Source organism: Platalea leucorodia, assembly GCF_965183815.1.
Source record: "Platalea leucorodia genome assembly, chromosome: 2".
Classification (NCBI taxonomy): domain Eukaryota; kingdom Metazoa; phylum Chordata; class Aves; order Pelecaniformes; family Threskiornithidae; genus Platalea; species Platalea leucorodia.
The window spans coordinates 115,161,341-115,304,000 of NC_138824.1; the positions used below are offsets into that span (position 1 = coordinate 115,161,341).

The window sequence follows — 142,660 nt, forward strand, 5'->3', positions numbered from 1 at the left end:
CTTTTCAGCAAGGAGCGCTATCAGATCTTCTGGTTTGCCTCCTCCTGGCCATGGCACAAGGCGCCTACGGGTTCCTCATACCAGCCTCGTTTATGGCTGGACACATTTGTGTCAGTCCAAGGATGGCCTCACCGGTTTCACTATCGCAGCCAAGACAACTTAAGCCACGCATGGCTAGGTTACATCAAAGCGGCTGGCATGTCAGGGATCTTCAGTGGAAAAAATGAGAAGGCTCTGGAGACCGAGGATGGGATAAGCAACATTTCACTTTCCAAGCACCAGTCCCAGTGCAAGCAGATGACTGAACAGCATGCAAAAAGATCTCACACTCCTCTGCCTCTTACAGCCCCCCAGCTACTCCAGCACGACGGCTGCTTTGACAGACTGGAGACCAACACGTTTCCCACATCCAGCAAACGCCTGCCCTGACACGAAGCCTGACCCCTGAGCTCATGCTCTTGTCACATCCATGTCAAACAAGAAGCCGTCCTGTGCTCCCACTGCTGAGGGTTTGGGGTGGAACACAGCAAAGGGGTCTTCCATACAGAATGAAAGCGAGAGTGTGATTTTCTCCTCTGCTCCAAACAGAAGTGACTCCTCAGAGGTGGTGCGGAGCCACTGTCATTGCGGGGCTATGGACCACAGCAGCACCAGACCTACAAGAGGGGCAGCACCCTCATTCCCATGCCTCCCTCTGTATCCTGGAGTTGTGCTTTTAACTTTCAACTGACTTTTGACAACACATGGTCTGACATATATCACCAATCAAATATGTTTGTTTTTTTTCCCCAAACCAGATCCTCTTAGACTCTCTCGCAGCTTTGTGCAGCCACATACCTGTCAGATCAGTGACAGACCATCTCCTCCCAGATCTCAAATGTTATCTCAGTTTTAAGAGCAAGAGGTTTCACAGTTAGCAGCTTCCTTTGCCTGGTGATTGCTGTCAAGAACTTGCCCGTCCTTTCTGCCAGACCAGGGCCAGTGTGGGAACACACCAGAGGGCTAACCACAGCACAGCGGTGTCTTTGGTGGCCTCCTCCAAAGGCTTAGTTCCCCTGCAAGTTTGGGTACATGCAGGGGGTGAGGGCAAAGCTGGAAGAGGGGAGGCCAGCAGTCGACGTCCTTGCAACACCTCCCCGCTCCTCCTTCCAGGAGGACTTCTCCACACATCATGGCAATGTTGCCATTGAATTGCATCACACAAAGTGCGTAAGTACAGAAAGGAAACAGGCAGATATTTTTAAGCCTTGTTAGAGCAATGGATAAAACAGCATTCAGTGGTCTTGTTCGTATGTTCCTCTTCTGTCACACACCAGCACTTCCCAATTCTCTGAAATCCAATTCATGAAGAATGAAATGCAGAAGTAACTTTTCAAATGTCATGTTTTGCTGTCCCTAAGCCCTTTCCCACAAATTCTTATGCTCCTTGGCTCTTTTGGTATAGGGCCAAAAGTAGGAGTCATTCCCAGGAACAGCAGCGTTTTAGAGGGATCTGGTGAAGAAACAGCCAGAAGAGAAAGGCAGGAGAGAAGGCTCAGGTCACAACCTAGAATCAGAGAAATCCCTGTGGTGGAAAATAACCACCCAATCAAACAACTCAAAGCCACTACAAGGCTTTTCCTAACCTATCATACCTAGGATTTTGCCTAGTCTCAGTTTAAGTCATTCAAGCGGAGGAAAGTCATCCTTCAGCCTGACAGGTGTGCTGTAAGTGCGCCCTGATAAGCTAACGGGAATTTCGGAGCACCATTCCTATCCGCCTGCTTCCCTAGACCTCAGCTAGTGCCTCTACCTCTTCCTCGCTCAAGTTTAGCTCTCACGCCTGTACGTAAGCTGTGATTTCCTTAGACAGCTTGAACACACTTGCAACTTGCTGGCAGAAGAAAGAGGGAGGAGACCCTACTCCCCCGCCTTTTTCCTTTCCTACCCTTATTTTTGCACTGTCTCTCACCTTCACCTAACTCTATTTTGGCAAGACGGAGGGCCAAACGGGCTTTACACTGCAGGTGGGTCACCCTCATAGCAGGAGGTGGACGCATGCAGCAGGAAAGCTGGAGGGAAAGAAGAGGAGCAGTAGATTTTGGAGGGGCCCAGTAGTTAATTTGCCTCCGCCGTAGTGTGGAAGCACTTGGTGCCTGTGTGAACCACACGGACTTGGCCACATCCGCTGCTGTTGCAACACCAGGAGCCTCAGCAGAGCTACCCCTGGGACCGCGAGACGCACTGCGCGCTCCGTCCCAGAAGGCTGAATTCCCGCTCCTGGGGCTGTTCTTCATGTTCCTCACACCTGACACATCTTTTCTGCGGCGCGGCCTGCAATTATGTTCCCCAGGCTCTATCTTTTCACGCAGAAAGGAGAAACCTGCTCTCAAAGCAGAAAGTACTTTTAACACTTTAAACATTGCTGCTTCTGCAATGCAGGAAGAGCATCACATTTCAAAACCTATAGTGTGATGAAACCTCCTCCCCTCCCATCACCAAGCGGCTGGCCGTGTTTAACCCACCACAGCCTGCTAGGGTTTATCTTCATTGGCAAATGCCAAGAACCTCCAAATTTAGCCCACTCGTGGCTGTAAGGTGAGTTGAGAGTGGCTGTAACGCAGGCTTGATGGGCCCCTCTGCTCGCAAGCATGACGCCCCTTGGAAGGGCTCCCCTGGGTTCCCGATACTCTCAGAAAGTACCCGGACACAATTGCCAGCAGCTCACAGAAAGAAAGCCGCAGAAGGGATGGCAATGCAGGCCCGCAGATGCCTTCACCCTGCAGGTGGGGAGCACAGTGCCAACACTGGCACACAATCGAAAATGAAAATGTCACTTGATTTACATCAAGGAGCAACCGGCCTGCCAGCCCTGGAGCCTCAGATCCACCGCTTGAGCCAAACCCCAGGTCCACAGGAGCCGGCTGGGATTGCTTCACTGATGTCCCCAGGCTCGAAAGCAGGACTTGCAGCCTGCTGGGGAGGTCCCTGTCCCTACACACTCCCATTTACCAACAAGCCAACTATAAACCTAATGGAGGGGCAGTAAACATGAGTTTGCAGTTCCTTTTGCTAGGTGTGGATGTGGGAGAGGTGATCACAGCCCTCAGCTCACCCAGGAGATGTTCCCTGTGTCACTGACCTTGCTGGTTGTCCCAAGTCGGCATTGCAGTGCCTGTCTCTCTGGTAAAGCAATTATCCTGCTTATCTTCTACCCTGCAGAATTATGGTTATTTGAAACAGTTACACTCGGTGGCGTTTTTTTGTATTTTTTTTTAATTGTTCTTTTAAAATCTATGTTAAAGAGGGCTTTTGGAAGCCTCCTGAGGAAAGTGGCAGGTGCCACAATGCACAGATCACACAAATTTTCCACCGTTTCCCTTTTGCCCTGGGCAGCAAGCCAGACCCTGTCTTGGACAGTTTGTGGAAGGAGGCAAGGCTGGACAGAAAGAGGCAGATATTTCTGCAGTGAAGTCTGGTTTCTTGATTAAAAGGCCAAAGTCCGGTATTCCTTGAAACCAAGCTGGTCAGACAGAGGCACCTCCACTGCTGCCATCTCCAAAACTTGCTTCAGCCAAGCCCTTCAAAACATCTCTCACTGTTCCCCAAACATGCCCACGCATGACCCCATGTCCAGCAAAAGCACCTTCGCAACTGGCTTCCCCCCAGGCACAGGCTGTGTTTGCAGCCAAGGCTCTCGCCTTCTTTTTCAGCTGTGCTTCCCCGGACGGGGTGGAGGGAGGTGAGGGTCCCCCACGTCATTACCACGGGAAGCCAGGCAACAAGTGAGGGTCACCGCCCCACCAGGGTTAGCTGGAGAAACCGAGGCAGAAAGCGCCCTGCCGTGCTGAGGGTGAAGGAAGGGCAGAGCCAGAGGCACCGGCTGCCGCTGGGTGCCCATCCCCTGCGGCAAACATCCAGCCCGAGCGAGCGCGGCAGCCCCGAGCACCCTGCAGCAGCGAGCGGTTCCCTCGCACGTGCATGCGGGGTCACGCACCGCTGCCTCACCAGCAATGGCTGCCCGGGCTCCCCGCAGTGAGCCGGCCAGCTCCCAAGCAGACCTCACGTGGCATTTGTTGCCCCTGTTTTGAATGCCCCTGTTATAGCGTATTATTATTTACTGGCCAATGACAAAGACAGACACGCACCTGGGGACTGAGAATTAGGGTAAGCCCAGAAATATTCCCCACTCAAAAAATGCCTGTCATTACAGAGAAAAAAGTGCTATTAAAAGAATGAGAGACTGTTAAGAAGTTAGCACTGGTCCAAAATGAACATGCTTGAGGGCCCCAGAATATTGCTTGGAAAGTCACCTTTGAACCTGGGGGGCAAGGAGAAGACAAATAGGAGAGGTGAAAAATGAGAATTCCAGATGTTCCCTTGCAGTCCCGTTTTGGGGACAGCTGTAGGAACAGGGGCACCGCTGTATTTAAGAGGGTGTTCTGTGCATTTTTGATGTCGACCTTCTTCCAGCTCTTGGCCTGAAGGCGTCATGTAATTCTGAGGAAATGTCCCACAGGGTCTAAACCAGTACGTAGCTCCATCACTGCAATGCTACCCTTCACAGCCCCTCCAAATAGGAGCCTTCAACCCTGGGCTCATCTAGAAAGGCACATTTTTTTAGTCAGAAAGAATTACCCTTTTTTTCCAGATGAATATGAAGGAAAATTCTGAGCCTAAGCGAGTGCTAACCACAGTGTCCAACACATGGCAGGGGCATGTCAGCGAGCTGCTCCGAGGTGGTACTTTCCAGAAGACATATCCTGGCCATTGGTCCACCACAGCCTAAATTTTCCATTAAAAAAAAATACAACAAAAACCCCAGAAAGGTGCAACATGGTGAGTCTTTAACTCTTTGCATGGCTCAGCACCAGCAGACCATCCTTGCCAAGGGGGAGCGGTCATGCCCACCTCCCCGCGCCATGGGGCGAGGCAGGGCAATGCTGCCCTGCACCACCTCGGAGCTGGAGGTGCTCCCTGGTGGAGAGCGCTCTCCTCGCCCACCTCGTGAGCATCCCGTGGGACTCGCACAGGGAGATCCCTTTGGCATCAATGCATGCATTGGAGCCTGAAAACTGCTGCCCTCCGCACACGACGTTTGCAGGCTCCTGCTGCTGGTTCCTGCTGCTGGCTCATCGCCCGCCGTCCGTCAACGAGCACCCCTTGACATTTTTCTGTGACACATCCCAGATGTCACTTAACTCCAATCCGTGTCTTGGTTTCGGTTTTTAGGAAGCTGAAAGAGCTCAGGAAACAATGATGAGATCCAAAGATCTCAGTGCTGCAGGCGTTTTGTGCTGATGCAGAGGCGTTCTCCCATTTTCCTGTCCCTTTGGGGAACCCTGCAACTTTCCCCTCCGCTCCTCTGCCCTTTGGGCTGCAGCAGAAGCCCTTCCTCACAGATAGCCAGCCAAAAGCAGGAGGGGTTTTCCCTCTCGCAGGCCCAAACCTTAGGAGAGAAAAACCCCGCTTTGCTTTTAAGCGCTGCACCAACCTGAGTAAATTCAGAGCCATTCTATATAAAACAAAACGAAGCAGAGAAGCAGAAAAGGTCAGCAGGCACCACTGGCGGTGCCGAGACACCGGCAGCTTCTTTTCCCACTTCCTTTTCTGTTACTATTTTCTCTACCAGATGCTTCTCAAATGCCACACTTGCAGCAGGGTGCAGAGGAGCAGTAGATATCCGAATGGGCACTGCATCGCGAACCGCCGCAGCTGCCGGGGCGGCCGCTCCTGTGCAGCCCTGTGCTCGCAGCTACCTGAAATCCCCCAGGGCCCCGCTCCAGCCCCCCGCTCTCACTTGCCCCCAAATTCCCCAGGGACTCTGCTCTGACCCAGCACTACATTTGTGATTGCCCTGAAATCCCGCAGGGCTGCAGCTCAAAAACTACCACCGCTTGCTCTCATAGGCATGGGGGGATTTTTTTCTGCCTTCGTGTAAGAGGTGCTGGTACCTTCTGGTGTGAGCTGGGGCTCTGGAGACCTGGTGTGTGGTTCGTCAAGCGACCACCGGTTGGTAAAAAGGTTTGGCCTCCACAAAATGCAGCCTGAACCATGTTCAACCCTGTTTTTTGCTCCTGCTTTCTGCTGCTGTCCCTTCCCTGCCCATTCACTTAGGTGGCCCTCAGCCACCTAACCACCACCATCGTTAAAATTAAAGGATAAAGCAAGGCAACGGCATCATCAAGCGCCTGAAGACGCAATGTGAAGCGGCACCGCTGAACGTAGCACAGACTAGCCCTGGTTTGGAGGAGGCTGGGGTCACCCGGGGGCTGAGCTGGGCCGTGCTGGGGGCTGCGGGGAGCGCGCTGCCCCGGAACACCGAGGGATGGGGCAGGCACATAGGCACGTAGACGCTGATGGCGGGAGGCTCCGCTCAGGCTGCAGGCAATGAATGCCGAAAAAGCACGGGGAAGAGAGAAACGGAGGCTGAAGCAGGACGGGAACCCCCGCTAAGGCCTCCCCCGGGCGCAGCCCCGGCCGCGCTGCCCCCGGCGGGGACCCGGCCAGGAGGACGGGGGCTGCTCACGAAACTGGCGAACAGTTTCAACAGAAAAAGCAGGGGAAATGCTGAAAGCACCTTTCATTTTTACTTTTTTTTTTTCTTAAATACAATATTTCATTTCTATGCAGTGACTTCATTTCCATGTGGCAGCTTCATTTCCGAGTTGACTGTTGAGCCTCTGAGGCCGCCAAGAAAGAGGCAACCCCGAAAATGAAAGAAAACGCCCATCTCCCTCCCGCGCCGCCGGCCGCGGGCCCGGCCCTCCGCCTGCGCAGGGCACAGCGAGCCGCGACGAGCAGGCCGCGGGCCGGGGCCCGCCGCGGGCCGTGCCGGCCTGCGCTGGGACCGGCACCCCCGGGCCCGGCGGCTGGAGGGGCCGCGCCGGCTGGCAAGGAGGGGCCTCGTCCGCCGCCCCGCCGGGCCGGGTCGCGCCGCCCCGGGAGGCCGGGGAGCGGGAGGGCGGGGCGGAGGCGCCTTAGGCAGCTACCGGACGCCGAGGCCTGCGGACGCCGTGCCGGATGTCCCCGGAGAGCCCCCTGCCGCTCCCGAGGCGGGGCAGGCCCCGGCGGCCCCTGCTCGCAGGCTTGGCTGTGTAAGTACCCGCCGGGGCCGGGAAGAGGCCGCTTCCCCCCGGCGGCGCGGGTCCCCTGCTCGGCCTGGGCCGGCCCCGCCGTCCTTCCCCGCCTCCGCTGCTCCCAGGCCTCGCCCTGGGGCGCAGGAGGCGCCTGATTTTCGGGGCAGGCGTCGCTGACAGCACCGGCGGGGACAGAGCCGGCTCTGCCTGTACGAGCGCCCGCCGCTGTAGGCGGCCTGTGGGGCAGGGCCACGCGTTGCCCAGAGCCCCTCTGCTTGCCGCCTCGGCCAGGCCCTGCTAAAACGGAGGAGCAATGCCTCCTTATCCCCAGGGTGCGAAGCCGCTGGGAGCTGACCTCCTTGCTCCTGTTGCGGGCTGCACTCAAAAAAGTGGTGAGCGTGGGTACGGTCACATAACTTGCACTCCTTCCTGCAGTCCTGCCCTTGCTTTTTGGTCTTTGACCCGGATACAACACGTCCTTGGCTGCTGCCACTGCCCTGGGAGGCCGTGGCCGGCTGCCCCTGGCCCAGGGCTGGGCTGCCCGGGAGCTGCCACGCACTGACTGGTGGTTAGCAGTAGAGGCTCGTACTGAACTGGGAAAGATTTTATTTTCAATAATCTCCCTCTCTTTTTTTTCCATAGTGTTTTCTGCGTTGAAGCAGTCCTGGGGCAAAAACTGTGTCCTAAGGCAATGGAAAAATACGTGGCATCGATGGTGCTGAGCGCAGTTGGTGACACACTGGGCTATTACAACGGGAAATGGGAGTTCCTGCAGAGTGGCCCAGCCATCCACAAGGAGCTGGCGGAGATGGGAGGACTCGGCAACATCAGCATCCAAGGCTGGAAAGTCAGCGATGATACGGTGATGCACTTGGCCACGGCTGAAGCCCTGGTGGCTGCTGGGAAAAACCCAAGTTTAGAGCATCTCTATTCCCTGATTGCAAAGAACTACAAGGAGTGCATGAATGACATGACGGGTAGAGCTCCAGGTAACCGCTCTGTAATGCTGTCTGGGCAGGGCTGTCCTCTCGCTAACCTCTCTCCCTTTCCTGCAGCATGGAGCGGAGGCTGGCCCTGGCTCTGCTTTTGGCTGTTCATAGCGTTAATCGTATTTCATGTCAAGGTGAAAGTTTTCCACACTCAGCACCTGTTTCAGGATGAACTAAAGAGAACAGAATAAGGCAAGCTGAAGTGGTTTGGGCTTTTCTGAACTAGACGAAAAAGATACTGTTTTGCCCACGTTTACAAAATAGTCTTACGGGCATGTTTGAGGCCTGGCCTTGAACTCAGGGGAAGGATGCTGCCTTTTGCACTGGGGATGTGTGTTTTCCTACACTCAGTGAATGAAAAACGCAAATTCAACCATGTATAAGGCGCATCCTGAGATGCTGTGTTAAAGCAGCGCATTTAAACAGAGAATTAATATAGAACTTCTCTTAATAAATTACACATAAAATATATTTAAAGGCACAAAGATCCATACTTGGAATAATTAAGTTTATCAAACCTAAAGTCTGCTTTTGGCTCGCTCTGCATGTCTACTTTCTGTGCCAGGACAGCCAGGCCACAATGGTGTTTTCTGAACCCTGTACTTCTGTCATCTCTCTTTTCTCTGCATAGACACAGTGGTGCTGAGTTTGGGTCACAGGCAGCAGGGACTGGCCATGTGTGGCAGTGTGCAGGAAGGGTGCCTTGACAGGCAGCAGTAGCCAAACCCCGTGCAACGTATTCCTGTAGTTCCTAGTTCACCCAGGCCTGCTGACCCAGCTCTTCCCCAAGGACCCTGTCTCTCTCTGCACTCATGGCCCAGCCTCTTCTGGATGCTTGAATTAAACTTAAATTGGAGCTACTGAGGCTGGGCCTCTGATTTGACTAGTGCAAGCAGCGTGAAGTATCCAGGAAACACTCAAATTCAGCAATCCTAGGCAGAATTTTTACATCGAAAAGAAAAGAAATTGCCTAGACTTGGTTATTTGGAGTGGCCAGAATATATGGAGAATGTTCTGGCTTGGCATTAAACATGGGAAAGGCCAAATCCTGCATTGCCCTCTTAGGGTCACTGAGCATAGTGTGACAGAGCTGTGCATTTCCAAGGTAAACCAGGTTGGAAACTCAAGCAGGAATTTACTCTGCTTACCTTTCCACAGTGACCTCCTATTCTCATGTACAGAACTACACTATCAGTACTCCTTAACACAGGTAGTCTCACTTGTCAGAGTAGCCTAATTAATAAAATATTTAGGAAGGGGTCATAGTGCTTGCCAGAACAGCAGGGGTTGGCAGGTTAAACTTCCGAGACACTCACTGCTGTTTTGGCAAAGGAGCATCTTACAGTTCCCCCAGCTGATGGGGTCTGCCAAGGTGGACTAACCACAGCTGGCGGTGAGACAGCACCTGGAAGCTATTTTTGTCTCCGCTATCTAAGCTTGGTGACTAAAACCTGAGGTGAAAAGGAGAAGAACCTAAAATTTAAATGTTAGTAATTAATAGCTAAGGATAACAGCACACCTGCTGCAGTCCTTCTGTGAGTAACTGAGCTGCAATATGCCCAAAAGCAGTTCCCATTTGGAAGTGAAGGATTTTAAAGTAAATTTGCTAGGGACACTAATCGGAGTGACAAGGAAAGGTCAGGTTATCTAGGTAAACAAAGAAGTGCAACTCCTTTAGTGGGTCCACGGATGCTTAACTTCATAAAATTTGGGGGGGTGGGGGGAAAGTAATGTCGAGAAAAAATGGAAGTCTGTTGGGAATATTCTTGCAACAGTGTTCTGGAGTGCTCCTGCTGCAGCCACAGGAAAGGTGCTCAGCTCTGAGAGCTTAAATCCTGACACTTAACAGTTCAATGCCCACTGATGTACTACCAAAGGGAATACCTAATCCATATCCTGAAAAGCTGTCTGCAGTCTGGAGTCTCCATGCCATATTGATAAATCCTAATGATAGAAGTTGCATGCAATAACTTCTTTTCGCAGTCCAGAGTAAATGGATTTTAACCCAAGGTGATGCTGTTCCGGCCAAAGTACGTACTCACTGGGGAATTGCAGCCCTTAAGGCTGAGAATGGAAAGTTGCTGCTGCAACTTTCACCCAACAGAGAAGCGATTCCCCCAGAATAGTGGGGGAAAGTCACGTTGCTCACCCACGCAAGGGAGTCCAGACCTGAAAACTAAAACCAGCAAGTAACAAAGGGATTCCCACAACGATATGAGTCACCAGACAGACGCAGGGTCCCTCAAGTATGCAGCCCCAGGAGAGAACTCGCTGTCTTAATTCAGTGGCAAGTTAATCCCTACATCCATTATTGCTCTTTGTGATGTGCCACAGCCCCCAGTTCATTGTTCTTTGCAGATAACAAAGCCCATGGATTAAGCAACACAAGCATGGCCATATTTCTTTTTTCATGGTACAACTACATCAGCCTCCACAGCTCTCCAGGAAACCTTCTGCTTCAAAACTCTCGAAGTCCAAGTCCTCTCCCTGTGGAATTATTTACCACTATGTGGTTGTTTTAACTCAGCTTTTTTATGTGTATTGATCAGTCCCAAACAACTGTTACCGTCTGTGCTCATGAAGAGTCTAAATAAGTGGAATGGAAGCCTGTTCCAGAAATAGTGTCCAGTGGTACCTGAATCTTTTTCAGGTTGTCTTTCTTCACACGCTGCTTTTTGTTTGTGTTTATTCTTTCCTTAGACCAGTACCCTCCTCAGGTTACTTTTAGTTTCTTATTGTTAGTACAAAGGATTCCTAACCAGGATTTGGTGGATTTCCAAAACAGGATTTCCTGATTTAAAAACTCCTACAGCAATTTCTTTGAAACCTGTTTTTAAAAAAAAGACCTTACAACGTGATTTCAGCGTGGTCTTCCTAAATCGGCTTTCAAATGTTTTACTATTTTAACTATTTAAAAGCATGAGGATAATACTTGTAATATGTCATAAATCACAAGAGTCTTAGTTACTGTGTACTGGTTTGTTTTACACAATTTTTTTCATTTGCAGGTTATCAGTAGTCGTCTCCTAAAGTAATACGCACAGGTTTAAAGCTGCAAATAAATTGTTATTGCAAAATAAGCACTCTTTCCTTACAGTTTAAGCCTTGTCATCTTCCTCGTTTTCTTTTGACTACAGTTAACGCAAGAACAATCTCACTTTTTATCAAGGACTGAGTTGCCTGCTCTCAACCTGCCAAACGTGTTCTGAAGAAATGTCTTTCTCACAGTTCCAGCAAGATTACAGAGTTCGTTTTGCTTTTATTATGCAGATTTTGATTTTAAGCTACCCTAGTCCCTTTACTCTCTCTCCTTCCCCTTGTCTTCCTGGCAGAAGGTCTGTTTTACCAGGAACATGTGCATAGGCTAGTCGGCACAGGTTTTTAAAAATGTGGCTGTGTTTGACATGTTCTTTTTAATGTCCTATTATAGGTCATAAGTGAAATGTTTAGTATAGTTAGGTTTTTGAAAAAATGCCTCAATTTTCTGTTAATCATTATAAAGTTGGAAATTATACTGATATCCCTCTTAACGATCTTGATACATAGCAGCCAGCACTGAATTAATAAACTACATGGAAAGCAGACTTAGAGGCCTGGACACGTTCCCACTTTGAGACATCGCAGAAACAAACTCCCAGGCAGTTCAGTTAGAGGCTGGTGGTGATGGGTCCCGGCAGAGCCCGGTGCTGCCCACACCAAATGCTCTGCCTGCTGCTTCTTCCAGCAGAGAAACATGGCCCCGCAATTCCCACTCCGTACATCACCGGGAAGAAGGATGTGTAAAGAACATCTGGACTGATCCAGGCGTTGGCTGGCTGTGTGGCACCGCAAAACCAGCAGGTCTTATCTACTGGGAAGAGCGTGAGGGTGGCATCGTGCGAGAGGCTGGTGTGGCGGCACGGCAGGCATGGACGAGGCTGGTGAAGTAGCAGGTCTGGTTTGTGCCTGGGTCACGCTGTGGGGAATTCACAAGAGCTAAAGCGGCCTGATGTTGTGGGCCGCGCTGATCGGCAACCCCTTTTTTCCTATGGCGGAGACTTGCATAGGCCGTTTCCATTCTCAGAGCTGGTTTCAGCTGACAGGCTTGTGGGGCGAATAGCCCGACAGCCACAGGACCAAGCTGCTTTTTCAGTTTGAGACAACCATTCACGGGGAGATGGTCTGCCCATTCACACTGCACAGAGGGCTGTATCGTGCGCTGATCTAATAAGCCTATAATGTAACAACGCTGTCAGAAAAGAAATACGCTAAAGACACTTAGACCAGAACTATAAAAGGATCCACATGACCTTATTCCTGACATCAGCCAGCCATTATTTATTTTTAGCACATGTCCAGAAGCCAGTCTTCAAGCTGTGCTTGGATGTGGAGGTATTTTGGTTACAAGGGTGCTGTAAATGCCATGTGCAGGGAAAAATACACCAAATCCTACTGCCAAGCGTATACGTGAAAGCACGGAAGTGAACAGCTCTGCAGAGTACTTAGTGTAGTACCTAGCTGTGATTAGCAAGCTCCCAGATTGTGGTGATCAAATTGCACCAAAGGTAATTGAATTGCAGAGTTACGTGAAGTTTCTAGACCAGGCTTCTTCCTTGCTACTCTGTTCTACTTAGTTTGACTTTCAGAGTAACAGAGCACCTGCAAGTTTATCAGCTACCTGTCCCGGTTAGGCAGCAAAGTCTAGGAGCAACGGTCTAATTTTGGGTGCATGAGCATGTCGACTGCTGCTGTTACCTGTGTGTCTGAGAGAGGACTAGGCATGCTGTGGTTAGGAGACGACTAGTCTTTTGAGTCCACTTTTGCCGTTGCCCAACACATTGAAACTTAAATGAAGCTTCTTGAAACCTGCCCTTGATTTACCTTTCTGCTGGAAAAGAAGTATTTAAGATTTGGCCAGAAAAGAACACTAGGAGACAAAGGCAAGGTAGAAGAGAATCAAAGATAATTTAATGTTTCAAGCCTGTCTCCTTTTCCTTGCACACAAGCATTTGGGCTTAGCTCTCAAAACTTGTTTCATGGTCTTGGCTGGGGAAGCTGTCTGGGCTCTGAATTTGGATGTGTTTGTGCAGATGGCTTTATCCTGTGAATGTGGTGGACTAACAAGTGAGTTTCTGAAGCAGCAGCACAGGAAGAAGCAGAGTCGTTTCTTTAAAAAGTAAAGAGCAGAACTATGAAAGAGACGGAGGTGGGCAAGGAGGAGTTACGGCGTGGCTTCCCACCAGAAGAGAGGCAAAATTGGGTGAGGGTGTCAGCTCGGAGCAGGAGAAAACTGAATAGCATGGAGCATGAAAAGTCATTATTTCTCGTAATGTAAGAATAAGAGGGGAATTTAAGGAAATTGTCAAGTGTCAGTTTAAAACAAAAGGAAATGCTTTTCATAAGAAAATCATGGCTCTGGTTACCATGGGATGTTAAAGGAGTCTGAAGGCATGAATGGGTTCAAGCTAAGGAGACCAGTTCACAGTGGCTAGGTCCACTGGGGCTTACTGAACACAGCATTTTGGATCCATCTCCTGACTCAAGCAGGCTGTGCTCCTCTGTCTGCTGGAAGTCAGGCGGGTCTTCTTGGAGAAACATTGTACTTGCCTCATTTTTTATAGTCTTTCCATAGTTATCTGTTAGTGGCTGTGTTTGGAGACGAGCTAGTGGGCTGGACAAACCTTTTGTCTGACCTAGTACAGTTGTTCTTCAGCTTATTGGAGTACGGTAAAGCCAGTTATGCGGACCGTGTTGTGGTGAGGGAGGTGCTACATTCATCGCTTTCTGACAAACTTAAAACTGCAGCCCGGGAGGTCTGAAAAACATCTGGTATCAGCCAGGCAATGGGAAAGATTCCTGGGGAGCATGTGGGGTCACTGTCTTTAAAGGTGCTAAACAACTGTCGGGAAAAAACGCAGAGGTACTTAGGCATGCCTTGGATCAGGGATCGATCTGATCTGATGGCCCTCCAACCATCCTTTATATTTATGTATGTCTGTCTAGATATCTAGGTACACGTGTACATAATATACCTAATATATATAGTATATATGTTTTATAGATAAGTTATGAAATAAATGACATGAAATGTAAAAACAAAACAATGAAAATTACAATTTAAATCAGCAGTGAAATGTTTTTTACTCCCCTAGACTATCTAATTATTTTCACAAACAGGAATTACCAGGTCTGCTTGGGAATATGCAGGATGCACCGGCAATTTTAAGGCAAGAAACATAGTGAGCAGACAACTGATGTTTTTACAGGGAAGCCCAAATCCCTTACAGAGAGTAACGCTTCCTTCCCTGCTACCCTGCCTGTCTTCCCTCGGTTCCTGAGCTGTGTGACCCTGTCGCCTACTGATGTGTGTTTCTGTTTCTTTCCTTTCTTTCTCGCTCGGGCTCTGCTGCTCCTGTCCAGGTGTCGTATCTATGGAAAACACCCCGAAGCTGGATCCGGGGCGGCCGGGCGGCTGGAGGATCCCGTTCAGCCCTCGGGCGGGAGGCTGTGGGGCCGCCATGCGCTCCATGTGCATCGGGCTGCGTTTCCACCGCCCCGCTGAGCTGGACACCCTGGTGCAAGTCAGCATCGAGAGCGGCCGAATGACCCACCACCATCCCACCGGCTACCTGGGGTCCCTGGCTTCGGCCCTCTTCACGGCTTTCGCGGTGAACGGCGTGCCCCCCCCAGCCTGGGGGAAGAGGCTCCTGGAGGTGCTGCCACGGGCGAAAGCCTATGTGCGGGACACCGGCTTCTTCGTGGAGGAGAACATGGGGCAATGGTGAGTTGTGCTTCCAGCACCGGGTTTTGTTAAAATTAAAATAAACCGCATGTACGAGAGGGCGAGCTCTGTTTATACTTCAGCTTCATTAATCACATTATGGTAAACTCCTAGAGCAGCACATGGCTGCCGTGGGATTGAATCGATTCAGAAAGTCTCTTTAAGTCCCCCAGGGGAAAAAAATACCTCTAACTTATTTAAAAAAAAAAAAAAAGTAAGTCAGATTGTGTTTGGTTCATGTAGTTGTGACTTTTTGGATCCAGTATGAGGTAGCTAAACTTGTCATCTCAAACAACCGTGATCTGATGAAAGATGGGAAGCAAGGCTGGGGAACAGCACCAGGCTTAGGGCTGAGCTCAGTCTGAAAGTTATAATCAAATCTGGCTGCAGATTCAGTGTGGCTCTGTGCACAGAGGCACACACAGACAGGGGCAGAGGTACTCTGAATTTGGGAGGATGACTCAGTTCTCGCTCTGAGCCTTTGAATCCTGTGCAGTACAACAGCAGCAGGTGCTGGGCTGCCTTCTCCCATGTGGCTGGAGGGAGGGGAAATCTAACTCACTGAAACATGTGCTTGTGCCTCTTACTGTAAATCATGTCCCTAGATTGACAAATGGGGGACGCCTACCATTTTGCGAGCCATCGCTCTGGGCTCTTGATGTGGCATGTTTTCAGCTGGCGCCCGGAGCGCCTGCGGGGAGCTCGCGTATACGCTCCTGCCGTGGGATGTCTCTTACAGCCCCTCCGTCCTGTCTCCTGTTCTGCAGGCATTACTTTGAAGAGCAATGGGAAAAATACCTGGCGGAGAGAGGCATATCAGACGGGGTCTCGCTGCCCACCTTCCCCCCCAAGTACGGTGTGGAAGAGAGAGACTTGTTCTACACCTCCCTCAGCTACAGTGGCTGGGGGGGCAGCAGCGGGCACGACGCCCCCATGATCGCTTACGACGCGCTGCTGGGCGCGGGGGACTCCTGGGAAGAGCTGGCTCACCGGGCTTTCTTCCACGGGGGTGACAGCGACTCCACCGCCGCCATTGCGGCCTGCTGGTGGGGGGCCATGCACGGCTTCCAGGGGATCAACACCTCCCTCTACACCCACCTGGAGTACAGGGACCGCCTGGAGCAGGTGGGCCAGGACTTGTACCGCATCGCCTAGGCGGGGGGCGGCAGGGCCCCCCGGGGGCGCACTCACCCCGCCTGCCGCCCCTCGCTCACTCGAGGCTTTGGAAACTCGCTTTGCAAACCTGCTGAATTATAGCACGTGAGCGTAAGCCAGAGCCAGGCCTCCTTTTTCTGTTTGTGCTTGTTGGCTTCCGTGGGGAGGCCATTTTGGAGGGAGCAGCTTGGGGCTTGTGGGCAGTGGGTGGGGGAAAGCAGTTACAAGGGGGTGTGATGGGAGCACACAACAGCGCGTCTGTCCTTCGAGCAGCCGAGCCCCGAGACGTCCCTCCTCATCAGCATGGCGGCTGCACGTCGTCTGGTCCTCAGGGGGAGCAGGAGCACCCGCTGCAGCACTGCCAGCGATGCTCCGGCAGCAGGACAGGCAGCAAAACCCACACAAGCTGCCCCACACCAGGGTTCTGCCCAGATGAGCATGTGAGAAGGGGTCAGGGACGCACGCAGGGAGGGGACGTGGGCTGGCAGAGATGCCACCCAGCAAACCGCTGCCCTGTACGGCTGATGGGAGTCCCGGGGACACCACTTGCCATCTGGCACCGAGAATGCATCAAGCTAAAACCTCTGCCCCTTAGCACAGAGAGTACAGCAGGTACAGCCCAAAGCAACCTACCGGGGTGGGGGGAGCAAACAGCCGGTTGTGTCCGGGGTCAACAGAGTTTTCTCATACAATTATTTTAGCAGGGGGTGGTGTTTTTTTTTTTTGTTTTAAATGAATGTGGAAAAAGCCCCAACCTGACAGCTGCATTGGCAGTGCATTCTGCACAATTTCAAGCACTTTTGCTATACAGGTAAGAAGAATGTATCACACTGCTTCGCTAATTCAGTTAATGGGGGAGTTCAAGGCTACTAACCAAACCCTTATTCAAGGCAAAAGTGGGTAATGAGAATTAAAAGGTTGCATTTTACATCAACTTAAGCAACTTCTGTAGTGAACTATGTTCTTCTGCTTACATCAAGGTTACTAAAGATTATTTGCTTAACGTTTGCTATGGATAATTCTATAAAAATTATGTTTTTTTTCTTCAAATCCAGACTATGACACAGCAAAGTACTTACTGTTTTCAGAGCAATTTCAAAAACAGCATAGCCTATTCAATAAATAGACCTGACATGCCTCTGTTCAATGTTCTAGTCTGTTATGGGATGAATTAAGGGATGGGAGGGAGAAGTATGAAGAGCCAGAGGGTTGCAAGGTGTCTGCAAGGTCCAGCCTGCAAGAGAGAGGAGATACCGGGGCGGGAGGAGAGCGGATGCATCAGGGGACGGGGCGGTGGGAGAGGGAGAGGCTGCCTAAGGGGGAGCGGGCGTCGGAGGTCAGCACGCCTTTCTTCAGGGAGTGCGTGTAAAGGCATCGTGAAAGCCCACATCTGACACAAACCAGCAGCAATAGGAATCACAATTTCAACACAGTTTACTACAGCTCTCAGGTGTGTTGTATAAAACATGTTTTAGTGCAACATAGTACAAAGTTTTTGTTGTGGTTTTTTTTTTTTAAAAAAATCCCGAACATTTTTCCATATCATGCATGGATAGGGTATCTCTCTTTCTTCTTGGGTTCGTTACAGAAAGTTACAGCAGAGAGAGTGGTTTGAAAAGCTTCGTGTTAAAACTCATTACAGGAAGAGTCTGCCTTATAAAAACAGAGAGAAGTTTGAGACTGGGCAACACACTGCCAGAGCAACGGAGAAATGTCACCGGCAAGGTACATTCAGGGACCGCCGTGGGAGCCGCTTCCCGGGAAAGCCGGGGCTCGGTGCAGGAACCGTCGGACTGGGAAGGGACCCGTTTTGGCCAGGGGGATGGGACCACAGCACGGCCCTCCAGGAGAGCCCTGCTCCGGGGCAGAGAGACTGGAGAGGAGGAGCGTGTCTCGGACGCAGCACAGTGCTCTCCCAGGAAAGAACGGCTCCTGCCGACTTATTTTCTCTTTTTTTTTCCTTTAAAGCTGAACTGAGTTGCAGTTCCTGCCCGGGAGCAGTAGGTACAGGAGATACTACATTTACGAAACAATATCCACTGGCTGCAGCTGCTGCTGTTTGCGCCTCAGTTCTTCATTTCCATTCACTTCTCATCCCACTCCTCTCTTTGCAGACTCCTTATCCAGAAAGGGAAGACAAGTGTGTGGGTGTGTGATACATATATATATATATATAGATAGATATATATATATATCAGTGTGATATTACGCGTATGCTGGAGCCAGTAAGCAGTTATGTCTCAAGGAGGCAGACTTCACAGAGGGACAAGTGAAATTTGGGCTTTCCAGCGGAAGAAGAAATCAATGCTGTTCTGATGGAGGAGCAGAGGTGGCTGACTTTGAATGCCCTGGCGTGGGACGCTCCGTGGCCATGTGGGTCCTCTCCCAGCTGGGAGAGAGGATGCGCAGTGCGGATCTCCCACCCGAGGCTTCTCCACCTCTGAAACGTCAAGGCATCAGGGTCTAACCGACTAGTGCTACAGAGCATCTGCTGAGGTCCCCTTCGCTTCACAAAGAGCAGTCCGACCCTCCGAGGAGGATGGCAGCTGCGGGTACGGCACCTCTCGCGCACGAGGCGGGGGGGTCCTGTGGCTGTGCCCATCCGCCCTGGGTGGCTTCAGCCATGCTGCAAAAAAATAAATGGCCGGATTCGCCAGGAAGACATCGAGGAAGACAACGAAAGGCCATTTTTGGCAAACATTTTTTTCCGCCAGACGTAACGCTTCAGGCGTATGGGGGGAGGAGGCGGTTTCCTCCACAGGACAGGGCAGGGGTACTTGGCGTTCGGGGGTATGGGAACTCAGGTGCCCCACATGGAGAGAGCCCTGGTTTGGTTCGTGAGAGCCATATCTTTCACAGAAAGAACAGCATTTCCTGCCACAGCGACCGCCTGTGGCAAGAGCCGGTGACTTTGCCAGGAGGGGGAGCCTAAGGAGGAATGGTTTCTCCTCCTGAAGCCCCAGGAACAAAAAAGGGCAGATGCACGCACACATGCAGGGGAAGATTTCTCTTGGCCCAAGGGGACAGGGAAGCCCGCAGGGCGCTGATGCGGTGCAGGCTCCTCGTCTTGTCCAAGCGCGCGCCAGGAAGGAGTGCAAGCCGCGGGGAAACTCGTGACGCGTGTGGTTAACCGGATGTCCCCGCTGCGTGGCGTGGCTGCACCTGGGCTCCTTGGCTGAACCATCCGGGGCTGTGACCCCAACTCGTGGAGCTTCCCCTTTCCCCCTTTCTAGAGTCATTACTTTGGTCATGTTGAAGTCCTCAGAGACAGGATCCAGCCACCGGTCCCCAGGCAACTGGGGCACAGAGGGGACCCGCCTCGTCAGAGGTGGCAGCGTGAACACCAGGGAGGAGCACGACTCTGGTAAGCTGGACCGTACGAGGACCCTCTTTGCTACCAACAAAGTCGGGGCTTTTACATGTCCGCCTTCCACCCCCCTCTTCAGATCCTGGAGACAAACTAAATTGCTTTTGTCCTGACCACAAGCACGCTGAATATTCAGTCTCTCCAAGACAGGGAACACTCCCAAAAGGTGAATTGCCCCCTCCTGAGAGAACAGTAAGATGGAGGCAAGAAGATGCTGAGGCTACAGCCAGTCTTTGAGATGAACCTCCCAATAGCCCAGCTAACCCCCTCCAGAGGCAGACCTGGCTTTGTCTGCTTTGGAAGAGGAAGGAGTTAGCGCACCTTGGGAAAAGACCTTCTTCACTGTGGCACCGAGTCTGAGGAGGAAAACCACAGTCTGTTTTGGAAAATGTATACATTTACTTCCAAAGAGATTGTCCCAGGACCAAGAGCTCCCTGGGAACTCCTTGCTGCGTGGAGGGCGGGGGAAGCCTGCAGTTCTTGGAGTGACTGAAAAAGAAACGACAAGAAAATAGTAACGGCCAAAAGGACAGCAACTGATGGGAGCAAAATTAATCCGAGAGGAATATCCGTTATGTACAGCAAGCACAGGGACCCTCCATCCGTTGGGGTGATGGGGTGTGTTCCTACGGGCGCTGGAGAAAGCCTTGGACCTTCCTGTCCCCGCCGGCTGGGCGCTCTGCAGAGCTCAGCCGCTGCGCCGGAGCACAGACACTGAAACAAATGAAACAAGAACAACAAAAACCACTCTGTTCCTTTGTGTTCCCGGTGTGTCTCTGCTTTCTCTCTCTGCGCGTCCCCCCAGGCACCTCTGCCTCTTTAGTCTATGGTTCCCGGGTGGATGCTGAGGACCGGCGGCTCTAGGCAAGTGGGAGAGTAGTTGAGGTGAGGCTCTTTGATCCACAGCAAGGGAACCCCGTTCTTGCCCTCCGAGTTCTTGCTGGAGTTTCGGCTCTTGAACCGCACCAGGAGGATGGTGATGATCAAGATGCCGAAGATGGGGAAGGGGTAGAAGAACACAAAGTAGAAGAGGGCATCGTTGGAGCAGATGACAGACTGCAGGGTGGAGCCTGGAAAGAGACACGGGATGGTCACATTTCACAGCTTCTCTGCAATGCGTGGCCTACAAACGTCTTCAAAAACATAAAAACCAGATGCTCATTAATCTGTGTCAATGCAGGAAGTGAGGCGCTGAGAAAAATACTAATATTGGTAAACAGCGCAGCAGCAAAAATCTATTGCAGGCCACGTTTTGGCTTTATTCCCCCAAGAGTTTCATGAGTGCTAGAAAGAGTCCTCCCTGGTGTGGATTTTCTGGTCTCTTATAAAGCAGGGAGCCTTGCAAAGCATCGTTTCCCTCAGCAGGGGTACAAAGAGGCACCACCCCAGGGGATCTCCCTTAAGGGTTCACAAAACCGTAATGACCTCAGCTATCTCTGGGGCCTCTAGACCATCCGATGGCTTTCAAGAGTTACTGGGAAGAGACCCTTGTGCCACAGCCTGTAGCCTTGTGCCAACTTCCAGGGTGTTTCCCAAAGGGAAAGGCTAAACCCCCGTGGGAGTCAATGTCCACCTGCTCTGACCTGGGACACACCAGGCAGTAAGTGCTGTGGGATGGACAGCCCTAGCACAGAGCTAAGCGCAGCGCAGCTGTGCGAGCCCAGCCAAGAGTTGGGCTACAAGCCACCGATCTGATTGGAAAAGCACCGGCACCACAGATTTGCCCTGGTGCAGGCGAGACCCAGTCCCACTCACTCCTTGGCCTTTCTATCCTGGCTGAACCAAAGACACAGGGGATGCCAGGGCCATGCCCCCACGAGGCGTGTCGCCCCTTCTCACCTGCATCCTGCACGTGAACAGCGACCGTCCCCGACTCCTCCTCCGCCAGCCGGTACCACACGCCGTTGGGGTCCGCCAGCCACTCCTCCACGCGGCACGAGTAGTTGCCCGTGTCGGCACCGCCGGCCTGCAGCACCGTCAGCCGGAAGAGCACCGCCGAGAGCCTCTGGAAGCGCAGGCGGCCCTCCCAGCGACCTGCCTCGGGGCTGAAGATGGCGTCGGGGCCCACGCTCAGCACCGCCTCCCTCTCCTCCTCCTCCTCCTCCTCGTCCTCCTCCGTGCGGCCACCCGCCTCTTTGGCCCGCAGGTTGTACCACGTCACCGCAAAGTGGGACTCCGGGCTGGAGCGGGACAGGATGCTGCAGTCCAGAGGGAAGGATTCCTTCTCCTGCACCGTGAGGTTGGCGGTGGCCGTGTCCACCTGCAAGGTGGGATCTGAGATGCCAAAGGGGAGAGGTGAGCGCTGAGCAAAATGCTATCCTCAAAGCCACCCTGCCCCGGCGCAAACTGACTGTCACGACTCCGGTGCTGGGCGTGATCCAAGCAAAACCCAAAGGCTTGATGCAGCGTGCCGAGTCCCACGGGTACCTCTGTGGTCAACCCCGCAGGCGCAGCGTCCTCACCTCACCGCACACCGCCCAGCGCAGGGTCAAACAGGAGCTGGCTGCGAGTGCCGTGCTACCACCCTGCCCACACAGGCCCTTGCACCAACTAACGGGCGTGCATGCGAGAGGAGAAAGCTGCTGCAGCTCATCCAGACGTGCTCCAAGACCATGTCAGGAAACACCAAGGTTTGGTGCATGTGCTGAGGAGCAATGTACTACTACTCCCCAGCTACTGGTGCAAAGAGCATTGCACTGCATGCTTATTTTTTATCTCTTTGAGAGCACTCAAAGGACTGGAAAATCAGTGTGACAGCAGAGGAGAGGCTTTTTTCCAGCAATTGGGGAAGTTATTTAGGTAAGAAAGAGGTTCCTCCATGGAGATGTCCTCAGCACAGACACAGCAAGGATGCTTCCAAAAGTCTCCCTCTCTCCTTTTTTTTTCCCCTAGTGCTTGCTGCAAGGCTAAAGAGATGTTTTTACCTAACGGAGATGATACAGCAGCCAGAACCCAAGATGAGTTGATTAAAGGCTGACTTCAAGAGCAATTAACATTTGGTTTAGTCACCTTGCCAGGGAACACATACTCCAGAGATCGCAATCAGTCCAGATCTAAGCTTTCATTTAAAGATTAAAAAGCCCGTTCCGATGCGGGAGCTGAGCAGGAAGGGCAAGCCGATAGCACACCAAAGAGAGAGGCGCTTTCTCCACCAGCGAAGATAGCTGGGCAAGCCCTCCCTTGCACAGGTCCCAGTGTCCCTGCGGGAGGGGGCCGCTGTCCCCCAGCTCCCATCAGCCGCGGGGGCTTCTCATTATAGCGCCTGCCTGCCACTGTTTAAATGGTCCCCTAAGGAAAAGCTTCATTAAGGCCAGAGCTCTTCAGGCTGCAGGCAACATGAGTTTTTTCAGTTCACATCTTCCCCAGGAAGACTCCTGAGCAGAAACAGGAACGAGGTAATTCCTGAGATTTCAGGGACTGCTGACGTAAAAAGGAAGACGGGAAGGAAATGGCTTATCAAAACCAACACAAAGCCTCCTGTCCTTGTTTCACCTGGGACAGAGTTAATTATTTTCTTCCTAGTAGCTGGTCTAGTGCTGTGCTTTGGATTTAGGGTGAGAATAATGCCGATAACACACTGATGTTTTAGTTGTTGCTGAGCAGTGCTTACACCAGTCAAGGACTTTTCAGCTTCTCATGCTCTATCGACTGAGAAGGCTGGAGGTGCACAAGAAGCTGGGAGGGGGCACAGCCAGGACAGCTGACCCAGACTGGCCACAGGGCTATGCCATACTGTATGGCGTCATGCTGAACAAAAAAACTGGGGCAGGTGGCCAGGGGGGCACGGACGCTGCTCGGGAACTGGCTGGGCATCAGTCAGCAAGTGGTGAGCAACTGCATTGTGCATCACTTGTCTTGTATATTCCTTTACCATTGTTATTATTTTCCCTTCCTTTTCTGTCCTATTAAATTGTCTTTATCTCAACCCACGAGTTTTACCTTTTTTTTTTCAATTCTCTCCCCCATCTTACTGGGGGAAAGTGAGTGAGAGGCTGTGTGGCGTTTAGCTGTCTGCTGGCCTTAACCACAACAGTCCCTCACCTCTGCAGGTTAAGCAGAAAGAGGAGAACTGCTGTCTGAAGGTGCTGAGAGGTTTTTTTTTTTCCCCCTTTGCTCATGATTGCAATCCTGAAAGATGAGCATGGAGATCCTCGCTAATGAGACATGAGTCACGAGCAAGTTTAGTCATTTTGTTAAGCACTGGCTGCTATGAAAGAAAAACAAACAACAACAAAGCACTTTTAGAAAAAAATTATCTTGAATTAGTGCACCCTCAACTCCCTCTCTTCTTCCCACTCCACATCCTTCCGCAATTCAAAACGAGCCTCAAGGATTTCCTCTGCCGTTCATTCCCCCCTCCATCAGGGCCGGCAATTCTCAGCCTGGATGAAGAGCTGCACTTACAACCCTGCGGGCATGCAGGGTACAGGGATTGCCTGGGGGGGCTCTGCTCAAGCCACCTTGGCCAGCTGAGTTTCCCAAGCAAGGACCTGGCAGTGGATATAGTTTTTCTGGATTTTAGTAAGGCTTTTGATACTGTCCCTCACAGCATCCTTCCAACTGTCCAGCTGTGGGATGAGCGGGTTCATGGTGCGCTGCGTGAAGAACTGGCTGAAGGGCAGAGCTCAAAGGGTTGTAGGGAATGGGGCTACATCTGGCTGGTGACCAGTCGCCAGAGGTGTTCCTCAGGGTTCAATTCTAGGGCCAGTTCTGTTCCATGTATTTATCAAAGATCTGGATGCAGGAGTTGAATGCACCATTAGCAAGTTTGCTGATAATCCCAAACTGGGAGGTGCTGTTGACTCTCTTGAGGGACAAGAGGCCTTGCAGAGGGATCTAGATAGACTGCAGCATTGGGCTTTGATTAACGGGATGAAATTTAACAAGTCCAAATGCTGGATTTTGCACATAGGACAGAGTAACACCAGGCATAAGTATATACTGGGAGGGGAGTGGCTGGAGAGCAGCTCTGCAGAAAGGGATCCCAGATCCCTTTCTGGTTGCTGGTTGACAGCAGGCTCAACATGAGTCAGCAGTGTGCCCTGGCAGCCAAGAGGGCAAACCGCATCCTGGGGTTATCTAACACAGCCCAGCCAGCCGGTCAGAAGAGGTGATTATCATGCTGTATTCAGCGTTGGTGCGGCCTCACCTCGAGTACTGTGTGCAGCTCTGAGCCCCGCAATTTCAGAAGGATGTTAAGGTCCTTATATGCGTCCAGAGGAAGGCAACAAAGCTGGTGACAGGGCTGGAGGGAGTGTCCTATGAGGAGCAGCTAAGGACTTTGGGTTTGTCTAGTTTGGAGCAAAGGAGGCTGAGGGGCAACCTCATTGCTCCCTACAGCTTCCTGAGGAGGGGACGTGGAGAGGGAGGTGCTGAGCTCTTCTCCCTGGGATCCAGTGATAGGACACGGGGGAATGGTTCAAAGCTGCACCAGGGGAGGTTGAGACTGGACATTAGGAAGCATGTCTTTACCGAGAGGGTGGTCAAACACTGAACAGGCTTCCCAGAGAGGTGGTCAATGCCCCAAGCCTGTAAGTGTTTAAGAGGCATTTGGACAATGCCCTTAACAACATGCTTTAACTTTTGGTCAGCCCTGAAGTGGTCAGGTAGTTGGACTAGATGATCATTGTAGGTCCCTTCCAACTGAAATTATTCTATTCTACTCACAACCCTTTGAAACTGGAGTTTCCTCCCTGGTTTGAACTTCTGTAGCACTTTTTGCCCCACTAGATCCTGCAAAGAACAAGAAGCACCTGCGGTGATCCCTGATGCCTGCCTCCCTGGGTCTGGGCATGGCCAAAATGGTGGTGTTAGGCGGCAGGATCCACCTGAACCACTATCACCGGCAAGAGGGTGGCCAGGAAGCCCGTAAGTACCCCCTTGTCCATACAGAGGCAGGCTCCTCATAGCCAACTCCTGCCCCATCAAGAAGCCTAAGCCCTCGTCCCAACTGACAGACAAACCCTTGGAGCTGCACACCCTCCATCTGCTTCTTCACCCACAGAACGGGGAGCAGCAGCGTAAGAAACTGCCTGGACACCAGCAAGGGTCTCTATGTCCTCTGCTGCCCTCTTTTCATGCAAGGACCTTGCCCATGGGGCGCACGCCTGGGAGGCACAGATAGCTTCTCCTATCTCATTCTCAATCAAAATGGGAATAAAATTGGAAGCCTATCCTATTGAATCTGCCAGAAGTGCTGTAAAAAAATACATTTGCAGATGCAGTGGTGACAAAATCCCAAGCCCATCTAGCTGTGTTTGCAGAACTTGCTCTATGCTCCTTCCAGAAAAGCAAGGGTGCACCCAAGACATGCAAGAAAGCATCAGCACAGTCTGCAGCGCAGCGGTCTTGCCCTCTGCCCAGACCTGCTGTCGATGACAGACAGATGGTCACCCATGCATTCAGTCCAAGAGGGCAGAGCGCTGCTCAAAGCTGTTGGCACGAGATCCTCCTCACCTGGCTGCTTGACGGTGAGGATGATGAGTCCGGAGAGGTCCTCTGCCCGCTTGTACCAGCGGTCGCTGGGGTCGAGGAGCCACTCCTCCACGCGGCAGTCGTAGGCCCCGCTGTCCCGCACAGTGGCGTTTTGGATGGAGAGGAGGTAGAGACCCGGGGACGGGCTCTCTAGGTGCAGCCGGCTCCGCAGGTCGCCCAGCGCTGCCATGTCCCCGTAGCGCAGGGTGCTCTGCCGGCTCAGCCGGGCCACCACCTCCTTCTCCGGGTGGCCCGGCCGCCAGACATACCACTCCACCGAGAGCTGGGACGAGGGGCTGGTCCGGCTGCTGACCAGGCACTCCAAGGTCACCCACTGGTTCTCCAGCACTGTGATGTTCTTGTGGGTCTGGTTCACCTGCAGGCGGTTATCTATGGGAAAAGGCCATTAGAAATGCAAGGTGATGGAGGGCTGCAAGGGTCCTTTGTCTCCCCACAAGCCCTTCCTGCATGGCCACAATCCTGGGGTGTGATGAAAGAAATGAGGAAGGGGAGGAAAGAAAACGATGGAGGAAAAAAAAAGAGGAGGAGAAGAGAATAGGACTTGTGTTTTTTAGGGTCTTCTGAAAATCTCAGGCTAGCCACCACCAATACCTCATTCAGCACAGGGAACTGGAAACCCACAATCTCCCAGTAGGACCTGGGGGGGTCCTGAGAGCACAGACACCTTGTGAAGGGAGGTCACACCTCAGTCTTTTCTCATCCTCCTCCTGGGGCAGGGCAGTAGCCTGGTCACACCCCGACCAGTAAGCCCTCCTGTTGTGGGAAAAGGGGAAAAAGAAGATGGAGAACGGACAGCTGGTTATGGGGAACCACCACTGCAAAAGGAGAAGTGGCACAAGGGCAAAGTCACACACAGTGTTTTGCTGCCTTGGGAATGTCCCTGGTTTTTGCTCCACAATTTCACTGACAGATGGGGGGGTCATTGCAATCAGCTCTTTTATGTGAAATGACGTGTTGTATACTCCTAACTCCTTCATGACTTCTTTCCAGGGGCACAGTCTGGGCTTCCCTGGTACGGCTGCTGCAGCAAGCAACGGGCATCGTACTTCCCAAAGAGAGGTGGGTGATGCAAAGGAGGGGGCAGATCCCTGACCACCCCACAGCCATCTCAGGACTTTGCAGACAGAAACGAGGAGCTGGGACCAGCAGCGAGCAGCATGCTCTGGCCTGCTGTGATCCCTGCACCACCAGGCAAAGCTGCGCTGGGGACCACACTCAATCTCCCTCTCACACGCCCATCCACAGAGCTTGTGTCTAGCCAGCCAAATCCAGACAGAGGAAATGCCTTAAGCATCCTAGTCCAGCCCTGCTATCCAGGTGCGTCCCTCCTGCCTGAGGGATTTTATCCTCCAGAAACAGGCACCTGGAGCAAGTGGGGACAAGGCAGGCTTCCTGGTGAAGTACTGATGCTCTGCCTCAGCAGCACACATGGGGTCCAGGCTGCTCTCAGAGACAGTGCTTGCCTCCTTGCCTCTCCACTTTGCACAAAATGAGGGCTCTGTCCCCAGCCTGTCGGGGGCATCTTTAGCTCCTCCGTCAGCCCACCTTTACCAGTGATGTCCGCTGCCACGGAAACCACCCACAGAGCAGATTTCTCCTTTCCTGGAAGCCAGCTCCCCACCTCATTAAACTTGTTACTCATATCTTACGTGCACAGCACAGAAGGAAAAGAGAGAAGGCTCCCCGCGCCTGCCAGGACAGAGGCACAGAGTAAAATTAAACTGTGCAAAACATAAAGATGCTTCCCCAGGCAGGCACATACTGGTTCTCTCTCAGTAGGTCGCTAGTCGACACTCTTGCTACATGATGCTCCTGAGGATAAAGAAACTTGGCTGGACACAGTGGCTCTCTAGGTCATGGGGGACAGACAACCTTCATGTGGGGACACTGAAATGCACACCAGCCCAGCCTAAATGGAGGAGGGTCACGTCAAAGAGCAAAAACGTTCCTCCTCATGCAGGGATGTGCAGGCGTGAGGATGCAAGGAGGGAGGTGACAAGGCTGTAGCAGAAAGAAGAGCAGAGCATCCCTGTTGCCCCAGCTCATGAGCTGTGCACAAGAGCCAACGCCAAGAGGACCCCACCGGCGCGGCACGTGGTACCTGGCTGCTTGACGGTGACCTCTGTCCGCCCTGACACCTCCTCCGCCAGCTTGTACCAGGCATGGTTGGGGCTGAGCAGCCACTCCTCCACGTGGCAGTAGTAGCTGCCGCTGTCTCGGACCTCCGCTCGCTGCACCGTCAGGCTGAAGAGACCCCCCGACGCCGAGCGCTCGAACTGCAGCCGGCCCCGCAGCCCCTCCTCCTCCGCATAGGTGCCGTACTCAAAGGCCGAGCTGTGGGTGGTCTTGAGGATGAGCTTGCCATCGGCATCAGAGGGCTTGTGGACGTACCACAGCACGGCGAAGTGCGAGTCGGGGCTGGTCTGGGACTTCACCGAGCAGTTGAGGGGGATGGGCCGGTTCTCCACCAGAGTGATGCTCCGCTTCGACTTGCTCACCTGCAGCTTGGTCACTGCAAGGGAGGAAGGGAGAAGGATGAGGAGAGGTGGGTCATTAACATAGAAAAGAAACTCACCCGGTTTGGAAAGGACCAGAGAGTCCTCCCCTAGCTGCAAGCATGGCTGCTCTTGCCTGGGTCTCACTTGCACTAACCTTTAAGACAAAGGAATTTAGATGTTCTCCTACCAAATCTTCTCTCTTCTTTCACCCCCCACTCTACTCCTGGATCCTCCCACCGTGTTCCACAGCAGGAGGCTGCTTTTTCACAGTTTGCCCTTTAAGAGATTCCTTTTCTTAATTCACCGTGGTCTAAGGCACCAAGCCTAGCAAGAAGACTACACCCAAACTCAGTGGGTTTTTTCATGGTGAAATCATACCACTTGCACCTCGGGGCAATGAGCTGTTGCCCTGTTCCAGAGAAAACCATTTCCAGGAAGACTGAATTAAATGAGACTCTACTGCTGTCACATGCCAGCCACCTCAGTGACACGTAACCCACAGGCACGCAATAGCTAGGGGAGCAAACGTGGGCACAACTGGAAAAGAAGAAAGAGCACCAGACTGGAAAGGATCAGCAGGGAGCAAGCTCTGCTCCAGCAGCCAGGAGATCTGGCTCCAGGTCCACACGGACCGCACAGCCTGGGACAAGCCGCAGGCGCTGTCACCTCCCTCAGCTTCCCAAACGCAACTGCAGTTCCCACGCGGGTGGCTAAGTGGTCGCACAGCGTCGAGGATGACACGGCAGTGTCCTCAGCTCTTGTCCCTGCAAGGAGAGAGACACGCTGGCTTCCAACTCCTTTCTCCCTGCAGGAGCGGGAGATAAAGCCTCTGCTGCGTCTGCTCACCCAAGCCTTGACCCAGGGCTTTCCCATCTGCAGGGGAGGACACCAAGCGCCCTCCTGTGACACTTGTGCTTGGCGTGCCCTGAAGCCCTGCTGCGACACTTGTGCTTGGCGTGCCCTGGACACACACCGCTCCTCCCAGCAGCTCTGCCACCGCCTCCCCTCCTTCGCCTCTCCTGGGCGACCAGCACCTCCTCTCCAGCGCGAGGACGCAGGATGCCCAGATCTGACAGTCCAAAGGGATGAGCCCTAGGCTGAGCGTGAAGCACAACACGTTACCCAGGACATGGCAGCTTAGTCAGGAAAATGGGGGGGAGGTTCCCAGGAACGGGGGCAGTGTGCGAGGGGGTCCGGCAGGCAGCAGGTCCCCCCAGCACCCCTGCAAGCAGAGCCCCTTCCCAGTGCACCCTGTGACGGCAAGCACCGCTGCTCAGGCATGGTTTATAAAGGGTGTCCCGACAACCAGCGGGTCTTCAGCAGCCGAGAGGCAGAAGGTGGGTACCCCAGACCTGCTCCAGCCCAGCCTCTCCCACTGCCTCACGTGGCAGCTCCCCTCTGAAAGGGGGCGTGCTGTCTTGCTGCCGGGTGAAGGGATTCTGCTGACAACTGGTACATCTCTTAACGAAACCTAGCAAGCACCCTGGGCACGAGTGGCACGACAGAAGTGTGGCACCACAGGCATGAACAGCTGAAGGCTGCCAGGGGAGCTGTGCCCATCCGCACCCTGGAAACCCGTCCCACGCATCCTGTGTTTGCCGGGAAGCAACGCTGTCTCCTCTCTCTCACCGAGGCATGGGCTCCTCTCTGTGCATCACACTTTGCTTCCAGCTTCCCCTGGGCCCCGGGGTCTTGGATGCCTGTCGGCACAAGCGATGAGAGACGGGGCCGAGGGAGAGGACGGGCACAAGCAAACAACATCAAATGGGAGGGAGGAACTCCCACCACAGCGACACTTTCTGCTCGAACACAGCATCTGAAATAGGCATCCTGGTAATGCATTAGATGTTCCCCTGGAGCCTGGATTGCCCGCGGCTTTAATCAGTATGCTAATAAAGATTCAATGGCTGTGTTACGGGTATGGCACGCAGACAGTGGAGGGAGGGAAGGAGGGAAACAGTCCCTTGTTTTTTCCTCCCTGGGGACTCGAACCTAACGGAGAGATTTAGCATCACCCTGTTGTATTTATGCCGTACCCCAGACACGCTCCTTCCCCTTTGTTTCACTTTAGGACAGCAGCCTTAGCCACCCCACCCACACTCTTCCCACCTTTTTGGCTCACCGTTGGTTAAGAAAGGTTATTTCAAGCATTAATCAATCTTCTGAGTCCCTGGGAGATGAACCAATAAAGGGGAAGGTGATTCTCAGCAGTTTCCTTTCTCCCCCAGCCCCCTTTCCAAACAGTTTATTTTTAATTGGTACTGGATTATTTTCTGCAACCGTTACTAAGGAAACCTCTGTTACCATAGCAACCGTGTATGTTAAGTCAGTAGCCCTATATCTATTAAAATGCAGTATATACACATGCTGCGTGTGGTGGGGTTGCTCAATATCAACACACACACACAGCCACAGAGCAAGCCAGGGTATGCACAGACTGGAGCTGCTGAGATGCAAGCATCCCTCCCAGCGCTCCTCCCGCACCACAGCACCTCCAGATGAAAATGAGGAGGATGGGCACGGAGTATTTGTAAGCCCGGCATTTGGGGCAACCGACCTGCACCTCACAGGTGACAGATGTATTTCACTGAAGCAGTGAGGGATTGTTCCTGGACCATAATCAGGGCAATTCTCACTGCGTACAAACAGCACGGACCCTGAGGTCATCCAAGGCCTCTTGGATGGCCTCCCTGCAGCTCCTCCTGCTTCCATTTGACACTTGGGAAGACGCCTGCTTTTGTGGGGGTGATGGGGAAGAAATCTTATTAACTCCAGCAAAAATGAGATCTAAAATTCAATGCACACACCCCAGCCCTCCAAGGCCTCCCTGGCGGCTGTGGCAGCCAGCATTCAGGAATTTGCCCACGCATGTACGGTGTCCCCCAAATCTTGATGAGATGATTGCTTCTACTGCTGCTACCAGTGGAAGCAGCAGGCCCTGGCAGGGAATTACAGGTCTTCCCTTTGCTAGACTGCACGTGCCCGCACAGGTTTGTAACCATGCACAAAGTTTCGTCTAGATTAGAGGTATCAGTGATATATAATGACACCCCTGCCAATGCACTTCTCATCTAACATGACTTATTTTCCTAACGGAGGCACGCCACGGAAGATGCAAGTGCAGGTTTTGTTTCCCTCCCACAGAATTAGAGAGGACACTCTCAGTCTTTTCCAGTCTGTGAACATCAAATGCCTCCCTGTCCAGGCACAGGCTCCTGCATAGTAAATGTGCACCTACCTCTTCTTCATTACCTTTTGCAGATCCTATAGAAATAATTCGGGGCCTTTACAGGCCACAGGCTGAACACTGCTGAGTTGGAAACACTGTGGCGCACAGGTTACTTTGGGGCAACTTCACCTTGGGGCTACAGGCTGGTTTGCTTGCTCATGCAGGGCAGAGATCCTCTGCCTGCACTCTGGTTAAGCATGGGAAGCTTTGGCGGCTGCTCACACTTCTGCTCTCCCACAGGAGGAGAGGAGGGAGGACAATCAGCCACCATTCACAGATATGCAAACTAATCCAAAAGGCTCATCTTGCACTCGGGAACAATAATTTAAAAGAAAAAAAAAATCCTGAAGATAGGGTTCCAGGGTGATGGTAATGGTACAATCCAACGCCAGGGAGTCCCATCTCTTTCCATCCTGGTGGTAAGTCTCTTCCAGCGCAAAGCAGGTCTCGCTATGCCCCGTGCAGCTTCCCAGGTCATGTTTAAAGATGCCTGCATGACACAGAAATGATTGTAGCTGCTGGTGCATGAGTGAGATTGCAAGACGACTGACACCCCAGGCACTGAGCCAGCCGAACCTCACCCTTCTGACATGGGGGAAGCTCCCTTTCCTGGCTTGGGGATTTGCCTGGGCAGAGAGCCAGGAAAGGGCTCGGCCTTCAAACGCTGAGTCGATCCAGCCTGCCCCAGGGGCTGGGGTTTTGGTGTGTCAGGGCAGGGCTGCTCCAGCCCTCTGTCAAGCCGTGGAGGCGGTGGGCGCAGCGATGTGAACAGGCACGGTTACATGGCATTTTCTGCTGTGCTGTCAAGAGGCCGATGTTCTCTTAACAGCCTCTCGAACATCTGCTTAGTGAGGGAAACAGGTGCACGTGTCTAGGTGAAGTTATCGTGCATATCATCTGCAAACCATAATCCTGTTGCCACAATGTCTCCTGGCTCCCTGGAGGGTGCCAGTAAAGAGGATATCATACCTTGATGTACTGTAATTGGCCCTACATACGCTATTAAGGCTTTCAATTTACACTGGCAACAAGTCATGGTTACAACCCTCATATTTTTTTTTAAGCTAGCCTGGTCTCCCAGCCACCGTGAAGCCATGCAACCTGTGTGAGGAACGCGTGTAGGCATTGAACTCTGCAGCAGAGCTCGGGCAGGGGCCCTGCAGGCAGTGCAGGGACAGAAGGCATCAGCTCTCCGATGGCACGGAGACACACACCGCTGAGGGCATCCTGCCGCATCTGCTGGAGGAGCTCCAGGAGGTTCGATGGGTGACGACTCGTGCTGGAGCCTGGCCAGGACACGGGGGACATTACATGCCTCTTAGTGTGGAGAGGCTGGCAAAGATGCTAGGTGTCCACCGCAAGCCCATACACTTACTAGACACCTCACCTCACAGACCGTCCTCCAGCATCACAGTCCCTTTGCACTCATTTCCAGGCTGAGGAAAATGTCCCCGCTCATTTGCAGGGACACGCGTTGTCTCAGGATACCTGCGGCAGCCTCTGGTCCTCAAAGCTTGCACCTCTGGGCTGGGGGGCCAGGTCAGACACACCTTACAACCACAGCAGGCTACGACACGGCTAGGTGCTCTCCAAGCTGATATACATGGTAGGGGTTTTCTACACACTGTCAAGCAGGCAATCGGTCTCCTGAAGCTGGGCATGTGGTAAGCACAGTTATACAAATATTTGAGGGAAGGGAAAGCAGTCATCAGAGGAGGAGGACAGAGGCAGTGACCTGATTCACAGCTTTTCTGCTGACTCGCTGCCGTGGTGCAGCCACTTGGCTCCCTCCTCTCTGTTTCCTAATCATCAAGCAGGGGTTACAACACTTACCTTTACTAAAGCACTTTGCAATCTGTACCTAAAAACGGTGTGATAAAAAGATGCTCTGTCTCAGACTCCTTACATCATCTTCCCTTGTAGGCAGCAAGAAAATACAACAGCAGGAGTTCACTTCCCACCCGGGAGCCACTATTACCAAGTCCTGGGAATGGCGATGTTTAATTGCAGCTGAAGATACCCTCCCCCCCAAAAAAGCCCCATACAAAACCCCAGCGTGCTGCCCTGCAGCGGAGGAGGAGGGGGCTGCCGGCTGGGGAGAGCCAGCTCCGCACGAGCCAGTGGCCATGGCGCAGAAAGAGTGGGCAGGACGGCCACCAGCAGCCCACAGAGTCCCCGGGGAGCCCTGTCACCGTAGCGGGGAGGCGGTGTCCCACTTTGGAGGCTGCTGCCCTCTGGGGAGAGCTCCTCCAGAAGACGCTCTCGCCTGGAGAGAACTGATGAAGTGTTGCAGAAAGTTTTCCTGGGGAATGTCCTACTTTTAAAAGCCCCTGCTGGGATTTCACTGTGCTGAGGTGTGTGTAGGGGGGGAGCAGAAACGAGGCCAACCCAACCCGAACCCAGACATGGTTTAATACCACACACGGGGTTTAGCAGGCCCATCGGGATAGACTCATTTCCAGGAGCATGGTCCCAAGGCAACTCTCCCTGGGAGGAACCCAGCTCTCCCCGGCACCCTCAGCATACAACCCTGAAGGGCACCGGCCAGGCTTTCGGCACAAACTCAGCTGACGCCTCAGCCTGCGGTCACAACCCACAAGTGCCTCATCGTTTCCCTCACTAGGGCCCAAAAAGCACTCGGTGCTCAAATTCCTGCCTGGAGATGTTTGCCTGGGATTCAAGGGACCCGTGTGCAGGTCGCTGCCCTGCCACAGGCTTAGGCATGTACTAATGCTCGGCACCTCTGCCAGCCCTTCTCCCTTCCACAAAGCAGGGCTGAAGAGCCTCCTCCACCTCCACACATGTTGCAAGGACACCCGCGGTAATGACCGTGGGGAACTGGGGCAATGGGATTCAAGCAAGTACATGCCAGCCTTCTGACTCAGTGTGGCGAGGGGTGGGTGACTCACGTTTGCTAGGTCAGCTGAAAGCAAATCAATATTCAAAAGAGAAAGATGCACGAGCCGTTTCAGAGAAGAGGCATCAGAGGAAAGGCATTTGCAGAAGGGAAGAAGATGAGATGCTCCTAGGAGGATCTTGCTTATTAGGCTTAACCATGGCATAGAAATTACAGCAAAGACAAAGACTTCCAGTGCCAGGGCAGCCTCCCCGGAGATGGCAGGAACATGGCTGCACAGCTCCCAACTCCTGTTACTCTCTTTTAACAGAACACAATTCCTCCTGAAACTGGATTAGCAAGGTTGCAAATTGCATTAGCCAACATGGGAGGCTGCTGGTGCAACAGGAGCAGGAGAAAGGGAAACAGCATTAGACTTTGCCTGCCATTATTACTGCCATTATTAACTTGTCACTTTACTGTAGTGTTCCTATAACAATGAATTATTGCCTGCAAACAGGCTGACATGATTGAATTACTGGGAGAGCAGCTCCATGGGAAGGAGAGACAACGTTAACCCTTTCCTGAGGAAGGCTCAGCTGCTGCCCCCACCCAGGCGGGCAGACAAGAGCTGAGGCTTCCACTTTGAACACCAACCTGCCACCTTGACCTTCAGCAGCGCTCGTTTCAGAGCAATGCCAAAAGTTTCTACAGTCCCCAAACTGCTCAGGTCCCGGTTGCAGGTGGGCTGCTCTGGGTTGGACATGCAAAAAAAAGCAGAATATAGGTCTGTCTGCAACAGCAATAAAGAGATGCAGCTGGAGCTCTCCTATCTTTGCAGGTCTTCCTGCACCCTCGCTAGCCTATTAATTTCGTAAGGCTAAATCCTCGCTTTTGCATGCTGCTCCTTTCTCATATAGAGAAGATCGGTCTCTGGACAAGCCACCAAACCGACTGACTGCTAGTCTAGATGGATGTGGGTCACCTTTTTCCCCCTCCCCCCTTGCAGGGACAGTACCGTCTCCTTGCAATCAGACAGGCCATTAATCCGACTGCCCTCTGCACTGCCCAACGCCCCTGGAGAGACGATGTGATGGCCCTTTCCCAGAGGGCTGTGCCAGGGCAGAGCCCCTGTGTGGAGCGGGAAGGAGCAGGCATGCATTCACCCACCCCGGCCATGCCCCTTGGCGTCCCCCCTGGTGCCACCCAAATGCTACCCCCACTCCCCCGGGGTTCGAGAGGCTTGAGCCTGCCTGCCTTTGGTCTCCTCCTCCCTACATGTACTGCTCATGTTTTGCTAAAAATCAGCTACGTGACACTTCTCTCCCAAATTTACAGTTCCTTATATGAATGCCACAAATGCAGCACGGACTGGTGGGTGCTCCCAGCCCCAGGAGCCAGCCTAGGGCTGTGACCCACCTCCTCTCAGGGACAGAGACAGGCCAGGAATAAACCACCAAGTGACCTGCATTTCAGTACGTTCAGCAAGTTGCTGCAAAGTCCATAGCCCAGCAGGCACAGACCTTCCCCAGACTCACAGCCTGCCGCTGCAGCAAGATGAGCTGGGTACTTGAGTAGCCAGGCACATCCACCCCCATCCCAACAGCCCCAGCCCAAAATTGAGCCCCAAGCACAGGCACGCGCCCCGAAGCACACTGTACGACTGTAACTTGGAGAAGTGCAGCCTTACGCACTCGAAATGCTGATGGTGGGTGCTGTGGCAAAGCAGAATGGGCATCTCCCCTCGTACCCTCTGGTGGACCTGCCTCCATCAGATGCTCTGCTGTACCCACACCAGCTTCAGCCCCACAGAAGGTGAGCACCGCATCAGCCAAACCTACTGACAACCGGTCCAATGCCTCCCTCTCCCCAAAAGCAGCACAGTCAGACTGCTGACCTACCAAACACATAGGTAGCGGGCCAAGTCCATCGCTGCACACCTCATGCCGTGGCACAAAGACTGCAGGCGGTGACAAGGACATCTGCTCAGCTAGGGGACAGCCTGGGATTACCAGCCATGCCACACCGGAGTCTGTGGAGCAGCTAACAAACTAGCAGGTAACCAAGCGAGGCCTCAGGGAAGGATGCATATGTGACCCAGAAAGTCTCTTTAAAGCCCGGAAGCCATACGTCTGTGAGCATATATGGAAAAGGCTGTGTGTGTAGCCGCAGGGATGGAGAAAGCTGGGAAGCCCACAGCCTCCAAGGTCTGGCCATGGATAAGCCAGAGACCACCGGCTGAGACATGCCGCTGGCCTGGGAAAAGCAAGAGCTTCCCCAAGAAACAGAAACCACGTCTCTCTGAAGGACAGCAAGAAACAAATATACCCCAAAGCAAAATGCCCCACAAACCTAAACTCAGAAACCTTCCTGCCAAACCCTGCAATGAAGGTAAAAGTTCTGCAGAAGAGAGGAGGGGAGGGAGGAATAAAAGATTGCCAGCATGAGTTGTGCCTGCTGTCAGAAAACAATATACGGCTCACTGATCACTTGTAAATTAAAATATGGAGATAGGATCACTGGAAGATAAATTCAGTACCAAGCTACAGCCACCGAGGATAAAGAATGAAAAAAATAACATACTGAGATATTTAATCAACCCCTCATCAGAAAGATTTCAAACAAAGGAGCGCTCTGTCAATTAGGAAAAAAAAGTAATTAAATGTACCCGAAGAGCAAGTTGTAACATATACAGCAGCACCACACACAAACTCCCATGCCAATCTGGAGGCTGGCCATTAATGGCTGAATTTCCTAACAGAGTGTCAGGAAAATACTTGAGAAGTTTGTGTAGGTGCACGCTAAGAGCACAACTGCACCCTGTAGCACATGGCTGACTTTTGCAGGCACTGTATTTGACTTGAGCATTTTCAGCGGCTACTGATGAAAAGCTGGCTGCTACGCAGAGAGAGACAAGATGCTGCGAGTGGTATGAAATGCCATTTTCTTGTCATCCAGAGAGCAAGCTCTCCAGACAGACCTCAGGCAGCACCACAAAGTCTTTTGGACGCTGCCCGCACGAGCCCTGCCAGCCCTAGGTTGTCAGTGCTGCCCTCCGTGCAAAGATGAAGTCCCCTGAGAAGGACCAAACTGAATCCATCCAAGAGCTAGCTCACTCTACTCACCTTTAACTATTCCTTCCCACTGGGTTAATTTTCTGCAGGTTTAGTAAACTGAGCTGGCGCACAGCGGGATCGATGCTGGCACAAGGAATGGGACAGGACCATGCAGCCAGCAGCACGCATCAGGGAGGAGGATCACCTCCTTCTGTGCAACCAAGTGCTAGATCAGCTCCACCTGCACCCTAAACGCTCACGATACTGCAGCTCCAGAAATTAACTGGCAAATCCGTCTACTGCACGGAAGAACAACCAAGAGAAATGAGCCATCTGTTGTTTCTCAAGAAATTGTCTTCTTGAACTTCTTTAGGATAGAGGAAGTATTAGAGCAGGATGGACTACAGATCCATCATTATCTGGACTCCCTGCTTCTCTATTATATGGAGCACGGAAAAGTGTAGGAATGTTCTTTAACAGCATCCTAAAGTCCTATTTAAGCAAATAATATGGCCCTGGGAGCCAACTTTTACATATACATGTTAAAATAAAAGACTCTGAGCCATAGGTTCAGCATGTCCAGAGCCTGCCATTTTGCTGTAAGGAAGCAGACCACAGGTTCAGTGAACCCAGGAATTTAGTCTCCGACCGATGTCAGAACAGGTAGAAACCCCAAAATAATCAGCCCTATATGAACCAAGGTTCTGGAAAAGCATTCAGATAAAAATTGCCCTTGTTTATTCTGCTGACACAGAGGTATTAATCTCACAAGGTAAAATCACCATGGGAAGAAACGGCTGGGTTGATTTGACTGAAGTCGCTCCCTTTACGTGGGCATCGCTGCACCACCTGGCCACGCAGGCCACTGTCACGTTGAAGAGCAAAGCCATTGTGTCCAGACAGCTGTGTCCCACCAGCAGAAGACACCCCCAGACCATCAGTCGTACCAATGCTCATGAAGGCAAGAACCAGGGGATTTACAGTAATCGGGGCTGGGCCACCTCTTTGCCTGGCTGCTCAGCGCCGTTCTTCTCAAAACAGGACACAGCCTGCCTGTGCAGAGGACTGATGGGGAATATGTAGTTTCTCATCCCAGGAGAAGCATCCCATGTGATACAGAAGCTAGAAAAACAGCACAGGTCCCATGCACAAGGGTGGACAGCCAAAGCTGCTGCTCAGGCATGCTGGGAGGGACACCTGGGCTGGGTACCGCTCTGACTGGAAGGCTGAGAATGCAGCAAGAGAAAAATCGTGCTGCTGCAGCACTGAGCCTGCTAGTCCTGAGGCCGCTCACCGTGTGGAGACCAGCAGGGCAGCAGAGGGGCTGGGGCTCCATGTGTGGACCGGGGAAGGAGAACGGTGGTCAACACCTGGCTGGAAACCCGCTCATCACCCGTGCTCCTTCACCCCCAACGGCTGCCCCTGCTGACTCTGCTTTTGAAGACTTCAAGGACATGAGGGATGGCCAAAGCTTTAGAGATGGACAATGTCTAAGTACTGTTCACTGCAGAGTATTTTAGTCCAAGGATAGCAAACAGGGAATCGATGAGAAGCTAAAGTGTGTGGAGAGAAGATGTTCAAGACAACATCAAAGAAGTTGCATGGGCACAGACTGCAAACAGGCTGACATGGTGGTTCTGTACGTGCATGCTGCAAATGGGAGTGGAAAACTGCTCAGGAGATATCAAAGAGAGAAGCAGAGAGTGCTTTGAAATCGAAGTGAAAAAATTGCTCCTAAAAAGTAACCTTGAAGAGAGTTAATTTGAACAGAGCAGCATATTCTGAATACAGCTCAGGTCTCCTGGTGTTGTCAGGCTTGTTCGGGAGCTGAAAAGCAAGACTGCCCGCAGTAAGGTCAGTGGGCCCAGGCAGAGCAGGCCGAGCTGGGTTAGGGTCCTACTAGGTGCAAGGATGCATTCCTGCCCCCTCCACCCTCGTGAAATGCATCTGAGATGCTTCATGCATTTAAAATCCAACTTCTCAGGTTATGCCCTTGGGTGCATTTTGCAGGCTAAAGCCCCAAGGGAAGCCCTGAACATAACTGATTGCAGTCAGCTCAACACGCTTGGCTCTGACAGAAACATTTCACGGGCAAACCTGCCGGGGAGCCAAGTATCACTGCTCCCAGATGGGAAACCAAAGGCAGGGGGAGGTGAAACACAGCTTGGACCCTGCAAGGCCAGTGTCAGCATCCCCAGCACGGGGTCAGGAACGCTGCAGTGCATCTGGCACGAGCTCCCTTCCCCTGCTGCTCATGCCGATGGGCTTGTTTCCATGTGGCAATGTTTTTGTGGGATCAAGACAGCATTTGCTCTTGTTGCTTTGGCTCCGCTAACACCAGTGTAACCTTATGCCCACGTGTGACCTGCATCGGGCCAGATTTGCCCAGCTGAGTGATGTGGCGGAGCACCTCTCTGATACCCATGAGTGCGAAACCACAGCCAGCTTTACGAGGCCAGCCAGCAAGCGCCCCGCTGGGAGCGGGGCAGGGAGAGCATCCTCATGCGGATGCGTGCCCACGGGCGAAACCCCACCTCAAATCTCTATTTACAAACCAGTGCCCAAACACTAGAGGGTATGTTACGCGCCACACCGGCAGCGAGAAGAGGAGGCTCTCAGGCGTGCGTGACAGTGATGGCACATGGAGAAGATGGCAGACGGGGATGCTGGGAGCAGGGTGTGATGGCTAAGTGCAGATAAAAAGCACCCCAGGGTGCTAGCCTGGGATAAATAACTGTGCCAAGGAGGCGGCAGCAAGTCTAAGTGGGGAAGCTGTCCCAGGAGACCTGGCAAGTGTGGGGACAGAGCTCCCCAGGACGAATGTGCAGGGGTAGGAGACTACCAGGGGTACAAGGTGGAGAAAGCAAACCCACCTGTGCTACCTTGAAAAGAAAAAGGGCTCCAGCAGGGCTAATGCTCCTAAAAGGGCTAATGCAGGTCTATGCAAGGGGACAGCCCTGGGTCACGCAACACTGAACCCCTTCATTTTGTCTGTTCAGTGTGCTGGAAGCTGATAGGAAAGAGCAGCAGCTCGGAGGCAGAACAGCAGGTCTTACCCCACTGGTGATGACGGGAAAGGAGCAAGTCCCCGAGCACCCAGGGGAGAGGAGACTGCTCTGCGCTGCGGTCGCGGCTGCTGATGAACAGCCTCCTGTCTCTCCTGAGCACCCCCTGAACTCCTTCATCACTCAAGCAAGAGTACAACTATTTGCCAGATGGAGCAGGCAGCTGTAAAGCAGGGAAGCAGCGCTATTCTACAGAGCAAAACCACTCTGGGATCAAGCAAGCAGCAAACTTAAGCTTCCAGACTTCACTGCTGTAAGGAAGTTTCCAGCTCATTAGCTTTCCTTGTTTAACTTTATTGCTGGATGCTGCCAGCAGCAAAAAGTGTCAGGTATTTAAGCAGGCACTTTGTGGCCCTTGAAAACCCTTGTTTGAGCCTCCATTAAGAGTCTGGGAGAGGTCCGTACCCCACTGGACACCCATTGTAGAAAAGGCATCTTTTGCATCCATCCATGAGAGGATTCCTTGCATGCAGATGTTACTAAGAAATGAGACGGAAGAAAGGCATTAACAATAATATCTGATTTTCATTTGTTGGGGAACGCCTCTCCTTATCCTATGTGAGTGTCTTGGCAATTGTTTGAAAATCAGTCCTCCTTTCCTGACATTAAGCGTGCCATAAAGCAGTCTGCTTTTCCAGTTCTCCTCTGCCTCATCCCCTCCTCATCCTCCCAGCATCCACAGCCTGTGCAGTTACAACCATCACGGAGTATTCAGACACAAGGACGAGTAGCGTACTGAGCCACCTCTCTGCGGCTGCCAGGGACGGGCTTGGACCAAGAGGTAAGGGTCCTCTGCTCTCCGCTCCTTAGGTTTCTCCAGCCACTGCTACCCCAACGCCACCAGGCTGCTGTCAGTGGTGGTTTCTCGTGGATGGCAGGAGAGCGGCAGAGCGCTCTGCACCCACCCTGCTCCCAAAGTAAGGTTCAGGCACAAGCCTCCCCCTTCTCCAAGGCCAGCTGAGGAGCCTCCACTCTCCCTCTCCACGATGGTTTCAACTTGACAGCTCCTAATAAACCAAACTTTACGAAGGAGCCCCCGGAGAGCCCCTGGAAGCTAATTAATGCTCTAATGAAGAGCCCGACTGCTTTGTTTGCTCGATGGCTCCCAGGTCAATCAAGCTGCTGTAGCCTGGCTTGCAAAAAAGCAGCGAGGAGCCCAGCACCCCTGGCATCTGCTCGGTTATCATCCCCCACCACCTCCTCCCACGTTCATTACTGTCAAAAACCCGGCAGCAAGAGGGCAGATTTATAGAGGCGACTGCAGCTTCTCCCCGTGTGACTGCTCCAGGATTAGTCACGAAGGAACCGGCCGAGGGACGACGCGAGGACGGAGGGGTGGGAAGAGCACAGAGGCATGGGGAGATGGGTGCTCTGCAGGTCGGGATGGGCAGGTCTGTGCCCGAGTACCAAAGGGGTGAGGGGGTGCTTGGGGGGCTTTGCCACAACCTCCTGCTTGTGTGAAAGCTCTGCTTTTTTATTCTGCTGTTGCCAGAAAGACTCCCCAGCGCTCAGACCCCAGGCCCTCTCAAAGCTCTGCCGAATCACCCCCTCGCTTGTGCTGCAGGGGAAAGACAAGTGCGGTAATGCATACGAGGACAATGGTAATTTAATACACCAGCACAAATCTGCTCAAGCCTCCTTGCCAAGAGTCCTATCCAGACGTCCTAGCCTGCCCAGATCTCAGCAGAGTCCTCATCATGCACAGCGCCGCCAGAGACTGTCTGCTGCCCTTGTCTGAGTCCCGCAGACCGCACGGACGCACACCGCTCCCAGACAGTACCTCCCGTCTCAGCCACTCCATCCCTGACAACCTGGCAGGGAGAAGCAAGATCCAAGAAGGAGCCGAGAACAGAGCACGCTTGGCAGCCCTTGGGTCTCCCCTTGACCCACGTGCATCTATCTACCACCTTCCTCCCTTGGGCAGGACCCAGAGCCCAGGCACCATTCCCCCTCCACGCTGCGTGAGGAAGGGGGCAGAGGGCAGCGAGGGGGTACTGCTCAGCCGGCATCCTCATGCTGAGAGCTCGGCCTAAATGCAAATGCTTTCAGAGTCACCTGGGTTCAAAAGGAACCGCCTGCACCTTTGCCCCCCTCCTAAAACCCAAGATCAGCAAGTGCCAGCGAGTCACCACAACTGTCCCCTCCAAGGACAGGACACATCTGTCCTGACTGATCTCTTGCAGATCAGCCCGGTAAAGCTTGCATGAAGGATGCTCTTCCCCGCCTGGAAAGGGGCAAGTGCGCAAAGGGCAAGGCAACATCTCTAGAAGGGAAAGTGGTGGTGAACCCTCGGGGGAAAGGGGTGGTGAGCCCTTGGGGCAAGCCCCGGCTTTCGGGGATGAAAAAAACGGGGTTTCAGAGGCAGGCCAGATACTGCAGCGGAAGGGGAGCCCCAAACACAAGGCTGCTGATGGGAAGAAATCTCCACCCCTGCAGTTGGAGCTCGCTCCCAAGCTCAGCCTGCGCTCCTCTGCGTGGTCTCCTGCCAGCTTTGGCTTCGGGAAAGCAGCTGTCGTGAACCGAGCCACACTTTTATTGTTCCTCCCCCTCTGCTGCAACATGAGCTCACCAAGAAACAAACAACAGGCAGCTCGAGAGATGGAAGTAAAAAGGAGAGCGCTGCATTGTAAGGACATGAAACGGCCACAGGTGATCTAGCTGCTCGCCAGTCTGGTCCACAATCCTGCCCGACAGACCCCCACACCAGCCTGGATTTCTGCCCCAGCCTACAGAAGTTAAAACCCAGCACTCGCCCTACAGCAGTGCAGGTCGCTCTCCCTGCAAAGCACACAGGAGCTACCTGGGGCAGCGTGCCCATACCTGTGCACAACTCTCCCCCTACTTTGCAACCCAACTCGTGCCGGCTTGCATGACAGCGAGGAGCAGGCCATGAAAGGGAGAAACACTGGAGCTTCAGATCCTACTGCTGCTGCTGCTGAGTTTTCACGAACCACCAAGTGATGGACAACATACCCTCACGATACCTAAATTCTCTGTAAGCTCTCACATGTGCAGCCAGCATCCTTCATAGGGCTCTTCCTCACGCTGCCAGTCCTTATAACTGCATCATGCCCAAGGGGCCAGGAACGTCACACTCAAAGGCCAAACCTGGCTCCAGATGCCGTGCAGGGCACTTCTGCCATCCCACCTACGGACTTCAGAGCTGGGTTAATGCTGCCATTGCCTGCCTTATTCACTCCCTCCTTCAGGAGCTATGTGTTTCGTTTCTCAAATACTGCTTGTTTCTTCCCAGGAGTAGGAAAGGACTGGAGTGTTTCAAGCTGCTGGCGTTTCCTCAACATTACCGGTTGGCCACGAGACAGCCGTAGGTGAAATTACTTTGCAGCCACATTAATACATGCAATTCAAAACCAGCATTGCCATCTCTGCAGTTACCACTCAGCACGGATGACAACTACAAACACGACCCACTGCAAAAGCGCCAAGGAGAGACAGCCTAGCACTGAAACAGCAAACTGACACACCAGGAGAAGCTCCAGCACCCTGTCCCTCGAGGATGTGGGATTTCACATAGCAGAGAGATTAATGAAGCAATCAGAAAGCCACTATTTTACCTTTCTCACCTGAACACACTTTAAAGGCTGACATATATCGATTGCCACATCTGCACCTGGAACCTGTCAAGGAGAAAGGTCACTCTGACAAACAGGGAGCAGGGGTTTAAGAGGAAACTAGAATCTCAGCATTAACTTACAATCTGGAAACACATGCTGGCTCAATTTGCCAAAAGGCCTCCAGAGAAGCCTTCTTTATGGTGTCCCTTAGTGGATCGGTAGGGGAGATAGTTCACCCCGAACTCACTGACATATGGGTCCAGGCGGGAAGCCGTGGCTAGTGGGCAAGGGAAAGGCGAAAGCTAGGACTACGACATCCAATTGCAGCCTGAAGTTATGTCATATTAAGGTGACTACAGAGCCACAGACTTGGACTGACAGAGCTCTCAAGTGTTCAGTCCTTCAGGGCTCCTGAATGACCCCTTTTGAAGAAGCCCCGGATATTAATCTGAAAACCAGTATCTGCTTCATCAGCACAGGTCTGACTGTGGGGGCACTAGGATGTTCATCCCAAGGCAATCCAGGAAGGCGCCTCCCACGTCATCCTGGCTCCTCTTTGGGGATAACCCAGCCAAAGACCCAGCAATGACACGACACAACACTCTGCAGCCTGCAAAACCAGAAAGAACCACAGCAGTCACTGGTACGACTGCCGGCATTGCATTCACGGAGAACATCAACCACCCACTCTCAGAGGCTGCCTGGGACATGGGAACAAAACACAGAGAGCACAACCGTGGCGCTGGGGATGCTCTGAGGAGCCCCCTTTTCTCCTCCATCCTCTTGTGGGTCATAAAACCACAAACATTATGCAAGGCTCATTGGACTGACAGCTAAGATTTGTGTAGCTGTAGTTTGTTGAGTAGCAGGGAGGTAGGGAGAGGTAAAAACCATAGAGACCTATGTGACTTGTTCTGTTAAGGCATCACTTGATGGTTACTGCTCCAGTAAAGAAGAACCAGCTGCTAGAGCATGGTTTAAATGTCCTTTAAATGTCCTCCTGGCCACCCTGAGCTGTGACTCTTCTCTTCTGGAAGCTGTTATCAAGGATTTCTCTTTCTGTCTCACACACATATGCATGCACAAAGACATGCCATGAAGAAGCATATTACTCCAGGGACCAGAGCCAGTCAACACTGTTTCCTAGGGAAATAAGCTAAAATGATGAACATCACCAACCTGACCTTGCGAGCAGTAAAACACGTATTACAAGGCAGGATAATCAAGACAAATGGAGAAGATTAACCTGGAGATGAGGGCAAGGAAGGAGGGAGGGAAGACAGAGGCGCTCATGAGGCGCCTGGAGCTCACAGCATCCCCTGACTTTTCCAAAGACGTGCTAAGGGTTGGGGAAGGTGGAGGAAAGTATGAAAAGGGCCACTGAGGGGAAAAACATAAAGGTCAAGCCAGAAGACAAACCCTAGGAAGGAGTCCCTCTGCACAGGAACACAAAGGGAGGACTGACCGTGCTGCAAGGACCTGAGCCAATAGCCTTAAAGGTGCTAAAAGCCTCACTCCAAACATCAACTCCAGCCCTAAGGCCAAGACAGCAATAAACCGTTCAGCTCAGCGATGGCCCAGAGCTGCCCTGACCATGCATCTTTGCACCCTTCATGGACAACAGAAAGCACCACCAAAATATCAGTGATAAGGCCTACAGAAGGCACCTAACTCTCTCCACTGGCTGTGCATGGAGCATAAACACCTTGTAGGTTTTCTGACTCTCCCTGCCAAGCCAGGTGTCTGTTGCCTAGCTGTTGCACACTCTGCGTGGGCACCCATAGCCTTGGTGACTTCCAGCTGGAAAGGGCTCAGTTTCTGGTGGGGATGAAAGTCAGGCTCTTTGATCACTAGCTGCTTTTGAAGATGCCTCCAGCAGAGCGAGAGATGCAGCCAGGTACTAGACAAAAGCTGCAGCACCTCACCTATGGCACGTGTGCACGTGCAGGTTTTGGCAGGCGCATGTCTCCCTTCTTTGATCCTGTTTGCCCTGTCCCTCTCCTCTCTTCCCCAGGTTAGTCTGCTCTGATGAATGGAGATGGCAACCCGAAAGGCACCTCCATCTCACAAGAACAGCCTAGAGACTGGACCGAGCTGCAGTCACCTCACCTCCCAGAAGAAAAGCCCATAAACAGCACATGAGGAGCAAAGAGAGGACCCAGTTCCCCAGAGGTGGATAAGGGAGCTCCAACATATCTGTGGCCAAAGAGCCGAGCAGTCCCACCTGTACTGTGCACACGTGTGAGACGTCAGTCACAGCCATGAGAGCAGTCCTTGCTCCGGAGAGACCACCTCAGCACTGGTACGTACCCTGTCCCTGCTACACACCCCCCAGCTCCTCTCGTGTGCTCTCGGCACTCACCTGGCCGCAGGACCCTGATTTCCAGCAGGTTGGAAGTCCTGTCCGCCAGCCGCGTCCAGCTGCTGTTGTAGTTCTTCCTCCAGAGCTCAGCCACACACTGGTACTTGCCGGCCTCTGTGTCGCTCGCCCTGCTGATGCTCAGGCGCACGTTGTTGCTGGACTCAGCCTTCTCGATGGCGGTGCGGGTCCGGAAACCCGTGTACCTGTCGCCCCACTGGACACCGCCATCGCGCGTGAAGGTGACCAGGTCGTGAAACTCAGTGCTGCCTGCTGGCTGGAAACGCCACGTCACCGATACCGGTACCCACGACGGGTAGTGGGGCTTGATGATGCACTGGAGGTCAAAGGACTCGTTGTAGGTCACACCAGGGGTGCGGGAGATAGCGGTCACAGCAAAGCCGGCCTCTGTGGAAAGAGAGAAAAGAGCTTTGAGAGACACCTGCCTAAGGAGGCCCTGCAGTTAGCACGCGAAAGCTAGAGCGTGGTCACTCGGTCACAGGCCTGGAGTAATCAGCCACTTGCGTTGTGTTGGGTTCTCATTTGCAATTGCAAAGTGGCATGAAAAGCAGTGACAAACACACACTTCAGTGCCTGCATAGTGGTGACTGCCTGCATAGCGGTGACTGCCTGTGTGAGTGCTGACTGCAGCGGCAGCAGGATCGTGCTCAATTTCTGCCCAGAGGAGCGAGATCCCCTGAGACCCGGCGGGCGAGCAGCCAGCCTCTGCACGCTGCCAAAGCCCCGTACGGAAACGCAGCAGCACAGTGGCAAGGGAGCAGCACCAGGCAGAGCAGCTACCCAGCAGCAGCCTGGCTGCTCGCAGACCCTGCGATTCACATCCACCTCTCGGGCAGGGGGTCCCCACCCCGTCCCCCACCCCAGGTCCGTGGCTGGTTGCTGCAGGTGAAGGAAAGATGAGGAAAGAGAGAAGTAGCAGCCTGCGTTCATGCATCAGAGAGGTGGCAACGGTTACGAAACCCCAGGACGGAGGCAACTGAAAGAGAGAGAAGCTGGTTGCTCCTGTTCTTCACACAGCACGGCTTTTGTTCTCTTCCAGATCACAGCTCCAGGATGGCTTTGTGCAGTTATTCTCACACATGCACCACTCCACAAGCCGGTCAACACATTTTGACTCATCTACTCCCAGCACTTCATTGCTTTAGGGGAGTTTAGAACCAGCAGCCTATTAGTAATTTGAAGATAACATATTCCCAGTCAACTGGCTTCCATTTTGGATCAGGACATTTCCATTGCTCAGTTGTTCCGAGCTGCAGAGAGAAAATATTTTCTTCTCTTCCAATCACTTCAATGCAGCCAGCACATTTAGCAAGGACCTTGTTTTCCACCAGCAGCATCCCCAAGAAGTGCTCCCTTCCCGGGAGGCTCTGCAGGGTGTCCCATGCCGGCTGGCAGCTCTCCTCCCTCCCCCTGCAGCGCTGACCATCCTGGCACCCGGCACAGCCACCACCGCAGGGGAGAGCCCGGCCAGTGCCCAGTAGAAACAGGAACATCTTCTGGATCAGTATGGAGCTTCCACTGGCTTGAAATTACAGTTCGAGAGATGAGCCAGCAGCTCACTGCAACCCACAGAGCTGCTGCCACGGGCCAGACGAGATGCAGCATGGACACTGCCATACCTGCACGCTTCCAGCAAGTGCCTCTGCGGCCCCACGGTGTCACCATGCCAGAGCTGGCGTAATTACTGAGAAAACAGGTCAGTCTTTGGGATTAAAGCCTCTTGCAACATGCTCAGTGATTACCCAGGAGAGCAGAGAGAGACCCAGGCTGTCTCCCCTGCAGGACTGCTGCATCTCATACCCACATAAGCCCTTACCTTCAGACCCTGCAGCAGCCCTCCTGCCCTGGCAAGTGTGTTACTGGGCCCAGCTGAGCCAGCGATGGCCCTAGAAAGGCAACTTAATTTCACCAAGACCAGGTGACTTTGTAAAGTTTAATCTCCAGTTGGCTTGGCCAAGGAAGCTTCATGAAGCGACTTCTCTTGACTGTCATGCAAAAGCCAGGTGTGTATCTCAGGTCGTCAACTCAACCAACACGCTCATGGCACTTAGGTTAGCACACAAAGGCCCTTCTTCCTTCGGGACTTGGTATAAAAGGAGAGAAGCCATGCATAAAAGCAGGCAGATTTTCTGCAAGACCTCCCTACAAGAATACAGCAGCCCCCCTCAGGGACTGAAGTCCCTGCAGGCACTCAAGATCCTCAGAAGTTCAGGGACATCTGGTCTCATCCGACAGCACATCTCTCTTCTGGCTATTGCTTCTGAACCACCCTGCAGATAGATTTATGGGTTTGAACATAATCTGTGCTGGTTCAGCTAAAGAGTTTCTTACTCTGGCAGACCAGCAAACGATTAGACCTTAACTTGAAATGTGAGTGTCACTAAATTTACTGCATTTTTTTTTTACTAGCAATTTCTGTAGCCATAAACCTCTCTTGCTCTTTCTTAGCAACCTTCCATTTGAGTTTCTCAGGACAGTTCAAAAACATTACGCTGAACAAAAAATATCAGATTCAGCAGCAATGAAACAATACTCAATATTTTCTCCACTAAATTTTCATGAGCTACTTCAGCGTTGCTAGTTATAGGAAGAGGACCTAGGAATTTCTCAGGACTTGACAGAATGTGCTCTACAGCTGGCGATTTCTCTGGGACAAGGAGCGGAGGAGAAGGGACAACTACCTTTCCATCACATCTTCTGGAACTGCTGGGCAATTGCAAGCATCTTAAATTTTAACAAGAGTAAAAGTGATACATTTTAAAACCTCAGCACTTAATCTCAACACTTCTACAAGTGGCAGAGTAAAGAGAAGGGCTGATATGTGGACTTACAGCAGGCCAAATGCTGCTGACCTCATGAGGAAGACGCTGTTGAAACCAGATGAGAATCTGCCTTTAGTTCTTTATGAACTAACGTCCCTACCTGCTTTTGGAAGCTATATAGCAAAGATTTCTAGCTCCAGACAGAACAGCCTCTGAAAGAAAGTCAAAAGTGAAGGGGAGGAAAGGAGGAAAAAAGCAAGATTTTAATCAGAATACGATACAACTTTGAAGCCTGGTCTCTCACACATCTTGCCAAAGCTTAAGATTAATACTGCAGAGAAGCCAAAAAAAGAACAAGCCAACCCCCCCAAAATTCCTATCTCAACCTTTCAATAGAGCTCCATGATTGTTTATAGCCCTGGCGTTCTGCAAATCAGTGGCCTCATGGGAGCAGTCATCCCTTCTTCAGTATCCTGCAGAGCACTTCGGGAACTAGCCCAGGACTTAATATAGCAAGGCCTGAGCAGGACCAAAGTAATTCACAATCCATGCAAAATCCCTAATGCCCTACCTGCCCTCTCCTAAACTGATGTGGTTTCACTGTGTTTGAGATGGAGGAGATCTTTGGCAGAGCAGAGCACCAGCTGCAACGATCCCAGGTTCTAGTTCGGCTTGGTCACGGACAACGTTGTAGTCCCAGGCCAGCAGCTCAGTGCCTTCCTGCAGAGGCAGTGAGGACCATTCCTGACCCATGTGTTCTGCAGGCTTCTGACGCTGTCAGAGATGCTCGCCATTTCTGGTGGCCAGGCCAACAGATGCCCAGCATTTTGCTCTCCTGGTCTGGTGAGCGGAGATAAGGTCCACCCCGGGCAGGCAAGGAGGCTCTGATGCCCACAGGCTGCTGACGGAGCACCACCACTGCACTGCCCATAGGCCGGCTCCAGTGCTGGGGCGACACGTCATGGGACTGGCAGCCTCTCGCCTCAGAAGGACGCTGGAAGCACTGCCCCTCTCCTAAGCCACCCTCTGCTTTGCTCCTGCCACAGCCACCCCTCAGACTTTGCCCCCACACGCAATGGGGCATGCAGGTGTTTTGTACCAACCTACCGGGAGCTGTGGGAGGGCTGCTGGGTACCTCCATTTTGCCAGCAAGCAAGGGCAGGAGTGCCAAGAGCAGCCCCGGTTATTCGCAGGCGACCTCCTGGGGGGCGCCGGGCACGCAGGGAGCACGGCCCCATGGCCCCCGCGCCTCGAGTACTCACCCAGAGCAGTGATGGACACCGGGGTGCCCGCGTGCCGCTCCCCAACCATCTGCCACTCCCCATCCAGTGTCCGCGTCCACTCGGCCACCCGGCACTCGTAGTGGCCCTCATCCGCCTTGATGCTGTTGAAGATCTCCAGGGTGAAGGAGCCGGGCCGGACCTGCTCCACCTGGATGCCCCCATAGCTGCTGCGCTCAGCGTACGAGGGGCCCGGCTGCAGGGTGCCCTCCCGATCCAGACGCACAATTTCGCTGCGCCGGTTCTGCTTGTCCACCAGCTGCCAGGCGACGGAGAGGCGGCTTTGGGGCCCGAAGCCCGAGCGCACGTTGCAGCCAAAGCGCAGGCTCTCTCCTTCCAAGACATTGCTGGCGTTGTTGATAATCTCCAAGGAGATGCTGGTCTCTAAGGAGAGAAACGCATACACACAGGGGAGATGATACACACTCGCCACTTCTCGGTCTGCAAGAAGGACGCTGCCGGCCAGAGAGGCTTTCTACCAGGTGCAGGAAACTGCCCACGCATTTGGGTCCAGGCACGTCTAACCTCATGCGTGACCACATCCAAAAACAGCCTGTGGGCAGCGAGCTGCTCCTGGTGACTTGCACTCAAAGCAGGTGTAGGCCAAAGCTGGGAGAAATCTCTCTGCCTATGGCTCACGAGACATTGCTGCATCTTCTGGTCACAGGTCCGGATGGGATCTCAGCAAAACTTGGAATTTGTGTTGCTACAACATGCACCGCATGCAACCGGCTCTGCCAAAAAAAGTTTCCAGCTCTCTGGGCTTTTCAATTCATGTCATCCTGATCACCATCTTGCCACGTCCATTCCTACAACAACTTTTGGGAGAAGCTCTCCCAAACTCCCATCGCTAGGGACACTAGAGGTAGCTATGAATGTTTGGTAACATCAAAAAAAACTGGTATCCTGAGCTTCCCAGAGATGTAAGGCTTTACGGCTGGTTTTTCAGAGATACTGAGTGCTGGTTACTCCTGCTGTCTTCCATCAGAGTTATGGACACTTAGCACCCTTGAAAAATCATCGCATTTGTTCCTAGAGCTGGTGATTTATCACATGGCAAGAAGGAAATCTGTCTGAAAGGTGGCTGTGCCTAGAAGTACTACATTTTAGACATTTGTCCACTCCAAGTTTTCTAGCTAGAGTAATTTTCAAAGCCAAACAAATGAGACCAAATGTTGGTAGGAGAGAAAAGAAATAGAACTCCTTTTGGAGAAGTGAGGAGGGAAAAAAAAGCTAGAGGAAAGGGCTGCGTTTCCCTACAAATCTAAGAGACAGGAAACAAACATCGCACAAAATCCTCTTGCAGCTGCCCTCTGCTTGGCCAAAGCCCACGGCCACGGTAGCCTGGGCACCACGTGTGCATGGATCATCATGCCACAGCTACCTGAGTTTCAGAAAGCAAAACAAGGAATGAGTCAGTGGACCCTGTCCTCTCACCCCATTATTTCTGTATTTGTCACATTTGTCTAACAAACATAAAAGGCACTCAGGCAAGCCTTCAGCAGGGTTGTTTTCATCAGGGTTGGCAGACACACAGTGATCATGACGGAGCTCCATGCTGAAGAGCAAACCAGGGCTCGAGGAGCACCAGAACCCTGGTTTTCTCCCAGTACAGTTGTCTTGCAAGACAGCTGAACAACAGCCACTGAATGGCCTGCAGGAACCTAGCAGCAATTAGGATAAACCAGGGCCAAGCTGGTCTCCCCATTACGCCTGCTGAGTACTTTAGAACACCCAGCGCCCTTCAGAGCAAGGCGAGGAGAGAGGTGTGAGGAGCAAGTCAGAGGCTGTCACACACCCCTTCAGCTCAAGGCCAAAACTCCCAGCTTGGGGCCATTACCAAGGTGGGGGCATGTTTCCCCACCTACGAACCTGACACAGATCCCTCCTTCTCTATCATCCCCTTCCCATCAAAAAAGAAAAAAAAATCTTGCCAGTTGGGATTTCAAGCCTTCACAGCATGCAAAGTCTTATCTTCACTGTTCCCCACCACCGAAGTCTGGGCACATCATGGTCTCACCAGCTAGCTGCCCAATGGCCCCCGGAGGGGATGAGCAAGTCTCTACTTACTGAGCGGCAGGACGGTGATGGGGATGTTCTTTGGCCGCTTGCTCTCCTTGTCGATGAAGTCCCCCGTCACGGTCTTCTCCCGCTCAGTCACCCGGCAGTTGTACTTGCCGCTGTCCTCAAGGCGGAGGCGGTAGATCTTCAGCACAAAAACGTTGTCGCTTTCTTTGGCTACCTTGAGCTGGCCCAGGGCCTCGCGCTGGGCAAACTCATTGTTGAGCACTGGCACAGCATTGGGCCCCAGGCTGGCAATGAGGGAGCTGTTGAAGGCCCAGGAGATGGAGAAGTAGCGGTCAGGGACGTTCTGTGCCTCCAGGATGCACCGAAACTCCACCGGCTCACCCACGATGTATGTCCGCTTCTCCGTCTCCAGCCGGACGCTGAACTCCTTATCTGGGGAGAGACAGACCAACTCACATCAGCATGGCAAAGCCCACCGGGACAGCCAGCACACCTCGTGCAAGGTATTCACAACCTTCCACTCTCTGCGTAGTCAACATCCCTCAGACACGTGCATCTGCAGGTAGAGGGGCAAGGGGCTTGCTTTTGCTGTGAGCGCCCAGACTGGCCGGCCAGCAGGAGAGGCAGCTTGCTGCCCAGCATGCAAGAGCTGCAAGGCCTCCCCAGCCATAACGCCCTTCCCCAGCCGTTACTCCTGGGAGCAGCTCTGCTGCGACACTAGCATCCAGTGGCACTGCGGGATGCAAGCTGGAACCTAGTCCTGCTTGTACCCTGCTCAGCCAGGGTTGAGAGGCAGAGGCTTTGGGGATACCGGAGGGGAAGAAAGAGCTCAGCTAGGTCTTTAGATCCTTAGCAGGAACCCATGCTGTGGGCTGGGAGAAGGATTTTAACTTGCAAATGGACCTTGTGCAATAGAGGAGTGCTTGCTGAAAGTTTTCGTTTTATTTTCTGCTGTGTCATTCTTATCTCCACACTTAGCAAAATTTGAATTGCCTGTGCTAGCACCAAGTGCTTAAGATGTATGTTTTAGCTCCTGTGTCAGCGCCAGCTCACTGGCCACGTCAGGAGACAGGGGCTGCCACCCAAGCTCCCTTCCTGCCCCAGTGTCCCCTGGTTGCTATTTGCTGACATCTGCCCTGCCCGCAGGCAGCGCTTGGGCTGGCCCCCTTCACCTGGCCAGCAGCCTCCCGAGCAGGGCACACGGCAAAGGAGGGAGCCAAGCCCCAGCCACCTAACAAGGCGCAGCCCCGTTTTCCGCCTCCTCCCGCCACCCAGCTGAGCAAGAAAAGGCAGAGGAGACACTGACCGGTGGCTTGCACGTTGACGATGGCGCCCTGGGAACGCTTGCGGGTCATGGCATACCAAGACTTGTCTGGGTCCTGGATCCACTCTGCCGCCTCACAGTAAAACTCGCCCTGATCTGATGGGTGGAGGTTGTAGATGGTGAGCTTTGAGGTGGTCTCCCCCACTTTGTCCAAGCGAACGTCCCCCGTGGCTTGCCGCTGGGCGTAGGCGCTGCCAGCCCGCAGGACGAAGTCGCGGCTGAGGGAGATGACCTCCACGGGCGCCTCGCTGCCTCGCTGCCGGTACCAGGCGATGGAGATGTGGCTGTGCTGGGCCGTGCTCTTGGACACCTCGCACTTCAGCTCCAGGGAATCGCGCTCCACTTTGTTCAGCGTCTGCGCGACCGCTGTCACTCGTAGCGAGTCGGGGATCACTGCAGCAAAGGGGGACGGGGAAACACAGCCCGAGGGTTAGCGACACTGAAACGCCGAGTCTAAAGCCCAGACGTTTTAAAGGAGAGCTGGGGGAGAGGTTTCTTTTTATGGTTGTAATTAATCGTTAAGTATTAGCCAAGCCCTGTTAGCTCACATCTAGTCCCCAAAAAGAGGAGAATTGTCCCCAAAGCCCTTGGTTGGGAAAGACCGTGACCTGCAGGACATACTCCAGCGCCGTAGTTAAATTCCTGCTCAATGGTACGGGGTTTACTATCACGCTGCAGAGCAGCACAGCTTAGTCATCCGCTTCCCATCGAGGCATTTCATCACAGGCGGCCTCCCCTCCATCGCGTGCCCCCCAGCATGCTTCGTGACCCCCCTCCTGCCCACGTCCTTCAGCCACCCCTTAGCCCTGCACCATGGTCTTTGCCCCTCAGTCACCGCTGGGGCCAAGCTAAACGTATTTAGTTCCTTTAATCTTCCCTCATCAAAAAGTCAGGAGATCCAATTCCCCTCTCCTTTGTTTGTATCGTTTCATGTTTTAACGACCCCCTCGGGCCACACGAAGGGGTTTCTGCATTCGGAGGGAAGTGGCTCCTCTGAGGGCAGCAATGCTATTGCAGCATGCCCAGCGCCCGCTCCCAGCACACACCCATGTCAAGGCGTTTGGTAATAAAACTGCTGGCTACTTTTCCAGTTGATTAACTGGAGGAAAGGAAGTACAGCTGCTAAAGTCAGGATGAAAAAAAACCTGCAGCCCCCCAACCTTGCTTGATTTTAGCAACCATCTTAATTTTAGCACGAGGTTCTACCACCAGAAGACAGACTTTCTTAAAAAGAAGCCTTTCTAGACTTTGTCGTCTCAAGAAACATCACGTGGAAAGAAGAATGCAAGCCTTCTCCCTAGCTCTGCAGACAAGGCAGTGTTAGCGAGCCTGTTAATGCCCACGGTTTCGCTGCGTACTGGTGGAATATAATTAACATATCTCAGTTTGGTTTCATTGACAGCACTGGAAGGTTTGACGAAATTAGCTGAGCTGCCAAAAGCTGCATCTGTTTCATTCAGGCACAGCTACAGAAAGCAATAAGCTGCAGTGAAGACAACCACTGGGATTATTTATGGCAGAAAAGTCAAAAGCAGAAGAGAGGAAAGAAAAAAGCCATGAGGTGGAGTAAATGAGAGGGAAACCTTCCTGCATCCAGCCCGGATGGGAGCATTTGTTTTTACCACATGTTCACTACCCAGGGAATTTACTGCCCCTGACAGGGAAAGTACCTGGTAAGGCCATTTACATCGCAGGCCATTGCCTCTGTCCCTGTACCCATAACCCTCCTCCCTCCTTTCCCCTCATCTTCCTCGCTGGGGCTCCCGTCCCCTGCTCACTGACAATAGCCTTTGGCAGACCACGGCCGGGATCCCGCCTCACTTCGCCTTTCCCCCTTCCCTCCGACTCTCAAACCAGTGGTGACAGCAGCAACTAACCTTGCCGGTTCATGCTGCCTGCACAATAAGATTTAAATTTCTCATTTCAAACCTTTCTGAATAATTTCCAGAGCTGCGCAGCTCCTTTCTCTTTGCCCTCTAGCCATGGGCTCTTATAACTTTTCTTATGTTATTTAAATAAATTAAGCCTGATCATCATCTTGCTGGAGTTACCCTCCTGCTGAGCTGCTTCAAAGGCAGAGCTCCTTGCTACACCAGCCTCCACACAACAGCTTATGGGGCGAAAGCGGGTATCTGTGAAAAGCGTGCCTGTCCTCCTTCCCCCAATTTGAGAGCCCTGCGCACCCCACCGGTTGCCTGTGTGCCCCCCCAGCCCTGCTCAGCAGCACGGCCGCTCTCTGGCTAAGCACAAGGCAGAGAGCAGAGAGCTGCTTACCCCGGAGCTCTGCGGGACAAGCCAGGTCATGCTCGAGGAGGGGGCAGGCGCTTGGCTTGCCAGACGCAGAGCTGCCCGCTCCCCGGGAGTAACGCCGGGAAGCCTATCCAAAGGCTGGGCCTCAAGCAAGCACTCGTCACGCCATTCCCCGAGCAAGTCAGAGGCTGGCACAGGCACCATTTTGCCAACTGGAACCATGACTTTGTATTTCCAGGTCATAACCTGGCTGGAGGGTTAGCATCTTTTACACAACGTGGCCAAGCTATTGCGAAACGCATTCCTGGAGAAAAATCAGGAGGCGGCGGCGAGCTGTTAAAGGCTGTAGTTTAACTGTGGCAATGCCTGACATGCTGTGTTGCGTTCCTCCTGCTCTTTTGGTTAAAAAAGCCAACCAAGATCCTCCTGGTTAGAGGAATCAGTAAGACCTTTTGGGTTGCACACAGTCTTGAGGCCGTTGTCTTAAATCAGCCTGACAGGGCCATGCATTTGGTCAGTGTCACCTTTCTAACCAGAAGGACTAGAGAAATGCTCGCTAAATGAAAGCCCAGTTTCTGAACGATCAGACGTCGGGAGGGACAGGCAAGAGCCCTGAGCTGTCCAGGCCAGTGGGAAGGCTCTGTGCTTCACACCACTGCTCTCGCGCTTGGCCAGTGATGCACAAAAAACTGTTTTAGTTACACTGCAAGATGCGCCTCAGGTACCAGGCTTGGGGTGGGGGAAAGCAAGTAGAAGGAAGGGGAAAACGCCGTTCTCAAGAGGCAGCCAAACGTGGCAGCAGGTCACAGCTCATTTCAGAAGCCCGATGAGCATTTCGTTTTGAGTGCTGCGGAGCACCGGGGACTCCCACAGCGGGACCGCAGGTCTGCTGGAGCTCATGCACCACCCCAAGGTGCAGACCCCACTGCCCTGTGCCAACAAGAGGGCTACAGGCACGGCTTAGCCCATCAGGCTTGAGCCGATCAGGCCTGGAAGTCACGGAGAGAAAAGCAAGCAGGGAACGCAGTGAAAGTGCTCTCCAGGGCACGACGACACATGCAGGGAGGTGTGTTATCAGAAGAGATGTTCCTCCCAAACCAGTTATCCTGCTCAGGCTTCAAGGGCATCAGTCTGCAGATCAGGACATGAGTAACTCTTTGCATGGCGTTCACCCAGGAGCCCTGGCTCCACTGCCAGCCATCACGCTGCTGAGCTGCCGGCACTCATCCCGCAGCCACCCGCCACGGGAAGCACCAGGGTTTCTGGGGGCACTCTGCAAGCTGAGCTCCACTTGAAAGCAAGGGTAAGCTTAGATGAGTCGTCACTGTGTGAAGGGAAGCAGGGCCACACCTGAATCAGAGCTGAGATGGATGACACATCCTCTTACCCGCTCTTTCTCACCCACCTCCTGCCTGTTTCTACCCCCTTTTCAACGTGCCGTCCAGGCAGCCTGCCTTGCGCTTCCCCCAGCATCCAGCCTTGCCTCCTCCTTATGCCCCAACACAAGTCCACCCCTGTAGCTGTCACGAGCCCCCGGAGGTGTCAGCAGAGCTCCCCTCTCTCCAGCATCAAGGTTAGGTTTGGCAGCTAGTGGCTGGAGAGGGAGAGAAGCGGCTGAAAAGCACTTGCTGGGAGCAAACCTATTGTGCTACCGCCATCCCTGAGCCAGTCTGCTGAGTCTGGCCACAGCTGACAGTGTTGAGTTTGTACTTACAGCACCAAAATATTGGATACTAGGAAAAACTTCTTCACCGAAAGGGCAGTCAGGCCCTGGAACAGGTTGCCCAGGGAAGTGGTTGAGTCTCCATCCCTGGAGGTATTTAAAAGACGGGTACACGTGGTGCTTAAGGACATGGTTTAGTGGTGGACTTAGCAGTGCTAGGTTAACAATTGGACTCGATGATCTTAAGGGTCTTTTTCAACCTTAACAATTCTATGATTCTGTGAAAAAAAGAGCAACAAATACAGCATTTCCTATTAGTCCCCAAGCTGCAGGTTACTGCAGAGGGCGCTGGAATAGGTACTCAGCAGTGGGTGGGCTGCTAAGCAGAGGGTGCTCAAAAGCACCCCCAAGTTTTGAGAGCTCCTGAAATATTAAATGTAAATATTGCCACTAGAGGGTGTCAGGGACCCAGCCAGGGAGAGTCCCAGGGCCCTGCTGCCAGGACAAGGAGGCGGAGGAAGGGGGAGCCTGGAGATGCTCCCCTCTCCCCCAGGCTGGTGTGCAGGGGCATCCCTCCTCAGGAAGCCTGCACACACAGCTCCAGCCAAGCCCACCTCAAATGCACACATCTCAAGCACTGAGCACTCGGTGACCTCCACAGAGTATTTAGAGATTGGGAATTAAGGCCGTCTACTTTAGGATAAGGAACTAGCTTACAGTCTCCCAGAAAACAAGCAGGGAGTAGAGACGAGTTCCCAGGTCTGGCCCCGGCACACACCTCAAATTCTCCAATGCGCTCTCCTCTGAGCCCCAGGACCAGCTGCGTTTCCAGCAGCTCCCAGCCATGCTGAACTCTGCCTCAGATGGACAAAGACAACTCGGGCCTCTCCCTTTTCCCCAGGCTGGCTCTGGTTCGTCCTTGGGTATTCAAAACCCCAACCACCCCCAAGGGCTAAGCTATCAAAGCTTTTATGTGCAAGACACAAACCAGAGAGCTACCAACATTTCATCTACTCGCAGGCAAGGCAGCAAACCTGCCTGAGATGCCATTTCCTTGTTAAGTGATGCAGGAGGAGCGTCAAGCCGGGCGCCAGAGGCTTCCTAGCTCGAGCTCGTAAAACAACACTGTGAAAATCACTTAGCACCATGGTAGCCTTACGCTGCAGGCTCTTAAGGAGTAAAACAACTTACACAGGCTGTCCAGCACAGTGGGACCATCTCAGGGCCACTGTAGAACAAGTAAAACCCACCAGCCTCTTCTTCCCTTGGATTTCTTTATAGCTTTTACCCACTGATACACTTTAGAGGCACCCTATGGTCCACCCTGTGTCCCCAACTGCCCGCTTCATACTACCTGGACAGAGGTAAGCTTGCCAAGAGTCAACTGTGAACTATTTATGAAGAACAAATACATATATTCCCTACTCCCAGGGAGCTGCTTCTGGCTGAGGCATACCGCTTCAGATTTTGCAGGGAATTAGTGCAAGAGTTATGTTTCCATCTGCCCCGTGACATCTTGTTGCCCCGCAGGGATCCCAGCTCAGCGCAATGAACCTCCTTCCCCAGCCCCTCTGGTTGTGCGTGCAAGACAGAACAAGCTGCTCAAGAGGAACCGCAATGCCAGTGCCACCAGTCCAGAGTGGAGAGCACTGGGAAGCGCTGAACGGCACCGCGAGCAGCACCGCGGGCAGGAGCGCGAGGCGCAGGGACACAGCGTTGCGTTATTACCCTCTGCAATCTGCTAACCCTCCTGCGGCCACCGGTGCCACGCAGGGTAGGAGGGTCTGCCACTAGAGCCACCCCGATGCCACAGAAACAGCTGGAAGGGACCTGTTCTCTCTCAGCCACTGCAAGCTCTCAGGGAGCCACGCTCCTTATATCCCTCCCCCCCACCGCTACTGATTTCCATTCCTTAAACGATCCCAAATATGCATTGTGCTGGTTTTGGCTGGGGTAGAGTTAATTTTCTTCATTGTAGCTAGTATGGGGCTATGGTTTGGATCTGTGCTGGAAACAGTGTTGATAACACAGGGATGTTTCAGTTACTGCTGAGCAGGGCTTACACAGAGTCAAAGCCTTTTCTGCTGCCCACCCCACCTTTGCAAGCGGACAAAACTGAGCAGATCATGCCGCTGGTAATGTCCTTTGCTTGCCTTACTTTTAAGTCCCAACTAAAAACGCATAGGAGGCCTGGGCCAGGCAGATGAAAGCTATGTTCCTGTTGTTGCTGCTTCTAAGTTTCCCCCGCTGCCCAAGGTCCTACCTGGGACCAGAATTTGAGGAGGCAAACCTGCCACCCCAAGATGTGCTTTCGCTGTGACTGAGGGTGTGGCGTCTCCGCGTAAAACCTTCCCTCTTCTCTTCCTTGCCTACCAACATATACAGGCTCCTGGTACCACAGGGAAAATGTAAAACAAGTGTAAATAATCTGGTTGGTTTGGGGATTATGTTCCTTCCATAGAGCCCCACCTGCACTGAGAAATAAGGATGGTTAAAGACCAGGTTTAAATGAAAGGCAGTTAAATGATTACTAATTGTTTAACTAAATTAAAAAAGAAGTCATACACTTCCCTGAATTAGTCAGTGAATTCACTTCAAGCTCCTGAAGGGGTGAGCAGAACTTGTGCTGTGGTCTAAAGAAAAGCAGTCAGAATATACTTTTAATCCTTGTGCAAACATTTAAGCCTTGCTTTCAATGAGAATGAAGTCACTTTCAGTTGCTGCGCAATCAAGAAATACAGGGCGAAGCAGTGCAGTCACCTGCAATTGTATCACCACAACATTCTGAGGTAAGAGCAGGAAAATAAAATAAAATGAAATAAAATAACACATCCCCAGTTTGCACCCGTGCAGTTTCTTAAAAGGGCAGTTTGTTACTGATTCAGCTGCTGACAGAAGGCAACAGGGGAGCCGAAGAGTTAAGTAAGACGGCATAGCAGTTGTTTCACAGCAGCAGTAATAAATCCTCTGATTACAATAGTATCCTTGTTGGTACATTAACGACTGGCTGGAACAATTATGCCGACAGAAATGCATCTCCCAAAGCAACTGGGTGAGTTCAAGCAGCCAGTGAGAAAGGGCGCAGGAAAAAAAAAAGTACCTAACGTAGAAGAAAGGGGAAAAGAGAATCAGGCAGAAGATGCAGAACTTGGAAATTAGGTCAGCTTTCTGACTCCAGGGCCTGAACTTCTCCTTGCTCGCTGCGGGCTCCGTTAGTCGCGCACCCAGCCTGCCCCGCGCGCCCCTTGGAGGCTGCCACTGCGCTCCCACCCGGGCAGCGGCAGAGGATCCCGTTGCCCAACCGGCTACCGCTCCACGATGCGCCTTGCGAGAGGAGCCTCCCGGCCGAAGCTGCGCACCCAAGCCGCGTGGGACCCCCGAGCTGGATGGTGCGGTCGCAAGCCAGCACGCCCAGCCGGGGCACATGGGGCAGCGATGCTCTCCCGCGGCTTCCTAAGCCCCACGCGAACCCACAGGGGTTGACAGCGGGTGCCCCATGGCCCCACCAGCAACCCCTTCCCTGTGCACTCAGGGCAGGCGTGCAAGGGAACAGACATGCTCAGCCCCAGCTCCCGCTTGTCCTTGATGGACCCAGGGGAGCTACAGCTTTCCCAGCTGCTCGCAAGTGCTTCGGCTCCAGCCGAAAGGACACCCGCCCTCCCCTTTCCCCCTGGGCTTTACTCTGGGGCTCCAGCCCCACCAGCGCAGTGCTGTTCAGAGCAGTTCTCCAAGCCTCCTCTCACCAGCAAGTGGCAGATGCTCCTCCAAAATTGCTGGTCCCCTTCCCTCAACTGCTTCAGATGCAGCGTGGCGGGTGCTGGGAGCACATTCACACCCGCTGCCCCTGTTTTGTTGTGCCCCATCGCCCCTCTGCCCTCAGCTAAGGCCGCTTCGGGGAGCAGAAGGCAGGCTCCTGCTAACAAGCTCCTTCTCCTCTCTCTACCCACCCCGTCCCAAAGCACTCCAAGGAGCATCTGGTTATTAGGACAGCTAATTTAGGTGGAGAAGTTTAAGTGACCTCATTAAAAGGAAAAAAAAAAAAAAAAAAAAGGCAGAGAAACCAGAAAGAGGTGGTAAAAGGACACAGCAGAACCCAGCCGGGAGAGTCATAATTTGTTCATTAAGCAAAAATTAGCCGGAGCATCGGTGCAGTGAACCCTGATGACAGGCAGCCCGAGGGGCAGAGATGCTGGGGACGCAGAGGCGCCCGAGCACAGTGAGCGGGTGCATGGCAGGGGCAGAGAGCACAGGCCTCACGTCTGCCTCCATCTCCCAGCTGTGGCAGGGAGGAAAACCTTTACTCCCTCCCACATGCACATGTTTTTTGCAATCCTGCTCTGTGAGATAGATGCTCGCTGTAAGGAGGAGTGTGCAAACCAGCCTCCAAGTAAAAAAAGGCATGAGGTGGTGGTGACAGAGGTGACATCCAAAGGGACAGGGGTTGTCCATTCCCTGAAATGGGGAAACTCGTGACAGCCTGGATATTCTTGCTCTGCTACCCAACACCTGACAAGACATGGTTCCTCGGTGGGCTCTGTATTTGGGCTCTGTGGTTGCAACGCACCCCATCCAGCAGGCTGGCACTCCAGGCGGACCTGGATGAGATTCAGGCACGCTGTGGCACTGCCCTGCCCCTGCAGCTCTGCCGAGGGTACAACTCGCACGCTAGCCTCTGCCTGGCGTGTCCCCAGCTGTGGGACCTCCCTATGCCCCAGCTGCATTGCTCAGTGACACCTGGACGGGCTGCCAGCCCAGCACGGCACCGCCGAGCACCTCACCGACCCCCTCCGAAACAGAGCCTGGGGGAGACATCCCGGGAGGGCAGCAGTGGGCTGCAGACCACCAGGCACCACATCGACCGCTCACCTGCGGAGGCAACAACCTCTGGCAGCAAGCCAAGGTGAGTCAGCTCACAAATCCCTCCTTCTCTGTCTCCCTCCCTCTTCTACAATCTCACCTTTGTCAGGGTTTTGCTCTCCCACTGATCCCGAGCTCCACCAGCGAGCTACCGCAGCTTAAAGCAAGCTAAAGCTACTGCAAACACAAGGGCAGAGCACATCAGCACGCACCTCTTCCCCCAAGGGTTAAGCTGATGCATTTTACTTAACAGCACTTGTGAGCTAAGAGCAGGGACATGGGAATTTGCTGTGGCTTAAGCTGGCACAGGGCAACCTGCTAAGCCTCCCAGAGCCCGCAGGACAGCCAAGGAAAGCAAAAAAAAAAAAACCCAGCAAACATGGAGCCGAGGAGCTGACGCAGCCTGGGCTCCTCTGAAGCTGTGTATGCAATGCTGTCTTGATGGCTTACACCTCTGAAGCTGAAGTGAAGAAATGAGAGAAATAGGAAACTTAGAAAATCCTCTTTTCTGTATTTTTTTAAAAGCCTTATTTCATTCAACCTAGCGCGCTTAGGCAGGCAGACAATACAAACAGCTGAACAGGGAGAGAGTCCTGTAGTATCGTTTAAAAACAATCAAAACACATCTCAGGCCATATTCCCCCTGGACTATAACAACATTTGTGGTGCTTTATAGTCAGGTGAGTTGCCCTTCTCAAAAATCAATTTTCAAGGAGGATTCTCCTCTACTTCAACTATACAAGTAAGAGCAGGAGCAACACTGGAGATAAGAGTGCAGAGCTGCTTTCAGAGATTAGTGCCCCTGCTTCAAGAGCTCGGCAGAGATCACACAGGAGGTCAAGGCATGCACATGAGAGCTGTTTTCCTTCATTTATGCAATAACGAAGGACTCGAGACCTTGCAAGCACCTTTCTCCCATCTGCCTTCTGGGACCTGACCTGTCCCAAGAGCTGAAAACCCTGGGACCCCTTCCAACCACCCCTTCTGGGCAGTCACTCCTTAAACTCAGCAGCAGGGATTTGCTTTTGCCTCTGGGGCAAGATGACACAGACCAAGACATGCCTGGGAGACAATTTTTGCAAGCAGCATTTTTTAAACTAAAAACTCTAGAGGCTCCCAAATGGAGAACCTGGGTCCACCCCCTCCAAAACGCACCTTCCTGCTGAACACACAAGAACGGAGCATTTCAGCCCTCACAAGCAATGCACCGAAGGAAGCACAGAATTAGGCTTTATTCTCTATTATCACCCAGATTTCTGTTCAGTCCAGGTCTGGGTCTTAAGTTCCCATGGGAAGACAAAGTGAAAATGCTGGCGTCCTGATCCATGGACAGGGAAGGAGAGACCAGAATCGCACCTTATTCACCTACAGATTACTGGGAGACATAGGGTGGCTACTAAGTGGACGAGAAAAGGTTTTGAAGTCTAAGAACAAAAAAATCCCCATACAAAGACAGTGGAAAGCTTTTCTTTCTCTAACAGTCCTGTTAAAAGCATGGAAATTATTCATAACCTATTATACAAACATACATCTTCACCAGACACCAACCATCTACTGAGCCACGAAGTCAGCGTGAGTTGGAGGGATTTCTGGGAGCTGGAATGAAGGATGTTGGTTCTTTTGGATATTTCCAAGCTGCTTTCCTCCAACAAGGTTTTGGCAGCTCAGAACCATTATTCTAAAGCTGGCACTCCCATGATGAATGAAAGGCACGATCTGGCTCTTGCAGGATGGAGTCCAAGTTCTCCAACCACGAGGACCACCTGCTCTCCTCCTGCACTAGAGACTGTGGAAAGCAGAATTAAGACGAGTAATGCAAATTCAGCCAAACAGTTGACAGACTTCTGCCATCTGATCAAGGTATCATAGATAAAACCAGGTAACATCCACTTCTGCAAATCTATTTTCCCGATGAGTTTTTTTTTTCTACTGTACTTCTGCAAATTTGCCTCTTATGCACATGGCTATGGTTGTCTCTCCTCATTAAGCTCTTCATGCTCCAAGCTTCTTCTAGTTCAGGTGGCGGCCATTCGGGGGACAGAGGATAAGAAGAGGGGAGGTGAAATGCTATGCTTGGAAGGGCTTTTGAGACTGTGCAAAAAAAAGTGTTCTCTTGCTCCAGTGTAGCAATCACCTAGTCTGGAAAAGCTAGTCTGGCACGCACGACCAGTTGACTTTCTGCATGAAAGTGCCTGGCATCTTTATATTGAGATCTTTTAATAAATGTATTTATTTTTATATTCATCGATCTGGGCATTTCAAAGCAGTGCCCTTCCTTTCTCCACCTCCTCCCATTCCACCTTCTCTCAGATTTCTGTGAACCTCTCTGGTTATCACCCGAATGACAAACAGCCACCATCAAGTTGCTCTCCCTGCAAAAGGGCACTGTCTGCAAGGCTTGAGCAGCATCCCCACACACAGCTACAGAAGGGGACATCACTTTTCCCTACAAACAGTGCTGTATTTGAAGGAGATGAGGAAGATAACAGGGCACGTCGAGGCAGTGGGAAGGGCAGTGAACAAGGATCAGTTGATGGAAATGACAGCTCTCCGTCACGAAGTTCTGCACTGCTTTGGCAAGGTGCATGAAGAAACTCTTTTGTTCACCACCTCTAAGGCAGCAGCTCATAAACCAGACAGACAGGTGGAAAGGATTAGCTCAATAGTTAAATTGCATTCCAAATGTTTTTGGAATGGCCCTTGGACACTTCTTATGTGGAGGGGGTGCAACAACTATCCAGGGGAAACTTTGCTGTTCCCCAGCCGTGAGTGCTTCAAGCAACCTCAATGAACTGACAGCAGAATTAGCCACAGAGGAACCACCAGGTGGTCTCCCACGACAGACGCTAAATGCTGAATGGCAGCATCATTTCAGAAAGAGATGGACACTTTCTCCAGCTTTACAGCCACTGGTTGCTTGTCCTGCTCACCAAGTGACCCCCACGAGGCAAGCAGCCCCGTAGGAAGATGGCTCGCTCAGAGCCAGCAGCACAGATGCACACCACTGACGGTTACAATCAGAAGGGAAAGGTCTGAGTCTTGCAAAATACAGGCACAGTGCTCCAAGTTTCCAGAATACCCCAAATCCTTTGCAGGAGCCAGTGGGCATTTAAAAATAAGCGTTCAGGAAATAAATCTCACATTAAAATAAGAAGAGGCTTTTGGTGCACCTACCATTAACCCAAAGGCACACACTGTATCAAAGTAGTGCATTAAAAAACCCACTCAAAACAGTAAAGAAAATAAGTCACAAAATAAACTAGTAAATAGGAAGTTTCCACGATGTCTCCAGTGCAGGATCAATATCACCGACTCCAGCACAATCCAGGATTTTATTTATAGCACTTCCAGCCTTCTACTCGTGAAGCCTCTGAGCGAGAGCCAAGCACAGCTGACACACTGCTGTCCCCACGTCTCCAGACAGCTCCAGTTTTCCCAGTTTCACCATTGCATCCGAGTGCAAAAGACTCTGCAAGCTGCCAGCTTCCCAGCTGCTATTCACTACCCTGTAAGTAAACGGCAAAATGACCAGCCCGAAGTATTTCACTTGCACTGCTGCTTCTCCGGAATGCCCTCGGCGGAGGTAGGCTCTGGAGTTTAACTGGCTGAGACACCAGGAGAGGCATGCCCAGGAACAGCAGCAGATACTCTGCTGGTTGCTGTCTGCTCAGCAGATCGAGGAAAGTACAACATAATGGAAATATCGCCAACTCACATCAGCCTGAAGAGACTCTTAAGCAGAAGGAGCGAAAGGGAAGCTCTTCTCAGCAGTTAACAAGAACAGGGGATCTCTATATGTCCCGGACTCCTATGAAAGAAAAATAAGGGGGCAAGACCTGAGGATAACGCTTTTAGACTGCTGAAAGGCAGGAGACTGCAGGACGGGCTTCTCACCACACCAGTATTTTTAGACAGTATCTTCTTGCATCTCTACCTTTTCTATCAGCCTCTGGCTGGTAGGCATCCTCAGGTTAACCTCTTCCCACAGATACTTAGGCCTCAAGAGGAGACAACAACAGGAAAGATTTTCCTGTAAACATTTTCCTTCAGCCACCAATGTTTCACATCCAGAAGTGCCACCAGCTCTGCCTGATCTGTGCCTCAGGCTGAATCTGCTCAGGACCTGCTTCACCTCCTCCTGCGCAAAGATAACGGCTTGTCTCACAAGCACCTGTAAAGTTCGCAAGCCCAAGATCGCTCATGCAGATGAGCTATGGTATGCAAATAAAGAACACATTGGGATCCTGATAAGATACTTATTCTTGCATTACCCTCGCTCTGTACTGTATGTGGGGGGAATAAGCTTCTCGCAACTATCTGATACAAGTGGCTTTTTTACAAGCAAGTAGAACTGGAAATCAAGACAGGTCGATCTGCAGAATTATGACCTATTAGTCGATGCGAGCAATCATCGCATTACCAAAAGCAGAGCACACCAATGACAAATGGTCAGAGCAGATTAATTATTTAACTCATGGCAGGTGCACAGACCCACAACCAATTTAATAGCTTTTTTTCCTGCCCCACGCAAGGAGGCTGTGTGGGAGCCTGGCTGATCCCCTCTTAGTACCACTGCGGGGACTGGGAGTCTGCTATAACACAGTCCCTGTGCACAGCTTAGTACCCAGGCAATGAGGCTCGCTGTTCATGCTGCACGCTCGGCAGAAGCATCACCCTTCTGCCTTAGCTGAAAAAAGAGCAGGATATGGTGTGTGTCCCTGCCAACGAAATGAGACTATGCAATTCCAGTGCGAGTCCGTGTGCCTGACTCCCACCTAACTTTAGCAAGTGGCTACTGCTTCAAGAGTGGCTAAAGCTCTCAAACAAATACTGAGAGATAGATAGCTGTCTCAGAATAAGTTTCACAGGTTCCATGAATTGCTGGAAGAGTAGAGGAGACACCCATCACATACTTATATTTCTCTGTGGAGAACAATGCAATGTTTGGTCAACCTTTAGACACCAAAGAAGTCATCTGGAAGACAACCATGGGGATACCCCAATCAAGGAAAAACAACGATTGCACTTTATTACTAGGAATTCAACCATGAAGCAAAACCCACAGGAAACCAAGTTTCACTAGTTCCTCTGCTCACATTTATTCTTCTTTTTTCCATAAAAGAAATCTTCTCCAAACTCAGCACTGGTATCAGCACGCTATGCTGTCTAAAACGGGGGACCCACTCATCCACTCAAACAAAAAACCCACCGAAGGTAGACTCAGGAGCCTTGTTTTGTGGCACAGATAGCACGTGCCCTCCCTCCTTGCCTATCAGTGTGTTGCTCCCTGTAACCTAGACATACAAAGCAGGACAGTTTTAAAGGCTACTGTACTTCAGATCACAGCTAAATTCCTATAAACATGACCTTCAAAAAGGAAGAAGAACAGAACTTCAGCCTCTTCCTTTTTCTGTTACATTAAAATGGCAAGAAAGATTTTTTTTTCCTTAATTATTCTGTTTTTTTTTCCAAAACCCTGCAGACTCAAGGGTGACTGAAAAACTAATGGAATCATGACAGCACAGAAGGGAGAGTGGGGAAATCAATAAGGGAAGGGAGCTTCAGTCGGACTCTTACAGCTCCCAAGTCCTGGCTTGTTTCTATTAACAGGCACACTTGGGAGAAAGCTTCCTTGGGAAAGACTTGCTACCAGCGGCCCGTTGGCAGAGATGGGAGAAGACTCCCAGCTCACGCCTGAGGCTCCAAACAGCCCCTCCAGGCACATTCTTCCCAATGCCACCACTCTATAGCAAAATAAATTATACAACAACACTGCACACTACTCCCCCAGAATAAACAAACAGGGAAGTGATTTAAAAAAGAAAAAAACAAATACCCTTGTTTAAGAAAAATGTTCATTCTTCCAGCCATCACTAGGAAAAAAAAAAAACCTAACATAAAAGAGACAGCTATTTCCCCTTAAAATTCATTGCAAGTTTATTTGAGTACGTGATCATCCTCAGACATTCTGGATCATCCTCAGATCTATTAAGGACTGGTTTATGCCAGAAAAATCCATGCAAAATCATTTCAGTTAAACTAATGCAGCCTCTTACACTTGTCTGTTAATACAGTTTTGCAGCAGACTTTAATCCATGCAGTTTACTTTGATAATTTAAGAAATTTAAGGGTGTCCACATAGTGGAGGGGTAACAAGATCGGGGAAAAGACACACAGGCCAAATGCAAAACTCACCACCTCATATGTTGCAAGTGAAAAGCTAATTCCTTTCATGCCACCAATGCAAATTCAACCCCCAAGAGTGCCCAAAAACAATATGAGAAAAATGTGAAGATTAAATTCCTAGGAGGCTGAGAAATGCTCCTCCTTTACCCAGAGAGCTGCTGAGGTGCACACCACCACACTGAGAACATCATTGAGAGCATGGCCTTCCATCGGCTTCAGTTCAGTCTGACGCAGGAGCCCTTTCCCATGGCCCACGGGACGTTTGCACCCTGGAAACACAGGCTGAGAGTGGGGAAGAGGCAGCCACATCCCCAACCAATGTACCACGCTCACCCTGAGCGCAGCGGTGGAGCCGGGGGGTGGATGTGCTGCCTAACAGGGGCTAGCAGCGATGAGTGGCTTGCTGAGTTTCACCTCCACCAGTCTCCTACTTTCTTTTTTTATTTTAGGCTATGGTCAGTTACGTCCCTGTGATTCAACCTTTTTTCTTTAAGGAAAAGAGTCATACATCTGCTTTCCACCTCTAGAGTTCATGGTAACTGCTGTGGTCTTAACCTGGACGTTGACTAACACACTGTTCACATAGGTTTTGAGATGACTTTCCACTAAACTATGCAGTCTCGGCTCCCTCCTGAAAACGTTCTCTCTGTGGAGGGACTGACACACGCAGCCCCATCCAGGCATGCACAGCGTGGATGGCAGCACGACTGTCCCTGGCGGGAGTCAGGCACACCACAGAGAAACTCCTCCACCAGGAGAGGAGGAAAGGCAAGGTCAGCAAACTCAGCCTTTCCCCATTCTGCTGTGTGCAGCTACTCACGGCGTCAGTCAGCTGAAGATGCCAGACAGGCTTGGGGCAACCGTACTCTTCTACCAGCCTGCCTGTGGCCACCCACTAGTGCAAGCAGCATCGCACCTCCCTGAAGCAGTCTGATGTCTTCATCTATCAGAGCCGTGTCCCATCAAGCCAAGAAACTCCGCCCAGTGCCAAGGACCTAACTAGGGACAAAAGAGGTGACCATCTTACAAATCCTCCCAGTAGCCCAACGGGAGGTTGGCTCCTCCTTAGCAAGCAGGGCGCCACGTCCCCTCTTTCCCAAAACCCCCAACCACCTCCATCGGGACACAGCAAAACAGACCAAACCATGGCAAACAGCCCCCCGCAGCCCAATACTTTTGGGTGGAGAATGGCAGCATTTTCCCAAGGTGAGATCAAAGTCCCTCTCCTTCACTGCCTGGCAGGGAGCGCCTTGCTGGCTGTGCAACCCCAGGCAAGCACTGAACCACCGCCTCTCTGGCCTCCCCGCATCTGGAGGGAAAGCCAGCGGTGCCCCAGGAGAGGCTGTGCTTATTATCAACAGCAGCAGCTCCTGACATATAGTCCCCCGGGAAGGAAAGGCTGGATCGTAACCCGCAGCCAGGTAGACCCACAAAAGGAGGACACCATCAGCTTTACATGCTCAGGAAACTTCACCTCGCTGAAAAAATAATTGCAAGGTTTGGGCTTTGTTTGTTTCTGCAAAGCCCCCAGTACCCGTCACATTACTAGGGGAGATTATGGAGCATCTCTGCTGACATGCTCAGCAGTATACACCTGCAAAAACCTCTCATTTTCCTTTTTAAATATTTCCCTCCTTCCTGTCTTCTGCTTTTTTTTTTTTAAATTATTTTCATTGTTTCTTTGCAGGCTCCTCATTTATCTTCAGACTCAGCCATTTAAATTTTAATAAGAGGCTTCACTGTCTATCCCCTTTTTCTTCAAAGGCCCTGCTTTATTTTTCTGCCTCTTCTCGGCCCCCCAGCCTAATTGTTGTTATTATTTTTAACCTTCAGTAGTTTCCTTTGCTTTCTTCTCTGTTCTAATCTCTCCCTGCTCCCGTTTTCCCCCTCGGTACTAAGTCCCTTTCATCCCTCACCTCCCTCTCGCCCCCGGCCAAGCATCCAAATACATGTGGACCAAGCGTAACCAAGCATAAATATGAAAGGGATCATCCAATTTCAGCAAAACGCTTGCCCCTACCTATTCAAATATTTGACTTGTAATGATTAAGCTCAAGAAGATCATAAATTTTTTCTTTTTTTTTTTTTTTTTTTTACAGAGCTCTGCAGGTCTTTAATAAACCTCAGCCTCCATGTCGATGGCAGCCAGGACTGCAGTTGCCGAGCTGTTTCCTATGCATTACAGCAGATTTGCTCCAAGGTAAGCAAGAGGGACGCCTGAGCCGGGAGCTTGAATTATAAGCGAGGAGATTTCATTCCCCAGTTGCTGGTTTATTGAAATTCAATGCCTCCCTCTCACCTGCTGCTTTGTTATGCTAACCTCTTCTGGCTGGCCTAAAATTTCCAGTCCATGGCGTAGGCAAGCAGCAGCACTCCCGTCAAAAACGGGGAACTGCGCCCCGCAGCAAGACCTGCCGGAGGAGGCAGCAGCACAGCCCCTTGCGCATCTCTGTCCCATCGCCGAGCAGAGGGACCACTCCTCCTAAACAGGGGTTGATATGGAGGTGTCACTAAAGGCTGGCCTCAGTGCCAGGGGACACCGGGCGATGGTCACCTCACGTACCGGCTGATGAGAAGGGCTGCAGGGGGCTCCCCTTGCCTTAGGGGAGGACTCGCTGGGGTTCTGAATCCCCTACACAGACCACTCGCCAGGGTCTTGCACCTTTATTGCACGCAACCTCACCATCCTCCAAACAGCACTACAGCTCCCACCAGATTTCTACCTTCCAAAAAGCATACGGGCTCGCGAGCCGCACCTGACAGCCCGCAGAGCTGTTCAGGGCAGAGCAGCCAGCCGGTGCCCGGGATGCCAGCTCCCCCTGGCCCAACTCCCCAGAGCCCCGTGTCGCACGCTGACGTCCAAAAAGAAAGATTAAACCCGCACGTGGCTCACAGTGCCCTGGGATAAGCATGTGCAGGAGCCGCCAGCCCCTTTCAACTGCTCCTCCCGGCCAAAAATGCAGAGGCACAAGGAGGGCAGATTGAGGATGCAGACAAGGAAACCACACTTGGCGTATAACAGAGCCCTTGCTGGAGAGTCATACTTCAGTTTGCAAATGTTTCATTGGATGCAAGCCCTCCTGAAGGGAAGAAAATAGTATTTTCCTTTTCCAAAATGGGAAAACATGCAAAAACTGAATCGTACGTGCCCCTGGGTGAGGCAGTAAGACAGAGCCCATCCTATAAATGCCCACCAAGGAGCATGACAGTTTTGACATAGCACTGCCACAGCACTGGCAAAAATACTGTGTCTGGAGAGCGGAACAGGACTGGAGTATGAAGTAATCTCCTAACTCTCCATGCCATCTCCCCATTTCTAGAGACAGAAGGCTGCTGCAAAGGGTAGTGAAAACTTCACTTCTTGCCAACCTGGGTGCACAAACCTGGTTGAAAAAGAAAACAGAATATATTTGTTTTATCAACACTTTGATTTCATTCCCATACGGTCACCTAGGTTTTTACACCCGCCCTCAACCACGGAGATGCCCTTGGTAACCTGGAAAAAGCCTTGGGTGAATGATTTGCTAGAGCAGGCCTACCACACCCTTCCAGATGCTGCTGCCCCGCGCCAGCGCTGGAAGGGGGCCCCCGCCTGCCCGGTGCACACCCACGCACCACCGGCAAGCACCTCAGGCTCCGCAGGGAAGGTGCTCGCATCTAGCGTCCCGCAGGAAAAGCAGGTCTCACCAGTACAACCAGCCCCGCAGCGGCCGCCTGCAAACTCCTCAGAGGGAAAGTTCTTGAAAACACCCCAAATTCCCCAGCATCCCCCTGGCTGCTTTCCCACAGGGCAGACCTCAAACCAGTCTCTCGCCAGGAGGAAATAAATAAATAAAATAAAATACACCCGTGTGTGGGCTCATGCAATTTTAATCAAACTAATGTCTGCAAAAAGGGGGGTGGAGGGGCGGGGGCAGGGAGGGATTACGGTGCCACTTGTTCAAAGCGCTCCCGTTTATTCCACATCTGCGATCCCTTTTGAGCTCCCAACAGCAGCGAGGAGTACGAGGCGTACAAAGCGAGCGTGTGGCGCGCGCTGAGCTGTCTCTTTGTTTTTGTCACCGTCTGCTGCTAATGTCAGCGAGAGCGCACTCCGGGGATCGATGCCTCGGTGATGCCTCGGTGCCGTGCCAGCTAATTACACACTGACAAAAGCACCCAGAGGGGGGAAAATGAAAAAAGAGAGGAAACCGAGCATCCTAAAATCCAATGGATAACTTAACAGGGGGCCGGGAGCTAGGGAGCCCAGACCTGCTTCCCACGGGGCTCGGGGAGAATGGGTAACACGTGGCGGGGGCACAGCACGCACCCTGAGCTCCATGGGGAATGGTCTTGCCCCACAGCAGCGCAGGGGCGCTGGAAGAGGGGAAGGGGACAGCGTGACAGCCCTGCCAGGCAGCAATACAAGGTGGTGGCAGAGGAACGCTGAAAAGGCAATTGCAGGCATCTCCAGGGGTCCTGGCAGAAGGAGATGGCAGCAACACGGAGAACCGGCCTGAAAAGTTTTGGGGACTGTTTCCTGCAGAAGCACGAGGAAAAGAGCTGGAGGTGCAGGAGAGGGAGAGGAGCTGGTGGCTGGGGGGGGTATAGCGATGTTTGTGCCAGTCGTGTCAATGCCTGGCCTGTTTCAGAGGTGGAGAGGAGCTCATGGCAGGAGCAGGAGGAGGGGAGCTCTGCCCCTCACCTGACCGCGCAGCCCTGCGAGCCCCCATCCCTGTCTCTCAGCTGGCCTGCTGCTAAGCCGGCAGTACCAATGCTCACAGGCCTTGCAGGGAACACGAAACACTTAATAACTGTGTGGAGGAAGCGGTCCATTCACTACAATACCTCCCTCTGAGATACCTGAGAGTCACCCACCACGGGGAGAGGCAGAGGCGACAGAGCTGCTCAGGAGCGGGTTCCCAGGGGGGCTCAGGTATTAACTAATCCACCCCCAGCCCCCCGGACCTGGCCACAGCTCCCAGACAGGGATTAAAGCCAGCAAAATGAGAATTTCAAACACGCATCCGGCAAACCCATGTGCATTCCCCGCAGCGGCAAATAATCAGGTGCCAAGAAGGAGATTAACCCTGCGGGACTGAAGGAAACAAAGGCATAAGAGCTGGTCTGTTTAAGAAGCTGCTGCTGCTGCTGCTTCTCCCAGATGAACACAAATCTGACCAGCAGGAACAAGGGCAGTGCCTGCGTGAGAAATACTGATTGCTAGGAAATATAAGCCTCTGATTTTATGCAGATCCACAACAAGCAGCATGAAGATCCCTGCAGTAGCTATTATGGCAGAGGTGGTGAGCCAGGTAGGCTCCTACCCAGGTTGTACCATGGGATGCATTGCTTTAGAGTTTATTTCAGCTGATGGTGAGCAGGCCACAGGGCCCCATGCACCAGCCCCTGCTCTGACCAGACCTATGGCAGGCAGTGCGCTGCGCCCTTGGGCACCGACTGCCATGCCCTGGCAAATGGGCAATGGCTCCCTGCTTGGGGTCAAAGCGATGCAGGCTACTGATGGAGCAGCAAGGCTACAGGGATGTCCTTTGCAGGTTGCAGAGCCTGATTATTTGGGGGGGAGAGATGGGATGACACACCAGCCAAAGTGGAGAGGTCACTGTACCTGCAGAGGTGGAGGAGCTATGTCCTGGTCAGCGTTCTCTTGTTGAGGGGACCACCCGTTCAAAGCTGAGACAGGGCAACACACAGGGCAAAACGAGAGGCTGCTCCTCATTTGCAGGCAGATGCAGCCCTTGCTTCTTTTGGGAGGAGGCCCTCCCTGCATGCTGCTGGCAGGCTAACAAGTGCGAGAGACTTTCACATGCTCCCTACTCAAGGGCTAGACGTGTGTCATGACAAGCTTCAAGTGGCACATCCCTAACGCTCGTGCTGCTGCAGCGGGAACACGGTTCCCAGTCAAGCAGCCTCCAGCAATACCACCTTGGGCTGTGATCTTGTCAGGTCTCATAAGCTTAATCAGGCTCTGCTCTGGATGGCGTACAGGGGTTTCACCGGCAGGCTGGCTGTCCTGCTGCTCCAGACAGCAGCCCTTGAACGCTCAACAGCAGCACTGTGTCCTGGCAGTCAACAGGAGGATCTACATTTCGGTCTTGACAACTTCAGCCAGCAGATAATAAGGGACAGGACGGGTGGCCCTTCGGGCATCAGCTCGGTAGACCTGTAATAGGACTGGGACTGTGGTGGCTGGCTCAAACCCATTACACTTTAGCAGAGATGGAAAGCACCTTCTAGCCTTTCAGGGAGGGGTCCAAGGAGCGGAGGGTTCTGGGGTGGCTCCTGGGGCACACATGTCATCTAAAACATCTTATAGTGCAAACTGTCCAGAGTTATCCACAGCTAGACTTAGCCCTACCAGAGCATCCTGTGGCCTGAACACACCACAGGAGATGCAAGTCCATCTTCCTGGACTGATGGTCTGCGACAGGGATGCCTGCAGAAACTCATCCCACCACTGCCGAGGGGCAGCTCAGCACCCATGCAGCACCCTGAGCCGGCACTGCGCTTATCTACAGCAACAGGCTCTGGCTAAGCCTGACCCCACAGATGCAACCCAAAGCCACTGTGCTGCTGCCTAGCCCAGCACGCCTCTGGTGGCCTGGCTCCTCCTCTCCCCTTCCCTCCATCCACATCAGACCCTCAGCAGGAGCCTCTTGAAACGGATGAGATCTGATGAGCCTGGTGTCTCCGGGGATGGGCACGCAGCACGTGCTGCTCTGGCCACAGACGCAAGGGAGCAGAAGTGATCTGTGAGTGCCAGGTGCTGGCATCTTTTTCCCCACCACTCGTCAGCCCCTGTGACTCACAAAGTCACTTCAAAAGGAGCTCCTCAAAGCACGCTGTCGCTGCCTCCAAATTCCCAGTTGCAAGGGGAGAGGACGAAAGAGTAGGAGGCAGCAGTGCAAAGGTAATTACTGCATCCCAACAGCCCTGATGGAAGACAGGACTGAAACCCCCACAGCCTGCTCTGGGGTCAAGAGCCTGAAACAGCCTCTAGGGCACTCAACGTACGCGTGGAAAGGGTTGGGGAAGAGCCCCCAGGAGGCACCAGCAGAAGGAGGCCAGGGCTCATGTCTCTGCCACCTTTGGGGCCTCCTCCCATTGCATGAGGGATTAAGGACACTCCTTCCACCCCAGCCACAGTCCCTCCCCGGTCATCCCCATGTGCAGCCCTCCCTGCTCCAGCACCCTCCTACACACCCTGCTGCTCTTTCATGACACAAAACCTCCTGTCCAAGGTCTTCCCACCTGCCACTTCCACACTCCCGCCTCCTCTTGCCTTCCCAGTGCTGCTGTTCCTGCTCCCTTTTCAGCGCTCTGCCTTTTTTTCCCCCCACCTTTTGCTTGTTTTTAACTCCCTCACCTCCACTCTCCCTCAGCCTGCTCACTCTCTGCCTTGCACACCTCCATTCGCTCTCCTTCACATTGCCCAGTCCAGCACTGGGATGACTACAACCTTCCCATTCCCCAGCAAGGGCAGGAGCCCCTTGATTCCTCCCGACCACACCGCAGCCAAAGGGCTCAGCCTTTGGCTCAGCTTACCCTGCACCCCAGGCACCAGCTTGGAGGCAGGAGCCCCTCACGCAAAGGGATGCTTATCCCCCAGGGCCACCTGCACCAACCACTGTCTTCCTCCAGATACGCTCATACACTTATTTGGCTTCAGCTGCCAAAGCTCGAGTGGAGCTTTTTGGATGATGGGCAGTGCTCCTAACTCCACTCAACAGACAAGGTCTGCAGTGCCACCACACAGGCGTGGCCTGAGCAGCATCCCCCGTCGGTGACACATTGGCCCAGGATATCACTGCAGAGGGAAGAGCCTGGAAGCATCCCTGTGGCCGTAGTGCATCTCCACGCTGTCCCATAGCCGCTGCCCCTCTCAGGGCAGCCTTTCTGGACAGCACCCACAGCCAGGGAGCTCCTCCAAGGCACAGAGCCTCTCCAAACGAACGGCTCATGCCTTTGGCAACCCCACCTCTCCACCAGCTTCCCCTTCCCTGTAGGCTGGCATTGCTGGGCCGGCGCTCCCACCTTCCAGCTGCGGTGCCAGGTGGGCCATCCGTCATGCACGACCACCACCTGCAGTTTTGCAAGGAGTCCTATCTGTGGACAGGTGGCATCAGTACACCTGAGAGAGCTCAAAAGGTGACAACAGACTGCCAGAGCGCCTGTGGTCATCTGTGGCATGCTGATGCAATTCTTCAGCGGACAAGGCTCAAGAGCCTCACATTAACCCTCTGATATAAGTAACCTGCTGCTTTGGGATCTTCTCTTCATTTCCATACAGCAGCACAAAGCCATAAAAAAAAAAAAAAAAAAAAAATTCGATCTCTCTAAATCTTCTCACCCTCAGTAAGTTGGGCATTACAAGTTACAGTCATGAAATGCATTTGGTAAGGAATGGTTTTATAAAAATCTTGCTCTCTTAAACAGGCAGCTAAAAATGAAGAATGGCAGGGTCTGAGAAAGTTAAGCGCTCAGAGCACATCGTGCCTAGGACAGAAGCATCCCTGCCCAGAAAACCCTGCCCGCTGTGACACACTTCCCCAAGACAGGCATCCCTAGCTACAACATTTCTTTGCAGAGCCGTAAGTTATCATTTTAACTAGTACGCAGTAAGGAATAAAGCCCTAAAGGGCGCAAGATGTTGAAACACAGTGTCAGGGAACCAGAGCAGGACTGAGCAGGGACGCTGAAGGGCATCCAGCCCATTAGTACCAACTCAGCCAACGACGATCCCTTAAGACACAGGCTCATTCAGATTTTAAATGGGGAGCAGAGCAGCCCCACCTCTTGCCACCGTAGGGCCAGAGGGTAAAATCACGCTTCTCTCAGTATTCAAAAGCGCTTTTGTTCAGGTTCACCCTGTTAGCTGTGGCTTTGCTCCTCTTTGTAGGCTCTCCAGAAACGTCTCTTGTTGATGGCAAGGGCAAGTGGGGCGGCTAATCCCATCCCATTAGCGTCCTCTGAAATACTCCAAGGACTGTGGACACTGTCTGGGTGCAGGTGGCCAGAAGGCGGCTCTCGCTAAGCCAGCACGACTTCTGGATGTGTGCACACAGCCCCGGAGCCGTCCGCCGTCAAGAAAAGAAACAGCCCGCGTGTGGCTTGAAAAGAGACTTTTCTCCTACAGGTACAGCTTTCCCAAAGCCAAGGGTCGCCACTGCTCTTCTTTTCTGAAGGTGGCATGAAAACCTTAAATTGGGGGGAACGCATTAGTGTAAACCCGACCGAGCGCCACCCCACGAGGGCTGGGGAGGGTGCGTGGGGCACCCCCAGCCCCGCCGTGCTCCTGGGGGCTGCAGCAGCACAGCCTCCGGTACCCCTGGGGCAGATACATGGTTGGTAGCAGCCACCCCCTCCTCAAATGATGAGCCAGCACCGCCTGCAGCGCTCTCACCTTCCTTGCAGCTCTCCTTCCCATTACATCTCCTATTTATAAACAGCTGCTCGGCAGTATTACTAATCAGTGCCACGTGGAATAATGTTACGTTTCCCTCAACATTACTATTTTATCTTCTTTCCTCTCCACCTCCAGCTGCTGCTTTCCTTCCACCACCCCCAGCCTGGAAAGCAATAATACATTCCTTTATTTTATCCAGGCTCTGCTTCTCTGGTAACGTAAACAATTTACTTATGACCCATGGAAAAAAAAAATTAAAAAATTAAATACTGTTAAACCCTCTTAAAATAAATACTTGCCGAAGGAATATCAGCTGGAGACTGCTCTCTGACTTATAATAATCCCACTGCGCCCAGGGAAATCCTCTTAAACTTATATCAGATAAAGATTGTAAAACTGTTATAGGGCTAAACTGGCAGGGCAGTCACAGAATCAAGATGGAAAATTTCTCCTCCCAGCTTCTCACCAGCAGGCAGCAGAAGTGGGGCAGAGACCCTCTGATGCTTTAAACCAGAAGAAATCTCCCCCCAAAGATGCTCAACAGCAACATCTCTAAATTAGCAGATAAGAAGCCCAAACCAGAGGGGAACCACTTAGGTTTCTGAGCCCTCCTGGGGGGCAGGACGGAACCAGTAGGCTTTCAACTTTTGTGCTATCCTATCTGACAGGACAAAAAGGATCTGATGTACGATCAGTAATGCTGCTAGGGGCTTTTGGGTTTGTTGCTGCTCTGTTTTGCCCGAGCACTGGTCCCCAGTTTGACTTTGTTCCGTAATTCTTCAACAAAAAGACGTGCATCCACACCACAATGAGCGTGGAGCTTTGTGGCACAGAAGCAGACTGGCTCAGCAATGGGCATTGCGCTTCCCCTCTGCTACATGGGGACTCGATCATTTGCTACCAGACCTACTTGTTCTCCAAGACGACCCAAGAAAACCATTGGCATCAACAGCAGAAACAGCTGCCCCTGCCTCTCAGGGCAGCAGACCAACAGATATACAGAGCAACCAAGTCTAAGGGCTGAAACTAGAAAACAAATAAAGCAATCCTCCAAGGGAAACAAATTAAAAAAAAAAAAAAAAGAGAAAATAAAGAGAGAGAGAGAGGAGTGGGAGGAAGGAGTAAGCATAGCAAAAACCTCTCCAGGGAGGCAGCAGGAAAAATAGGCAATGTGGAACGTGACATTTTTGCTGGTAATCGAATAACGGGCTGCTCCATCGCAGGATTTCTCAGCACTGCAGCTGGCTGGAGCCACAGGGACCGTATTCCACTTTCAGAGTTCACTGAGCAATTGCTAAGGCAGGGGACGGGTGCCATATGTTACCAGCTGCGCTCACAGTTATCGCTTTCCCCATTTAACGCTGAGAGACTGTTTGGAGGCACAGAAGCAGAGAAACCTGCACACTTCGTGCCTCTCCCCCGCCACCCGGTATTCTGGCAAAGCTGCCAGAAATGCCAAGAGGCTCCGCTGGCGAGTCCGGGAGCAGGTCCCCACGCCAGGGAGTCGCCAGGCTGTGCTGGCTGCTCAGCCCCGCCGGTACCCATCACAAGCGGGGAGGCGCAGGTGGAAGAGATGGGTGCCCCTCAGCCACCCTCCAGCGTGGTGGGCGATACGGCCGGAGGCAGCACCTGGAAAGCTGCCGAGCGCGCAGGAGGTGGGAGGCAGGTACCAGGCTCTGCCCATCCCACATTACAGCCCGCTGACTCCACCACCTGCTCGCCTGACCCAGCCTGGCTCCTTCTGGCTCTCCTTTTGTGCTCTTAATTTTTTTCATCCTCCAGAGCTTCTCAGTTGTGCATGTAGTGAAAAAGTAATCATTTGGGGGGGGTGGGTGGTGGAAAGAGGTTGGGGGCTGCCCAGAGCACATTGGGAAGAAATGTTAAATTCAGGATGGGAGGTGGCACCAGACTATTTCCAACAGCAGACGACCTTTTTCTTCCCATGATTAGCACACAGAGACCGACCTGAAACAGCTCCCTCACATGCGGAGTTCACTTTCTTGGAAAGGATGGAGACCCTAAGATTTGAACTCAGGGTCCCGAGTAATCCACCAGTGGTAGAGCTGGCCTTCAAACGCACCAGGATCTCTGGCTGAAGATTTTTCTATCCTAGTTAAAAATCTTTGCATCCTTTACCTCCTATCAGCAATGAACATCCAGACATTATGGCAATCTACACCAACAGCCTATACCATCGATCGCTCTTCTCAGAGGGACAGACGGAGAGGCATCCTATAAATAAATAGGACATTTAGGACTACCGAATACCTCATTTCACCGGGAACTGGCAAAGCATACGAGAGACGAGCCGGCAGGACAAGCAAAGGGGTGCGTGGGCTGAGCAGAGTGTTGCTTTTACAGTAACTCCTTCCAGGGCAGCAGAGGATCCCAAGCCTTGCGGCCTCCAGCCTCACTGACACCAAAGAGGCAAAGGGGGAAGAGCGAGCACCGCAGCCCCATCAACCTGAGAGATGCTCGAGTGGAGCCCAGCACGGCTGGAGCTGGCGAGAGAGCAGACCAGAGGGCAAGACTCCGAGCCTTCCTGCAAAAGCCTCTTTTCTGAAAGACTGCTTTAGTTTTCAAAGATCATTTTAACTGACTGGTCTGATTTTACTATTCAGGCTCAGTGCTGCACAGAAACCTACCCAAGCAAAACACTGCAGCTCTTTACAGTCTGAAGGCAAGTCAGCGTTTGGGCTTCTGTGCCTCCCTTCCTGACAAGTAAGAGACATAGAAAGTCTGGAAGCGAGAGGGCTCATTTTAAAGACCAGCCTAGATTTTCAAGCAGTATGAGGCTGTATTCATTTACATTTTTAGAAATGCATTTTAGAATACTTTTTTTTTTTTTTTTTACAATGCATAGGTACAAGCATACAGACACGCATAAAAAAAAAAGACACATATTCTTATTGCAAACCTTCTCCACACGCTGGCTAAATTTAAAAAAGTACCTCTACCTCAAAAAGGACAATGTAGGAAAAACATATGGAATACAGTGATGTGCCCCAAATGTGTCTAATGCCAGTTTTTTGAGAAATGGGTAGGTGGACAGGGAAAAAAAAGGAAGAATCAGTTCCACAGCTCAGAGCCCCCCCCGCAAAGGATGTCACCCCACCAAGTTGCCTGCAGTTTTGAGGGACAGGGCAGGAAGGCGAGGGAGAAAACACACCAACAGCTAAGAAAGGAGAGAGTGGATACAATGGATTATCCATTTTTTTCAGGTGCAGTCTGCCTAAAATTGGTTCCATTTCTCCTGTGCAGATAGAGGTGGAAAAGGGATGTCACATAGTACAATAATAAAGTAAAAATCAGGCAAGCACTTCCAACGGGAAAGAATAGGAGATGGCGTACTGCAACAAAACAGGAGTAATTGGAAGTGTTTAGCAGGAAAATATAATAACAGGACAAGATAAAGATACACAAAATAATGAGTGAACCTCGTCTAGCAACGTGAGGACACGTACAGAGATTTCCGTTATAAGCTTTCAGTTATAACCTGAATGGTATCTACAAAAAGTGTTCTAAAAAGCACAAGGAAGAATTAGCCCATGCAATTCATTGCCAGACTGTAGATGACTAAAGCCAAGATAAAAAAAAAAAAAAAAAAAAGACAAAAAAAACACAGACTGGAAATTTAAATGGGTCTTAGTGCCTTCCTCTTACCAGCAGGAGTTTGAAATCTGGAAGGGGCATGGAGCCTCTGGACTGGCCTCGCGCACGGCCACGCCGCAGCGGGCTGTCGGGAAGCAGCCCCCCTGCCAGCTCCGGAGCCGCCGGCTGCGGGGGGGCTGCAGCGGGCTCCCACGCACCTGCCCGGCACCGCGGACCACCGGCCCCCTCAGCCGGGCAGCGCCTGTTAGCCTCACAGCTTCTGCAAGGGCAAAACCGGGTGGGCTTAAGCAGCTATACTTTCAAGATATCAGAAATGACTAAGCAGGACTGGAGATGAATCCTATTCAGTATCATTACCAGGCAGAGCTGAAATATAAGCCTTTGTTTCTAACTCCCGCTATCTAAGGAGCTCAAAGCACTTCACAATTATTTAGCTTAGACTTTGTGAAAGGCTTGTATGCTATTATCCCTAATTTTACCAGCTGGAAAATGGTGAGGGAGATGGAGAGCGCCGCACAGGGACACGCAGCGAGCTGGCAGCACGATGCAGGATAGGACCTATATGCCTGCAGCCCCCCACTGCTCCGCAGCATAAGAAACCGGGTACTCTGGTTTGCTGGTGCAAGTCCCCAGGCTGTGCCCATAGGAACTGCCAGAGGTAAATATATTTACCCCTCCTCATCCCTTCCCCATCAACAGACAAACGCTCCCTTTCCAACCATAGCAGGAACAGAGAGAAAAAGCAGGGCAGCATAGGTCAATTTTTTTTTTTTCCAAGGCTATTACAGAGAGATTTAGGCATGTAAAGGAGGACAGTAAGAACAAAATACCCTGTGTCTAGCTGCAAAGGACCACCTAGGAGAAGGTATTTTATTTTTTTCTTTTTTAATGTCAGCTAAAGGGGAATTTGAAAGTGAAGGACATCTTACTCCTCTGGGGAGCTAATTACTGCAACAAGCACAGCCCAAACAGGCAAAGATGAATGTAACTCACAAAGCAGGAATTTCAACAACACCAATCCTAGAACTCACTTTGGTTAACTGATGGCTTGGCTAAATAAAACATACACATGCTTCACGGAGGTAGCAAAGCCGCCAAGATGGCCTCAGAGAGATTAGGACATCTGAGCTTAGGATCTCCAAATTCTGCCTTCGTACACCAGAGCAGAGCAATAGAGACAAACTCCTGCAACCTCTCTAAAGAAATAAAAAACATATGAAATAAAAAAAAAAACCATGCCAGAAAAAAGAATTTGGGGATGTACAATAGGTCCTTGCTGTTCTCACCTGGTTGAGGTCACCAATGTTATACCATTATTTAGCACTGACATCACCACTATATACCATTTTACACCTTTCCTTAAACACTCTCCCTCCCAACTGCTGCCCAACAGTGGTTTCTACTGCACAGCAGCCAAGCGGTTCATCACGGGATCACAGGACAATTCAGGGTGGAAGGGACCTCGGGGGACTGTAGTGCAACTATGGGGTCAAGCAGGGTCAGGTCTAAGGTCAGAGCAGGCTGCTCAGGGCTTGATCTTGTCGGGTCTTGAAACCCTCCAGAGATGGAGCCTGTGCAACCTCTCAGGGCAGTCTGAATTGCTCTCGTTTCGAATTTTGCCTGGTGTTGCTCATCTGCAAAAAGCCTGGCCTCCTCAGGACACAAGCTGCTTGCTCGTGTACAGTGACAAACACTTTCCCCTCTCTCTCAGGAGAAAAAGAAGAAGAAAAAGGCAGGATAGAAAGAAGAGCCCCCAAAGACTTCTATCAAAACCAGTAGATCCTTATCTGCAAGATTGCCATTTCTTTCTTCAACGCCTCCCTCAAGCAAAGCCACCTTCAGCCCAGTTGACGGCAGAAATAAACTAGCAGGCACCGAGGTCCACGTGCCCCACGCGAGCCGAAGTGACAGCTCTCACCCTGAGGCCCCCCGGGTTCCCAGGAGCAGACGGTGCTCTCCCAAACACGGCAGACCTGCGGCATGACTTTCTCCCTCTGCTCTGCACGCAGAGACAGATCACATATGGCAGCACTTGACAAAGAGGGGAAGGTGCCGGCAACAAGCAGCAGCAGCTGGTACAGACTAATAAAAGTTCTTTTTTTTTTTTTTTTTCTTTTTTGCCTGCTATATGCCCTTTAGCTCTCCATAGAGAGATTCTGGAGATTTTGGTTGCAAGTTCAACAAGAGACCTGCTTTCTTCTCTCTTGAATGCTTGTCTGAGACACATGCAGCTCCTTCCCTTCCAGTGCTAAGTGTCTGGCCTGCATAAATCTTTCATCCACCTCCCACACCACCAAAGCCTCTGAGATGCACCCTACAGCTACCCTTCCCCTCCCAGCCGTGGGCTTGCAGCTGGCCACACAGTTACGTGCCACTGTTCAAGGGCACAGAGGACCCCTACAAGACACATTCCTAAAGGCATGGTCAAAGGATCCATGGACTGAGTTCTGGTCTGCAGAGAGCTGCAAGTGACTTGGGCAGCTCAACACTTGGAGATGAGACCCCACCAAGCACGGCTGCAGCCAGCACTGACCTCAGGCAGAGAGGCAGCTGGGTCTGCACCCCACCAGTGCCCTTGCACCACCACCACTCCTAAGCCTGGCACAATGCTGAAACTTCACCACAATGGGGCTGCCAGCCAAAAAAACCACACCCAGCCCCTGGGAGCCATTACAGCCAGGCAGGACCCAGGGGAACAGGTCAGAGATCGAGGAACCAGCCTACCCGGGCAGGGTGAGACCAGCGAGAAACAGCAGAGAGCAGAAGTCTGGCCGGGCCGCGAGGGTGGACAGGGGAGCCACTGAATAGCATCTAGCTAGCACAAATCCTCTCTGCCCCCATTTCACCTACACCTGGCAGAAAGGAGACACCAGTGACCACCCCTGCAGGCACCACCAGCTCCGCTGCAGCTCCTGCCCACTGCTGAGACAGCCGTGTCTGAGTGCTGCTTGTTTCTCAAGCCTGCACCGGAATTGGTCCTTCCCACTCTGCGGTACCGCAGACATTGTGGTCTCTCCCCCCATCCAAACCCCTTTCATTTTTTTGCTTTAATTCATTTAGGATTGATGCTGTACAGCTGCTTCCCCCAAAATAAAGAGTACAAGAGCTGTGACCTCCTCAAGTGCTTTGAAACCCTTTCTCCTGCTCTGTCACTACCTGTTTAAGAAAAACCTCAAAGCTTGATTTCTTCCCTCAAATCACTTACTCTGAAAAAGAGCTCAACGTTTTTGGGAGCACAGATAAAAAAACCACTGAGATAAAAGTCTGAAGCTTCTGAAGAGGTTAGACCTGGGCCTCTTTGCTGTTATCTAAGTAAGGGTACAGGCACACAAACAACTCGTTGCAGAGATATAGTGGAGTACAAATTTGTAGAGACTCATGCACTCTAAAGTAATTGCCACGTGCTCACTTCTGCCCCACAGCAAAACACAAGTTTATTTACCCATCAACATAAGATGAGGAGCACAAACCAGCATCTCAGATTGCACAGCACCCATGAAGCTTTACCACCTAAATTACTGCACAGAAACCTCCTCTTCTGCCCCTATTTCAAGAGTTAAGACAAGGGATAATTCCAGCGACAATCTGGAAAATACTCCTGTCCTGCCAGTGGTGATGCTACGTCACTGGGATGCTGCTTTCCTTCACCTGCAAATCCTTTGCTGTCCTTAAATTCTTCAAAAAGCAAAGGAGCAGCCCACATACTTCTTGCAGCCAGCAACAAGCAGGCCAGGACCCTGATACAATTGCCAGTCACATGTGCATGGTCCCTAGATCCCCCATTTAATCGATCTAGTTTTTTAACTCCCCTCTTCAGTATGCCCAAGCATCTTCCCAGTTCAACCACAAAGCCAAAATGTCCATCAGTTGCTCAGGAACCCCATGGGGGAAGTTTCCAAAAGCAGCCAAGTCTTCAGCTACTACTGGAAGAATTCATTTCACTCAACACCAGCTGCCTAACCCAAGTCTAACATCTAGGCTCTCTCTTTAGTCAACTTAGAGAAGGATGCACTGAATTTAAACAAAGACGGGTTGCTCTCCAGATTTGTCCCTCTCTGTCCTCTGACCGCAGATATTGCCTCAACATCTACCTTAGGCAACGTGCCTGGTGTTAGATGAGTGGGAGGCCTCTCGTGAGATCTTCTAAAAATCTTTTCCTCCCACCCTGAGTAAAAGAGCATGAACTAGCCTCAGCAATTTCGTGTCAGCCTCAGGGAACTGAACTGCAAAGGCAAACAATGGAGTTGCAGACTTTGTACGTGGGCTAATCCTTTCTCATAAATCAATCGCAAGGCCATGGTTCCACAACATCCTGTGGAGCTGCACCCGGTTTTTTTGCCACCTCCCTCAGCCCCTGCAACTCAGTCTGAGACGTCCTAAATTACTCCTCCTAACACATCTTGCAGCCCAGGTATAACTCCCTCTTCCCAATGATACAGCTCAGGAGGAGATGAGAAGAAGGGTAGCAAGATACAGAAAGACTTATTTTTGAAGCAGCTGAAGTGAACTGAAGACTGGTGGAAAAGGTTAAGCCTTCATACAAATTTCCCCATGGCAGAAGGCCCTTGAACCACATTACTGGCCTCATTCCTAGTTTCAGTGAGATTAGCACTTGTGCTGCATGCTTAAATTCAGATAAGAGTCCCACAGAGTGCCTGGGGAACGCTTCTTACTCCAGGCCATCAGAAGACTTCAGGTCCTCAGAGTGGTACTATGAAGCAACCATCCTTCTATTGAGATATGTTCTTCAGCAGACTAGCAATCAAATAGAAGGAAAAAAGCGCCTTTTTCTAAGTACTAAGGGTGATTCAATTGCTGTGATTGTTACAGAGAATCACAACTTGTATTTTGGATACTTCACAACAGAACTAGCAAATCCTATGACTTGGAAATAAGCGGCCTTAAGTGGAAATTAACTCTGTATGCAAGCGTTTCCACGCTTCTGTGGAAGGACAGGTTGTCTAGGCAGCACCAAGGCTCTAATGCATATTTCTGTTGTTTTTAAGCATGCCTTTGCTTGGCCAAGATCTCGATGAACCAAAAAGAACCTCGAGTGGAGACATCAAAAATGGGAGAGGGACAAACAGCCATGCTTGCTGTTTGTGAGGTGGATGGAAATGTACTTCCCTGCCCAACCGGCACATCTTTGAAGCTGAGAAGACTATTTTTTAGCAGCTGCAGAGCCCTGGATACATAGCCCTCAATGCTGCTCAGATGGCAGCAGCAAAGACACATCCCAGCTGCTCTGCGGCACGCTGAGACGTCCCAGTGCAGACAGCAGCCCCATATCTGCTGCACCAGTGTCCCATCCAGCTCCCCCTAAGCTCCCAGCTCCCCCATCACAGGGCTGTATGGCCCAGGTGAAAAGGGGAGACTCTGCCTTCAGCTCTTCCCTCAAACCACAGGACACAACAACTCAAAGCTCCCAGAGCAGCAAGTCTAAAATCAACACTGCTCCAAACCCATCCATTTCACACAAAAACGGAGAGAACAGAGATGCTAACAAACTTATCTCCCTCCAGGCTTTGCTGCTGCCAAAAAAGAGCCAATCCATCTCATGAGTCAATTAAAAATTCATAACTGGGTGAAAGAAAAAAACAAAAGTTTGGTTCTCTTTCTGAGAAAATGAGAATAATAACTCTCATTTAGCTCTCATGTACCTCTTCTTGCATACTGTCTGCAGCAACAAAGCCGGCCTGAAAACCCAAGACCTGTCGCTGAGAGCTAAAATGACAGGGGAAAAAAAAGGGCGCATGCTCTGCCCAGCCCTGCACAGAGGAGCCCGTTTCCCCAGCAGGACTTCAGGGCCTGATGGGGCTGAAGTCAGCACTGATTCATGTGAACACGAGCCAGAGGGGGAAGCCCTCTGTAAGGGCTTGTTGTCTACAGGTCATCGCAGGGGGCACTCTGGAAAATTCAGTTTCTGTCAGAGTTTGGTTAAACCACAGAAAACACCTATGCATGTACCCACATTCAAAACACAAGTGACCCTAAGTCACTTCTGAAGTGAATTTTCAGAAATGAATTAAGCTAAACCAAATTAGGGCTCCAAATTCTGAGCGCAAGCATCCCTGAAGGAGCATAATGTGATTTAACTAATCCACTAAAAGTTACTTTAGATCAATTTTCTTGAGCATCCCGGACACACGTAAGCCCCGAAGCCAATGTCCTCAAAGGGTGTCTACGGAGTCCCAAATCTTACGTGCCTTGTACCAGTGGCAAGGGTGGGACAGAGCAAAAGCATCTGACCCAGCAAGCCCCAGGCTGGCCACCAAAGAAGCTGCTGAGCTACGGTTAAAACCTGGAGGGCACTGGCTCCCCAGCCCCTGGGGAGAGCAGCGGAGAGCTCCCTGCCGCCCGGCCATCGGACACGCTGGCTATGCTCGCCCGCAGCCCCGTCCTGCGCCGTGCCCCAGGCTGGCGGCTAACCCAGGTACTCTCACTTGCTCTAACAGCTCTCCTGTAAGGACCCCAGCTCACGGGCTGGGCTGGTTTCCACTGGGTGCAGCTGCAAACCACAACTACCACAACCCTACCCTGCCCCCAGGCACTTTTTTTTCACCCAGGTGCTGGTTTTCAATGGGTTTCACTCCCTGAGGTGACTTTACAGTGGCAGCGCTGACTCAGACTTGTTTAAACTAAAGGGGGAACCGCAAACCTGGACACCTGAAGCAAATCACGGAACTACAAAAAAAAAAAAAGATTGAAAAGAGTATTCAGGCGTCTACCTCCCAACTGCTTATGGACATCAGAAGGGAAAGCAGGCAGCTAAATAAGTGCCTGTACCCGGGCAGCGGGGCTTTGCCTGGGAGAGTGGCTGGGCTGGCACCTCCGAAGGGAAGGAGCCAATGCACACAAGCGGGAGGCAAGGAGCACAGCGCAAAGGAGGGCTGCAGTGATTTGAATTCACACCTTGGCTCCTTTCACAACAGGTTTCCTGTGTCAACACGGCCTGAACCAGCAACACCCTGACCAGCTAGCATGGCTGGATAATGCCAAAGCCGTTTCCAAACCGGAGACCTAGGGGCTCGCAAATGTCTCCTAAGAGAAGCAAGCCTGCTGTCTGTGGGCTTAAATCTGCTAGAGGGGTGTCTCTGCAACAGAGGAACCCTTCAGCCAAAGAGTTTGATGGAAGCTATTTGACTGCTGTTAGCCGAGTTAGAGACTTCAAATCCAATCCCATTTTGAGATACAGAAAGCAAGCTGAAGGTTGAAAAGGTCAAATCGGCTAGTCAGAGAGGTGCTGTGGAAATACTCCAGATTTTAAAGAACCTGTTTTCAATTTTTCTAACGCAGACACGAAAAGAAAACCAAACCAACTCCCCACATTCATCTACAGACAGCTCAATTTGATCAGTGTGCTGGTTTCAGGAGGCATTCAGCACGGCACTCTGTTAAGAGCCTGAAGACGACCATCTCTCCTGTTCCCTTTACGTGCCGCTCGTTATTGCTCCTTTCTTCCCCGCTCTGCTATTTCGACACCTTTGGCACACAGCTCTCTCCTCTGCAGCTTGTGCCATCTGGAGCAGCCTCCCTAACCCTCTCTCTCTGTGTAAATCAGTTCCACATCTCTCTTGCTTTCAGCCACAGCTTTACACGTTCCTCTCTCCGGCTACACTGCCTGGTTTCTCTTCTTAGAGCCTTATTACTAGAGAAAGCTTGATTTCTCTTATGTCCCTATACCATGATTTCCTGCAATTCACACCACCACGCCACCTGCTCTCTGCTCCTGTTCTCCTCACTGGTGTTTTTTCTGATGGCTTATGTGCACTACATCACACATGGGGGCGTTTCACGGCTTTCTGCTGCACACTGGCTGGGAGATGCCCCGTTGCCCCAGCCATGCCATTAGCAGGACAGCTTACCCACGAGGTTCATCTTGGCGCTGTAACTCCCAAAGTACCTCTCGTCGGTGTTGGGCGTGTGGCACTCATACTCCCCAGCATCCCGGTCCTGCAGGTCGGTGATGTGCAGCAAGACGGCGTCCCCCTGCACCCGCTCCACGTAGATCCCCCGGCTGCGCACGCGCTGGGTGTAGATGGCGTAGGGGAAGGAGGGGTCGACGGTGCTGACGATCTGCACCTCCCGCTCGGGGGCCGAGGGCAGGTAGATGGACCACTGGAAGTTCTGCTCCGCCGGGCCCTGGTAGCCGCTCACCTTGCACCACAGCGTGATGTGGGACCCCTCCGTGCGGTAGAGGGGCCCTTCCTGCACTGCCACTTGCCGCTGGGCCAAGGCCATGCCTGCGGGAAGAGAGGAGCCCAGCATTACTTCTCAGCAGGCAGCCCCCGCGCCTCCCCCCAGCTGTACCAGTCCTACCCCTTCTGCGGCTGCGCTCAGCAAGGCAAGCCCTCGCACCCCATTTTACAGCTGGCACACTGGGCTCTGGCACAGCACCCCCTCTGCCACGTTGCAGCTTTCTTGCTCACCCAAGTGAAGTGTTTTTTAAAAGGCCCCATGAAAAAAGTGGTGTTGAGATAACATAAAACCTTTCTTTGGTAGCGATAAGAATCCAGGCACAAAAAGATACTGCGCTGCATAGCAACAAACCAGAAAGCCAAGCTGACAGGGCTTTGTTTTCAGTACTACTCTTATTTTCCAACTCCATCATCCCACGGTCCCAGGCACAGGTTGCTGCTAGAGGGCACTAGGAGATGGCCGGCGGCCGCTCTGCAGCACCCCAGTGCGGCTGGTGGGGCTCCCCATTTCGGCAGCGGCTCCCTCTTGTCCTAGCACAGCCCAACCAGGACCATCTTCCACCAGGAGAGGGGCCCATGTGCAAGCCCGGAGGCTACGCTCCCTCTCCTTGGGTTTTCGGGCCGCCCAACAGCAATGCCACAAGCGCTTGTCCTCCATCAGCAAACCCGCCAGAGGCTTCGGCTGGTACAAAATCCCACTCTTTTTCCCCCAAACCCATCATGCCTTCTCCAGTCTCTCTGTTACGCTTGCAAAGGCATACGGGGAAATACCATGTTTCCGGCACTGCCTTCCCAAGCCTATTTGAAAGGAGTATATTTAGTACATAACAAAAACAATTAAAGTTAATGGAGAGAGTGGGCATATTACACTCAGACTTACCGCCCCTGGCTGCTGGAAATCGAAACCCAGTACTCTGCATTGTACACACACAAACTCTTGCAGCACCGAACAAAGACAATCCCGCAGCACGGCGACTGCGATCTGCTGTATTTTTACACAGATTATGGATGGCTGGCCCTTGGGCTCATGGCACATTACCAGCACAGCCCTCCAGGGGCCAGATAAATTACAGCAATCTATCTTGTTTGTTGCTACATCAAAGGCTTGAGGTCTGGAGACCACGGTGGGTGTTCATCGGTTATTGAGTTACCAGCAGCATGTGCACATGGCGAGGCCAATCACCCTGGCTTCTGTGACTGCTTGCTTGCCATCATAAAACAGCAATAAGCCGATTTAAAGCGGGTCCTGCATAATCACGTTTAGCAAATTTTATCCTCTGTGTGCGTGTGCACGTTGGGGTTTCCCCCTCCCCTCTAATTTTTGACAACAACGTTCAAGTCCAGAGAAGAATTTAATCTTTCAAAAACCAGCAACTTGCAGGTGGAAGAAGTAGCCTGGCATCTGAGGATTACTGACTCAATCCCACCCTCTGAACATGGATGTCCAGATACAAAGTTTTTTCTTCACAGCCAGCCTGGACTGGAGCCAGGAGAGAGAGTTCTTACCAGCTTAAAACAAATTGTGAAAAATGGGTTCAGCACATCCATCAGGCCATGCAGCTGAACAGATGGAGTGCAATTCAAACTATTAACTTGGGCTCAGCTCGCTGCTGCTCCAAATTATGTTTCTTCTTACTCTTTATGAAATAATGTGACTTAAGGGGAGGACGGGGAAAGCTTGCACGTTCAAAACAAACGGGGAGAGGAACAACAGAGGCAAACACTCCCCCACTGTTTGCTGTACCAATCTCTTCATCCTGGGGAAAGATACCACTAGAGACAACTAACACATCTAAGGTGCAGACAGCCTCTTCTCTCACCCCATAAAGGCCAAAGGACAAAGCAAATACTACAGCCTTTGAAGTGAACTGTTTTTAAAGCAGCAGGAAGGGCAAGATCTTTATTGCACGCTTAAAGACAGCTCGTAATACAATTTTTGTATGCACATGTAGCCTTGCTACAGCAGACAGATACCCTGCATGCAATGACACAATTAAAATTGCGTCACAAAGCAAATACGCGGTGGTAGTAATTAAAAGTTGCTCACACAACACTCATTCAGGTATTTCTCAGCTGAGTGCATGACCTTGTTTTGCAGGCTTTTAATGCAATGCTGTTTTTTTTTTTTTTACATAGGAATTCTTTGAGGAGTTTTCCAACCATCCAGTTGAAAAACATCATTTTATCAGAGACACGTATTGGCCCTTCCAAAGCGTGCCGGCGAGATCACGACCTCGGGGACCCACCGCGCTGATCTCTGCGCCCCGAGGCATGCAGCCTTTTGGCAGGTGTCAAATCCCACCGCCCTCATGGCCAGCGCTAACGTGGGCTTCCTTCTTCCCTTGCCAGTGGTTTTTGGGACCTTGCCTGTAACCAGGTTCGGAAGAGACACACTTTCTACATTCCTCCTTCCCTACTCCGTCTTGCACTGGATTGCTGCACCTTCCTGATCCAGCCAAAAGCGAGGTAAGAGCCAAAGAGCTCCTTGCTTCCCGTTCCGGCTCCCGGAGCCCAGGCAGCTGAGGGACAGAAGCAGCCGGTGCTGAAAAAGCCCTGCCCAGCTCCAGGGTGGAAGGAGGACAAAGCAGTTGGGGTTTTGCTACAAATTGCAGCGAGTTGCTGTTCAGCTCCGAGAGGTGAGACACAAAGGCCCAGGAGTCGGTTGAACAGGGTGGATCTCCAGAGGGGCAGGGAGCAGCACGTCCTCAGTGCTCTTCTCCCTGCCTGGCCGCAAACTCCTGCTCCACCACAGATGGGCTCAAATGATTTCCAACACTTAGAAAAACCCGCACAGCAGAAGCAGAGATACTTCTCCAATAAATCATTTTAACTGAGAAAGGGAAGGACAAAAACAATCAGCCTGAGACAGACATCCACCACTACAAGTTTTCTCCTCCAACAGTTAACTTTTTGCATGGTGAAGGGTGTTTGGCAGTTTTCAAGCTCTGGGAATTGCTATATCCATGAACACGCAGTATCAAGCAAAGAACTGCATTTCTTAGCGAGCAAGCGTTCTGATTAACAAAAATAATGCGCCTGAGATCCCATTTTAAACTCTTATCCTCCCCTCTCGAAGTGAGAGAAGAGCTCACTGGAGGAGGAGCTGTGCGCTCCACACCTCCCCTAGGACGCCCAGGAGACAGTTATGGTGGCATTTGGCTGGTACTTCACTGGCACAGCTGGCTTTTAATTGCAAATCCAATATAATTTACTGACAATGCAAGGGCTGATATGGAGGAGGTAGCGAGCCAAGAGCTACTTTAAAATTAATAAGAAATGATAGGTTTGCGCATCTGTTTTTTTCCAAAAGGCAGCAAATCCCCCACGATAAGGAGGAAGCGTTCCCTGATCCTTATCCCCTACAGATGAGGGCTATTGTCACTGGCCTTTTGAGCTAAGAGCAAGCCAAACAACAGCCAGGCAGCTCTCAACGCTCCCGCTGGCTTACCCATCTCCCAGGCCCCGTCTGGGAGACAGGAGCAGGCAGCGGCAAGAGGGGATGGTGCAGCCGGGTGATGAGACTCAAGGTCATGCAGCAAGGGGACCCTGCGGGACCCAGGGACCAGCAGATGCCCAGTGCCAGTGCCTCCCCCATGCCAGCCTGCCCAGCAGGCTCCAAGGACACTGCAAATGGCAGGAGAAGCAGCTCTGAAAGGCAGGTGAAAGCCAAGGGAGAAACACAATATCAGGGTCACCTGGCTGTTCGCATGTCCCTTGTCATAGCACAGCCAGAACTTCAATGCCTCTCCATTCAACCTATGGGCAAGAAAGAAGCATTGAGCATCCCTGCCAGCCAGGCACCTCACCCAGAAGTGCTGTAGCTCAGCTTCTGAGTACGCTTTGTCTTTTGCAAAAGCTGCACCTTCCCAGCAACATCAGCTCACTACCGCAAGATCCGACCTTTCCATGGGGAGACATGCAGAGTTCAGAGCTCAGGTTTTCCAGACATGACTGGTCATTTCAAGTGCCTCATTTGAAATACTTTGAAGATGCCCCATTTCAGAAAGTGCCAAACACTTATTCTTTGGGAAGGAGGTGGACCTTCAGATCCCTTTCAGAAGAACAGGCGTGCAAAATTGTATCTGAGAACATTGATTCAAGGCTTATCGCAAGGGATAGGTGAGCGTAATGAAAGAAAGGATGGCTCTGCACACAGAAACTCTGTGTGCACAGCACTGACACACCAAAAGAATAAATAAAAACCGGGGACAGAATGGCCAGGAACCTCTTGCACAAACACTCTCCCCATCTCTGAGAGTGCGGGTTATGCCCGCACCACACTCAAAGGCACCACAGCAAGTTGCATCAAGGTATCTTAGATATCAACAATCACAGCCAGCAGACCTTTAATCGAAAGGAGAAACGTGAGCTCTTGGAAGGAGTATTATCCTAGGTCTCTAATCATTAGAGAGCAATTAAAAAAAAGTCTTTATATTTCCCGTATCTTCCAGAAGCATAGGGCTGACAGTGCTGAACACCAAATGGATTACATAGCTTGAGGGGATGTTTCTACCCCTGCAGCTTTACAGCAGTTTTCCTTCACTTAGAAGCTCTAAAGCATTATTTGTCAATAACTGATAATGCTAATCCTAAATTTCCTTTAAAAATGACTTTGGGCCTTTGACTACAACTATTAGACAGAAAACATTTCCAAAGAGATCCCTCTCCCTACTCTCCCCTTCCCTTGCACAAATACACAGCGCACATTGTTTTTTTTTTTTTTTTTGTCATCATTATTGTTTGTTCAACTTATAAGTGCTCCCGAAAAAGTGTCAAAGAGCAACAACGATGATAAACACCAGCGAATGGCTTCTACCTAAGAAATAACGGAGCAGATGAGGACTCTGGCCTGGAAAAAAGATGACTTTGAGAGGATCTGGTAAAGGTCTATACGAATATGCATGCCATGGAGAGGATGGTCAAGAATTGACCATTTACCATCTCTTCCAGTTTAAAAACCAAGGGCTGTCAACCGAAACTGGTGAGATCCAGCTTTGTAACAAGTGAGGCAGTTCTTGCAGCTGCACATAGCAGACCTGGGGACATCCTTGCCAAGGGATGCTGTGGACATGGAAAGTTTACATGGGTTGAAATGTGGGTGGGACAAATACTTGAAAGAGGACTACTAAATAGGTAGATCACATCAGGTTTGGGAGGCTCCCAAAACAAGCTACAATTGCACAGCTGTCTGCCTACAGCTTTTTGAGAGATGATACTGAGCTAGGTGGAGGACCCTTAGTCTGAACTGGTACAGCTGTCCTCATGCCCCTTCACAACCCATGTCAATGCAGGCTATACTCTTCAGCCATACAGGTCACATCTGGTCTGCAGACTATGCATTGGCTATACTACAACAGAAGATAAAAAAGGCACCATTTCAGCTTTTTCTCTAGAAGCGTGGCTATCTCTGCTCTGAACACAGCCAACTGAACTGGTTCCCCCAAAACACCCTCAGAACTGAGGCAGGAGCCTGTGCCCGTGTGCAGGGAAGGGAAGGGAAGCATGCATAAATCCTATTTGGCTATGACAAATTAGCATCTGCAGCAGACCACAGGACCTGGCAGAAAGTCCCCCATAATGAAGACAATTCAGACACGAGCACTAAAGAGCAGTTATGCTAAAGCGTCTACTTCCTAGCTTGAGCGATGCTCTGGGCACGCACAGCCCGAGAGCAGGTGCAAGCGCCAAGTGCATCACAGGCTGTGGCAACTGCTGCCCTCCCGCAGGTCCGGGGCTGGCTCAGGCGGGAGCGGTGCGGGAGCCCCGGCTCACCACCCGGCTGGCCCTGGCTCTCCAACGCGCGGCACGGTTTGAGGCGAGGCGAGTGCCAGCAGACTCTTCCTCTGACTGCATTCAGCAACTTCAGCCTGGCCCAGCGCCACAGGAGGCAGCGGGCATACCTGCACCCCGCTCCGACTGCGAGGCGAGGAAAGGATGCCATGCTCACAACAAGGAAACAGCATTTCCATCCAGTCCAAGGGCGCTGTTGCTTTATTAGCCAGCGTTGTTAATTTGTTGCTTTCCCCCCTGCCTCCCATATACTCGCAGCCCACCACGAACAAGGACGGCAGCCTGCAGGGCGATGCCACAGCCTGCAGCTCACGGGCAGCAGGCATGGGGAACAGCAGGGCAGGCAGAAGCAGCCTTCGAGCTGCAGCAGTTCATGCGTTGGCCGCTTTCACAAAGCAACGGGGAGCACACAGTTAATTGTAACCCAGCAAGCAGGGCTCCCCTGTGACTTGCTCCTCCTCAGCGTTTCCATTCCCCTACCCCAAAACAGGAGCATCGTGCCCTGCACAGGCCTTTGCTTCCAGCCAGTTGCCCAGGGACAGTTAACATCCTCCAAGCTCACCTTCCCTTAGACATGATGCTTCCCAGGGGATGGCCCTTCCTCTCTCCCTTCTGTCCTCCAGGGAAGATGCAGACGGCTCTTCCCAAGACCAGCCCCTTACTTAGCCCTGCTGTGGAGTCCAGAGAAAAAGCAGGGACTGATATCCACTAAATGGTGTTTCCTTTCAAGAAGGCTCTTCCAAGCTCACCATTGTCCAGCCACTGAGAACACTTCCCCAAGCGGCCCTCTTATTTTTCATCGGCTGAAGACTAATGTAATCCCTATGGGAGACTCTGCCCCAACAGGCAACACCAAACAGAGACCATCTTCTAGCAACACGCACCTACTATTCTGTGAAGTCTCCTGTTAACGCACACAAACAAAAATTAGGTTCGAGTTTAATTTTTGCATAAATGAGTCACAGCAGGGACAATCTCTGTACACTGCAACCTGCTGCCAGATGGAAAAAAAACAATGCTATCAGAAGAAAACATGTGGTAACCCCCCCCTTATTACTGTAAAGCCTCATTCTGGGAAAATACAGTATTTTGCTTGATGTGTTTTTTGTCATGCCAAAGGAGTTCACTGCACTGAAAGGCTGGCTGGAGCCACCTGCAAAACAACTCTGTCCCTATCCTCCACCCTTTTGCTTTGATGTTTAAATCTGCTACCAAGGGTGCCTGATCCCCTATCCTCCTCCTCCACTCCTGCCACCATCCCACCACTCCCAGCACATGGACCGTCCTTCCTGAACTGACTCAAAAAGCTGTTCATTCCTCATTCAAATTCCTCCCACTGCTGAGCCAACTAAGGATGGCTAAGTAGAGAGGTCAGCCAGGAACAATTTATACAATAATTGGTATGGAAATATCACAATCAGTGGGGAAATATCAAAGCACGGGCAAACAAGACAGGAGCCGCCAATGGAGCTCTTTGTTCTTCCAACACAACTGCTTTCACTCATCTCTGCTAGCTGCTCCCTCTCACAGCCGCTCACTTCCACAGCAGATGTTTACTGTCTTTTAAGAAAAATGTTTTCAATAAATATGAAAGAGGTGACATTTCTTTTAATCACCATAGATTGTTCTGGCCTGTGACTAGCTTCCCAAGTTCTGACTGCAAAAGAGGTCTTGTACCTCTGTTATAATTATGCATCCAGTCAGACATCCAACCCCCTCGCCAAGATCAGAGTCATTTTTTATCCTTTGGTTCTTCTCAGATCTGGTCCGTATATTGACAGACAACTACTTTACTTTCCCCAGTACACCATTGGTATTCTACAGCTGCACAGTGTTAAATGTGATCTGCCCTTGTGATTTTTTTTTTTTTTAAGCAAACCTCATACTATATGGATGTCACATTCCTCTAATTGCTCCTTCTCTGTGTCTACAATTATGCACGTTAAAATATGCTAGTTTTAACACCGCCTTAGTATGGCATATTCTTGAGCCACAGATCATCTCTATTACTACAACCTTTTAACTTTTGAAGATGCTGGAAGGAGGAAGGAATAATTCATTATCTACGTTGGACACTGAGAAGACAAGAAACAACAGGCTTGGACTTGAACAGCAGAGATTCAGGTTGGACATGGGGGCTAGGTATATTTTTAACTTCGCAGAAGCAAGGAAAGTGAGGGACCAGAGAGACTGCTTTGTGAGGCTGAAGTCTCTCACACTACAGCTCCCTCTGACAGACGTTTACCTTCTTCAGGAATACCATAGGTGGAGATGAACCTGCCCTGGGGGACGCACGACACGAGATCTCCCCGCTCTTACAGTTCTATCGTTCTCGATCATCCCATCAGAACGTAGATTTAAAGTTACTTGGCTGCACTGAAGTCTGAAACTACTCTTTAATCTGAAAAGTCACAGAGCCAAGCGTCCAGAAGCCAGCCAGCTATGCCTGTGGTCAGAGAAAAGAGGGATACCCCATATTAACAACAGGAAGGAGGATGGCAGGGAGCCGGTCTGCACACGGGTCCCTGGGCTCGGCAGCTCGTGGTGCTCAGCCTCCTTACTTCACACGGGCTTTGAAGAAGCTGGTAGATCAAGGTGTACCTGGTGCAAAAGGTGAATAACAATACATGCTGATGTACGAGGGAAAGACTGAGCTGACTGTCCTCCTGGTTCAGACTCACAATGGTAAACAACTGCTGGGGGCTCAACTATCTTTGTGCAACACAACTACTGCTTATTATAGCTTGACCATTTTCCTGCAAAGATGCTGAGAAAAACAGTCCCTTATAATCCACAATCCTTGTATTCCCCAAAGGAGATGCCAGTTTTGACTAACCCGACAGAATGGCAGAGAGCTCCAATAGCACTATAGGCTCTTTTCTGTACTTAAGGTAGAGCCCTTCCCGTGAACCTATTTAATCAACTATTTCTCTTCCTCCAAGGTCAGAACAGAGCCGTCCCAGCCCTTTTCCAACTCTCAGATCAGCATGTTCTTCATATACCATACCATCATTACGGGAAAAACACGCAAACAGAAGCTCCCTGGCAGATTATACTTATCTTGGGCATACGCAGGCAGAAGTGTCGGTTTGCCCACGCACCACTTTAACTTGCACTGCTCCTTGTGTCTTGTCCTCAGGAGCTTCTTCTTTCCTACAGCCCACTGAATACCTGCCCTAGTGACATACATCGCTACTGCTGGTTCCAGGTCTGGTTAAGCACTGCGATACACAGCAGCGTTTACAGTGGCCTGCTGGAATGCCCAAGGCAATACCTACTTTTATATTTTCCAATGAAAAGCAGTGATGGCTTCATTACTGCCTTCCCAGCCTGAGCTTTGAAGCTGTAACCACAGGTACTCCGCTGTAAGATTTAGTATAGACCTGCACAAAAAGTGAAGTCTCCCAAGATTCGTATCTGTGTTTTTTTCCTTCTGTTCTTTTAGCTCTTAAAATACATGCAAGGACACACCATTCACCCTGGCGCCTCTAGTACTGCTCCCAGACCTCTAAAAGACGCAGCATTGTCGTGCTAGCACCAAAGCCGTGAAGCATCAACACACACTGCAGAACACCAAACTCTCAGCTCGTATGTGTTCCCAGCCTACCAAGAGCGGGGGGGAAATGAAATTGTTTGAGTGACAAAGCTAGGCAGGAAATTTCTGACATAGTTCATTATGCCCTGCAGCCTCTGTATTTCTTTTTATTACCATTCTTTAGTCTTCAGGTCCTACATGTTCAACAGCCAGGGTCACTCTTAGAATTGTCAAACGTTATTCCCTGCGCGATCACTCACTCCCAGACAATAAGAAACTTCATTTTATTTCACAGTCAATAATGTTTTAATGTCACTTCTTTTTTCATTTTCCTGCATGCTCTGCAATCCCTCCCAATATTAAACAACTGAATGCTCCTATTATTGCTGTAATTCACCTCATAACATCCCAGATGCTTAAAACGCTCTCCCAGGAGAGAAGAGTGTGGAGTCCCAAATCTCACCTTCACGTTATCCTTGCCAAAAGGAAATAGCATTTACCACCTGGTCTTTCATTAAAGGAATTCCCTCTCTTTCATGAAGAGGTCTCTCAAAATACTTCTGATCTGCAGAGAGCTTGGTTTCTTGCTTTCCCTCAAATTTGCTTTTCCTGAAGAAAGGCAAAGCTTCTTGCTCTGTTCATTTGAAACAAATGGAGGGAGGGAGCACACACAAGGGCCTCCCCTTACCTCCAAAGAGAGGCTCCAGTGTTTTGGCCCATCCTTCCATACTCCTGGAAGTTGCTTATTTGGCTTCCTTCCCCTCCCCTTACTCTGAGTGACTCTAGGTCTTGCCTTACTTTGGTAAGGATGACGTTTAGGACTTCATCATTCTGACTTTCTGTAGGACCTTTACTTGCATGCTTGTTCTTCTGGGCTAGGGCCAGAGCATCTCCTTTCCAAACTCCAAATCAGCTCCCTCAATTAGCCATTTATGAATTGCTCAATCCCAAATCGTTTGCTTTCTAAGAGGAGACTTAATGATCTGTTAGATATGGACAGGTTTGAAGAGCTGATGAACCGCACTGCTGCACACCCCTCTCCCTCCCAAAGGACGCTGTTCTTCCAGCATGCCAGCTGTATCCTTAGGCACGGACTCTGCACCTGCTCCCCATCTCCTTTTGAACACACAGTTCTGTAGAAGTGGCACTGCAAAAAGTTATGAAGTGTAATATCTAGAAATGAATGCAGCCACAAGCAATGGCTCCAGCTTCCTTCTGGCATGTTAAAGAAACATTTGTGCCCCTCAGCCATGGCCATTAGCATGTGAGAACATCCAATCTGCAAGGCAAAGCTCCCATCTTGTACATCTTCTTCAGCAGAAAGAGCTTTCAGGTAAAGAGGAAATTAAGTTATCCCCAAAGTCAAGTGTATTGGCTAAAAGCATGCATTTCTCTAAAACAATTTTCCCACCCCACCATAAAGGATCACAAGAATACAAACATGGCCGTACACCAGGAGGCAATTTCCATTTCCCCCCCAAATTCCTCTGGTTTCTTCTCTGTTCACTAAACACCAGCAAGATCCTGCCCCTCAAAACCTCTGTGATTCAGTTAGACACCTTCCCTGAGAAAGAGACACAGATCCAGGGAGATCCTTCAGCTACCTGCTGCCTCTTATTGCTAATTAAGATGTCAGAATCCTTCATCTCCTTACACTGTAATTTATTAGTTTGACAAGCTACAGAGTCTATCAGCAGTTGTCACCAAATTACCAAGGCTCCCATTTCCAATGGGAGGACAGGTGCTTTCTCATATTTGGAAAGGAAGAAAGAAAAAAAAAAAAAAAAAAAAGAGATGCAGAAGCATTTACGTTACTATTGCTTCCAGTCTGTGAGGCGGAAAGGTGCAGTCATTCCCTCTGTGCACATTCATAACACAATACTATCACCAAGGAGCAAGAAGGACAATCAGACGCAATTCTCCTCCCTGGGGAGGAAGAACCCCATGCACCAAGGTGGACTGACCAGCTGGAAGGCACAAGAAAACACTTTTTTTTAAAACAAAACAAACAAACAAACAGTGAGGTGTGACTGAGGATTGGCACAGGTTTCCCTGAGAGGTTGTAGAGCCTCCATCCCTGGAGATATTCAAAAGCCGTCTGGACACAGTCCCGGGCAACCGGCTCTAGGTGGGCCTGCTTGAGCAGGGGGCTTGGACGAGATGACCTCCAGAGGTCCCTTCCAACCTCAACCGTTCTGTGAAGGACACTCCAACAGGATTCCGTTTGCCACTGCTACAGGCTCTTATTTGCCTCAGCTCAGCATCAATCACCTACTCAGAGCAGCCTCACTGTGTCAGCTCCCATGTGGAGAAAACAGTGGCAGAAACACCCTCATTCCAGGAAATTCAGTTTAGAAATGTGGTTTCACAATGCAGTTAAGCTGGTCTAGGTACCAGCTACATGGAAAAAAAGCAGTCTTGCTTTCTCACTCGCTTTATTCCTCGCAACGTACACACTCCTCTCCCCATGCTTGACCCCCATAGTGAGCTGAAAGAAGAATGACCCAAGGAAAGAGTTATTTGTTTCCACTAAGACAGCAAGAACACTTTTTTCCTTGGGGTTCGGGGATGGGAGCAAACAACCCTTTTCATCAGCAGCTGGGATATTCCACCAGCTCAGCCATACTGTGAAACAGCACCTTCAGACAGGGGCAGCAGATGGGTCGAGAGAGGCCGGGGAGCAGGAGAGAGCGAGGCAGCCTGTGAGGAAGCGCCATGGTCTCTCTCCGCCGGGAGACCCTGATGGCGGGTCCCTAACAGTCCTTGTGGCAAAGCATCAGGTGAAGCAGTGCTGCAGCTGCTTGCTGCAGGCTACTCCCAAGGACACAGAAGAAAATAAAAGGGCTCCAAGTCACCATTTTTAGCACACAGCCCTAAGAGCAAGGGACTTAATGAAGCCTAGCTTCCTATGCCATCAGGAGGGAGGCTGTCTCCGAGACTAATGATTTGACTGCAAGCTTCAGCCGGAGGTTTTGCTACGGCTGGCACAGTCATTTGGAGGCACTGCTAGAGCCCTTGAAGAAAACGGTCTCCTTCAGTCCCCTGCCACCCCCCCAGCTCTGCTCCCTACTCTTCACAAGACTTGCAGGAACTCGTTTATCTCCAAGCTCTCTACTCCCATCAAATTTGCGTGCAATCGGCCAAAGGGCTGCCAGGTTATCCAGGAAGGGGCGGCAGACAGGCAGCACGATCAGATAAGCCATCTTTCTCTGAGAACCCAGCCTGAGGAAAACCAACAAGAGGCAGAGGCTAGGAATTGAAAACCACACAGACGGAAGAAGAGCTAGAAAAGACATGGTAGAACAAGGTTAAGAAGGGCTTTTAAAGGGAAGACATGCATCTTGCACTTGGCAGGGCGGAGGAGAAGGAACTAATTGGAGAGTTCAGGAGAATGAGCAGACAACAAAAAAACCTGAACAAATTTCAGAGGCAGAGATGGATAGGAAGTGCTGCAGCTTACACTTCTTAAGCAGAAATACTCAGGGGAACATGCACGTAATTATGCACCCGAGAGAGAGGTCAAGATTTTAATTTGAACAGAAATATGAATTCATAACATCAGCAGAGAGAGGCCAGTCCAATTTTTATTAGTGGATAAAATTACCAAGAGGCAGGGACTATAGGAAGTGTGGACAGGATAACAGAAAGAGGACCTTATAACAAAAACCGAGACCCTGAAGCTGGGCAGGGTACAGTCATGAGGATGCAAGAAAAGCTCTGTTAGAGAGGCAGGAGATGGCAAAGACACCAGGACTCGGAGGAAACCATTCCAGAAAGAGACCAAAACCAGTTATCGCAAAGGCAATCGCTAAGTCAAGGAAGGTAATCCTGGAGCACGACTGAGACGTAGAGCTATTAAGAAAACCCTTGCAAAGTAAATCACAGAGACAGACTAAACCAGCAGAGAGCTGGGAGGCAAGAGCTCCAGACAGAGCATCCCATGGGGCTTGCAGAGGACAGAGCAGCTGCTGAAGGAGGAGGGGATAAAGCAGCTTTGCACTGAGAGAGAGGCTACGAGTAGCAAAGCAAATGACAGAGACAAGGGAAAATGAGCTGGGACATTAAGGGAAGCAAAAGGGTTAGAAAATCTACCTCAGTGAAAAGCACGGAGAAGGAGGGAAGCACAGGGCAAACCCCCAGGTAAAGGCAGGCCCTTATTTGTATGCCAGTCCTCTTTGTAAAGTCTCTAAGGTTTGAGGAGCAAATCTGAAGGTGGAGAAGGGGCTATCCAGGCTGAGGGGGGAAAGTATCATTAGTGGCATTCAGTGAAGCAAGAGAAGTAAAAGCGTTGATGAGGAACAAGGCAGAGGGAAGGAGCCAAGCACTCTCTGAGATGGGGAGGCCGGTGCGGTCGGGGGACTGATGCTGGCGGCACGCCACTGCATGACAGCAGGAGCAGAGGCAGCAGATGGTGGGGCCGGGAGACGGCAGAGAGGGCGGAAAAAGTGTCCCAGGGGTGGAGGCAGATGCCACTGCGTTGGTGGTGTAAGCAGCTATGGGGGACAAATACTGACAAAAGAAGAGGGGTGGGGGGAAATCCAAGTCCAGGGTGCAAGAAGAAAGGTGGCACCAGGGGTGGTCAGGGAGGGGGAAAGCAGAAAGACCCCGAAGAGGGAGAGTGGTGTTGGCTGAAAACCAAGACAAGCAAAAGCCTGGCTGGCAACACAGGTACCTCGTTATGGCATGGATGATCTAGGCACAGGGAGGAAGGATCCTGGACTAACCAACAGCACTTGCTGAACGAGAGGGGCCCCAGCCCTTGGCACCAACACAAGAACTACACACAAGAGATGCAATGGAGAAAGGGACATGACCTTAATGACCGCAAGTCTCACTTGATGTACGGAGTCTGGAAAAAGCTGCAAGTTGGATTTTTTCAGGATTATAGCATCAGCTCAGCAACACCACACCTCGGGCACAAGTCCAAACGCCCTCCTGCCTCCCAGAGCAACGCGTCTCGGCACCCACATGACGAGACAGGGCAGCGCGGCCCGAGAGATGCTCCAAAGGCAATACACCCCGACTTCAGCAAGAGCAGACTTGCCCCTTCGTAGGGGTGCAGGTTTATCTGTAGGTCTAGAAGAAAGCACAGTCCCGGTTTCTAGACACAGACTACGTGCCTGGGGGTGACTAAACAGCATTTGTCACTGAACAGACAATCTTTCCCAATCAACTGAGAAAAGGGGGGGATGTGAGGTAAACCCCTCCTCTGCCGATACACCGCACTGAGCATCCTCTGCCTACGCTCCCTGATGAGCAGACGTATGCAGAAGTTTTGATCTTCAGCTACTTACTTAGCAGAGCCTAGTCCCCTCTGATCAGGGAGTTAAGGAAAGGCTTACATAGCTACCAGGGAGGGAGGCTTTTTATTTATCCGATTTCAACATGCCCAAGTTATCAGACTCTAGAGGAATTCAATTAATGAGAATAAAACTCTTGTTTGATGCAAGTCTAGAAGGGTGGGGGTTTTTTCTGTAAATACCTCCGCCCCAGAGATTTTACACTGATTATAAGCCTTAACAGCAACTGACTGATGCAAGTTGAACAGATACAGCAACCGCATCAAAACGCCACACAGGCTCCAGACCTGTTGGGGACTGGCAGAGCTGGAGGAGACCAGCACAGAGACAGGGAGCAGGGCAGGAGCAAGAGGGAGCCGGGCCAGGAAGCTGGCAAGAGCAAGCCCAAAGGAGCCGCTGATGCCATCCCCCCTCCTCAGTTTACTGCAGCGGACTGCAAGTTGCACCAGTTGCATGTAAGCACCCACTAGCACAGCTTTGTCAGTACCTGCCCGCGGCAGCTATGAAATACCACTTCCAGACATGGAGGCAAAATTAAATGCCATGCACAAGCTCGCAAGGCAAGGCCGGAGCACCACTGGCACATGGCTGCTCCCAGTAAATGTCCCAAAGCATGCAAAAGCCACTCCTGGCGCCCAAAGCGCCAGCCATCCCAGGCTGGGGAGGTGCCTTCAGGCCCACCGCAGCCGCCTGCTCCCCGCCAGGCCCTGGGGAACGTGGCACTCGCTCCTGCCAGGGCTCCCTGCCAGGGCTCCCTGCCAGCACAGCATCCCCTGGGTCTCCCCATGAGGAGGGAGGACGACCCGAGGGGGCAGCGGGCGCGAGGGGACTGGGGCACGCATTGACTCAGATTTCTGTCTCAGGCCCGGCCATGAAGGGGAAGGCACCAAGATGTCTCCACCCGGGACAGAGCTGCAGACGGGGGGCACTGGTGGCCCCAAGGCAGCTCCGGCCTCACTGGCTCTCTGCTGGGCCCCGGGCCCACTCGCCCACTGCTGCCCAGCGAAGCGGCATGAATGGGTCCCAGCCCGCCTCCCGAGGTGGGACCGAGGGGCTCTGGCAAGGCCAGGGGTTGACCCCCGCACATTAGTATGGCGATGGGTCACTCCTTGGCCCAGGCTAGCCACTGGCACCGTGAAAAAAGGGGAAAGAAGGAATTCTGACAGCAATATAGGCTTTAGAGAATTTTACTCAGATAATCCTCTCCTAAGTTTGGCCAGCTGGCTTTAAAGGGAACATGAGGAGGAACATTACACATCACTGAACCGATGGGAACCAAACACAGGGTGCAAAACTCTTCTCATACAAACTTTTTTTTTTAAATCCTGCCATGAAGACAAGCATGGCTCCCAACACCGGCTTCCAGGCAGTGCTCGTCCTAGGAGAACTACCCAATGTTTATTCAATGCACATTTCACTAAAACCCGCATGGTTACATCCAGCCAGGAGACCGAACAAACATCCGTAATTTCTTTTGACACCTCCTAGCTACACTGCTCTGACAAAAGCAACCAGAGGCGTCCAGTACTATTGTATGGCAAAGAAAAAAGAAACTCCCGCTCCCTTACTAAACCCCTTCAACATAGCGAGTGAGCAAGAGGGAGGAATCACAGGCTGAACCAGCCAGAGTCCATCAGCTGGTTAGGAGAGCACCAATAATACCTCCTGGCTGTATACTTGGGAAAAAACACGTAGGTGTTTCTATACTCTACTTACGCAGAAACCTCAGGAACTCTTCCTCCTCTTCCCTAAGGGAGATTCAAGACATTTGAGGTTTAACAGTTGCAACAAACAGTCTCCTCTTACAAGAGAAAATATTCAGGAACAAGATAACAAGAGACACAGTTACTGAAACAGGATGAAAACACGGAAAAACCCTCTGGGGTCTAAGCACTGCCCTAATCACTGCAGACTGCTACTCAGAAAATCTGAATTCGAGTATACAGCTCTCATCATCACTTGCAGATCGAATAGGAATGGCAAGATGCAAATCTTGCTGCCTGCAAGAGAGGTAATCTAAGCCACCATTTGTGAGCAACCTGCTAGCAACGCCACAGCCCCTGCAAACCCAAAGAAATAAAAATCTGCAAATGCCCTTGATCTTGCATTCATTCCCCAGTAGATTACTGTGCTAACCCAAACATCGCTACTTTTCTGTTTGGGGGAGTTGAGAGCACAGTCCTTATTACACTTGAAACGGCAGGGGAATATATTCTCTATTCAAATTTGATTGCGGACATGGGAGATGGGTTAAAAAAAAGGGTTAGAAGGGAAATAATGCCAGCTATGCTCCTTTAAAATAGTTTTAAGAACAGTATTTGACTTATTTCACAGCCAAGAGGTACAGCAATTCTACAAAGCCAACTCAAAATTAGCAGATACATTTTCCCAGTACACTAGAAAAGAATGCGGATGCTAAACCCATTATATAGACAGCGAAGTGTCATCAGAGCAAAGAAGGTAAAAATAGCGAAATTATCTGTAAGATGACTAAGCAAATGGATTTTCAAAAATATGCTTTCAAATACGACACCCTTTTCTTAGAGCTGCATACATCTGTTTAGCTTTGTTAATTTCTCAATTCTTTCTTTTGATAATTTATTTTTGGCCTCCCACTAGCATACTTCCCCAGAAGCCTCGCTTCACCCCACCCACACTCAAGACTCGCATCCACATACGGAGGATGATTTAGAAACTGATGCTGATCACCCCAGAAACTGCAGAGAACCTCTACCACAGCATTTTTGGGATCACGTACATGCATCTCTCTCACATCCGTCCATCCACTGGAAAACTGGATTCTTGCTGTCTCCCACCCTCATTTCTACCCCTTCCTCATCACCCCCACCTATCTCGGGGGTCTTCATGGCTCCACTGGCATCTTCCAGGACTGATGAACCCTCCTTTCTCATGCGACCCCTGCTCCCATCATGTTTGCAGGCGAGAAACAGCCCACCTCTTTTTCAAGCCACCGCCAGTGCCCGGAGGAGGAGGCTAGATGTTGCCACCTCAGGAACAGCAGTGGTTAGAAGAAACGGGAGGCGCAGAGGCAGGTATTGCTCCTGCAGCTGGGGTGGGAGCCGCATCCCCCAGCACCTCTCCCTCCCACACGTGCTGCCAGCGCCCAGGCTTAGACGCTGTTGGCCTCAGCTACAGCCACGCTCCTCTGTGCGTCTCCTTCTCTTCCACCAACACCCAGATGCCTCTAAAGAAAATTACCCTTTCCTTAGATTACATCTCTTTAGGGACTTAGTTGGCCTCCACACAGCTGCAATCGCTGGTAATCTACATTTCCGAGGTAACAGCGGTAGTTGGTGCTTGGCCAAGCCTCCCAAGTCATTCCTCTGCCATGCCAAAGCCCTGCATGTGGCTCCCCTCCGGCTCCTTCTCAGGGAGGGATGCGTACCTGCCAGCACCCCAAAGAGCCGGCTCCTGCTGCCTGCCCCGACCCCTGCCGGGAACCCAGCCCTCCTCCTCCAGCAGCTGAGCACAAAGCCCTGGGCTGCCCTTCCCAGCAAGTGGGTTTCCAAGGCTCAAACCCATTACATCGAGATCATTAAGATGCTTTTAGTAACATATCCCAGTGGATCTGCTAGAGCAGCTATTAGGTATTTGACACACAGTAAATCTTCCCTCATGCTCACCCCTCTCATCCTTAGATCCTCCCCCAAAACAAGCCAGCCAAAAGATGGGGACAGACTGAACTACACAGTGCTGTGATCCAGATGAGAGCCAGAAGTAGGGTGGCACCAGCCCAGCATGGGCAGGCCTCCGAGAAGAGGTGACAGACCTCTTGAAGACTGACCCCTTGCCCGCCCTACGCCACCCCACGCAGCTCAGGGCAGTCTCAGATGGCTTCCCCCCCTCCACCAGGAGGAAACCAACCTCCTTCCCACCACACATTCGCTGCCACCTTCTCCCCTGCAAAGGCTGAAAAAAAGTCAGTCCAAGCACCAGGGCCAGGCACAAATCCAAACAACTGCTGCAGTAAGCGCTGCCCTTCCCTCGCATGGTGGTTGCAGGGTAGCGAGGGTCCCCTGCCAAGCTCCCTGGGAACGCCCAAGCCAAAGCAAACCAACAGCAGACCCGTGTGCATAGCAACTGGCAGCCTTCATCCTTTACTTTTGTGGTTATTCCATTTAAAAGATAAATGAGATTATTTCCCATGGCTTGCCCCACAAAGGCAGAGGAAGCTGCAGTGGAAGCAAGTTTTTTAGCCTCACCTCTCCCACCTTCAGCAGTGGAAGGAGGTGTACTTCCAAGCCCATCATGGGAGAGCTCTCGCTATGGAGGGGAAAGGGGTTAACCTGCAGCTGCAGAGGGACCCTGCAGGCACAAGTGGAAAATTCAAGAGGAGTGGATGGGGTGTAAGAGCAGCACAAACGAGGAAAGAAGAAATCAAAACTGGGCATCTCAGGCAAGACTTAAACACATGCAAGAAGGCAGACAGGATCCCTCTATACTCTAATGACAACAGCAGTACATGAGAGGCCACCTCTGAACACACCTCTCCTTACATCCAGGCAAGGGGAAGGAGGTGGGAGAAAGAGCAATCTAAGATGAGAAGAAGGAAGGTGTTTTGATATCTACGTATCAGGTAGATTTACAAGCAGGTAGATTTACACCCACCATGCAGCCCTTCAGACTCTGGACAACCTCTGCCCTTCTGCAGTACAGGCATCCGAGGCTGAACTCTGATCCCTGCTCACAGGCAGGGCACCTGAAGCTGCTCTTGTTCAAGTCTGCCTTATTTGCAGCAGAGAGGAGCAAGCGCTTGGCGACTTAAAGCATTTGGCAGCTACACACTCTGGATTAGATTTAACTACCGACTAGCTCATGGCATGGGACTGATTAGATGTTAACAGCTCCTTACATGCCAGTGACCCATAGATTAACTGTGCTGCTGTAACACTGATGGCTGGAACGAATCACAGCAGCTCCCAGTTACAGTCACACGGGCTATGCCCCACAAGCAGAGCATTACACGGTGGCAAGGAGAGGCTGGTCCCATTCACGTAGGATAAGCGAGACAGCTTCTGCAGGTAAGTAACACCATAGAGCTCAAAGTAAAAATCAATTTTCTTCTTTTCCTAACACCAAGAGTGAAATCAATCAGGGCAGAACAATCTCTTCCATGCTACGCTCCCAACATGTATAAGAAAAAAGCAGCCTACTTGCTTAACGACAGCAAGCAAAACCTCAGCCCTAACGCTGCACTTTTCCTCAAAAAAAAAAAAAATAAAAAAAATCCCATGACACCTTTTAAGCCACTCTTTCTACTTCAAGGAGCCAAGAGCAGAGACAGAGAGACTTGCCTACAATTTTATCACAAGTCAGAAGAAAGCACTGGAATTTGCATGCTGTGGCTCCTGCTGTAGGCACCGGATAACACTGCAGGCATAAAGGTCAAACCCTTCAGCAGGAGCTCTTCAGATATTGTCTGCAGGCCACAAGCAGTCAGCAGAAAGCTGGGAGATGGCACGATGCCAGCCCAGTTTCTCTTGGTATCCATGCCCTTCATCGCTAAGCGTCTTAGCACCTGGCAGGGTGGTTAAGCAATCATCCCCTGCGAGAGGGAGCAAACATCCCTCCTCTGTAACGGGATTAGACAGCAGAGTAGGAAGACGGGGTATGGAAACCTCCAGGAGAGCAAAGCAAAGCTTGACAGCATATTCAGGAGGTGGAGGAAGGCAAGGACCAAGGATTGTATGAGAAGGGAGGGAGCAGAAAGCTCTGAGCCAAGGAGATGAAATGATATGGTGAGAGGGGGCAGAGTACTTTGAAAGCACACCGGAGATAAATGAATTCAGATAATTGCTAAGAAGGGAATAAATATTAGTAAGTACTATAATTACCTCAAACACTTTACAAAGCTGTAAGAAGAAACATGACTAGAAGAAAGGCTGGCACACATGCTCGTTGGGAGCTCCTATTTCAAGCTAGCAAGAAGGAACCAACAAGGCCTGACACCCAGGTTGGTAATTTCAGCCTGGCAGCCAGCCACAGCCCTTTGGCTAGATCCTAGGTACTGGGTAACTTGAGTTAATAAGTGCCAGATTCCAGCAGCACAGTTTTCTGGAGTAAAGAGCTTCTAGGTGACTTCTGGCAACAAGCACCTGCCTTCTCCTGTGGCTCTTACTCAAGGTCCAGCTCCACTTCCAGAGAGATCTGGAGGAACCTGGGCAGATCCCTGTGTCCCTGGTGATGGTGCTGAATGGAGACAGAAAGATTCATCCAACAAGTGAGAATCTCAATTTATCTAAGCAGACAAATCTTGATACCCACGCTCTAATGAGAGATCGGAGCTCTTCTTTCCCTGAGAGGCAAACAGAAACCTTTTTGCTTTTTTGGGGCTCAGTATCTCATCTTCAAGCCTCCCTTTCTCTGAATGCCTCAGAAACCGTCCATTTCACACTGCAGCCTGGGTCAGTGCCGAGCTCCTCTCAAACGCAGGACAGACATTTAGCACTACAGAGTCCACAGAAGGCGGCACCTACCTCACCCCGTGCTCCCAGCTCCCTTTGACAAGCTTATCAACTTCTACACAAAGCCCAAAAGCTATAAAAGTGACAGTGTGCCTCAGGCAGAGAGATCAGGGATGCAGTGGGGGGGGTCGGGCAAACAACAACCACCAAGAAAGCAAACAAAAAAAAAAAATCCTCAAAACCCCAGATGCATCACCCATTCCCTGCTATTCCCCTGTAATCACAACGACTCCAGAGGGGAATGCATCTGCCGGGAAGCGAAGCTATCTGTTCTTGTGTGCAGAGTAAGGAACACCGGGCAAACAACACCCATTCCAGACTCATGCCACTAGTTAAAACAAAACAAATCCTAGCAGCGCCACAACAGCTCTACATCAAAACCACCTCCAGCCACGTCATCCATCTGATGAGCTGTTTTGCAAGGGCCAGAAAAACAAAACCCAGAACACCAAACCAAACAACCGGCATTAGAGTAACGCTCGACAGCGCTAACGGCCATGCAGTTGCTTTGTGGCATACGCTCTGGATTCAGATGGATTCTACTGTCCCAACGGGGCCAACTTTGTTGCCAGAAACTGCACAGGAATCTCCTTATTCCTGCACTTCAGCAGCAGCCTCAGCCCTTCCTGACTGGCAAAGTCTTATGGCTGCCAAGATCAGAAGAGACAGGAGAAGCGCAAGATGGTTTTTCGAGTCCCAAATGGAATCAACAGCTTGGTAGGAAAGGAGAAGTCAGCCAAGAGCGGTGGCAGGTTCAGGAACAAGAGGACAAGTAAGGATGGATCCTCACTATCTCCGTTTCTTTTGTACTCAGGAGCCTTTGATGCTGTAAAAGTTATGGGTGTGGTGGAAGGCCCAGCATTTGGTAAGATCCATCCTCCAGAGCCTGTTCTTATCTATCTTTCTTATCAGTCGGGTTCTTCACCTTCCTTTTCCTCCTAGCACTTTCCCTTGGCTCATCTTTTCCCCACTCCTCCACTTAACCATGGGCCACCTCTTCCTTCCCTGTGGACTACCGCCCAACAAGAGCGGGAAATGGACCTGGAAACGCCAAGGAACCAGCAGCAGAGAAAGAAGGAGCCGTAGGAGGGTACAGGCAGTGGCTTCAGCCATAAGCTGCAGATCAAACAGTAGGCACGGCGGGGCCGGCAGCCTCTGTCAGGAGCCGGTGACAAGCTCCTGAGAGCTAAGAGAGCGGCTGTGGTCAAACACTGGACTCACCTCACCCGTTCGGCAGGGCTGAGCAACTGGTCGCACGCCCCAGACCCATGGTACCAAGGCCCTGGTGCATGAACAGCAAACTGGGCTAACTCAGCTAAATGAACCCAGTGTGCTCTCCAGCCACCTGCCTCCCCAGCACCCCCCTTGCCCTGGGCCCCCATAAACATCTGACAGACCACGTGAAAAACAGACCCGCTTTGAAGTCAGACAAACTCCCCAGTCCCGCTATATATTTACTGGTTTTGCCAAATTACTTTTCAATCCAAGCAAGTCCCTTGAACCAGTTCCTCACATGAGCACCCTGGCCTACAGGCTCCCCTCCCCACGCCGGCCAGGGACCAGCCTGGGACAACTCCTTTCAGTAGCAGCACTGCTTTTTAGCGTTTGTGCAAGTACTGTGCAGCAATAGTACAAGTCCTGAGTGCCAAAGCCTCTCCCTTTTCGAGAAAAGCTTCCCACCACTTAGCTGAGATGGTTTGGTTTTGTGCTCACGTTCAATTACTTCTTGAAATGTGACTTTAGCAGCAGCTAGGAAGGCAAGATTTCCTCTTGTCTCATTGCCATTTGCTAATTAAACCTCCTAACGACAAAAAGCTTACTAACGTATATCATTGGAAACATGTTCTTAGTACACTGATGGAGACAGGGTGAGCAACAGGTTGGAGCTGGAAATGACATATATGCACGCAGACATCCTAGATCCACCGAAGGCAGCTGCAGACCCAATTTCTTTGCCTTGCAATTTGGTCAAACCCCACTTTGTCGAGAAAGGCTCCGTTTTAGCCTCTCCATAGCTGATAAGAAACAGATGCTAAATGTCTCCTAACATTTAACCAGAGAACTATTCCTTAAGAGGATTTTATCTGACTAGGAAAGAGATGCCAATATAAAAATGGAGTCGAAACCAATTTAGCAGGTTATCATTAAGGAGTATTTAGCAACTTAAAAGCCAGAGGCAAATCACAATACTGCAGTTTTCCAGACGCTGGCTGGAGGGCCTAAACGCCCTTGATACCAGCAGACAAGTCAAATCACGAGCAGAAGAACCCTAGCAACAGGAAGAAAACCCAATTGTGCTTGAAAAGCTTCCCCCTCCCTTTCAGGCGATTTTCCTGGTGCTGTAAGTTTCTGGGCAGGGTCTGCACTCTTTCAGGTTATAGCACTCTGATTCATCTCAGTTAAAGCAAGTAAAACACCTCTGGCTTCATGCTAGACTGTATAACCTTTAGGACAATGGCTGAATCCATGGCTGATTTTGTAGGGGTAGGAAAGAAGCCAAAAGGAAGAACTTTAAATTAAAAAAAAAAAAAAAAAAAAAAAAAGCAGTTTCCTGGTCCAAAAAATTCAATAAGCCTCCCAACACAGAAGCAATGCTCTCCTTCCCAAGCTCCCCATGACCCTCTCTCTCCTGCCCCCCTCCCTGTGGGTCTGCAGGGCTGTTTATTCTGCCTTTCACTTTATATAATGCGTCTGGTGAAAGTCTTCAAGTACACATTCGATTTACAATAAAAACTGCTTTAATAAAGACAGCTAACTTGACAGAAGGTCAACTAAAAGAGGACAATTGGCATAAACCAAAGCCTCCTGTGTAAATAAACAGGATTCGCAGGAGCCTCAGGATGTCAGGCAGTCTGGCCAAGACTGCAGGGAGGGAGTCTCCTCCGTGAAGAATTACATTTGGGGATGCGCAAGAGCGGAGCCTGCCAGCCCGGCACCGACGGCCGCGGCAGCTTCCCACCACACTCGGGCAACCCAGAGAGCCGGCTGAACCGCATGCAGAAATGAGGCAAGAGCCGGGGCCATCTGCAGAGCCCCCGTCCGACAGGTTCCCCAAAACCAGCAGAGCCACAGCCCACCCCAGCACACGCAGGACTGGTGCGGGTCCGGCACCACGCACCACGGTGATCTACAGGCAGCAAACACAGGGGCGACGGCGGCACAATCGGCTCGCAAAACAAAGCTCGCGGTGGAGCGCTTGGGCAGACGCAGATGGAGAAAGCACGATCTTGGCCACCGTTGCTAACAATGCATCGAGGAGCAGATGAGGCGCCAGCAACACTCCTGGGCCGCTAGCTTTGGTAAACAAAACCAACCCCAAACCCTGTGTGTGCAAACACCCACTCTCCCGTTTTCTCCGTCTGTTCCCCTCCAGCCCCTGCGCCTGGGCAGGCAGCAGAAGAGCAGGAGGGTGCGACAGCAGAGCACTTGAGCGGCAGTCAACTGCACACCGCCGCTGCTCCCCGGCCAGCACCCCTTCCCCTGCGGGAGATGGGCCTTCAAGATCATCCCTTCTTCCTCCGAGAGTCGCCTCTGCATCGTTATTTCACTCCAACATGCCATTTACAAGTGAGCTGCAGTTTCAAGACCTTACGCAGGCTCTACTCCTCTCTAGGAATCGCAAATAAATCACCAATTACTATGCATGAATAGAGAGAGGAAGAGGGTAATGAGTCTATGTACATATATACATATGCAATGTTTGAACACAAAGAGCTGTAAATTGCATTCACAGGTGGTATTCTGGAGACTGCAGGAGACTCAAAAGCAGAACTATTCATAAACCAGTCACCGACATGAATGAATTCAGCATTCCCCAGAAGCCTATTGTGTTTCCTATATATTACACTATAAATATGAGGAGTATCAGACTTTGCATCCCTGCAAAAAAGAAGGTAAATCTTGCAACTACACACAGGATTAGCACTGGCTGGCACAAGTATTAATGGTCTCATCGCTGCATGAGGATTATTTACAGCACTTGCTCTATTTTCCCATTTTGTACTTCCTGTGATGAAGTGCCACTTGTTTAAAGAACCCTGTAACAAACACTGCAGCAAGAGGGGAAAAAACAGCAGAGATCTACAAATGTTACACCCACGTGCCAGATGTGGGTTTTCAAACCCTGGTTTTGCAGTTACTTGGATTCTAGTAGCTAGTTAATGCTTGATATATCACATTAAATCATCCACCGGCTCTTTCCGTAACCACGATTCCTCCTTCAGCAATTCTAATGAGTTAGCAAAAGGATAAGGAAAAATTGAGTTGCATTTCTTTTCCTGCATACTCAACCCATAGTACCTTATCCATATATTCTAGCATTAACATTACTTGTTTGGAAAGCAACAGTCTTTTTCCAGCCAGGCAGAGATTTATGTTACGAAATAAGGCTTTTTACTCCAGCCTCTTCCCCACGAAGTCAAATGATGGCTCAGTTTTACAAACAGCAACCTAAAGCGCTTTTGTGCAACTCAAGGCTTTGCAGCACCGTCACACATCCCCAGTTTTGTTAAAACCAGCAGCTGGGCAAATGCAGATCAACTGTCTAAAGAAATCCAGGTGAAAAACACCACAGGAAGACTAACTCCAAGCACACACGTGGTACACTTCCTACCGTTAGAAACGGCCTCACGTTTAATGCAGGGAGGCCAGCACTATGTTTTTACAAACTAGGTACATCCACGGGATTTGGGGACCACTGAAAAGCAACCGATTCTCCATACGACGGAAGACACCTTGCAGCTCATCCCCCGGGGAGGGCGAAGGCACGTTGGAGCCGGTTTTAGGTCAAACCCAGAAAGCCAGCTCCTGCAAGCAGAGAGCCGGGACGGCCGCGGCAGCCGGCCAGGCGCTGGGCTAGCGCCGACAGCGGGGTGTACAGCGCAGGCCTGGCGGGTCCCACTTCTGTACCGCCGCCGTAAGCCTTCGGCAAGACGATGCCCTCTGCTGCTATGCCGCCGCATCAGCCGGGCGCGCTTCGGAGCAGCGAGCAGGCAACCGACCGCTCGCTCGCTCGCTCCATATTAGGAAGACTTAATCCAGAACGGTGTTATTGTTCTTCAACGGGAGAGATTGAGCGTGTGAAGCCAAGGCAGCAAGCAACTGCCGTTCGTCTACACCCATCTTGCAGGCTGCGACAGACTGCCTGCACTCGTGGAGCAAAGTCACCCTGGATAAACTTAGCTTTACGATGTTTTTTTTCAGGGAACACAAGGAAGAAAGCTACTGTTTAAGGGAAGTTTGAACCCTCTCCAAAACCATTTCAAAGAGTCATCTCTCTTCCCCTTTCCTAAAGACAGACAGAGAGCATGAAAAACCACACACACACGCAAATTAGAGACGTGGACGCACGACTGCAGTTGAAGTAAAGATGTTCTTTCCAAATTGGCAGAGCAGGTATGTGACAATTCTCAAGACAGTAAAATTGCCAGCCTTGCTGCTTCTTCCCTGAATAAGCATTAATGCCAGCAGAAAATCTCACCAGTGAAAAGGCAAATCAAAACAACTCCGAGGTTGCTCTATACATACACAGGCAGCAAACAGCGTGAGGGTGCCGTACTGTATTTTCCACAAACATTCCTATCAACTCATCAGTACTGAGCCAGGCACACGGGCTGCCGCAAAAAACGTAAGAGGCATTTTAATCATCTTGTATTCTGCTTTTCCCAAATTTGTAGGAAGGGATCTTGCATTGCCACAGCATCTCCCACCCAGCAGTGGGGTCCCACAGGACTTTACAGAGCTGTGTACGGTCACCCCTGGGCAGGCACTTGTGGGATGGGACAGAACCACACGCTTAACGGTTCACAGGGTACAAAACGCAGGCAGAAAAGGAAGAAAGGACTACAGGAGGAGTTTGGGGAGACAGCACAAAGCAATCAAATTGCATTTTACGAGAGCAGGGACTGCCTTCCCTCTACGTTTCAACGTGCTCTTTGAGAGCCAAGAAGAGGACTCTCTTTCTGCAGCCCGCCTTACCCCGGGCATCTTCTCTGCCTTCGTTATGCAAGCTCAACACCGACCCCTAACTCCCGACCCTCACGGCTCCCCTCCGAGCCGTCCCCGAGCCCAGCACGGCTCAGCCCCGGGCCGGCCGCTCGCCCTCCCAAGTTGAGCCCGGCGCGGAGGAGGCGCCGGTGCCGGTGCCCTCCGCTCCCACGCCCCGGCAGCCCGCTCCGGCCCCGGACCCCGCGGGGCTCGGCCGGGATGCTCACCGGCGTGTTGCAGGTGGAGGTGAAACCCTGATTTATTTTATATATATATACATGTACATATATATTTTTCTCCCTCCGACCGCAGGACCAGCGCGGGCAGTGACAACTCCTGGGGGAAGGCGCCGGGTATTTTCGGCAGGGGTGACCCCCTCCCGGAGCCCTGCGAGGGAGGGCGCCCGCCGGGGGTTCCCGCCCCGCCCCGCCCGGGGAACCCCCGTCCCGTCCCGTCCCGCCCCGCCCCGCCGGCACTCACCGAGGAGGAGGAGGGAGGCCAGCGGCGGCCGCAGGGTCCGCATGGCTGCCGGGGCGCGGGGCGGCGGCCGCCCTTACCTCCCGCCGCGGGGCGCCGCGGGGCGCCGGCTCCCGGGGCAGGCGTCGCGCCGGGCCCGGCGGCACAAAGGGAAGGCGGCGGGGCCGGCACGGGGAGGCGCCAAGGCAGGCGGGGGCATCGCCCCCGCAGCGGGGCGGCCGCCGCGCCTCCCCTCCCTCCCCTCCCCGCCGCTCCGCTCCGCTCCCCGCCGCCGCTCCGCGCCGACGGCTCCTGGCGGAGAGGCTGGAGGCAAGGGCGAAACCGCCTCGTCCGCGGCGCGGCACGAAAAAAACACGGGGAAGGGGCGGCGGGGGGGCGCGAAGCAACACCGAAAAGCCCCCACCCCGGAAAGTTATCAGAATCAGCGGGGCGCCGCCACCCCCGGCTCGCCCCGGCCCGCCGCTCGCCCGCCCGCCGCTGCCGCCGCCGCCGCGGGGTGCCCGGCGCTTCCTCCGCGCCGCCAGAGCCCGCCCCCGGCCCGCCCCGCCGCCGCCCGCTCCCCCCGCGGCGGGCGAGGGAGGCGGGCAGCCCCCGGCCGGCGGGCGGGCGCGCTGGGCCGGGCCGGGGCCGGGGTGCCCCCGGCCGGTGGGCGCTGCCGGGCCGGGGCGGGGGGCCCGGCTTTGGGAGGGTGGTGGCGCGGGGCTGCGAGGCCGGGGTCGTAAAAGAGCGCAGGGATAAACCGGGTTCCTTTGTTTTAAGGGAAAAAGAGAGTCCTCGGGCGCTCCTCGGAAACCCGGCGTCTTGGGAAGTGGCATAAACGCTGCCTTTTGTTCCCATCCCAACCAAAAATAACAGCCGGGCTTTCCAAGTTTCGGCCAACTCGCGACCGTCCCGCTGCGACGCCGTGACCCAGGCCCGCATGCAGGGCTGGCGTTAATGCCAGGCTGCCAGATGTGCGCCCTCCCCACCCGCCGGCACTGCTGCGTTTGGGATGCTGCCCGGGCAATCAGCGCTACAATGTGTTAACGCCAGAAATGCATCAAAAGTACATCCAGGAAACACTGAAATGCACAAATACGGCAACACTGGGGACTGGGTTTTATGCTGCTTGTAAATAAAAGATGAATGAGAAAGCCCTTCTCGAGGGCGCAGATGTTCAAATGTCCTTGCAAACAAAACCCCTAGTTGCTTATTTGCTCACAAAAATAAGCAAAGAGGCCAGGAATGACAGCAATAGCAGAGTGAGGCACCCTCCTAGTGCTCCAACCCTGCAAGGACCCCTCGCAGGAGACCCTTCTGCCTACACACAGCGTCCCCAGTGAAGTCTTGGTGATGTAAATGCAGGAACCCAGCCCTTCTGGGCCACGGAAAGGCAGAAACCAGCACAATCCCAAGCCGTCTAATAAAAGATGCCAAGTCCTTAGAAGCTGTATGCAGCAGAAGTCAGAAGCTGTCTGTATTACCATATGGACCCGCTTCCCGGCGTGGCTGTCGTGGCAGATGCATTGGTAGCCAGCTCCTGGTGACCCAGCAAATTCTGTTTCTGCAGGCTAATAATGTTAAGCCCTGCCATTTTCAGAGTGGGAGGTTTAATTTGCAGCTTTGTCATGCTGTCTGCACGGAGGAGCCAAAGAACAGAATAACCGGAGACGTGCGGGAGAGAAAGGGTTAGCGTTGTATTTGCACTGAAAATGAAACGTGTGCTTTGGCCCTTAAGCTTTAATTACATCAAGACTGCCTTCAAGTGAGACTTGGAAAAGGAACAGAGGTGATGATAAGAGTTGATAGAAAATACCAGTCTATTTGCCTTTTCTCTTAGGTGATTTGAGGGCTGAAACGTCATCGAGTGTAATATCGCTCCGCTTGCTCAATATTTTTCACGCGCAGCCTCCTGTTCTAAGTCCTCACGGGGAAGCCCATGAGTATTCAGAGCAAGCACCGTGGGGCTACTTTGAAGTAAACTTCCACCATCTTTAAATGGATGCAGGGTAAAGATTGTTTACTCTGATGCTTCAGAAGATGTATAACTAGAGAAATAAATAATAGCAAAAGAAAAAAAAAAAGGCAAATTAAGAAATACAGGGCACAGGCAGAAAAGAGCATTTTTTCAGGATAAACTTAATAAAAAGGAAGCATTAAAGCTTGGTGGTAGAAGAGAGCTTTTCTAGATGGCGAGGGATATAGACCACGGACCCACTACCTTCCTATGCGGAGAAATTATTTCCATCTCCAGCTGAAGAGACGGGGAGGAAAACACTGGCATGATGCAGGTGAGCTCCCGGCGCAGGTCAGGGACGGCAGACCCCTGGTTTCTTGGCTCTGAATACATTGCTTTCGCTAGTGGAGCCTGTCACAAGATAATTCAAGATGAATTTGGGTGCATTCTTGCTGTTTCCAGGCATTGTGTGACTGCACAGTGTACGAGCCTAGCAGGAGCATAAAAACGCCCTGCAAAAATGTTATCAGAGATTCACTAAACATTCCCATCCCCTTCTGAGAGCTCTTGCAGGGTATTGCATTAATGCATAGTAACAATAAAAATATAAAAAGACCATGGAAATGACATTATAGCATTATAAGATTAATCCAATTCCAGTCAAATTAGATTATAATAAGAACTGTGTGTGCTAAAGACTATTAATGGGAACCTGTGTTTCAAAAGCTTCATCACCTTTGCGCGTGTTCTCCTCCCTGACCCCAATAATAAGAATAGCTCAGCGTTCACGAGAGCGCCCTTCTTCAGGGGACGTCACAAACAGCTTCTCGTCTTTTGAGGAAAACATCGGCCTCGTTCCGGCATCGCGGGGAAACTGAGGCTCGGGCAGGGCGGCTTTCTCAAACCTAGGGAGGCAGCCAGCCCTCCCTCGGGCTTGGCTCCAGTGTTTTGAGCTCCCGCAGTGGGGCTCTGACTCCCTGTGGACATCCGTCCATCCGTCCGCGTGGTCTACTCACACGGCTGAATAGGAACGAACACCACAGTCTCCTCAAAGGCAGAACTGTTTCAAGCACAAGGTTACTGAGAAGCAGCTTTCCAGGAAGACAGATCTGGGCTGCCTTGTACTCCCAGCACAACTGAGTCATTCAGGAGCGCCGGCCTCAGCGGCAGCCAGATCATTTTGGTCGGGCCATGCGGTTGCTCCTTGGCAGTGGGATCGCTGTAATAGCTGGAGGCAGACGGGCATGACTCAAGCGATGCTGATGATATACACATTAGGTCGCAACCCACACCGCCGTCTTTCTTGTTGCTCGGTCACTGCCAGCAGTCTGCTCGGGCTTGCTTCCCCGTCGCTCGCCTCGGCAGGCAGGGTTAGAGGCTGGACACTGGCAGCACGCTCTTGGGGCGAAGGGGGAATGATCCCGTGTGCTGCCGTTTGCTGAGCTGCTCCGTGCTCATACCAAGTCACAGGTGCTTCCCATCGGCCCTGCCTTTTCTAGCAGGAGAAACACAACCGACAGGTGCCTGCAGCCGGGGCGAGAGGCGAGACTGGGCGGCTGCTGTGTGGCTGAGGGCCATCAGGGTAGATGTCTCCCAAAGCTCTGGGCTGCCAGAGGCTGCTGTAATGCAACAGCTGTGACTGGGAGCTGCATCCTTTGCCCTGGGGAAGCAAAGTGACGTCAACACGCAGACTCCGAACACGCTGCTCGCCCGATGTGCGCAGGCTTCCCATGACCCACAGATGAATAGTGAAGTTAGACTATTATCCAGCCCTCAGAGAAAACGAATTTGGCAGAAATGCAACATATTTAGATTATGAAATAAGAATGCCTGTCCTTCTTCAGGACAAAACACTGCACGCCCCCAGGTGCTGGACCCAGCGGGCATTTACCCCACGCCTCCGTCAGCAGGCAGGGCAGGGAACAAGGCCCAAGACAGATTTGCAGCCTTTAGATTTTGGAGCAGGTGGTAACCTGTGTGGCTAATGGTAACAGAGTACAGCAAAAAGGGGACTGGGCTCAACCAAGCAAGGCAGACCCCTGTCTTGTTTTCAGCAGGGCAGGAGACTCCTGACTCCTCTGCAAGTCAGGAGGAGTGATTTCCTTCAAGTATGGGAGGAAAATAGTTACGGGGGGGAAAAAGAGGAGGGGGAGATTTAACTGCAGTTGCAGGAGTGACTCCCTCCCTGAGGGCAGCGACTCCGACCGGAGCTGGAAAAGTCTTTAAAAGGCTGTATCGCTCATAGAAGGGGGGTTGTATCCGCATCTCCCTCCTCTCAGAGGCCACCTGAGTGCTTCAAATTGAGCAATCAGAAATAAAACCATCCAGAAACAGAAAGCACTTTAAAAAAAAAAATTGTCCTACATGATTTGCCCAAGATCACGCAACACAAGCCACAGAACTCAGGGTCTTCTGGCCCCTCCAAGCCTGAAGATGTGCTTGGGGGAAGGTCACAGCTCCTCTGCCACATCACGAAAGGGAGAGGAGACCCACCTAGAGCTCAGGGCTCAAGTGGGGAGGAATGGCCAGAGCCATTTAGTTTGACTGAAACATTGCCTAAACCATTTTCTCCAGACCTTATTTACACTGCGAAGATTTGAACATCAGTTTCACCCAGAGGAAAAAGAAGATATTTATATTTAATGGCCAACATTTAAGCTCCTTTAAAACGAGCTGAGAGGCTGCAGTTGGAACAGAGAAAAAATCCTAACTGCCCTGGCACAAAGCAGCAGTGCTGCCATTGCAGGGAAGCTGGCATCTGTAACTAGACTGAGGTTTTGGGTCTAGCTCAGCCTAGATTGCACCCCAGGACCAGTATGCCAGTCCGCAGATGGCACCAAGGCAGCTCCCAGGAGCCCCGTGGATGTGAAGGAGTTCCCATTTGTGTGCCCTGGGCAGAGGGCTGAGGAAAGGGAGAAGGAGGGAGAACAAAAAAAAAAAAAAAAAAAAAACCAACAAAAAACCTGTTTAAAGATAGATCAACACATTTCCAGATTTTCAGGACATCTGTCAGCAAGCCCCAGAGTATATGGCAGCTAATCCCTTTGCAGATTTTCTTTTAACTGTTGCTTGACAGAAGAGTATGCCAATTTTTTCATAAACGTCCCCATGTCTGACGTTGCGCTCCGCCTGAGGTTATGATCTATCTCCGAGAAAAAACATTATACTACCAGCTTGGGAAACATCTCTCTGAGAAACATGCAGCAGCTTCAAGCTTGGGAGTATATGCGGAGCAAAAGATGTTTCCTGAAGATGAAGAAGGCCAGAGGCGAGGCGGCTGCCTGACTAGATAACCACAGTGCTCCCACCTTCTCCGACACCCCTGCCGGCTCGCTCTCTGGTGCAGGGGAGAGAGACGGTGCTGCAGGGCTGGGCTGATGGTCAGCTACGGCTTCAAACCCCTGCTAGAGAGCTGCAGAAGTCCTCCTGCGTGTCCCTTCCAGACGCAGCTGGAGCAGCAGTGCAACTTGGTGCGCACTTCAGGATCTGCGAGAGCAAAGAGCCAGAATCATGCAAAGCTTCGTTTGTTCCTGTTTAATTCTCAAACGCTGTGTTTTGTTGAGTTCAGCTGTTGCATCGTTCATCTGCTAAGGGCAGGCAGAAAGCAGTCCATAAGACTATTCTTCCGTACCGCAGTGGTAAAATGTCTTGCTCCTGACATGGGCACGCACAAATTACAGGGGCAGAGAGCCCTTGGGTGCCAAGAGGACTGGGCTCATTAAGCACAGATGACAGAGTCAAGGCCCCAGGTACTCCTCGGCAAGCTGCTGTAGGCTCTGCTCTGCGGCCAGCCAGGCCTGCAGCTGCTGCTGGGACCTTCCAAGCTTCTGTAGGCTCTGTCTGAAGTACACGCAGGAATGAACACATTGTTTTCTGCTTTCTAATCCTACCTACCAAAATTGAGCTCAAGTCCCAGTTTTGTGATGTTTTGCCAGTTAATCCAGACCTCCCCATGCTTTGAGCAGGTACCTGAATAAGGCAAGTGAGTAAAAGGCTGACTCCAAGCCTCATGATTACTGATGAAGCAGCAATTTATCTTTGTTTTCTTCCCCCCCGGGAAGAAAATTAGCATAGAAAAATGGGCAAATGGACATTTCCATTATCAACTGTTTCAATGGCAACCAGCAAAAAAATGGGTGTTTCTGCAGTTAAAAGAAAAAAAAAAATCACCTTTGCCAAACACACTTTTAGCCTCCCATCCCGCAAGACTTTCAGCTCCTGGTTGCACTTCACATTTTTCCACAGAATCATTTTGAGGAAAGAAAAAACTATTTCCCAGCCTGATCTAACAACGTAAGACTCTGGGTGTGTCTGAATTCTTTCTAAACAGTCCTGGGCAACTGTACAAAAAAAAAAAAAGCAGTCTCTCAGCTGCTGTCATTTATCTTAAAACACTTCTTTCATTCAGTTAGCTATGATAAGCACTTTGATTGTTACTCTGGCAGAAATATGTAATCATTAGGTTTCAGAGTCCACACCTTCATTTCTGCGATTGAAGCCAATTCATTGCTCTGTCAGCATTGCCCTGACAGCAAGATAGCAGCTGATACAGGAAGACAGCAGCAATTCTGCTTGCATTTTGCTGTGGGCATTGGTCACCTTTATGTAATAACCAAATGATTCGGGACTCATATAGGAGAGAGAAGTCCAGGACACCATGCCCTTACTCCCAGGATTGTTTTGCATTTCACATTTAAGAATCATTTTATAAGCCCTAAAATATTCATGACAGCAGGAATGAAAGCCCAGGAGTCTCACCTTCTACCGAGGTTCCTGAATGTTAAATTGTGAGACTTGCTCCCCCATTCATCCCCTCCACCAGCTTGTTTCTCTTTCTCCCTCATATTTCATCTCCCACTCCAAGGAGCACACTTCCATGGGATCTCCGTTCCCAAACGCAGCAGGCTTTGCTATCTCGCCTCCAACCTGAACTGAAACCACACAGCACAGGCAGCCAGATACCTGCCTGCAACACAAGCAGGCAACCAATGGCTTCTCTACTACACTGCAAATGACTCATCACCTCCAACTTTTCAGCTCCCAGTCTCCCGAGGGAGGCAACAGGTTTTGTGCATTAGCGCTGCAGCCAGGTATTTTAAATTAGCTCACTGGCAGAGCAAGCACTGCCCCTTCTCCTTGCAGGGAGCTATAGGTAGGAGCTTGCCCAGGCATCCCTGTACCACCCTTACAACAATAGAGCAGGCAGGCCTGCAAATGAAAAAGCAAACCCACACCCCCAGAACAAAATGGAGAACTTTTCTGGAGAACCAGGAATACCTCTCTCCCCCTCCTCTTTACTGTCACCCCCTTAAATTCTTTGCAGAGGAGAAACTCGGGGGGGGACGAAGCCATGGGTTTCAATAGGGAGCAGGGGTGACTTTGGTTCACTGCTTTCCCTCTTGCCCACCTGACAAGATCTTGCACCCCCAGAGGCATCATGCCTGGGGAGGCGAAGGGGCCATCCAGCTCCAGGGCTTTCTCAGCCCTCTCGGCTGAGCCCGCTGGCAACATGCCCGTGAAATGTCAACAGCCGGCACGGTTTTGTGCCGATTCTTCGCTTCCCAATGCCACTCGCTTGTGTGCTGAGAAGAGCTCCTCTGCCACACAGGTGACATGATATTTGCTGCTCAAGAATGAGGAAAAAATAACTTCCCATGTCCGAAAGCTTGTTTGGTGTCATCCCTTCCCTGCACCCTGTCACTTCTTCATAGAGGCCCTGGCCGTGGGGAGGAGGGAGCCCAGGCGGCCTTCTGCTGCTGCCCTCGCCACCCTCTGCCTCCTGCCCCGGCAGCGCCTGCCTCGCTGGAGACGAGGTGGGCGCAGGGCAAAGCTGGGAGAAGAGGCAACAGGTTTGTGGGATGCTTATTGCCAGGCTGATTTGCTGTCCTCAGCAATTTGCTGCCTGAAAGCTACCGCTGTGACTAAAGCTGGCCCCGATACAGGTGGTTACCAAATCCTAGGAATATTATCTTACTCTCACTTTACCCCGATGGAAAAGACAGCTCAAGGGACAGAGCAGGAGAGAACTGAGGTCGTGGGTTCCCCCGAGGCAGGAACCGGTTGTGGCCCCCTCACAAACACCCAGGGGAAGCCGGCTTTGACTCGCTGTCAGCCAAATCACCCTGGCCAGCCAGCACGGACAGGTTTTCATCTGCAGCGCTGAAACCATCCAGATCATCCTGCCCATGTGGAAATGGGATTTAGAGCAGGGCTGCAAAGTGAAAATCTGAAATGTTGCTCCAGTAAAACATATGCCAGACTCCCTTGCTAACCTCCTTGACAGATAAGCTATAGCAGAGCCTTCTTCCCCAGGGGAAAGGGGGAACTGTCACTTGCCCTAAAAAGGCTTATGGCTCCAGCCAGCGGAGTTCACCAGCTGCTGTTTGAGAAGAGCCGTTTGCTCTGCTTTGTTTTCTTTCAAGTGCTGTTTGAATTCCTCTGAAGACAGGCGTTTCAGGCCAGAGCTAGTGCTGCAACGGGGCAGCCGGAGCTGAGGAAGGAGTGTCATCAGCTGCCTGCTCGCCAGCGGCAGCCCCCACCCCAGGCACAGGATAATCAGCTAGCTACTGCACCCCTCTTTGCCTCGGTTTCCACCCCAGTAGGAAAAAATAATGCTCGCTGCAGCGTTTCATGAATTTTCTAGCAAGCACCCCTGCCAGAAGAGGAAGAGCTGCCAGTACCTGCACTAGCACTTGGGCGGCTGCATGGACACAGAGACAGACCTCACCTGAGAGGTCTCGACAAAGTCAAGAAAGACCAGATTTGATATCATCATACTCCCGAGACAAAAAACAATGAGAAAAAATACCCAAAGCACTCTGTTAGCAAAACAGCAAGATGGGATTTTTGCCAGTGTGTCACAGATCAGTGACAGCACCCGAGAAGGGGCAAGACAGTTTTGCAACCTGCTTATAAGCTAGCTCCGCTTCCACCTCAGCAGTCAAATACAACAGCATTATAACACAAGCATGGCATCATCATGTTATTTCACAATTCACACGGATGGGATGGTCCTTAACATTCATAAGAGTACCAGCAGGACATGAGTCACCCTGTCTCTGAGGAATGGGGTGATTTTGGAAGCTGCCATAATCCCTAGGAGCAACAGGTACGGACCGGGGTCCCTGTGCAGGTGGGGCAGAGAAGGGAAGAGGAAATGCCCTGATTCACAGTTATCGATTGGTAAGCAAAGCAACGGCAGATGGATATGGATAGAGGAGCAATAAGAAGCCATGAGGCAACGTTAGTCATCGTGATTAAGCCACAAGACTGTCTACATTTGCAGTTATTTAGTTTACTTGTTTGCAGACACACACGACAGGAACTTAGAGGAGACGTGAAAAGAGATGACAACAGAGTATTGTGGATGTTCACAGAGGTCTCCTCCCGGGCAAGAATGGTCATACAGTTACAACCCAACAATGTTTGTGTGAAGAACTGTGAAGGGAAGGCCAGCACAGGTCTCCACGCCTCCCAGGTCGTTTGGAAAAGGGCAGCCCAGGAACAGCTGAAGAGCTGTGAAGGCGCGGGAAGTCAAGGCAAACGAGGGGGAGCCAAAAAGCCAAGCACAAGGGGGATGACCCAGCCCAGCATCACTCTGAGGGGTGTCTTCAGAGCTCCCCTGTCAAGGCCAGAGGAAAAGGCGCTGGCCATTATGAGATGTGAAGAGTCTGGATAAGTGTTTCAGTGACTAGGGAAGACTGCACATCAACAGCATGATACAAGACAAGGTTGTGTGGGTGAGAAGACAGCAAGGCAGCTAGGGTGGAAGGACCAGGTGCATGGTGGCCCTGAGTGCAGGCCATGCGGTGTGGTGTGGGGAGACCGTGAAAGGCATCAGCGGGGAGGACTGTGGGCAAGAACGGGCTGGCGTTAGCATTGCTCAGCTTGAGTTTTTGACAGCCATCCATAAAGAAACTTCTTGGACTAAAGAAGATGGATATAAAGATGAGCCACAGGTTGACTTGTGTTCAGCATAAAGGTAGTGGTTGGAATTTCATTGGTAAGTCAGGCTGGGGAGCTGAGACAAGTCCTGTTCTACCCTCTCAAAGAAGCAAGAGAGTTGTTGAGGAAGGAAGGTGGCAACGTGAAATATAGCAGGTTTACTTAATCTCCACGACAGCATTTCCACCTGAGGTGCTCTGCAGGGTCTGAAATGAAAGTGCCTATGTTGAGAGAGAGCAGGAAAAATTAAGAGTGGGATCTGTGGCTCCATATTTTGCATATCTTTCCCTCCCTCGCAGGTCAGTCAGCAGCGGCCCCACAGCAGGTACATCCTGAAAAGCACAGCAGCTATCCTTCACCTTCAGCACACAGCGGTCCTACATCTGCTCGATGAAACCACCAGCCCTCTTGCAGGGCAGCACACGCATAAAGTTTTGCAGGATAGGGCTTGGAACAGGACAGAGTGGGATACGTGTTAGGAAGGACTCATCACACTGAGCTATCCCATTTGTGGTACGGACCTTGCAGTCCTGCCAGACAGAAAGCAGCATAACTAGGTAGAGCTTCCCAGAAGGGAAATTACAGTCCAAATACGTTTTCTGTATAGGAAATCCAAAAGAAGAAGAAGGAAAAAAAGAAGCCCTTATCTATATTTATAAGACGAAGCTTTTCCTACACGAATAAACCTCTTAACACATTTTTCTGGGCACTGAGGTTATATATTTAATAGGTTTTTCTGGTATCACTTAAAAGTAGATCACCACCATGCAATGACGCCTGCTGCACTCTTTTTCTGGCATCCTCACTAGCTCCCTTCACCCGTGCCCCCAGTAACTAGAGCACCGTGTGTTATTCTCACCAGACTGCAAGAGAGGATTTTTCCTTTACTTAGGAACTTTTTCTACAGAGCTACTTGCTCACCTCCTTTTTTTGGCCCTCCATGCTTTCTTCTTTCCAACTTAACAAAGAACAAAGGAGACACTCTCCAGAAGAGAAGGGAAAGCACACACCCCACTGAAACCCTCCTCCTAGCTCTTCATTAGCATCCTGGGGCTGCAGATCAGCTATTCTGCCCCCGAGCGCGGAGCACAGATAGCAGAAACATGCACAGGCCTCCAGTCAGCCTCAGCGCAAACGAGAGCCTGGCCCCTTATGCCTTGGGCAGTGTGGCTAACACCTTTATTGCACCTTTACAAAAGTTTGTAGAGCAATGGAAAAGCAAGTAGCTGCCTTATCAGCATTCCCAGGTTTTTCCACTCCCTACTCTTTAACTACCTCCTTGTCTGCAGAATAGCTCTCGAGGCCCAAGCACACGCATCCTTTCGAGCAAGGCCCTGCAAATTACTGATGGACATAAAGTATACAAACCAGGTCCTGAAGAACTAAACCCTGCAGGTCTATCTCATGCCTGAGCCAAGACTACTTTGGTTTCCTCCTTCCTAGTCCCAGCAGTTCTGCATTTCAAGGCAAAGAGCAGAGCTCTTTTGCCATGGCAGAAAACTTTGATGGGAGAGATGTTAGCTGTAGGTAACCAAAGAGAGAGTGCATCCGTCATGTTCAGGGCCAGCTCTGTGGAGGAAGTGCTTTGTAACCAGTACACTCCTGATTTCCACTTTCCAGACTTGGCATTTGGACTTTTGTCTAACCTCTTTCCCCTTTCTGCTATGCTGTGGGCAGAAGTTTCATTTTGTTGCTTTATTGTCTCTCACCTCCTTATTAAATACAATAAGTTAAAACCACTGCCTTTACAGCCATCTCTCAAGAGGGAAGAAGTGAGTTACTGTGGTGTCACTCCTGTGTTCCTGACCTAGGAGAAGAAAAATTGTGGGACTGCTCTCTTTTGCCTCTGCAAGGAATAAATATCTTGCACTGATTCTTAAGCTGTAGCTCACTGTAGACTCCTCTCTGTTTCCTCCATCCACTTCCCACTCTTTAGGACAAAATAACTGCCTCTTCATCTCAAGAGATTTATCTATTCACTTTCGTGCATGGACAGAAAAAACATTTCTTCCCCCGCAACAATGCAGCTAACTCTGGGGTAGAGCATGACAGCTATTTCACAGCACAGAAGGAGTGGCAGGGAAAATGCAGTTGTTTTTGCCTGCAGAGATGGAACAGCAGATTGGAATGGCAAAAACTGCAATTTAACTGGAACCTTGAGAAATCCTTCACGGTTTTCATAATTTAGCCCAAAGAAAAAAAACTGCCTGTAAAGGCTAGATCGCCAAAGCACGGGCTGACTCAAAGGGAAGGGCTCTGTTTAGTGAAGTACAACACTATCTACCATAGCACCCACATATTTCTTAGAAGTCTTTTCATCTACCTAGTGAGTAAGCCCATTTCTGCTTACTTGTGAAACCAGGCAAGCTCAAAGGCAGGAGCAAGAGGGTTGCAGGTGAAATAGAAAAGGTGTGGGTCGCTGCTCCTTCGCATGACCCAGATGCAGCTCACAAGGCAGCCATCTCATCTTACCTGATTAGAGGGTGTGATACTCGTGTGAGAGCTGATCACAAGCACTTTTTCTCCTGGTATTATTTGTAACAGATAGGCATTAGCCAACACTACCCCTTCCCCCCACCGTTTCCCTGCCCAAACCTGCTCCAGAAAAGGAAAGCTTCAGCAGAACTGTATCCCCACCGATGCTGGTTCAGGGACTGCGCCTGACTGGGAGCACACTAAGGTGAAAGTGCCTAGGTATCACAGCGATTAGCTCAATATAATTATGTGCTCAAGACATTACAGATAATTTGGGGGTTCTGAGCTTCTGAGCAGGCAAAAGCAAACCCTCTCTACGCTGGTAAGAGTGGAAGGTCGGGACATGGGAGAGATAGGTTAGTTAAGCCTTCAGTGGGACCTCATATATTGATGTCATTCATGTATAAAAAGTAGTAAATAGAGTAGATGTTCTGTGCATATCCTCAGGGAGAAATCCAGCTAACAGCCCTGCGCCATCCCTGCCTGCCAGCTTCATTTGCTGCTCCTTCGGTGGGAGGCGCACCGGGAATTACACACACAAACACATCTCCGCATGACACCGGGAGTCAGAAGGGGGAATATGCTCCTCGATTTTGCGCAACACCGGGAGCCCCAGCTCCCATACAACTCAGAGGAGCACTGGATGTCCTTGCTCTTCCTGATGGCATCTCTGTGGTCCCGGCCTCCTTCAGCAGCCAGCAGGGTGGTGAATGTCTCTGCTGGAACTAATTTTCAGTACAGCATGCTTCTCTGCCCAGCAGCTTCATGCAGCACAGTACCAAACATCTACTGCACGAGAGCAGCTTGCCAGAAACACACCACGCAACAGTTCGGAGTTATCGTCTCATCCCCGCGCATGGCTATACCGCTTTTCATAACATGGCCCTGGCTCATGGTGCTGGCTCTCGCGTGTTACAGCACAGGGCTGTGTGAGAGGGCTCCCAGGAGACAAGGCAAAAGATCTGGGGACCCCTGGGGACCTGGGGATGTTATAAACAAAATCTGAAGACTCAGAAAGGTAGGCACCTCTCCCACTGCCAGAAATTAACTCTAGGGAAGATGCAGGATGTGACTTCCAGTTACTTCCAAGCCACATGTGCCCTCTCTCCAGCCCTGGCCATTTTTTTAATTCATTTGCCTGGAATTATTTTGCAGCAGAGGTCTCTGACTGAGCAAAAGAGGCTGGATGAGAAGCAAAAGAGTGACTGCTGCATTATGCAGCATCCAGTCACAACAAGGGAATTTGATTTTGATCTGCTTGCTGAAGTTTGCTATTTCTACTCTGGTACCTGGTGGTCAATTCGCTGCCAACATCTGTATAACATCAAACATTTGCATCCATATGGAAAATGTATAATTAAAGCTTGCTGCATACAACTGTGAAAACTTTCTCATATCCTCCCTAAATTGCGCTGCAACCCCCAGATGAGGGCTGGGAGCCAAAATGGAAAAAGTCTGGCATAAATATTTAACTAACTTGAGATAAGTATTCCTCAACTATTAGCTAATTATTTTGTGCCAGCCGTAAATGGCATCTGGTTCGTTAGCACAGGACACACAAGGATGCTGCAGGTTGGACACATACGTGGGAAATGAAACGTGACTCCATGCTAATTAATATTAATGAATGGATCGAGAACCAACATCTCTTTGAAAATATGTGCTCAACAGGAGCCCGAGTGTGATTCATTATGATTATTGCTGGGGTGACAACCATTACCAATCTCAGAAAAGCCTCTGTTTCATGTAGCATCTCCTTGGGAAGGACTTAATTGGCTTCTGGAAGAACTGAGGATGAACAGGGGAGGTGGTTTCAGACCAACCTGCAGGTATGCGTTTGATTATCACCCTGGAATAGGAGTAATAGTAACGACTCCTTTTGTGTGTGCACGCGCTGAGATTCCCTTGCTTTGGCTGGCTTGCTGAGGCAATAGCTGTAGCCTGCCGTCAAAACCCTGCCGTGCTTATTCCTACCCCTCCAAACTCAGTCCATCCTTTCAGCCCTCAGTCCCTCTTCCTCCAAACTCAGTCCCTTCTTCCCCAGACACCACCCACTTTGCTGCTGTTTCAGACTGCCTTGGCAGCCAGCTAGCTCAGCTCCGAGGCCTTGTACCTGAATTGAGTGTGTTTTGCCTGGGAAGGAGAAAGTTTGTCCTCTCTTTTACCCAGCATCTCTCTGGGATGTGCTCACCATGGCGCCAGGGGAAAGGCTGGATGGTTACCAGAGCAGTTTTCTTCCTTAGCTAATATACAGCCATGTGATAGGAACTGCCAAACATTTCTCTTCCCTTCTTTCAACTCTATGTGGGTTGCTCTCCATTCCTGAAACACGCTAAGCCATTAAGAGAAATGTTTGTGCTCATACGGAGGTGTTGAACTCATCATCACTTGGTAGCCAGTTGCTTTGCTTAGCTATCAGGTCTGTACATCACTTGGCTCTAGCACTGAGCGCCTGTGCTGATAGATCTGCAGCTTTAGCAGGGCTCAAAAGGAAATGGTAGACCCTCTTTCTTTGGTTAAGCCTGTTCAGTCAAGGAAAAGGTCTCCAAGTTGGTTTATGCCCTTGAAGCAGCTCCTGAACTTGCATTATTATATGCATTTGGGAAGTATATTGGGTTTTTGGATTGCATCAATCTTTTTGCTACCTAGGAATTACCACTCATCCCATCGTTCACCAACTGTTTCTCTGCTGTGTTCTCCATTTCTCAGTCAATTTTCTACTAACAGCCAACTAGTCCACCAACTAATTTCCCTCTGGTCTTGAGCAAACATCAGCAAAAATCAGGTGAAGCTGAAAGCCTGGGCTGCTTTACGCTATAATTTTCCTGAATCAGGCAAGTCCCAAAGACCCACTAGGACCAATCATATAACTCCAGAAAGGGAAGATGACCACTGTCTCTGAAGCATTATTGCAGTTCCCGTTACTACAGCTTCAGCATTGCCACTCCTGCATTATCTTCACCACTCTCTCAACTCTTTGTAAAATCAGTCATGTCACTGAAGACTAACAGAGAGAGAGAGCAATCGATGTGCAACTTGTGTTGTGGGCTTATAATGGGAATCGGAAACTGGATCTAAGAATCCTTCCCCAGGGTAGTCCATCATGTCTTGTGACTTTGTGTAAACCCCTTATATTTCCTCCCACCTTGCTCAGGACTGGATGGAAAACTGGGTTAACAGAAATGTAAAGAATCTCTCAATGCAGCAGAGACTGCTTCAGAGCCAAGCTTCCCAGGGGAAATAAATTATGAACAAAAACAAACAACAGCACAGCTCAAATGATTCCTCCCCTCACCACAGTCCTGAGATTTCATAATTGCTCCCTTCATGGCCATTTTGGTTTGTAATATGCAGAGTAAAGATTTCCATTATAGCTGTGTTTACTTAATCACGATAATTTTTTTAAGTGAAGTTCAGGCTGTTGAAAGCACCAGGCTGCCAGCCCCAAGCAAATTAGCCATCAGCTAGTTGCACTAGAAGCTGCTCTGCTATGATCTTTAGCGAAAGGTTTGCTCTCCAGCAGTCTCTTGGTTCTCACATGGATCACCCACCTCTGGGAGTGAGAAGGCTATTTACCACGTTATGCCCTTGGCCTTATCAGGCAAGATAAGCAGGGTTTTGTGTGTGTGTGTGTGTAAAAAAAATCAGTGTCTGGGAATGGGATGATCATATAGACATCCGGGACTAGTCTGAAGTCACTCAGAGGGCAGCTGGACAACTGACAAATGCAGAATTCATTTCAGAAAGCAGTAGGACATTGACTACATCTGCAACATAGTCTTTCCAGTGAGGTTACATTGAATATTCTCATCGTGCATGGCAGAATATCCTGGCATGAATATTTAATCACACAGGGCAAATACAAGTAGATTGAAATTCTAGGTGATGACAACTTTCAGATGACCTGGGCCCAGACTAGAATTTATGATTTCAGTTGGGAAGGCTCCACCTCCCATTCCTGTCCTCCTGAGCCATTGATCCCCTGGCATGGGAACTGGGAAACACCTCAGCCTTTATAAAAGCAGCAAGAGCTACAGCACAGGGGACTTAAGACAGACAGGACAAACACGTGGAAACAGAGGCAATACCTGCAGCTGCTGGAACAAAGGCACTTCCTTGGTCGGGGTGTTACGAGATTTGCCGTCACTTGAGGCTGTCAGCAACATCAACATTTTCTTGGCAGTCTCATGGTTTCCAGCATCCTGAATCACTATGCTCAAAACCAAACCAGATTTCCATTGCCATTTTCAAGCTGGATTGACCTGAACTACTGGACAAAGCCACCCCATCCTGTGTGCTTGTAACCTTTGGGGAATAAAAGGTCTAGCTTCTGAAACAAAACCCAGGAGTGCAGTGGATGGGCTTCCTTGGCCCTAGTGGATCTAGGATCCCCAGCAGAGATCTCAGATTAGTCTAGTGGGCCTGCTTCACATAGGCCTTCCTGCAGGTGCTCCACCGTCATGCACCACACTTCCCAAAGCCTTTACAGATGAAAGAGAGATGGGAGAAAAAAGAAGTGCATGTGCATTGGTTTTGGGGGAGACTATAGACCAGCTCTGTCATGATATCAGGTGCTCAAATCCCACAGAAACAACAGAAAGCAGACACCTCAGTTCTTCTGACCTGAAGCTACTACAGCACTGGGACCCAGTGCATGATCAAACAAAAAAGATGTACATTGTCAAGAAGACAGGGCATTAACAAGCTTATTCCTTTCTGTAGTTAGAAGTGCAAATTCCTCTATTCCGTTGTTTAAATAACTGTAACTCATTTCATACTTTTTGCTGATAGGAGTATAATTCGGTCATTTCAGCAAGGGTGTCGGGCACCATGAATGGTCCCTGCATTGACAGCTCCAAGTATTATCCTCATTTCCTAGTGGGAGAGATTCAGAAAGTTCAATATCATCTCTGTTTGCAGAAACAAATCCACATAAAGTGAAGCTATCATAGCAAATTTTAGTGAACATGTTTGTGTCACAGAGAGGTGGAGGGGGGGATGCAGGAGAAATCTCACTATGCAGGCAACAGGCAGAGATTAGAAGAGCACCAAGTGGCCAGGTGGTTAGGGAACTCACTTCTGATTTACAATTGCAATGATTGCGATGAATAGGGAGAGTCTCTGATTAAAGACATGTCTGAAAATAACAGTAATGATTTCCACTTGTATGCCTTTGATCAGACAATCTCACAGTATTGTATAAATGAAATCTCCCAATATCTCTGCGAGGTTGGAAAGCCTTCTACTGACATGAACATGTCAGAAATAAATAGCAGCTGAATGGTGTTAGACAGGTGACGGCTTAGATAATTCATCCTCTCTTGGAAGAAGAGCTTCTAGAGATGGAATTTGCCCCAATTATAAGAGAGGAATAGATCCTCAATATGAGCTATATTGGACTACATGCATAAAATACTGTGCAAAATGATCATCCAGCCCATTCAGTTCTCATTTCCGTAGGTGAAAGTGCCAATAAGGGAACTAATCACCTGTCTGTAAGGATGATTTTAAAAGATGGAGACACTGCCCATCAAGAACACCACTGGGACTCATCAACACTGATCAAAGAGGCTGCTGGTAACCACCAGGAGGTAAGAACTGTACTTTCAGTCACTGTCTCCATAGGATTAATTTGAATTAGCCACCTGGAGTGGAAAACGTATATCCGTTACCATGCCCTTGTGCGTTACATTCCCTGGAACAAAATTGTACAGGACCATCACATCCAGCCATAAGCCTGATCTGGAGAGTCCTGGACACATCACCCCACCTGCCTCTTTGGAAACCAGGAGCCATCTAGGCAGCTTTTGCACAGGTTTCACAGGGCTTTGCAGCTAAATCCCATCCAAGGGCAGCAGACATCACTGAATATTTCTCTCGCAATAGGGGAGGTGGACCCAAAACTGAACAGAGTGTATTGTTTCCTGTGGTAAGGCAATTTTTTTCTATTTGGAAAGCTTCAAACAGTTATGTTTGGTCTTGCTGGAGTACTGAGAGGGTTAAATATGGCTCGGCACTTATTTCGCTTATGATTATGTTCGTCCTCCTCTCACCAAGAAAGAACTCAAAATACATTCTGATATTCAGATCTGGCTATTTTAGTTTGCACTTTTCTCTATTATTCAGTGAATATGAAATTACTTTTCACTGGTTCAGAAGCTATTTGTATAGTATTTTTCAAGGATAAGTTGTAGGGGTCAGACACCCCAACTTCACTGTTATGGTTGATAACCATAATTCCTGGTCCTCCTCAAGAGCCAGTAATAGGCCGCCTGCATTAATCCTATTTAGATGTTTGATTTGGGTATATCTGTCAGCAGACAGATTATATAAATACAAGGTTTGATGAAAAAATCCACATACTGAAATATAACCAAGTGCAGTTTTACCCCTGGTCAAGAAAAGGAAAACATTACCCGGCTAGTCAAATGCTGGAGATGCTCTCTAGGTGGCCAGAGGGACCGCTCTCCAAAAGATAAGGCAGTCCTTAATCTATTTAGGGCAATGTCAAAACATCACCCTTAATAACTTAGAATTTAAATATATTTTGTGAGAAAAGATTAAATCTGCCTGAACTCTCCAAAAGCCTTCACAAAGGAGACTAGATCTAAAACCAGTGTGTTGTTCCTCCCTCGCTGCCACTGTCCCCTGCCCTGGGGACACTCTCCTCCAAGGGGGCACAACAACATGGATAAAACCCAAATCTGTTCTCACCCGTGTGCCCCCAGCAGCAGCTGCAGTTTCTGGCATCTGCACATGCAACAGCCCAAGCCCCGCTGTGTGTTGCTTGTCCAGGTCCCCCGAGCCTGACTGGCAGAGGCACCTCTTGGGCTCCTTCCTTGACCTGTTTCACTATGAGAAACTCACAGGAAAACGTCCACTTGCTTTTTGAGGGGTCTTTATCTGCCAAATTAAAGCCCCAAGCAGGTCAGACAAAACCCAGGCAGGTTTCAGCAGCAGTGTTAGGCTGGTTTAGCTGCCAGGTGAGCCTCTGCCTGGCGGGGTGCTCTTGGTGGGCTTTGGGGCTGGTGGGTACGTAGCCCTGGCTCCTGCCATGGCTGCAGTGAGGTGCAGGGCAGGCAGCGGCCCTGGGCATGGTGCACAGGTGGGGATGTTTGAAAAAGTGGGTTGGTTTGGCCACAGCAGTGGAAATGCTGAGACACCACAGAGCCTAGAGCGTGGTCGGGGCTGCGAGGACCAGGTCCAGCCAGGAGGGGAGGATGGATGGGCCACGTGGCCCAACACCCGCTGCCACCCTGTATCTGCAGAAGCAGGGCGTGCAGGCAGGGATCCTCCACCCCAACATTTCGGGGGCTGTGGGAGCCAGCTAGGCTCAGCACCTCTCTGCATGCAGAGGGGATGGAGTCAGGAGCAAGTTGCTCCACGGTCTCCTGGAGCAGAGCAAAGGCCTTCCACCAACAGCAGAAAAGTTAGCTATGTGAGCCCTCCAGCCAGCTAGCCCAGAGGAATGGCTGTAGGAGCACATTGAGCTCTCTGATTGTTTATTTGGTAAGGAGTCGCTAGCAGCACTAGCCTCAGTGAGCATCAAAACACCCTCAGCTCCTTCTGTCCCAGCCTCCCTCACTGCCCCGCTTTGCACTCTCCTCTTTGAGCCTAGCCAGGGTTTGTTAGAAAGAGTAAAGCAGAGCAGTTATTGCTCTCTCCACCCGATTCATCCTCTTACCACTTTCTGTTCTGCTACCAGGTGCTCTGTTAAGTGGGTCCTGCTGTGTTTAACGGTCTCCCTCCCCGCCCATCTAACCTACTTATATATTTTCTGTGAGCCTGCTAGCCTGGTGATATCGCAGGTGCATGGTCTCTGACAGCTGCTCCAGGAAGGGTCATGCAGCTCCTGTAATTAAAACAGGGCAAAAAAGCAATTCCTCTGCTTACCTGGAGGGAAAAAAAAAAAATGGGGATGAGGGGAAGGAGACCCTTAGCTGCTAATATGAGGGATAACAAGACAAGGCTTGGAAGGTCTTTAATTTAGTTGTTAAAACAGTGTTGCACCAGAAGTCATCAGGCCCTGTGCTATTAACAGATCACTCAAGTAACATTAACAACTGTGCTTATATATGGAAAAAGTATGGTCACATCTGATTTCTTTGGGCCTTCTTCCCTCTCCCTCACTTCCCTGGAATAACTCACCAAGGTCTGGCACACCAAGCAGAGACTTCTACTTCAGTTACACCCGTTGTTGGCACCTCCAGTTCTGCAAACAGCAGAAGCAGCACTCCTTAGAAACACCATTGAGCACAAATCTCATTAGAGTTTGTCCTGCCAATTAATTACCTGGGATTTTTATAGGGCTGTGTATACGCTGCTGCCATCCTCTGCATTTCTTTTAGCGTACATCTGTCTGACCTTGGTGTATTTCAAGTGGAAACTTCTCGAGGCAGACAGATATCCTCCTGGGGAGCACATGCACACCGTGTCCCTGCTACTGGGAGAGTCAGGGAGGAATTTCCCAAATGCACAGGTGTTAAGCTGGTGAAAGATCCAGACTGGTGTTGTGCCAACATTCTCTCTGTCCTCCGGACCAACACACATTGGTGTCCCATTGAAGGTGAACATTGCATGGTCCTATTTGACACCATGGTGGCACTGCGCATCGTCAGGGCCACCTTTGTATCTGACTGCCCGCAGGCCGCAGCGCGGGGTGTGTGGGAGCTGTGGTGCAGAGCAGCGGTGTTTGCACCGCGCGCTGTAGGAAGGGGGTGCGTTCCCGCTGGGGTGGGGGCACGGAGAAGGGTAGGACAGCTAGGTTTCAGAAAACGGAATGCTGGGATGCTCTGCTGGAGAGGACCTGGGGCATGGCTGTGAGTTGTGAAAAGGCTGGGAGAAAGATGGGACCTGAAGGGTGAGGGAACGGTGGGACGACGCTAGAGAGAGCTTTCATGAAAGGGAGGCAGCCACAGAAGGGGACTGGGAGTTTAAAGCTCGCTCCAGGCTGATGCTGACAGCTGGTGCATCAACACAATGTGAGGGAAACCTCTATTCCTTATAACCTGACAACAGGGGATATGGTCCTGTGCCAGGGGCTGAATCGGAGACATCATTAATATGTCTGGTGCGGTCTCTGTGGGAGTGCCATAGGGTAATTCAGGTTGTGGGTGTCAGAAATAGTGCATTAATTATGGGGGGGAGGGGGCTGTAATCAGAAAAAAAGTACAGGATTTTTCTGCAGGTTATTATGAAATCACTTAAGAGAGCATGTTGCAAGTCATTCTGCTGAGGAACAGAGGATCCAAAAGAGAAACTGCTGTAGGATGCTGAAGAACTCGTATACTGAGTAATTTGGAGAATGGTGCAATGGAAGTTTATGAGTACCTTTCAACTGACTGACTTTGAGAAGAGGTGGAAGCAGAGGCCGAAGGATCAGGAGTGCAGAGTCCCTTTTCTCAGCAGAGCCATCTGTTTTCAAATAAGCTTGCAAGTACTTCATTAGTGGTCTCACAAATGCCGGATGGCTGAAGCAATGCCGCTCTATAAAAAAAGAGACTCTAAATTAGCATAAAATAAGGGGATTCTGGAGACCTGCACCGAAACATCATAAGTCCCTGTAAAATCCCCAGCAATACCCTTCAGCACTCTATTTTCACTCTACAACTCTCCTGAAAAGATAGGAGCATAAATAACAGACTGTAAGGAAAGGAGGGGTGGCTTCTTGAAACTTCCCTCTGCCAGGGAGAGCATTGCTAGAATAAACCCTCAGTTTGGACATTGAATGAAAGAAATCTGGATCTGGCAGGCAGGATGGAGTTAAGGTTGCACGCAGATGTTGGTGGAGCCTTCTGCTGTTTTCTGTCTCCCTAATCTTGTTTCCAGAGATAGCAATCAGATGTTTAACTTTTATTTTGGTGCAGTAAACTAACCTCGCTATTAGTTCTGTCTGGTAATAAAGTGTGGTCTCTCTATAAAGAAGATTTGCAAGTCCCCTTTTTTTTTTTACAGGGCTTGGAGATCTTTTTTCAGGAAGAGTAAAGTGTTTTCCAAGTCTTTCCCAGCTAGAGTTAATTGTGGCATTCCCAAGAGCTGGGACACAAGTTTTACATCTTCCAGCAAGGGTTGGGGCCCAGTAACATTCGTTGCTACACCGGGAGAAGGGAACTTCCTTCAGCGTGTAGCAGGAGAGGCCAGGAGCATGGCTTCTGATGCGGAGAATAACCTGCTCGTAAAAAGTGACTGTAAAGGATCCTCCAGGCTGGGGAAGATGAAGGTACTGGATGTGCTGGACAGGCTGGCCTCTATATATTAGTCCAATGGGCCATGAGGCTCAGAAGGAAATTTGGCCATTATTTCTTCTGACAGGGATGGAGGTAGCATGGGGCCCTAGACACTGAGTTACCCATCCTGCCACAATAATTCTTCCCAAAATGCCATCATTCCTGAGGCCATTTAGCATTTCAGCAGTTGTTCTGATCTACTCTGGGCTAACACTTGCTCAATAAACTATAATAAACCTATTAGATAGGTTTGCTGAAGTGTACTGCCAGATTGGGCCGGGGAATCTTAGAGTCATTTTTCATTGCATTCGGTTACATCCAAAGTAACGGACCAACATGAATTAATGTTGATGTGATGGAGTGGTGCGGTCTGAAAATGACCTTTTCCTTTTATCCTCACACTATTTTCTGAAAGCTCTTCTTCTGTGGGGCAGAGCTGGGCTGTGTGCCACTGCAGAGGGGTCTTCTCCCCAGATGTGATATGCAGCTGCTGTTATCCAGGTCTAGGGAATGACGTTCTGGCAGTTTCTAAATTATAAGAGAAAGAGATTTTTTCTCCTCAGTATCTGAGGGCTTTTAGTATCTACAGTGTACCCTTTTCTTTATTAATTAATGTTATGTTTAAAACATAAGTAGGTTCTTATTTCTGCTCGCTACTTATTACAATGCCTCGTCAGCACTTCAGCGCCTTTCCTTTCCCGTCAGCCCCAGAGCTGGGTTCAACCCTTGATGTGTTAGCCCTGGTCAAAATTGCGGCTTGCAACACCGGCACCTGTAATGCAAGGGCCAGGGTAACTCATAACCCGGTGGGGCGAGCCCTGGGTTTACCCACACAAGCGCAGACGAGGAGTACCCAGCCCCGTGGCTGCTGCAGGACGCCCAGTCCCAGGGCCGGGAGGTGCCCACCTGGCCGTGGTGCCCCGCAGCCACCACGCTGTGCTCCCTGCCCAGCCTGGCACCTGCGGCAGGGGGATAACACCAGAGCATATTTTTTTTTAGCATGTTAACTAGCTGAAGTGATGTCCAGAGGCAATCTTTTTCACCAGTCTTGGTGTTATACCTCTGTTAGGACTAATGCAATTAGTGTATTTTTTGCTAAAAAAAAAAGGGGGGGGGGAATCCCCCCATAGGTCTGGCTCAGCACACCCAAGCAAGCTGCCTGCCTCGGCTGGGCAGGACGCCATCACCAGACTGGGCTGAGGTTTAACCACCAGCCAAAGAGGCGTGGGTCTCCTTGCCGCCCTTCTCCGGCAAGGCAGGGCACGTGGGGGGCGTGGGACGGAGGAGGTGCCGCGTGGGCACCGCCACGCCGGCGCTGTCTGCGTGGCCCCTTCTGTCCTCGGCGAGGAGAGACCCCTCATTAGTCAGCAGGAGGTGTGGGCAGACGGGCGGGCGGGAGTTCGCCTTCCTCCTCTAAAGCACAGCTATATTTAGAGGCAAATTGCAAACAAAGCAACGGTGAGCTGCTGCCACCCATAAATTATCCAGCTGCGTGGGATGCGGAGGGGCCCGCGGACACCGCCTGCCGCTTCTGTGCCGGTGGGAGCAGGCGAGGGACCAGGAGGGAGGAGATATTGCTTCCCCAATACTTGCGCGGTTCCCCCCGCATCGCCCCGGCCCCCCATCTCACCCGCGCTCCCCCTTCCCCAACCAGCCCCGGCAGCGGGAACGGCGGCTCAGCAGATGGTTGCCATGGGTTACCTCTGCGCCGCAGATATTCCCTTCCGAAATAGCAACGCTAATTGAAAACAGGGGCTCCGCACTGTCACTTCAAGGTTTGCTTCGGCAGGCTCGCGGTCCTCGCCGGCAAGGCGCAACCGGAGCTTGCTCACCGGTGAGCTGCAACGGCGCTGGCAGGGCTCACAGCCCCCAAAGCCTCCTCGCAGCCTGGGTGGCCTCACGGCCTCCCTTGCACATGACGTGCTCAGGACTAAGGTTGCTTGCCCACAACATGATCTGGCCCGATGGGGAGGACCATCATAACGCAAAACCTGGGGAATAGGGCCAAAAGAAGGGGACGGCAACCCTTGGCATGTGGTGGCCCCACTCCGCACAAGACGCATAAGGCTGTGGGTGGCAATATCTAAATGACAGAGGTGAAGGCCATGCCCAGGGTTACCCAGGTGGTCAGCAGCTGAGCTGGGAGCAGATCCCAGCTCTTCTGAGCATGGTCCTGTCCTCACGCTCCCTCTGGTGAAACAGTGCTTTTAAGAGGAATTCAGTGGGGCTTTTCAAGATGCTTTGCCACACTGACAAAAAGCTGGCAGGGTGACCACAGCACAAGGGGGATGGTAATCAGAGAGCGGGGGTACTGGAGGAGGTGTCTGGTGGGGTGCTATGGGGATCATTGGTAGGCTTCATCTTACTTTAACCTATTCCTTTTTTAGGATGATTAATGTTCAGTCAGTAGGCTTGCAAAATTTAGATAGTGTAACCTGCTGCCACCAATTAGCAAGATATTTCCATTCTGCAGAGAAT

At 51.2% G+C, this 142,660-nt stretch overlaps 2 protein-coding genes across 3 annotated transcripts; one reads left to right on the top strand and one right to left on the bottom strand.

Moving 5' to 3' along the window:
* Nucleotides 1–6,769: 6,769 nt before the first annotated feature.
* On the top strand, nt 6,770–17,099 carry ADPRH (ADP-ribosylarginine hydrolase). Of its 2 annotated transcripts, XM_082332335.1 has the most exons (4): nt 6,770–7,076; nt 7,701–8,047; nt 14,447–14,807; nt 15,575–17,099. In XM_082332335.1, the coding sequence occupies exons 1-4, from the start codon at nt 7,003–7,005 to the stop codon at nt 15,960–15,962; spliced, it is 1,170 nt and encodes a 389-aa protein (XP_082188461.1). In that variant the 5' UTR covers nt 6,770–7,002; the 3' UTR covers nt 15,963–17,099. The 2 variants fall into 2 exon arrangements, with proteins under 2 accessions (XP_082188461.1, XP_082188462.1); XM_082332336.1 differs by lacking the exons at nt 6,770–7,076; nt 7,701–8,047 and adding an exon at nt 11,845–11,979.
* A 418-nt stretch (nt 17,100–17,517) lies between these two features.
* IGSF3 (immunoglobulin superfamily member 3) lies at nt 17,518–117,647 on the bottom strand (the record flags this gene model as incomplete). Its single annotated transcript, XM_082337645.1, has 10 exons — nt 17,518–20,399; nt 21,169–21,603; nt 25,786–26,193; nt 27,926–28,336; nt 46,446–46,850; nt 50,488–50,889; nt 52,576–52,965; nt 53,840–54,250; nt 89,697–90,074; nt 117,605–117,647. The coding sequence occupies 10 exons, from the start codon at nt 117,645–117,647 to the stop codon at nt 20,149–20,151; spliced, it is 3,534 nt and encodes a 1,177-aa protein (XP_082193771.1). The 3' UTR covers nt 17,518–20,148.
* Between the last annotated feature and the right edge of the window lie 25,013 nt (nt 117,648–142,660).

Excerpts from the sequence above, each read along its gene's own strand:
- ADPRH (XM_082332335.1), top strand. The coding sequence starts at position 7,003 with ATGTCCCCGGAGAGCCCCCTGCCGCTCCCGAGGCGGGGCAGGCCCCGG. Across the intron at positions 7,077-7,700 it reads CTGCTCGCAGGCTTGGCTGT|TGTTTTCTGCGTTGAAGCAG; the intron begins GTAAGTACCCGC and ends TTTTTTCCATAG. Across the intron at positions 14,808-15,574 it reads GAGGAGAACATGGGGCAATG|GCATTACTTTGAAGAGCAAT; the intron begins GTGAGTTGTGCT and ends CCTGTTCTGCAG.